This window comes from Chiloscyllium plagiosum, unplaced genomic scaffold (assembly GCF_037043375.1).
Source record: "Chiloscyllium plagiosum isolate Xiang-an unplaced genomic scaffold, Cpla_swu_hap1 HiC_scaffold_16, whole genome shotgun sequence".
In the NCBI taxonomy this organism is placed as follows: domain Eukaryota; kingdom Metazoa; phylum Chordata; class Chondrichthyes; order Orectolobiformes; family Hemiscylliidae; genus Chiloscyllium; species Chiloscyllium plagiosum.
This window is the reverse complement of record NW_028270154.1, coordinates 54,681,137-54,825,315: the sequence shown is the minus strand read 5'-3', so window position 1 is coordinate 54,825,315 and position 144,179 is coordinate 54,681,137. Positions and strand designations below refer to the sequence as shown.

Here is a 144,179-nt window from a genome sequence, read left to right as displayed (position 1 = left end):
CGCTCTCTCTCTCGCTCTCTCTCGCTCTCGCTCTCTCGCTCTCTCGCTCTCTCGCTCTCTCGCGCTCTCGCGCTCTCGCGCTCTCGCGCTCTCGCTCTCTCGCTCTCTCGCTCTCTCGCTCTCTCGCTCTCTCGCGCTCTCGCGCTCTCGCGCTCTCGCGCTCTCGCGCTCTCGCTCTCTCGCTCTCTCGCTCTCTCGCGCTCTCGCGCTCTCGCGCTCTCGCGCTCTCTCTCTCTCTCCCACGCTCTCGCGCTCTCACACTCTCTCCCTCCCACGCTCTCGCGCTCTCACACTCTCTCCCTCCCACGCTCTCGCGCTCTCACACTCTCTCCCTCCCACGCTCTCACGCTCTCACACTCTCTCCCTCCCACGCTCTCACACTCTCTCTCTCTCTCTCACACTCTCACTCTCTCTCACACTCTCACTCTCTCTCACACTCTCACTCTCTCTCACACTCTCACTCTCTCTCACACTCTCACTCTCTCTCACACTCTCACTCTCTCTCTCTCTCTCTCTCTCTCACACTCTCTCTCTCTGTCTCTCACACTCTCTCACACTCTCTCAAACCCCCCACCCCAGACACCCACGCACTCACTCCCACACTCACATGCACCCCCTCACAGATGTAGACATTCTGCACTCACATACACGCACATATATACTCTCACAATCCCCCACCCCAGACAGACAGGCAGACATGCACACCATTACACATACTTGCAGAGTTACATTGAACTTTGCTCAAAAACTGCAAAAATTCATGTAGGACTCTGATTCTAATCTAATACGAGTTAACAGTCTAAACATGGCACAGATAGAGAACACAGGAGGCTAACACCTTCAACAGCATATCTGGCTAACACCAATTGTTACTGTTAGCCTGAGAATGTAACTTTTCAAAAAAAGGTTTTGTGATTGACATATGAAAGAAGTGAAACTCTCATGGTATTCGAACACATGAAAGTTTCCACAAACAATCAAGGTATTTTTCAATGTATAATTTCAGTTACATCACACTGTAAACTTTTGCTATAAATTCTGTGCCTTACAATTGTGTCCTCCACAATCACCTGATGAAGGAGTGGTGCTCTGAAAGCTAGTGCTTCAATTAAACCTGTTTGGACTATAACCTGGTGGTGTGATTTTTTTAACTTTCTACACTCCAGTCCAATACTGGCATCTCCAAATCATGAGCTATCTTGAATTCACATATCAAAGATGAGAAACCAACATATCCTATTCTAAAAGATGAAAATTTAATCTAAAATTGTTTAATGTATCACATCTTCACAACACAGGACTCTTTTCGCTTGAAATTCTGAGGTTAGACTCCCTATACTGTAGAAACAGGCCCTCCCACACCAACCCTGTGAAGAGTAACCCACCCAGACCCATTTACCTCTGACTCATGCACCCAGCATTAAGGGCAATTTAGCATCACCAATTTACCTGGCCTGCACATCTTTGGATTGTGGAAATCAGAGCACCGAGGAAACCCGTGCAGACATGGGGAAAATGTGCAAACTCCATACAGACAGTTGTCTGAGGCTGCTATCGACCCTGGTGTTGTGAGGCAACAGTGCTAACCACTGAGCCACCATGCTGACCCTAATCATGATCTTATTCTTCACAGCTCCCTGACGAAGGAGCAGCGTTCTGAAAGCTGGTGCTTCCAAATAAACCTGTTGGACTATAACATGGTGTTGTGTGATTTTTAACTTTATCCTCACGGTGTAACAGTTATTGTAAGGGCTACATCGGCACAAGTAAATAGATTAAAGGGTACTCTGAGCATGTTTAAATATACTTCAGACTCTATCTGTAGTGAATTGTCACCTGTTCCTGCAATATGATGGAGTTTAATTCAGATAAATGCGAGGTACTGCATTTTGGGAAAGCAAATCTTAACAGAATTTATACACTTAATGGTAAGGTCCTAGGGAGTATTGCTGAGCAAAGAGACCTTGGAGTGCAGGTTCATAGCTCCTTGAAAGTGGAGTCACAGGTAGATAGGATAGTGAAGAAGGCGTTTGGTATGCTTTCCTTTATTGGTCAGAGTATTGAGTACAGGGGTTGGGAGGTCATGTTGCGGCTGTACAGGACATTGGTTAGACCACTGTTAGCATATTGCATGCAATTCTTGTCTCCTTCCTATCAGATTGATGTTGTGAAACTTGAAAGGGTTCAGAAAAGATTTACAAAAATGTTGCCAGGCTTGGAGGATCTGAGCTACTGGGAGAGGCTGAACAGGCTGGGGCTGTTTTCCCTGGAGCGTCGGAGTCTGAGGGGTGACCTTATAGAGGTTTACAAAATTATGAGGGGCATGGATAGGATAAATAGACAAAGTTTTTTCCCTGGGGTCGGGGAGTCCAGAACTAGAGGGCATAGGTTTAGGGTGAGGGGGGAAAGATATAAAAGAGATCTAAGGGCCAACCTTTTCACACAGAGGGTGGTACGTGTATGGAATGAGCTGCCAGAGGATGTGGTGGAGGCTGGTACAATTGCAACATTTAAGAGGATGGGTATATGAATAGGAAGGGTTTGGAGGGATATGGGCCGGGTGCTGGCAGGTGGGACTAGATTGGGTTGGGATATCTGGTCAACATGGACGGGTTGGACTGAAGGGTCTGTTTCCATGCTGTCCATCTCTAAGACTCTCTATGTCCACAAGCCTCCCCCCCCCCCCCCCAATACATGGCTAATACGCTGATGGGACAAAGAAGGTCATTAATCTTTTTACAGCACTGAATGAATTAATGATGTTATTGTCATGTGTATTTAGGAAAATACAGTGAAAATATGTTTGTCAGAGTCTGGCATTATTTTGGATTATGAAATGAATAGAAAGAAATTACTTTAAAAAGAGCTTCATCTTCTGTTCAATTGACAGAGAAATATAAAGGCAGTAAAATAAGAAATAATGTTCAATTTTAGTCCTTCTTGTCAAGCATCGCTCTGAGTTTTCTTAACGTTTCCGGGTTTCTGTAAGGTGTTCTCGTCTCCAGGCCCCAATGAGTCACCGTTCCGGCTCCAGCCGCTATCACTTCATCGCTAGAAGTTCCGACCCGGGCCCACCGCACACCTAAATGGCACAAATGAGAATGTAACAAGTTACTTAGCACTTGTAACTTAACACCAGCCTCAGGAATGGTGATAGTTACCCTCAGCATTATTTTATTTCAAATACGTTCCACATACGGAGCAAGACCAGCAGTTGTTCAACCCTTCAAGCGTGCTCTGTTATTCGATGAGATGCTGATCTTCTATTTCAAAACCATTTTCCTGCACCCCTGAAACCTTCCTGTTTTTAAAATGAAATCTCAATCTCAGTCTTGAACATACTCAGTGACTGACCCTCCCCCCTCTCGGCTGACAATTCCAAAGATTGACCATCCTCTGGTGAGGTTTTTATTGGTCGAAATCCATTGGACAAAAGAACTCTTGCATTACTATAACTGGCAGTGTTAGCAGTAACAGTTTGACAGGGTTTTCACATATACAGTATACGCTTTGTAAATCTATTTTAAAGGCTTACAACTTTTAAAAAAAATGTATGGTTGAAATTGTGCAATGTTATTATTCTTCACACTTTCAGTTAACTTACATGGAAATATTATAATGTTCAAGAATGATGTAATTTTGAATGATTATTAGCACAGTGATGCTTTCACTTTGCAAAACAAATGACTGACTGCATTGAGGGCTACAAAATGCTGAAAATAAGTTTAATATGAAGGAAAAAAAATCGACAAAATAATTTTGGAATTAAAGCAAATGTCAGACGTGACAATCCAATCATACGGTGATTGCAAATATCCAGGACAACTGGTTAGCCCCTATTACAATTGAACAGCAAAGGGTGCTCATCGGTACATATTACCATAAATTCTTGATACCAAAAGGAATATATGTAAATGGCCCACGCTCCTAACACTTATGGATTTTTGATTTATAAGAACAATGTCAAAATCATTTTTCCAAATTGCTGTAGAACCCAAACAAATTCAAAACTATGTTAAAAGAAATAACAAAAAGGACAGCACAGCTGTTGAAAAGCCACAGCCGGAAGCAATCAAAATAATGGGACGGACAAAGGGCTTGGATTATGAATGATAATGCAAATTGGAGCATGTACTTTGGCAAATAGAAGTTCCGAATGTGATTTGGTTGCAATTTTTGAGATTCTAGAGGGATATTCTTCACAGGGTTGGTGTGGAGTTGTTGGACCGAAGGGCCTGTTTCCGTACTGTAGGGAATCTAATAATGCAGACCAGGGTCAATTACTTTATCCGGCGTGGAACAGAAGTCCCAAAGGACTGTTCTTAAGGGTGTAAATTCAAACTCATCTTTAGAAATAAAGGCACTGACTTTCATCAGTGGTGAAGGAATGATATTTAATGTTCTTTATACAACCATGGCATGGTGGCTCAGTGCTTAGCACTGCTGCCTCACAGCTCTAGGGTCCCAGGTTTGATTCTAGTCTCGGGTGACTGTGTGGAGTTTGCACATTCTCCCTGTGTCTGTATGGGTTTCCTCCGGATGCTCCGGTTTCCTCCCAGAGTCACAAAGATGTGCAGGTCAGGTGGATTGGCCATGTTTTTACATAGTGTTTGGTGGTAAAAACGATACTGGAAACCAGAGTCTAGATTAGAGTGGTGCTGGAAAAGCACAGCAGGTCAGGCGGCATCTGAGGAGCAGGAAGATCGACGTTTCGGGAAAAAGCCCTTAATCAGTAATAGTTAAGTACATTAGTCAGAAGGAAATGGGTTACTCTTCGGCGGGTCGGTGTGGACTGGTTGGGCTGAAGGGCCTACTTCCACACTGTAGAGATTCTAAAAAAAGGAATTAAGGTTTATGGTGAGTGGATGGTGAGGTGGAGCTGAGTCCATGGAAAAGATCAACCATGATCTTATTGCGGAGCAGCTTTGAGGGCCCAGATGGCCTAGTCCTGTTCCTTTTTCTTATGTTCTTAGGGATCTATTGGAGAGAAAGTGTCCATGGAACTCTCAAAAATTGATACTTAGCCACTTTTGGAAAAATTCCACCTAAAGAAATATTTTGGGATGCTGTATATGAAAACTTTGTGACAGAATGTGATGAATGCAGTGTGTTTTGTTGCACCAAGTAACTTCAAAGCTGTGCTTCACGTCAATCTTTTTGAATCAGTTGTACATCAATTTGAACAGACTGTTGATCATAACTAATCAACTCAATTCCTTATCATGTGACTACTAGAATATTAGATGTTCAGCTCGATGGAATTGCGTCTTTTAATCTTCAACAATGGCCTAGAGGTTCAGCTACTTTAAGCTGGTTCATCCCCATAATCAACCAAACTAGCATAGCATTCAGAGAATTCTAAGTACAAGTCACACCAACTGTAAATTGAGTTCCCACAATAATTTGCACCAGTTCTTTAAAAAGAAACTTACAGGAAAATTGTATTTGCCCCCAAATTGAAATAATGAATATGGGAGATTTTGTTCTTTTGCAAACTTTGACAAGATTCTAAAATTTAAGCTCTGATTTCTAGGCACAAACATTTTAATAAGAATATTTTAATTGTTTTAAATATAACAATGTAGATAATTTACTAACAAACTATCTGGTGTATCCCAATTAAACTTGTAATTGGCTCTATACAGCTTTTTAAAAATAAAAAGAAGTATTCTTCAGTTAATCTCAGGTGATGGAGCAGGAGTACGTCTTAAAATGCTTATTTTTATGATAACTCAATATTTACAATAAAACAATTACAAAAACTGCGCCATGTTACCGCAATTCAACATATCACACTTTTTTTTTTACATTTTAAAGTACTGCAACTTGCAATAGTTCATGTAATATTTTGATTTTACATTTTATAACCAAATAATTTTGCAGGTAAACTTAAGTTCAGAAAATTGCCACAAATTTAACAATTTGCAATTTTATTGTCAATTATGTCCAATATTGAATTCCATCTCCCTACATAACCTCATTCGAGATTCTTTACCTCTGTTTTCATGTATATTAATTCTGATATAGCAGGAAAATTATAGCTTCTGCATGGAAATATATTTTCAAAAATGATAGAACATAGAATATAGAACAATACAACATGGAACAGGCCCTTCAGCTCTCGATGTTGCGATGACCTGTGAACTATTCTCAGCTCGTCCCCCTACACTATCCCAAAATCATCCATGTGCTTATGTAAGGATTGTTTAAATCTCTCTAATGTGGCTGAGTTGACTACATTAGCAGGTAGGGCATTCCACGCCCTGATCACTCTCTGCATAAAGAACCTGCCTCTGACATCTGTCTTAAATCTATCACCCCTCAATTTGTAGTTATGCCTCCTTGTACACGCTGACGTCATCATCCTAGGAAAATATCTTTCACTGTCTACCCTACCTAATCCTCTGATCATCTTGTATGTCTCTATCAAATACTCTCTTAGACTTCTTCTTGCCAATGAGAACAGGTTTAAGTCTCTCAGCCTTTCCTCATAAGACCTTCCTTCCAGACCAGGCAACATCCTGGTAAATCTCCTCTGCACATTTTCTAATGCTTCCACATCCTTCCCGAAATATGGGGACCAGAACTGTACACAATATTCCAAGTATGGCCGCACTAGCGTTTTGTATAGTTGCAGCATAATATTGCGGCTCCGGAACTCAATCCCTCTACAAATGAAACCTAACACACCGTATGCCTTCTTAACAGCACTATCCACCTGGTGGCAACTTTCAGGAATCTATGTACATGGACTCCAAGATCTCTCTGCACATTCACACTACCAAGAATCTTTCCATTGACCCAGTATTCTGCCTTCCTGTTTTTCTTCCCAAAGTGCATCACCTCACATTTAGCTGCATTGAACTCCATTTGTCACCTCTCAGCCTAATTCTGCAGTTTATCCAAGTCCCCCTGCAACCTGTAACATTCTTCCAAACTGTCCACTACTCCACCGACTTTAGTGTCATCTGCAAATTTACTAATCCATCCACCTATGCCTGCATCTAAGTCATTTATAAAAATGACAAACAGCAGAGGTCCCAAAACAGATCCTTGTGGCACACAACTAGTAACCGGACTCCAGGCTGAATATTTTCCATTAACCATCACTCGCTGCCTTCTTTCAGAAAGCCAGTTTCTAATCCAAAATGCTAAATCACTCTCAATTCCATGCCTCTGCATTTTCTCCAATGTATTGAAACTTTTTCAGTATTGAAAGTGAAGTGTGATTCTCACACAAAATTGTCAATGTGAAGCATCATTATTTATTGCAATTATGCTAACATGGTTTCTTGGTTTCCAGGGTGCACATTGTACCCATGGTGCTGATGACTTAAATATATTTGCATAATCTTGCTCTTTCGGTCTCTGCTTGCAACTACTCCCACACCAGGTGATCTGCTGAAATTGTATGTCACATTTGCTTGTCTTGTGGCATCCTCATACATCCATCATTGCTGATCTGCAGCCGCTCTTTGGCATCCAATATATAACCTGACTTTGGTTATCCCTTCTTTCTACTGCCTCCATTTTTTCTTCCAGAAGAGATCTCAGTCGTTTTTCAGCTCTGATCAAATGGCTAAAATACTGACATTTTCTTTTCCAGATGGCACTTCTGTGTTCTTTTACTCTTACACTTTAAAGCATTTCTTCACAGAATTTTAAACATTTACTTTTAAAGTTCGAGAGACCTCTGTTTTCTTCTACCGATCTTTATTTATTGTAGATTTCTGAGATATCCAGGAAAGTTGATGGAATATATCATGATATGAGTTTTTTTTTTCCTTGTTACAAGTTTGAGTTTTCTTGTTGATAACAACATGTAAAAAAAAATAACATGCATTTGCAGCTACATGAAATAAACTCAGGCCAGCTCTATCTGTCTTCTGACTTCACCAAAGCACCTACCACCTTGTGTCATCACTTGTCATAGAATCATATAATCCCTACAGTGTCAAATCAAGCAATTTAGCACATCAAGTCTGCACCGACCCTCCAAAGAGCATTCAACCTAGGCCCCAACCTCGTATCTTATTCCTGTAACCCTGCATTCCCCCATGGCTAATTCACCTAGCCAGGACATCCCTGGATTGTGGAAGGAAACCAGAGCACTCAGATGAAACCCACTCAGGGAGAACATGTGAATTCCACACAGACAGTTGCCCGAAGATGGAATCAAACCTGAGTCCCTGGAGCTGTGAGGCAGCCGTGCTAACTACTGAGCCATCATGCTGCCCCTAAGTACTTGTTGCAGTACAATATTATCGACTTCAATATTCGTGATTGCTTCTTCTCAAATAGTAAAATCACAATAAGTCAAATCCCAGGCAGCTGGCCCACAAATTTGTCTTATGTGTAGCTTTAAGATAGCCAACGAAGCTTTAATATAACCTGAATTTTCTACAAACATGTTTGATTATAAAAATAAATTAGCAACTCTGTAAAATGTGTGAAATGTCTTTGTTATTCAGTTTTTTTTCCGCACTTTATAATGCCCTGTCTTGTACATTTAAAGGCATTGAAAAGAATTGGGAATTAACTCTGAAAACAAAATTCCTTCTGTTTAGCACGCTGTCTTTAGACAAATGCAATATAATCTGCCATGTCATCCATGCAATCAAACATGTTTTTCATACTTTTCTGCTCCAGTGCCAAATCCCAGGGCATCTCTATAGCCTCTGCAGCTTCCATCAGGAACAGGGGAGTGAATGACAGGCATTAATTGGACTGTTCAGGGCCATTGAGCTCCTCAGTTGAAGAACGTACTGATTCAATTGAAAGGTGTGGTGCTGGAAACGCACAGCAGATCAGGCAGCATCTGAGGAGCAGGAGAGTTGAAGTTTCGTGCATAAGCCCTTTATCAGGAAAGTGGTGGGGGGAGGAAGGAAGCTGAGAGATTAATAGGAAGGTAGGTATCGTGGGAGGATAGCTGGGAAGGTGATAGGTAGATACAGGTGGGGGGTGATAGTGATAGGTCGGAGCGGTCAGTGGAGTGGATAGGTGGGAAGGGAGATGACAGGTAGGACAGTTCAAGAGGGTAATCCAAGTTGGCAGTTTGGATCTGGGATGAGGTGGGGGGAGGGGAGATGAGGAAACTTGTGAAGTCAATCTTGATGCCATGTGGTTGGAGGGTCCCAAGTTGGAAGAGGAGGCGTTCCTACTCCAGGCATCAGGTGGATTGGATTTGGCAGTGGAGCAGGCCCAGGACCTTGGCTGAGTGGGAGGAAGAGTTGAAGTGGTCAGTCACAGGGCGGTGGGTTGTTTGGTGTGTGTGTCCCAGAGATGTTCTCTGAAATGTACTGATTCAATGTTTGCTTCACTTGTTAGTTCTGTTGTGCATTGTAAGGTGCCATCCAACTTGGTGTAAGTTTCAATAGTTGTTAGTGAGTTTTGAGAAGATTTGTAGCTCATGTTGAGGCTTTGGATGTATGTTTGCTCGCTGAGCTTGATGGTTCATTTTCAGACGTTACGTCACCCTCCTAGGTAACATTTTCAGTGGGCCTCAGCTGAAGCACTGCTGAAAATTCCTGCTTTCTATTTATATGTTTGGGTTTCTTTGGATTGGTGATGTCATTTCTTGTGGTGATGTTATTTCCTGTGGTGAAGTCACTTCCTCTTCTTTTTCTCAGTGGGTGGTAGATGGGGTCTAACTCGATGTGTTTGTTGATAGAGTTCTGGTTGGAATGCCATGCTTCTAGGAATTCTCATGCATGTCTTTGTTTGGCTTGTCCTACGATGAATTTGTTGTCCCAGTCGAAGTGGTGTCCTTCCTCATCCATATGTAAGGATACTAGCGAGAGACAGTCATGTCTTTTTGTGGCTAGTTGGTGTTCATGTATCCTGGTGGCTAGTTTTCTGCCTGTTTGTTCAATGTCGTGTTTGTTACAGTCCTTGCATGGTATTTTGTAAATGATATTAGTTTTGCTGGCTGTCTGTATAGGGTCTTTCAAGTTCATTAGCTGCTGTTTAGTGTGTTGATGGGTTTGTGGGCTGCCATGGTGCCAAAGGGTCTGAGTAGTCTGGCCGTCATTTCCAAGATGTCTTTGATGTAGGGGAGAGTGGCTAGAGTTTCTAGCACAAGAATTCCTAGAAGCATGGCATTCCAACCGGAACTCTATCAACAAACACATCGAGCCAGACCCCTCTACCATCCCCTGAGAAAAGGAAGAGGAAGTGACTTCGCCATAGGAAATAACATCACCACAGGAACTGACATCACCAACCCAAAGAAACTCAAACATATAAATAGAAAGCAGGAATTTCCAGCAGTGCTTCGCCTGAGGCCCACTGATGATGTTACCCAGTAGGGTGATGAAACATCTGGAAATGAACTTTCAATAGTTGTTTCTGCTCAAATCTTCATGCTGGTCTCCTGCAGACAGGATAAAGAGTCTCTTCATTGGGTTGTTTGGCCTCACCCTGCTTCTCCTTATTCCCAGTATATTATACAATTAAAGCCCATTCAAACCAAATGTGGTGGAAACAGTTGGCAATTGTGGCTTCTGTCACCATCTTCTATGCCTTCATCCTCATGAACATGGCCTCTCAAATAATTAGGTTGGATCTTCCTTCTTACCAATAGCCTCATTAACCTGCCTGATTAGCTGCTGTTGGCTTTTAAATTCTTAATTGCCCTCTAATTCATTGGTTGGGTGTCAGCCCATGGTGTTGGGAGGCAGGAGTGACGGCATGATGTTTTTGAGGTGAACAAGATCAGCATGCACTCAGCAGTTGTCTGTAGCAATGATAATCTGCCTTTTCTTCCATTGGTGCATTTTGTCCACTTTCCTGATCTAACCTCAAAAACACCAGAGGTCATCCATACTGGCACTGCGAAAGACAACTAGTGCTTAACACATTTTTCTCATAATAATAAAGCTTTCTTAAAATGTAAAGCTAGAAGATAATACTTGCTGGCTAATTATTTGTGTTTTTTAATTGTTACTTCATCATTTTGGTTTTTAATCTGCCAGTGTTTAGACTGTATTGACTTTCTTCACTCACCAAATTCCCAGCCTCATACCCCAAATCTAACAGCAATAATCAACTAAACTTTTGTGCGAATGTCTTTGTTTGCTTAGCAAGACCACTTGTATTTTCACTCCCTGAAATTTCACAGAGATGTATCTCCATTCCTGATTGGAAAAAGAAATTTATTCTAGCTCCCTAATGAGGTAACTTCCGTGTCTCCCTCTATTAGAGAGTTTACTTATCCCTAAGACTGAAATAAACTGAACTTTAACAGTAAATTATAGATAAATACAAACTAAAAGATTAGATTTTAGAAAAATATTAATCCTTCAAGCTAACCCTTCGAATTCCCTCACTCATTTTGGATTAATATTTGCAGAAAATAACAACTTCAGCTTTGTAATATCTTGTTACTACACTGAAGTGTCAGCCTACACCTGCATCCAATGTTCCTGGTGTCAAGCTTGGACCTGTAACATTGAAACTAAGAAACACAAGTGCAATTACTGTGCCAAACTCCTCCTAGTATACAATATGCACTGGAATTGACTCTATGCTAAACAAGTAATTACAAAAGTGAAAACTACAAATTCACAGGCTTCTTGACGTAAAATTGATTGGCGATGCAACTCAAGTGCTATCCATCCACTGACATTCTGTGTGGGTGACCATTTCAAAACCACGCAATTTACTTTTTTTTTCTGGAGCCACTAAATACTAACTGGGTTGAATTTCAATCTGCTTTTCTCAGCAGACCACAGTTCCACCCCATCAAAACAGGATGGAGAAGATTATGGTGTGATCGAACAAACTATTTCCATTTTACATGCAATTGTCATAATGCAAGTTGTTTGTCCTTCTCAATCTCCTTCCATCAGTCACCCTTTCTTATTTCAATCTTGATACATTTATGCCTACTGCCTTTTCATCCTTCCAATTGGACTTAGGTCTTCATGATCTCCTTCTTCCTGGCACACTCATCTCTATCACTTACACACTCCCTACCTCTGCAAGTTGGCCAAACCATTTCAACTTTCACCTGCTACTTTCTTTCACGTTTTTACAATTTTACTGACCTGGTGAACTAGTTCTTGATCTGAGCCCCTCATGTCACTTCTTCCCAGCATCTATCCCGTCACTGTTACTCTCATGGCCATTTTTTGAGGCTCCTCTTGGACTTTTCCAAAGAGTTACTATTTAGATATTGTTTTGGTGAGGAGGCTACAGTTTGGTTATTAAGGGCTCCATATCATAGAGTCATAGAGATGTACAGCATGGAAACAGATTCTTCAGTCCAACCCGTCCATGCCGACCAGATATCCCAACCCAATTTGTCCCACCTGCCAGCACCCGGCCCATATCCCTCCAAACCCTTCCTATTCATATACCCATCCAAATACCTCTTAAATGTTGCAATTGTACCAGCCTCCACTACATCCTCTGGCAGCTCATTCCAAACACTTAGCACCCTCTGCATGAAAAGGTTGCCCCTTAGGTCTCTTTTATATCTTTCCCCTCTCACCCTAAACCTATGCCCTCTAGTTCTGGACTCCCTGATCCCAGGGAAAAGACTTTGTCTATTTATCCTATCCATGCCCCTCATAATTTTGTAAACCTCTATAAGGTCACCCCTCAGCCTCCGACGCTCCAGGGAAAACAGCCCCAGCCTGTTCAGCCTCTCCCTGTAGCTCAGATCCTCCAAGCCTGGCAACATCCTTGTAAATCTTTTCTGAACCCTTTCAAGTTTCACAACATCTATCTGATAGGAAGGAGACCAGAATTGCACGCAATATTCCAACAGTGGCCTAACCAATGTCCTGTACAGCCGCAACATGACCTCCCAACTCCTGTACTCAATACTCTGACCAATAAAGGAAAGCATACCAAATGCCTTCTTCACTACCCTATCTACCTGTGACTCCACTTTCAAGGAGCTATGAACCTGCACTCCAAGGTCTCTTTGTTCAGCAACACTCCCTAGGATCTTACCATTAAGTGTATAAGTCCTGCTAAGATTTGCTTTCCCAAAATGCAGTACCTCGCATTTATCTGAATTAAACTCCATCTGCCACTTCTCAGCCATTGGCCCATCTGGTCCGGATCCTGTTGTAATCTGAGGTAACCCTCTTCGCTGTCCACTACACCTCCAACTTTGGTGTCATCTGCAAACTTACTAACTTTACCTCTTATGCTCACATCCAAATCATTTATGTAAATTACAAAAAGTAGAGGTCATTATCACTCGCTTCTTTATTAAGTGATGCAGCCATGCAGTAATAATGCCTTTGCATATGTGTTGAATTTATGATAAGATGCAATAGAGATGCAATGTGATTACAGAGGTTTTGATGTGTCTGTATATGGGAGCATCTCTTGTCAGGATGCTCCTGTGGTTTTTAGTTGGTTTCTGGAAGCAAATTTGCCTGTTAATAGTGTTTTTTTTAGCATTGTTCCTTTCTCCTTGATGGTGTTCAGTGTTCTGTACTATATAACAAGGCCAGGCACACGATTGTCTTTTTAAATTCTTTCTTTCAGTTTTAGCAATATCCTTCTATGACAAAACATTGTACTGCACTTCTTCCAGTTACTCCAACCAGAGCTAATCTGTTGCATAATTTCTAGATACATCTCCTGCTATCAATGACACCAGTTTCGAAGCAGTTCACTTCCTCCAGCTCTTCACCCATTATCTTTAAGCTCTACAAACTGACAGTCCATCTATATTGGTATCCCATCTACTGATCTTCAAATCCCTGTCTTCGAGTTTTTCTTTAATTCTCCTCATGCACAATCATGTTTTCATCATCCTGACCACATAGCTTTGTGTTGTTTGCAGACATTATTGACCATTGCATTTTCTGTCTCACTTGTTCACTTGATACATCCATTTCAGGGGTGAAGCCAGGAATCAGTTTCTCATGTAAAGGGAAATAGAAATCTGGAAGACACTCACTCAAAGACGTTTGAGGTTAGGTCAAGTAAAACATTCACATTCAAAATTGGTCAATCTTATTCCATAAGTACTATGAAATATGAAACCAGGAAGGCTTAATGGTGTCACAATACATGATCAAATGGAATAGTGAACTAGGCTGAAGGTTCAAAATGGTTTACTCCTGTTTCTATGTTCCAATTTAATTGGCAAGTAGTATTGGGCAGAGTTAAAAAAAGGGATAATATCAATTTCTTGTTATGTTTGATTTAAATTAGTGCCCATTTTGATTTTACCGTTTAAAAATCAAGTTTATCAATATGAAAGCATAAATAGATTGTGTGATTCCAAATCAATAATCTTTGTTACAGCTACCACATGAATTCAGCCTTAAACAATGATAGAAATAAAATGATTATTCATATGTAACTGCACTTGCATTCTATGTAGTAAAGTTTCAGTTAAAGGCAACATTTTAAAGGTCTCTGTATTTAACAAAGAAATAGTTGTTTGAAATTTATTTTTAAAAAACAGCCTTACAAAAAAAAATAGAATTCTGCAATGAAAGAGGGTAATATAGCCTTGGAAGCAGAGAATATTGTATCATAAAATCTGCCCCACACATGGGTCATGTCAATGCCTTTGTAATGTAATATTCTTTAATTATTAAAATGATTACTCAGGCATTCCCTTCACTGAACAGAACTCAGAAGCAGTATGTGATCAACAGTTTATTCATTATTTAGCAGATGCCAAAAATAATCTCTTGTCTCTATCAACACAGTTTGCAAACTAGGTAGTAGAGATACATGCAAATAGGAATAGCCACTTTAACAGAGCGCTAACTTCTGTTTTCACTTTGCCAACATATTACTACAGTAACTGCTAAAAGTACATTTGAACAGGGCCTGCTATGAGTGAACCTCAGTTTGTTCATTTCATTTCGGAGATGTTGACTTATTGCAAAAGTCACAGAATTTAAATATTTTACATTAACATTAGTATTCTCTGCTACAAAATTTGAATTGATAGATTAGATTCGTGTATAGCACTGCCAAATGGATGGAAATGAGCTTATTATATTGAGTGAATTGTGAGTTTCAAATCAACAGATCATAACAAAGCTGAAGAATTTTTGTTATTTTTAATATGTTTTCTCACCTTATGTAAATAGTTAGAAAAATACTGTTTGATGTTTCTTTATTATCTTTCATGCATATTAGCATCTTGCTGGCAGCTTGGATGTATTGCGCATATGTCTGCTCTCTGGGCCTTGAATATTCCTTCCACAATGTATACCACACAATATTCCCAATATTCAGCTGAAATGCAAAACAAGCTATTTAAACAACAATGATATCCAGAGATCCATTTAATCTCAACAGTGATGAATGGTGTGGGAAGCATGAAGTCAGATTAATTTACTGTAGGTGTAATACATATTATTTGTTCAGCTACATAATTTAGTATTTCCTAAGGGCACAACTCTCATTAATGTAACAATTTTAGTAATCTGCTTCACGTTTTCTTACTTTATTTAACACAAAAGCCGCTGAAATAAAGGTTGAATGGACATTGTGATTTCCTGTGAACATGAGAATTAGTAATTATCTATTTTTGGGGAGAGTGAGGCTTGCATTGTTGTTTCAGTATAGCTTTCTGACTATTGCTGCTTAACAAAGCCAAAGCCTAATGTTTTTTACATTTAGATGATCTGTATTCCTATTTTTAGCAATGACTTGTCATTTCAATGAATTCTTTCTTTGGTTATATAAATTAGAAAGTGATGATGAAAAAACAAAAGTTGTGATTTTGTTCTCTTGCATGAAATGAAGTTGATCCAGCAATTAATTGTGAATTTCTGCGTGAAGCTTTACATTTACCCATTGTTAATAATAGAAAACCTCACCACTTTTCTACTAAACTTAGCAACTACTTGGAGTAACAGCTGGTTAGTAGCTATTACAGTACAGCTTTCTTACTGATGGTACTTTCCTTATTGGGATAGAATTGAGAGTAAGAAACACATCAATTCTCAATTTGATGAACAAAAATAGTGTCTTAGTTCTGCAGTTCTTGAATGCAGTTCTGCAGTTATTCATGCAATTCCTGGGAATGCAAATGGATATTGCTAAAGCTTATCTAATACTGGCTGAATATATTCTTCAATAATTCACTGTAATTGGAGTGTTACTGAAATTAAAGTTCAATCTTCCTTTGACATAGGCATTGATATCTTTTATTTTATCGAGAGAATGTGGAAAACTAAAATCAACATGCAATATTGTACAAAATAGGAGGGAATAGGTGGAATCTTATCTGACATATGAAAGCAGCTTTTGAGCTGGAGGAGTAGCGAGGTGTTGAAGTGTGTACATCACGTTCCTGTCCCATCTGAAGGCAGCAGGTAGCTAATTATCAACAATTAATAGTTCACTTAGGGGAAAATTAGTGATGTCCCATGATGTTATTGGCCACAGATGAACACCTGCTGATACCAAGACTTGGAGGCTCAGTGTAAAAAGATGAGCAGAGGATGGAGTACTGCATCAATGCAACCTCCTTTAATACCTCCCTCTCCACAGAATGACAGGTTCCTGAGGACCATAGATGCAGCTTATGAGGCGTTGGGGTTACCTTAAAAGTTGGGACGATGGAAGCACCTTGGGTGTGGCCAGTTCTCTCAGACCTGACTTTTTTTTTTAGCTTTTACATTTAGCTTTAAGTGGAAAATATTGAGGTTTAAAAGAGTTGGAAGCTTCCATGAATGTCTCCTGGCTGCTACTCTCTTTGAAGTTTCTCTTGATTTTTTTTCCTCCTGGATTGGAGAACTGCATGTGAGAACCTCTGCACTTTCCTGTTTATTTTGCCAAGAGATGTGTTTATGGGATGTTACTATTTTGGAATAGTTAATTAGGAATAGTTACTGTATCTATTATTCTGTTAAGTTTCATATCAAGTTAAGTTTTTCTAAGTTTCTCTTTCTTTGGTTATATTTTAACTACAGTGCAAAAATAAATTGTGTTTTGCTTAATGTCAAGTAGTTTGACAGGCAGCATTGCATCGGGAACAAACACTTTACATTTGCCTTTAAAATAAGAAAAAGCTAGGGTCTAGGCTAGCTTCTTAAAATATTTTGAGGAGGTGTCGTTTGGTCCATAACAGCAGTGCCCACCTGTTCCAGCGGAACTGCCAGCTGCTCAAAACATTGTTAGTGCCCCCATACAGTCCAGTCACTTTCATTAACAGGACTCCTGATAGTAGTCAGTCAGAAGATTTGCAGATGGAAAGACTTCAATTAAGCATTGGAATCAGGCCATAGAAATGCTCCCATTCTGCTTTTAAAGCTAAAACAATAAAATTCTACTTAACATATTTTCTATGATTTATCATTCATAATTTAGAACTAATTTTGATTGAGGTTTACACTAAAACTGCTGCTCCAACAATAATGCATGCTATTGAGTTAGCCTGCTTTCCATCAATTGTTTAAATACTGACCACGTTTCACTGCATTAATTAATCGATCTTCTCCTAAACCCTGCATTTTTTTCCCTGCCGTCCCCAGTCTAACTGCACCCCTTATAGCACAAGTTCATCACTTACACCTCAGACTTTCACCCGCATCTGTTGACATGTGCCACTAGTTTGGTTTGATTCAGTGGGATTCTTGCATTTCCTGTAGTCTTGTAGCCATGGCACCATTAAAACTACTGGTCTGACAAAAGCACCAGATTAGAACTTTAAATGGAATAGTCATCTGCACCAGGTCCTTCTTCTCTTTTATTTTAAGTCATTTTTGATTGTCTTTATTTCATAAATTTCCTGCTGCATCATATCTTCAGAAAGTTTCCGTATATGATTATGGTATTGTCTCCTGAATGAGGCCCTCAGGCCGCTAGAATGTGTTTTGCATTGATCATGCTGTGCTTATGTTCCCTGAGCACACAATTCATTTCTCTCCTATTGTGAGAGAATGTGCATAAGGAAATAATAGCATAATAACATGAGATCATATGGAACTGGGACCCAAGTGTTTAAGGTTCCAGAAATGCCCTTTCTTAAAACGTCTTGTATGTTTTGTAGCAGTTGTTAAAGATTGTTGATGTTCACTGTCAGAGGAGTGGACTACCCCCAAACAATAATTTAAATATGATCTTACTGCAACACACAAAGTCAAAATGGGTGTAAGGCAAATCTGCCCCTGAAATCCCAAGTTGCGTGGGAAAGTTCAATTAAAGGGCAACCAATCCGAGAAAGGTCACCTCTGTGAAAAGACAGAAGAGAATGGAAAAATCACAGATTGATTCTGTCTCACATTTGTTGCTGATAGCTTAATTGGTGACCTTATCAGCAACATGGGTTAGAAATATTTGAGAAAAGCAATCTGCGGAGGAGTAGAAAGTAGTTCAATAAGTAAGTGCCTGAAGAGGGCAATGCCAGAGGTTTAGCTGGAAGTCTAGGAGAGGACAATGTCAGGACCTGAGGCTAAAGACCGTGAGAGGGCAGCTAGGGGCTGAGGTCCAGCATTGAGGATGTGAGCATGTGGGAGCATGGGGTGATGCCCAGAACCTAGGGACCAGAAGTGGGGACAGTGGTTCAAGGTTTGGCTTTGGTCAGCTGGGAACTGTTGGGGAGAGCTGGGTGCCAAGGTCTGGGAGTGAGGGACCAAGAATTCAGGCTAGGAGCCAGACATTTTGTTGACACTAGAGTGCTAAGAGAAGAGCTGTCCTTTTGCTGAGACATCAGTCTTCCTGTCTGGCTTAAGGTTCGGAGTAAGATAGCAAGGGCCTTAGGGTGACGGGATGTGCCCCCTGGGGATTGGGTAGATTGGGCACTTGCAGGGATATTTGAGAAAAGCATTGCAGACGAAAAGGGGCATGGAGAGTGAGAGTAATTGCAAGAGGGCAATGAGAGAGACAGGGAGGTTACAAGAGTGGCAGTGGGAGATGGTGGCTCATAGGAAGAGAGAACAGTTAGCTCCTGAACGTGGGGGAGGGGGGAATGCTATTGCAATAAATATTATATCAATTGTTACATTTAAATCAGATTGATATTTGAAATGAAGATTTTAAAAAAATGATATCTGGCTGGTTAAAGTAGAATCATACAGCACAGATAGAAAGGCTCTTCAGCCCATCCTATACATGCCAATCAAAACTAACCACCAAACTATACTAATCCCATTTTTCAGCACTTGGTCCATAGTCTTGTATGCTATGGAATTACAAGTGCACATCTTTGTGCATAAGTAACTATAACCTCACCAGGTGGGTTCAGCATGATCGGTTTCAGAGGTTTATCAGTTTAAAAAAAAAACGTTTTTGATAACTTTGTTAACCTGTTGTATTGTGCTAATTTAAATACTATTGTATCTAGTAAATTAATGCTTTTCTTGTGTTGCTTTACACATAATGTGGTCGATAATTAATGATCAAGAACTTAAATGAATTATTTTTAATCTGTTTCTGCATGAGGATGAATACTCTCTGGTCTAACAGAAACACTGTAAGGAATTGCATCACCTGCTAATTGAGTTAGTGAGAATGAAAGATTAGCTCCTTAAAATCAAACAGTAGCCCTCAAGAGGAACAAAGAGGGTTTTGTGACCTCTCTTACTATACCCCATGTTTACCTTAGTCAGCAGTACATTATACATACAGGTAGTTCTACTAAAACTCGATTGGTTGCATCCTTGTGCAATCCTGCGTTATAGAAAAATCACGCTTCAGAAAAAATGCTTAAAGTGTTGATGATATAATAATTTTACATCCAACACAAGTTTTAAAAGTTTGCGCTTTGGAAACAATGTCCCAATTTGTCAATTGCATTACATCGAATTCGCATTAATGAAACGCGCATTACAGCAGAACGACCTGTATTTGTAATTGGACCCTGAACAGCTTTAATCAATAGTTCAAAGTTCTCCTCTTGACATGCTTCTCTGGGCTTATCTGATTTAAATCCCTGTCACCTCTACTGTATAGGAGCATGTTCCCCTTCACGAGCTTTACTTTCCATTTACCAATCCATGAATATCTCTTGCAATATGTTTGATCCACTATCTTGTCTGTTTGTAAACAGTTTCCTGTTCTTTCCTTTGTTGTCACTTCTGCATGCTCTGATTAAAATTGTCCTGGAATAGTCCTGGAGTAATTTCACTTTCCAGAACAGCTGCCGCAACCCATTCCTGTCATATAATCATGACCAAGACCTCAAGCTGCTTGTTCCATCTACAGAATATATAACATATAGATTCCCATGGTACCAGCAATCATGGCATCAGGCCAAACTGAAAGAAGTGAAATTTTTGTCTTGTTGGTAAGCCTACTTTATATGAGCTGGAATCATCCTCTGTAAGGGCTTGTATTTGCTTTAATTTTCATTAATCATGAACATTTCATACCATTACTCCCTGATGATTTTCATTCTAAAGACACTCTGGATATTTTATTGTTAACTGTTTCAGGCAACTCTCCTGAGTGAGCAACTTACTTTCTTTGACTTGCATTTAGTTTTTTTTGCCAGTTCATCAACTCTCCAACCCTTTTTAACATTACAACTATTCTTTACCAATGCTGCAATAACATGGTCAGGACATCAATTTTGATAGTTTGATAGTTACAGTGTTGATAGTTTCATCTATTCTGCTATTATGCCAAATAGGACCATTTAAAACCTAGTTCTAATTCGTTACATGTTTGACAGACTTTGGATTACTCGAGTGTGTTTCAGACGACCAAAGAAATGGGAACCTTTTGTTTTCTGCATAGAAATATTTATTAACGTTCCTCACATTAAATGAATAGTTATTTTGTTAAAAGTGAGTTTGTAAGTCAGTGCAGAAATCTTGGTTGATAGTGTGATTGACAGTCTTTCCTGGATTGTGGAAAGGAAAGGTCTGTAGGCCATTTTTGACTGTTCCATATCTCTTTCTGCATTCATTTGTCCTTTTAACGTGTTACAATATTTTTGACAGTTTTGCACTTGTTTTCAAATTTCTCTTGAGTCTCAGCTTTATGTCTTATTTTTTTTTTTCTTTCCAGTCACTTTCATTCTTATCCTTTCTGATGTCAAAACTAATTTATGGTCAGAACTGACATTTGCTGCAAGGGACCTACATGGCTACATTGATTTCGATATTCAATTTACTATTTGAGAACACACTACCAGAGAAGAGTCATATTGGACTTGATTCAATAATACTTTTTTCCTCTGTAGCTGTGACTAAACCTGCTGAGTTTTTCCAGCACTTATTTCAGAGTTACAGCATCCACACAGTATTTTGCTTTTATAACTAAAATACAGAGGGTTTGTCAGAAGATAAGAGAATTGTGATTCTCACAAACCTTAAGTGAACCCAGAGGAAAACCAACAGACAGACTCATACAGCACAGAAATAGCTGTTTGAGAATGAACGAATCAAGGAGCAGCAATTGGGAAAATATTTTGAAGATCTCTACATTGTGCAGAGTCAGTGAATGAATCTGTCCGGGAAGTGTCTCCTGTGCAGACAGCATTAGAACAAGAGTAGGCTGTTTAGTCCATTGAGTCGAAAGTGTGGTGCTGGAAAACCACAGCAGGTCAGGCAGCATCCAAGGAGCAGGAGAATCGATGTTTCCTGATGAAGGGCTTTCTGCCTGAAATGTTGATTCTCCTGTTTCTCAGATGCTGCCTGATCTGTGCTTTTCCAGCATCACACTCTCGATTCTGATCCTCAGCATCTGCAGTCTTTCTCTCTGTTTAGTCCACTCAGCCGATTTCACCATTTAATGAAATCATGGCAGATCTGTGACCTAAAATCATATCCAACTACAAAGGGGAAGATGCACAGTTAAATTCAAATATCCAATTATTCCCATCTGAGTTGCAGTTCCCAATGAGTGCAATGTTATTTTTGTGAATCTGCCTACCTAGGCATTGTTGTGCATCGATTATCATGAATTTGTGGTCACAGTTTAAAAGATACAAAATAAACTGACTGCAGAAAGTTAAGCCTTGTGCATTTCAGCCTAAATATCCTATTAACAATGGGCTGGTTTTGTAGTCAGCAATGACTGAATGGTACCAAGTGCTTACACTTTCCCACAGAGTTTCTATGAGGTTTTGTACAGGAAGTTGATGGGACTGGAGAGTCATTTCAGACTGGTGTCCTCTACAGGACACCTGAGATCTCTGTGAACAGAGCCAGCAATGATGTTAAAAAGGCATGCACTGTCTGAGCCAAAAAGTGTAAGTTAATTCACTGCCACAACATGTTCTGAAAGTTAAATAAAGAGAGGAAATGCAAGACAGTGTCAAGAGAGAAGTAAAAGGGTCAAAGAAATGTTTTAATTTTTTCTTCCACAATGATTAAAATCTAAAGGAAAGAGATTTCATATTTATAGATATTAATATTCTGTGCCTTTACTTAAATTTTGCACTGAAATGGACAAGTCCTAATATTTTTGGTTATGCTTAGTGTAAGGCTAATACCCAACTTAACTTTCATAGCATTGCATATGTTTTAATGTTGAATCTTTCAGTGAAATACTGCTACAGCACAGCTTCTGGAAGACCATGGCAACCTATACAGCAACTTTATGATTTCTTTATTCAACTACACACAGGAAATTACCATAATCTGATGTCTAGTATGCATTTTAATAATGGTATGAGCTAATTTGCATAATGGTAGTATTGTTTCCAATTCCTTTGCTTTCTAGACCTTCAGATATGAAGACTAACTTTTCATTAGCTTTTTAGAATTTTATTGTGTCTTTCCTTGTTATTTAAATTATTTCCATACATAAATCCCTAAAACTCATTGCTCCTCTGCACTTGCATTGCACCATTTTAGAAAATGCCATTTCATCATTTCTAGTTTATATAAACTTTATATTTACGACTGGTTTTGACTCAGCATTTAACTGCATTGCCATTGCTGAATCGGCCACCATCAACATCCTGGGATTCACCACTGAGCAGAAATATAATTTATTCAATCAGATTAAAAACTGTTGCTAAAATAGCAGATCAAAGAGTGGAGTTACTGCAGTGAGTCACACCACAAAACTTCCGTAAGCCTACCCACCATTTGCAAAGCACAAGTCAGGATGATGGAATAGTTTAAACCTGCCTGGAAATTTCATAACACCCAGAACAAGGCAGCTATTTGACAACCAATCAACTACTTAAAACGTTCAATCCTCTACCACAAATGCTCTGTGGTAAGTGTTTCCCATCTACAAGACATATCTCATCACTTCCTGCAAAACTCTCTTCCAAACATTCCTTGTCACCTAGATGACAAGCACAGCATGTACACAGGAGCAGCACTAGTTGTAAGATCCCCTGTAAGTCATACACCACCCTGAATTTTTTAATTATAATCGCTTTTGTCTTCACTGTTGTTAGATATAGATCCTGCAGCCTCCTGCCTAACAGCTCTGAGGGACACTGACACGATAGACTGCAGTGGTTCAAGATGGTGGCTTAACACTACCTTCTGTACAGCAATAAAGGGTGGACAATAAATGTTGGATTTACTAGTGGCTCTCACAATTGAAGAACAAATTTTTAAAGATCTCCCTTCAAATCCTGAATGCCGTCTCATGGCAAATTATGCTCCAATAACAATTGAAAATAATAGGCAATTTCTGGTTCACATTTGCTCTTCTCTGTCATAATGTCAAATCAGAAAGGTTTTTTTTAATCTTACCATCTTTTCTCACTGCTGAAGCTAATTTGCTTTGATATAGTGCATACGGCTGGAGTTGGTCTTAGCATAATCTAAAGAATACTTGCTTGTAGAGAGTGAGCATATTTAGACTTACCTATTTATGAATTTATTGCAGCTGGAATCAGATTAAGGCATTTCTTAAAACAATTAATTCAAGTTGACTGCATAGTTATGGATACATCTTACTTCATAACTTTCTGTTAGTATTTGAATTGTTAGGCAGTTAGATTCCCCTTTAGTAACCCCCTCAATTGTGTAGATATGGATAAAATACTTTATTTTTACAAAGGATTAAAATTGGTTACTGGAACAAACAAGTCTGAATGTACATTAGTACAAATTCTGAAGTTTTCTTTTGTAACATATACCTTTGCAAAAATAAACTATTAACAATTTTGGAATTTTTTTTGCCAGATGTAGTGAGTCACCAAAGATTAATTTAAGAAAAATATGATTTTATAACTCATCTAACAAATTGATCTGTTTTGCTTTGTGATTATTTATCTGAATGCATTTTCAGCAGAAGTCTCACTGGCTTCAAAATTTTATTAAGATAATGTTCCTTTTAAAAAAATGTTTAATCTGCTTTCTGTCTGTTACATGGAAACAAGTATCTCTAAAATAAATAGTTTCTCTTTCATACTGTTTATGAACATTTTAGATGTCATAACTAGAACAGAGACTTGAATAACTCCATTTACGGTAAGAATTCACTCAGGGTTTGGCTACCAGCCCTGACTTTAATTCTAAAATTAGTGCCTCAGTGAAGTTCATAATAATTCAGATTTCACTGCTCATGAACCTGACAAGCTTTGGTGTCTCTTAAATTTATCTCTCAGTGAGCTAATTGAAAACTATCCTGAGATCTGGAAGTGTATGGTACAAATTGTTAGTATTAGAATGCATGAATATTTATTACCCAGAAGTTAATATAGAGTCCACAATTGAATCTAGCAGCTAATGTAATCCATGTATCTACAACAAAAAATTAAACATAACATAACAGATGGTCAATGATGGATTAAAGATGAGTATATTTTCACATTTTGCTTTGAGGCTTTTATATTAGATACTATTTTAGTTTCAAAATACTGTTAAGGTTAGTACATTTGTTCATTATTTGATGAGGAATTGGTTTACCTCAGTTGGCAGGATTGTTGGCTTACAGAGCAGTTTGATACCAACAGCCCGTGGGTTCAATTCACCGGTTTGAGGTTATCATGAAGGACTCTCCGTCTCAACCTCTTCCATTGCCTGGGGTCTGGAGACCCTCAGATTAAATCGCCACCCATTGCTTCTCTCTAATAAGAGAGCAGCCCCTATGGTTTGGTAAGGATTTGGTGATGCACCAACATTATTTGTGACATATTTATGAGATTTTAATAAAACAAAGATGTCAATTAATCATAAAATTAGCATATTGGGAATAAGGGAGACTTTTCCATTGTTTTTAAAGATCTGTTTTATCACTGAATATAGCAGGCTGTTTCTTTCAGCTGTGATCTTGATCCTAAACAGATGCCTAAATTCATTGCACCAGCACTGTTACTTCATATAAATAGGATGCTGCCTGGTCATGGATAGTGCTACAATGAATATCTTCTGAGCAGGCCATCAGCAGTGATTTTCTTACTCCTTTGTGATCTACTTTAAGATGTTTCTCTGTAATAAAATAATTTTATAGATTCAGGTGCTCTTTGTTGATGTCACATGCATTACAGAGCAACAGGATGCTGCATCAGAAGTGAACATTTACGTAGAGATAACTTGAAATACACGTGTGTCTTTCAAATACTTTTAAAATTTTTCTGAGCACTTACATCGTCCTCCTCCAGCACCCTGGTCAAGCTTTAATGTATTCTATTCATGTCAGGTCTTGGATGTCTTGAATCCCTTGCTGTTTTGTTAAAGATTTTCTAAAGTTACATGCTTAGGCTTTGGACATTTTAGTTGACATTAGTTAGGTCAATGGAATTGACTATCAATATTCCTGTATTGAATACTAGCTGGCATAATTATCAACTCACTTCAGCCACATGATTATGTCTAAATTAAACTGAGCTACCTCTATCATTAATTGACTCATTAAAGTTGTATACAGCAATTGTGTATGAGGCCATGTCAAGTACACGCTCATGGTGTACATGATCAAACAAGATCTTATCATCAATAGTTAGCACAAGTCAATTTTCTAACAATCATATTCCTAATGTCTAAAACAAATTTTGGAGATCTGAGGGGGATGGTTGATGCAGTCACGACTGGATGGTAAGGAGAATCAGGTTTGGAGAACCACTTTCAGAAACTTTACACCTTCATTGGTAAGTGCATTCAATATAAGAGTTGAGCTAGCATGTAACAGCTGAATGGAACATTGGTTAGGCCACTTTTGGAATACTGTGTTCAATTCTGGTCTTCCTGCTATAGGAGAGATGTTGTTAAACCTGAAAAGAATCAGAAAAGATTTACAAGGACATTGCCAGGGTTGGAGTGTTTGAGCTATAGGGAGAAGCTGAATAGGCTGGGGATGTTTTCCCTGGGGCATCAGAGGCTGAGGGGTAACCTTATAGAGATTTATAAAATTATGGGGGGACAATGGATAGGGTAAATAGCTAAAATTTAAAAAAAAATGTAGGGCAGTCCAAAACTGGAGAGCATGGGTTTAAGGTGAGAGAGGAAAGATTTAGAAGGGACCTGAGGAGCAACCTTTTCACACGTTTATGGAATGAGCTGCTAGAGGAAGTGGTGGAGGCTGGTACAATTACAACATTTAAAAGCTATCTGGATAAGTATGTGAATAGGAAAGATTTAGATAGATATGGGCCAAATGCTGACAAATGAAACTAGATCTGTTTAGAGTATCTGATTGGCATGGACGAATTGGACTGAAAGGTCTATTTCTGTGCTATATAGTTCTATGACTATGAATAGTATTAAGTGATTTAAAGCTAGATGAATAGTAGAAATTAAGGTTTACCTGCATGACCTTTAGGGAGTGGGAAAGGGGAGGAGATGTTGTTTGGTTTGTTACATCCTTGGTGGGAGTTCTGAAACTGACATATGGGTTAGTTATAGCTAACTGGAGATTCTTAAGCTCTATGTTCTTGAAGAGGTGAAACTGTTAGCATGGAAGTTACTTCTGACTTACAATGGGAAATTTCACTGAGGTACTACTCTGGGATTGGGCAGGGAATGATACATTGAATACTGGCTGGTATTTATCTCAAAATCAAAATAATTTAAGAAAACAGATTTCCCGATCATGAGGTTTATGAGAGTCTGTCTGTAATTTTGGTGCAGCATTTCTTATATTACCAATTCTTTATAATGTGCATTGAGATGTTCTAAAGTTAAGAAAGCTGCATTATCAAAGCAAATCAATTTTCTTTTGACATGTTTATTAATTTCTATAGATGCAAATGCACAATTATTTGGTTCTAGCTACAGTGTAATGAACTTGTGGGAGGGACCCAAAACTCATTTTATAGGACACACAGATTGGTTGCTGGGGTTATTTTATTTCCTTATACTGCTGATCTGTTGGGAAGACTTTGGCTCCTCCCTACTTTTCTTTAAAATACATTTTGAGATTGTTTAAGGAAAATTGTGTCCCAAGTCATTTCTTATCTCTCCTCCGAGCTCCTATATACTGAACGTCATGAATTTGCAGTTCTGAACATATCCTGATTTAGTCACTTTTTTTTTGACCGAGTACACATTGGTGATCTCTTTCTCTGTATTGCTGCTTTTGGGTAGTGTGGGGAATTCAAATAACGTGGGACTGTGCTTTCGCGGAACACTGACTCAGTTGTTAAACTGCACGTCTTCAACCTATGGATATGTTGGCGGATCTCAGCTGTGGTAGTGCGAAATGCAAAGGCGGTTTATTGAGTAAACTCGGCTGTGAGATGTGAGTTTTGACAGCAGATGAGAGCTGGGAGGGTTTTGTTATGATGCTCCTCATGCAGTGAAGAGTTTGCTGCTGCTCAGCACACAGCCTTCCACGTGAAAAATGGCTCGATGTCTGACAGGCCTGAGGACATCTGGCGAGAGTGCAGTGCTGGAAAAGCACAGCAGGTCCGGCAGCGTCCCAGGAGCAGGGGCCCTTCATCAGGATTTTGCCCGAAATGTCGAGATCCCTGCTCCTCGGATGCTGCCCGACCTGCTGTGCTTTTCCAGCACCACCCTCTCGAATCTAATCTCCAGCATCTGCAGTCCTCACTTTCATCTGAGGACATCTGGCACCTATTGCAGAGTATCACAGAAAAAATCGAAATGTTTCAAAATAAACTCCAGGTTTGATGCAGTAATTCTCCAGAAGGGGACGCTATATTCACTTACAAGTGCAAAGGATATCACAGCCACACAATATTTATCGCATTCATTGCTGTATGCTAGAAGCCCCTTTATTCAGGACAACTCTTTCTCATATCGACTAGTCTATTCTTTACCTTAATTTTAATGCCACCCACGTTGGGAAGGAGGAGTTGTCTTAGAAAGAATGACAGAATGGCAGAGGTGATTTGCACATTGAACTACAGAGAGCCACATTTGCTAATTGAGATCCTGTGGCCAAAACACAGTCTAAGAGATGGAGAACGAAATCAGGGAGCCAGCGGACTCAGAGCAGCAGCTCCGGAACAGGATAAGTTTGTTAGACTCTAGTTTAAAAAAAAAAATCTCTCAGGAAGCCAGCATGCCTTTTGAATTGAATTTACTCTTTGTGAGGAAGATTTGACTGAATATTAGGTAATTGAAATGACCAGTAAATGTAAATTGTGGAATCTTTTTCTGCAGATCCCTCTGATTATGCCTGGCAGGGTTTGATAGAGGTTTTAATGCGGGCACTGATTTGTCCTGACAAAAACTTTTCCCTGCCACAAAGTCTCTCAAACTTCTTACACATTGTCAGTGTTAAGAAGGAAAAAAAAAGCCCCTCTGAAGACAGTGCAGGGGGAGGAATTGCACTTACATAAATATCATGACTGGAAGATTCTTCATCAGTTCACTGCCAAAAAGCAGGTTTAATGTACAGCACCATAATCAACTCAAGGCTAAGCAAGGAGACAGGTCTGAAATGCACTGCAATAAGGACTAAGCCTGAGTTGTTGGCTCCAATCTGATCCACATAAACCAATGGAGCCAACCACCATTGGCTGAGTTTTATTTCCTCCCTTTTTGTGCCAACTGCAGTCTAGTCAAGATTCATTATCCCAACCACCCTGAAGGCAATTCCATAGGGGCTGGGACTCAAACATGGGACTTTGAATAAGGGAACACACAAACTATTGGAGCATTTATAGATGCTCACTTTGTGAAACTATCTTGGAATTCAACACAATGAAACAGTAACAAAATGAAAGTGCCAAACGGAGAATAAGATCCTGTTTTTCCAATAACAGGAAAGGCTGAGGAACAGTTACATCATTGCTTTATTAAAGTTAAGACTGAAACTTTAAAAGCAAAAATCTCTTGAGGAATTTAATATTTTCCCAACAGTTAAAAGATTGACTCTGGAACAGTTGTTCTGCAGCAGACTGCCTCTAACATTTTCCAGGATCTAAGTTTGCACAAGCACGTCTGGTGAGGTAACAATGGCTGAGTCTTACATATTTTTTGGCTAAGTGTAAGTTGCATTGGATTTTTTTGGAGGGTTTCTCACCACATGGCCAAGCGAGTTTTCTTGCCCTATATTACCAAACTCAAATCATTCATTGTCTTAAGACCCCAATGGAGTCTCTCATGTCTGATTTCAGCTCCAATTAGTCTGGAAAACTTGCCATTTATCAGCATCTTTTGCACCTGAGCTACCTGTAAAAGCCCACTGTGCATCTGGGCAAACACTGACACACTAGAATTGCCTTGCATAGTTCCTTACGTTTGCCCCAGACATTTTCAGACAGGGATATTCAGTGCCGCACTTTGTGGACTATGTCCTAAGCGGTCCTGCTGAAGGGGTAGTGCTGACTTGGAACTTCCTCCTCTCCAGGGCTGACAGAGGAGTCCATTACTAATATCATTTATTGTATCCGTTGCTCCCGATGCGGTCTCCTCTACATTGGGGAGACTGGGCGCCTCCTAGCAGAGTGCTTTAGGGAACATCTCCGAGACACCCGCACCAATCAACCAAACCGCCCCGTGGCCCAACATTTCAACTCCTCCTCCCACTCTGCCGAGGATATGGAGGTCCTGGGCCTCCTTCACCGCCGCTCCCTCACCACCAGACGCCTGGAGGAAGAACGCCTCATCTTCCGCCTCGGAACACTTCAACCCCAGGGCATCAATGTGGACATCAAAAGCTTCCTCATTTCCCCTTCCCCCACCTCATCCTAGTTTCAAACTTCCAGCTCCGCACTGTCCCATTGACTTGTCCAGACTTGTCCGACCTGCCTAGCTCCTTTTCCTCCTATCCACTCCACCCTCTCCTCCCTGACCTATTACCTTCATCTCCTCCCCCACTCACCTAATGTAATCTATGCTACTTTCTCCCCACCCCCACCCTCCTCTAGCTTATCTCTCCACACTTCAGGCTCTCTGCCTTTATTCCTGATGAAGGGCTTTTGCCCGAAACGTCGATTTTGCTGCTCGTCGGATGCTGCCTGAATTGCTGTGCTCTTCCAGCACCACTGATCCAGAATCTGGTTTCCAGCATCTGCAGTCATTGTTTTTACACCAGACCATGTCAGTCTAGTCCCAGGTTGACACCTGGATTAATGCAGGTTCAGCTGTCTGGAGGTATGTCCGGCACTGTAGGAAGAAGGTCAAAAGCTCTTCTCCATTCAACTAATGTAAGTGCAACACCTCACTTAGGAAGTGTGGTGGAAATCAAGTACCGCTGCTATAGGACAGACCAGACTCCCCCCCCCCACCACCACTTCAAAACATTTTAAGAAGATAGCCCAGACCGTAGCTTTTCTAGTTGTTTTAAGCAGCTGTACAGTGGAGTGATGCAGCTGGCCCAACCACTTATTCTTAAACAAAACAATTTATTTACAAGGTTATTAAATGAAACACAAACAAAAGAGAACTGAATACTGAATAACTTAACCTATCCGAAAACCCAACAGATTATTCCAATTTAATGATGCTGTTCCAATACTTTGCAACAATCCCATAAACACCCCTTGGCACAAAAGAAAAAAATCAAACACCGGGTCTTACAGGAGAGAAGTCAGAGACAGAGTACCAGCCTGGACCTGCTTCTTTGGGTCCAGCAGCTTCAAAACACTAATGTTAATAAAAACCAACCCAGAGAAAAGCTGAGCTGGGAGAACTGACCACTCCCCTTTCATTGGACAAGTGTTTTTTTTCAAACACATGAAAGCCTTTTGTCTGAGGCAGTGTCTATTAGCTATAATCAAACTGGCCCTAAAAGCCTTCAACTTAGACTTTTTGGAGTCTGTACCTTTTATGACGTCTCTGTAAAAAAAGCCAAGGTCAACATAACCTTGTTAAAGGGACAGCATCAATACACTGCTATTCATAGAACTATCGCAAAATTAAGTATTTTATAGAAGTACACCACATTCCTCAATTTTCCTGTCTTTTAGACCTTGACTGATAGAAACCACAGACCCGGTTCCTATAAAGAATTACTATTTATTCCAAATAAATAGATTCCAGTTATGGACATATGACCTATACCAGCTAAAACTCTAACTTTGTTATAGAACACCACCTACAAGCAAACAGCTAGACACCATAAAGAAATGGGCGTTCTGGACAAAGGGAAAGACTAGGATGGAGGTTCAATGATCTTGTCCAACAAGGTTCACTGAGATAATCCTTTTTGCTTTCCAAGACGTGCTGTCCCTCAATCTTCTTTCTCCAGACACTACTGGCTGGAGTCTTGGGTGACTGGTTCATAGTTATAAAATCTTTAACTTATTGGTTAAGAGCCATAGTTTTCAGCAACTTATGAGAGGAAACAAATTGGTTTTCTTCAGGCTTTTGAGATTTTTTTACTGCGGAGAGATCATCCATAAGTTCATAAGATATGAGGTAAAATTAGGCCACTTGGCCCGTCAACTCTGCTCTCCCATTCTATCATGGCTGATATGCTCCTCAACCCCATTTTCCTGCCCTCTCCTCATAACTCTTCAACCTAATTAAAAGTCTGTCTAACTCCACCTTAAATTTACTCCCTGTCCCAGCATCCACTGCACTTTGGGATAGTGAATTCCACAGATTCACAACCCTTTGGGAGAAGTTGTTTTTCCTCAACTCTGTTTTAAATTTGCTGCCCTTATCCTAAGACAATGACCTTTTGTCCTAGAAGGCCCCACAAGAGGGAATGATTTGGCCGCATTTAGAATACTATGTACAGTTCTGGTCACCACATTACCAAAAGGATCTGGATGCTTTGGAGAGGGTGCAGAGAAGGTTTACAAGGATGTTGCCGGGCATGGAAGGTACTAGCTATGAAGAGAGGTTGAGTAGGTTAGGTTTATTTTCATTAGAAAAAAGGAGATTGGTGGGGACCGAATTGAGGTTTACAAAATCATGAAGGGTATAGACAGGGTGTATAGAGACAAGCTTTTTCCCAGGGTGAAGGATTCAATAGCGAGAGGTCACTCTTTCAAGGTAAGATGTGGAACGTTTAAGGGGGATACACGCGGCAAGTACTTCACACAGAGGGTGGCAGGCGTATGGAACACGTTGTCAGCAGAGGTGGTAGATTCATTTAAGATGCATCTGGACAGATGCATGAGTAGGTGGGGAGCAGAGGCTTAGGAATTGGGCACAGGTTTAGACAGTTGATTTGGATCGGCTTAGGCTTGGAGGGATGAAGGGTCTGTTCTTGGGCTGTAAATTTTCTTTGTTCTTGTTCTTTGAAATGTCTGCTTCACTTCTATTTTATTCAAATTTTTTGTCATCTTGAATACACCAATTTGATCTCCCCTCATTCTTCTAAATTCCAGAGAGAATAGGCCTGAACTGTTCAATCTTTTTTCATATCTCTCATCTTTGGGATCAGTCTAGTGAACCTCCTCTGAACTGCCTCCAAAACCATTACATCTTTCCTCAAATAAGGGGACTAAAACTGTGCACAACACTCCAGGTACAGTCTCACCAATGCCTTCTATAGTTGCAACAATAATTCTTTACCTTTATATTCTATTCCTTCAGCTATAAAAGCCAACATTCCAATTGCTTTCATTATTATCTGCTGTTCCTGCATGCTAGTTTTCTGTGACTCATGAACAAGGACACCCAGATCCCTCTGCACCGGAACACCCTGAAGTCTCTCCCCATTTACATAATAGGTTGCCTTCCCTTTTTTAAGACCCAAATGCATGACCTCACACTTATCCACGTTAAACTCCGTCTGCCATATTTTGGCCCACTCCCCATACCTATCGATATCCATTTATAAGGTTCTTATTTCCTCATTGCAGTTTACCACCCTGTCTATTTTTGTGCGATCCGCAAATTTGGCTAAAGAGCCTCCTGTCTCTCAATCCAAGTTGTTAACATAGATTGTAAATAGCTGGGGTCCAAGATCCGAACCCTGTGGCACCTCACTAGTTACATTTTGCCATCCAGAAAAAAAAACATTTATTCTGACTCTCTGTCTTTGTGCATCAGCCAGTCACTTATCCAATCTAACAAGTTACCCCTAATCCCATATGATCCAACATTGTGAATTAACCTTTTGTGCAGCACCTTATCAAATGCCTTCTGGACGTCCAGATATATTACATCTACAGGATCGCCATTATTCACTTTGCTTGTTACATTTTTGAAGAACTCTAGCAAATTAGTCAAACATGATTTGCCCTTCATAAAACCATGTTGACTCAGATGGATAGTGTTTTGAATTTCCAAATGGATAGTTTCTTCTTTTCTAGAGGTCTGCTGGCATCTGATCAAACATTCACCGCCTCCCCCCCCCAATTCACTAAAATTGAACTATTTAAATAGAGATGCAATGATCTGCTTACCTGATTTTTTTTGTTGGTAATACTTGTTTTAGTATTTTGAAATTATGCCATGAGATGTAAGATCTGAGCATGTTACCGTTTCTATCTGGAATTTTTTTTGAATGTGCCATTTTCACAAAAATTTTCAGTCAATTACTTCAAATAGGTTAACAGTTCTTTTAATACAGCATCTAAAGCAATTTCAGATGATGATAGATTGTGTTTGTACACTAGCCACCTGTGGGGAACGTTTAGTGTTCACTTTTTCAGTAATAGAAAAGAACTGAATAAAACATTGGCATTTTTATCATTAGAACATTGAATGCCAGAGTTGGTTGAATGGAAAACTGAAAATCTTTGCACAGTTTAATGTGAATTCAACCAACTTGAAGACAAAATGGGATAAAATTAATTCTTCAATTTGAGAAATATGAACTTCATGCAAGATTGCAGAAATTACACCAATTATCTTGTGTCAAAACATTCTGAAGAGGTGCAAAAGTTAGATTTACACAGTTTTTTTTTAGAATATGAAAGCCAGTCCTAAATAGAGGGAGAAATGTACAAGGTAGAAAGAATACTCACCATTCCACTGTTACACCAGTAGCTATTTTTCACTACTGATGGGTGGTAACAGGGTGATCTGTGGTCTTCCTTAAGAACAGAAAAAAGTACGGTTGACCTCACCAGAAAATTGTTTACTACATTCCATCAGTATTTTGTCCAATTTGGGATTATATTGTGAAAAAATATCCACACCCTCATGTGCATTGTCAGGAAGAAAATGGGCACATCAGCATGTATGTTTGGAAGTACAAATTCTACTTTCAAACTTGAAATTATCAGATGTTTGCATTGATTTTAGTAAGTATGTGAGTGGATGTGTGGAAAACCTCAAGTATAGATGATGGGTATATACTGAAATTGAGAGAAAGAGACTGGTGATGGCCTGTATAAATTCCTTGTTATGTACAAGCATCTCGCTTATTTAATCTATTTATTATAACTCAGACAACACAACAGAGATCTGTACACCTATTTTTGTGGATGCTGAAAGGCCTGGAGAGTCTGTTGGTCAAATAGTACCAAAGACTGGAGTTGTGCATCAGAACCCCAGTTACAAACGCTACAGGATTTGCCAGGGCAACTGAAGATTTTGATGGGCAATTCCCATGTGTTTGGAAACCTCTGGAAAGAAATTGGTGAATGTCAAAGAATTTGGAGGGTTTCACTTCAGTTATGCGAATAGTTACCTCGGGAAACTTAGATAATCAAAATTCTACCTAACTTTTGGCTAAATATTAAGCTGATTTCCCAATTTACTTCAGGTGCCTCCCATTATACTTCTGCTAACCTGTTAAATCCCATACCCCTAACTCAAGCTGCTGCCCCCCCGCCACCCAACAGCATTTTCTCTCCACAAAACCAAAACAACCTTCGTTGCAACCAGCGCCAATGTCCTGCGCTCTCTGCCACTGACCACAACAAAGTATCCCACGAGCCCCAACATTGTCCTTCTATTGTTCCTGGCCCTACAAAGCTACACCCCCGAGAACCAATATCACCGTCCCTGGTCCGTGCTGATATCAGCCCCTGCTAACAGCTCCCTCCACCTCACCTCCCCAATGCTTCTGTTCCCAACAGCCACCATTATCCAAAATCAATGTTGTCAGCCAGCCCTGACACCATCCATTCCCCCATACCCATGAGAATCAACACTTGTAAGCTTTGTTTTAGTACTGTCTGATCTACTTGCTGACTTACTGGGACTTATTTTTCGCTAATAATAAGATATATGGATTACCATGAAATGTGGTTTATTATTGCTGAAACACAGGATAGATATATGAAATATTTTACAAAACCTGTCTTTCCCTCCAATATCCTGAATAACCTTACATTTTAAATGTCTATGCCCACAGACTAGTTTAAAATTGGCTTTAGGAGTGCAAAGTGTTAAGAAGCTTATACCACCCTGATTACAGTTGGTCAAACTGGAGCTGAGGATGTTCTCTTTGATCGTAAGGTTCCTATTTCTGGGTCCTGATGTTTTCTGGAGTGTATGTGTATCACTCGGATTTGAGTGGCTTCTTTTAACTAGTTATCCGGGTCATTTCCAAGTACAGTGGCTTAGCAGTAGATTGATATAACAATACAATTGGCACAATTTAAATTGAGTTTCTATCTCAGGAAGGATGTTACAAAAGACAATATTGGATATTGTAATTTCCCCTGTTGATAGGGCCGACGCTGGGAGCCGAGCTGTCTGAAAGACAGTTGTATTGAAACTCGGATCTGTTGTTCCACCCAAAACTTGGCTGTTGGATAGGTTGTTGATGAGACAATCAAGGTGAATAACTTACATATCTGTCTGGCTTGATTCAGTTTGACAGTGAATGCTGTAAGCTTCCTGGCTTAATATCTCAGTTCCACTGTCTCATTAACACCTATGCAATATAATCAATCAAGGTTTACGGACCTGTCTATCTGGCCTGAACCAATTCCCAGCACACTGTTCTGTTGTCCAGTTTTCCCAGCATGCCATTCAGTTAGCCAATGTTACTTTCAGCATCCCAAAAGAGCTGTTATTTTATATAAAAAGGATAGTCCATGACCTACTCATCTCCCCCACTCACACCACTGCTACACCTACCATCATCCTTCTATTGCCACCAATTGTGACACAACCACCCCCTTCACTGCTGGTTCTGACATTACACTCCTACCCTAAACCCACTATCTCTTACCTGACATCAGATCCAGATGGTACCCTAACCACCTGGCACCTTAACCCCTTCACCAGCTACCACTCTAACCCCACACATAACCGCTGACAAAAGTGTCTTGCTGTGCTACTGCAGATTTAAATCGCACAACTTGGCAACTGAATGCTGTGAATAGGGATTAAAGCTTGACTCCCTCATTACAGCCCTGCATTACAGGAATACTATGTTGGTTTCAGCTACATTCCACATTTCTGAAATTGTTGCAATTCTCAGCGAGAAGTGCAGTGCTCAGTGCTAATGCAAAACAAAAAGATGTGGCAAACTGCATGTGATTGCCACGCGAAGGAATGTCTGAGCTAATGTTTGGTGACATATTGAGTGATGTAGACAGGAGCATGGAACTATAAAGAGACATTGATAGATTAAATGCATGTACAAAACTGATATGGATTTTAATCTCTCGGGTGGATTTAAAAAAAAATCCATGGCACTATGAGAATCCACAGAGAATTAATCTGTGTCTGATTCTATATTTAGCCAGTTACCATTTGTTTACAGGGTTCTTAAAACTTGTGTAGCCATTCAGTGCACCATCAGCAAATAACAGCCAATAAAAATACAGTACACACCTACTCTGTAGAGTTGTTTCTATTAAGTGTTTTATTCTGTTCCTCATCCCTTTCTGTTGTCATTTTATCAACATCTAATTCCAGAAGCACTTAAGGAGTTAATTTGGAATTTTATTTGCTCCTTTTAGTAGTAAGTCACAGTAGTCACAAACATTTCAGCAGCTGATATATCTGATGACTGAAATGTATTACTTGCATTTTATTGGTGTTTTGATTGAAGGGTAATTTCCCATTTGAGAGAATGACCAGTTACCCAGGGTTCTTATAACTTGTGCGGCCATTCAGCACACCACAACAGCAAATAATTGTCAATAACCATATAGCATTTTAAATAAAGAAATATTTTGCATTTATAGAGCACCTTTCATAAGCGTCTGAAATGCTTTCCAGTAATTACAGTACTTTTGAAGTTATTGTGTAGGAAACACAGCAGCCAATTTGCAGACAGGAATATAGTAGTAACTAGATAATCTGTTTGGTAATGTTTAATAGATCTAGACTAAGGAACCAGGGAATAGTTTTGCCACTCTTCACATTCAACTGGGATTCCAGATGAGGCCATGAATTAAAATCTCATCTGAAGGTTGACATCACTGAGTCCGCCAGTAATGCATTGTCAGTCTGGATTATGATGCTCCAGTAATGGGGTGGTCTCTTCAGTTTCAGATTAATTTAGAAAGTGGCAGAGATTGAAGGTGAGAAACCTGTGGCCTGTCAGGAAGAAAGCCTCTGGACCTTCTGCAGATCAGGCATGAGACTGGTGCAGCCAGCAGGATTTCAATTAACGTTAGGACCCAGGAAGCGAAAGTCCCAGCTGTCATGAGCTGCTAGCCAGAGACTGACTGCCCCGGTGCCCTAGTGCTCACCAGCTGATGCAGGGACAGCACTCCAGGATTCTTTGGATGGAGGATTGACCATGGAAAAGGGTCGTTTGAGGGGGTTCTTGCAGTGTTGGGATCATAGGCAGTAGAGTCCAGAGACATAGGAAACTAGATCAGTGGGTCCTGGTCCATTAATCATGGATTGAACGATACAGGTTGAGTGATCCTATCCCCTCTATCTGATACAGAGGCTGACTGGCTGCCTTTACTTGTTCAGGCAACAAAGTCTTTCTTGTTCTTCCAGAAGCTAAAATAATCTCAGCCTGGGCAGAACAATGCTTTTACATTGCAATTAATTTGATAGATGATTCCCCTGGCTATAGATCCTATGTTGGTTTGGATTTTGCATCCTCTTTGAGCTGGATCTTTCTGTCCAATCTCTCTCTCTCTCTCTCTCTCTCTCTCTCTCTCTCTCTCAATGAAGAAAACAATTACTGGTGCTGCTGGTGTTGCTCCTCCTGCTCTTGACACTGTTGATTTTGCTTGGTGCTGTTCGTCTTGTCCCCATCAGAGGGCATAGGCTACTCCCATTCCACATGAATGCTGACAGCAAGAAAGGACAGATTAAAGTGAGTAACGTTCAAGACTTCGAACAAATTGGACATCTCCTGACAAACAGCAAAAGGACACCCTCAGGAGAACGGCTATGGACTCTGACCATTCATCTAGGCATGACTGCAGCTATTCAGTTTCACTGTTTGACAGTTTCTTAGTCTGTCTGTTTCACTGAAAAAACGCTCACCACTATGCACTCACCTGCCTGATCCTGGTAAATTGCTCATAGCTCTGGAAACCCATGGATTAAGTTCTGAACTCATTGCCTCATTTCATATTTCGACTGCTTATCTGACACTTCCATGCCTTCTTACAAATCTGCTTTGGTTAAACTTGAAAGGGATGAGATCATTTGGGAATACAATGGGCAGAACCTTATAGAGATCTGAGGGGTGTGATCTATGGCATAATGTAAGCAAGTATGGTGAGTCCCACCTGAACATTGAGATCATAGAGTCATAGAGATGTACAGCACAAAAACAGACTCTTCGGTTTAACTTGCCCATGCTGACCAGATATCCTAAATTAATCTAGTCCCGTTTACCAGCACTTGGCCCATATCCCTCTAAACCCTTCCTATTCATATAGCCATCCAGATGTCTTTTAAATGTTGTAATTGTACCAGCCTCCACCACTTCCTCTGGCAGTTCATTTAATACACGCACCACTCTCTGCGTGTAATGTTTCATTTATCTAGACTAAGAAACCAGGGAATAGTTTTGCCATTCTTCACATTCAAATGGGATTCCAGGTGAGGCTATGAATTAAAATCTCATCTGAAGGTTAACATCACTGAGTCCGTCAGTAGTGCGTTGTCAACCTGGATTATGGTGCTCCACTAATCCGGTGGTCTTCCATAACTTCAAAAGTACTGTAATTACTGGAAAGCATTTCAGATGATTATAAAAGATGCTCTATAAATACAAAATATTTCTTTATTTAAAATTATGGGTTATTGACAATTATTTGCTATTCTGTATATGTGGTGTGCTGAATGACCCTTAGGTCTTTTTTACATCTTTCCCCTTTTACCCTAAACCTATGCCCTCTAGTTCTGGACTCCCCCACCCCAGGGAAAAGACCTTGTCTATTTATCCTATCCATGCCCCTCATGATTCTATAAGGTCACGTCTGATGTTCCAGGAAAAACCTATGCTTTCTGGCAATATACTCACTAAGCAATTACGAGATGATGTTTGAGGATTAATACTTGTTAAATTCATCATGGCTTATGTCATTAATATTCAGCTTTCCATCTTACCAAACACGCCAAACAAGATAGATGTTGGGAAAAATTGATGAGGTCACCAGAACAGGTGCATAGCAGATTTAGCTCTCCACTTGGATGGAAACTCGAGACCAGCATCTTAGGGCATGCTCCAATGGCATCAGCCACACAGACCCATATCCATGGATATTGGCAGCCACCCTTTGCCAGCCTCAGAGAACCCTCATGGTAGATCCCTGATCTGCTTATAGGCTACATGCTGCACACATGGATCAGCTGACATGGATTGCAGCATTGACTTCCAGTTCTGGAAGCCATTGCCATGCCTGAACCTTGCAGGTTCACACTGAAGGAAAAATTACACTGCTTACAGGATGCTTCTGCACTTCAATACTGTCCCTTGAGCTCCACCAGCAACTGTCATTATAATATTGCAGCAAGGAAACTGAGCACTTGGGGATGTGCACCTAGCTCATGGATTGGACCAGGCTGCACCTTTGGACTCTTCACTCACAGTTGTAAAACTCACTCACTCTGAGCCTACCTGAATGTTCACAGCATCCAAGACTTGAATTGCCTTGCCTTGTCTTTTTGTGCTTTGCTCTCTCAGCCAGCAATGCCAGGTTCATACTATAGATGTCTTGCTTTGCAGTTTAGTTTAGGCAGAAAGCTTTTCATAGTTGTTAGCTGGCCTCAGCCAAGTCCAAGGGGATAGCCTTCACTCAGGGTGTCCCGATACAATGTATCAAGGACTGCATCTGATCATAAGAAATAGAACAAGAGTAGGCCATTTGGCCCCCTCAAGCCTGCTCCATCATTCAACACCATCGTGTCTGATCTGACATTTCTCACATCCTTTCCCCATAACCCTTGATTTCCCTACAGATCAAGAATGTATCTATCTCAGCCTTAAATACACAAGGATTCTACCCTTACAGCTCTCTGTGGCAAGGAATTCCAAAGACTCTGAAATAACTGCACAAAGGCCGGTGCCCAGTCACCAAGTCACCCTTTATTTACTCGTGCACGGTCCACTGGCTCTGGCCAGCCAGCCCGGAGTCAGTCATCAACTGAGGAGATTCTAATCTCCTGGTTATATATTTCTTTTGCAGAATACTGTTCAATTTATACAGTCATTTAAATACTAAATGTAAGTGCTTTTCAAAATAAACTGCATTCGTTTATACAGTGCATATATTAGTATTCAGAAAGCACTTTTGTTTAAAAACACGTAGTAATCATGCATTTCACTGAGCTGCCAGTCCACATGCAAAGGCTGGGGCCCACATACTAAAATAATGGCATAGATGCCAGGGCCCATCACCAAATCACCCTTGATTTACTCGTGCACAATACACTGCCTGTGGCCAACCAGCTCGGAGTTAGCTCTCAACCGAGGAGATTCTAATCTCCTGGTTATACTGGTCAGCAAAGCTTTCCTGATTGGGGTTGTTAACTTGGGCCAATCAAGAAGCTTGTACTTAATGAGGTCAACCTGGTTCCAGTCACGACACTCTCAATTCCTTCTCATCTTCGCCTGGAAATAGCATCCCTTTATTCTGAGACTATGCCCTCAGCATTTACCCTCTCAAGCTTCTTAAGAATCCTATATGTTTCAATGAGATCATGTCTCATTCTTCTAAACTTCAGTGAGTATGGTCACAAACTGTTTAAACCTTTGCTCATAAGAGAATCTGTCCATACCATGGATCATTTTAGTGAATCTACGCAGAACTGGCTCAAATGAAATAATATCTTTATTGCTCACAGTACTCCAGATGTGGTCTCACCAGCACCTTGTACATTTGTAGTAAGATTTCCCCATTCTTATGCCCAACCCCCTTGAAATAAGAACCAACATTCCATTACCCTTACTGATTACCTGCTGTACCTATGTGCTAGCTTTCTGTATTTTGTACACAATTACCCCCAAGTCCCTTTATGTTGCAGCTTTCTGCAGTTTTTCTCTATTTAAATAATACTCTGTTCTTCTGTTCTCCTTCCAAAGTGAACGACTTTACAGTTTCCTACATTATACTCCATTTGCTAACCTTTTGTCCACTTGTCTGTATATTTTTCTGTAAATTGTTTAGTATCCCTCTTGCAACTCGCATTTTCCTTTATTTTTGTGTCAAAATGCTACAGGAAGGATAGAAAGGGAGGCAAGAGAGGAGGGGAAGTTGCATTTTTATTAAGGGATAGCACTACAGCTGTGCTGAGGGAGGATATTCCCAGAAATACATCCAGGGAAGTTATTTGGGTGGAACTGAGAAATAAGAAAGGGATGATCACTTTATTGGGATTGTATTATAGACCCCCCAGTAGTCAGAGGGAAATTGAGAAACAAACTTGTAAGGAGATCTCAACTATCTATAAGAATAATAGGGTAGTTATGGTAGGGGATTTTAACTTGCCAAACATCAACTGGGACTGCCATAGTGTTAAAGGTTTAGATGGAGAGGAATTTCTTAAGTGTGTACAAGACAATTTTCTGATTCAGTATGTGGATGTACCTACTAGAGAAGGTGCAAAACTTGACCTACTCTTGGGAAATAAGGCAGGGCAGGTGACTGAGGTGTCAGTGGGGAGCACTTTGGGGCCAGCAACCATAATTCTATTCGTTTTAAAATAGTGATGGAAAAGGATAGACCAAATCTAAAAGTTGAAGTTCTAAATTGGAGAAAGGCCAATTTTGACGGTATTAGGCAAGATCTTTCGAAAGCTGATTGGAGGCAGATGTTCACAGGTAAAGGGACGGCTGGAAAATGGGAAGCTTTCAGAAATGAGACAACGTGAGTCCAGAGAAAGTATATTCCTGTCAGGGTGAAAGGGAAGGCTGGTAGATATAGGGAATGCTGGATGACTAAAGAAATTGAGCGTTTGGTTAAGAAAAAGAAGGAAGCATATGTAAGGTGTAGACAGGATAGATCGAGTGAATCCTTAGAAGAGTATAAAGAAAGTAGGAGTATACTTAAGAGGGAAATCAGGAGGGCAAAACGAGGACATGAGATAGCTTTGGCAAATAGAATTAAGGAGAATCCAAAGGGTTTTTACAAATATATTAAGGACAAAAGGGTAACTAGGGAGAGAATAGGGCCCCTCAAAGATCAGCAAGGCGGCCTTTGTGTAGAGCCACAGAAAATGGGGGAGATAATAAATGAATATTTTGCATCAGTATTTACTGTGGAAAAGGATATGGAAGACATAAACTGTAGGGAAATAAATGGTGACATCTTGCAAAATGTCCAGATTACAGAGGAGGAAGTGCTGGATATCTTGAAACGGTTAAAGGTGGATAAATCCCCAGGACCTGATCAGGTGTACCCGAGAACTCTGTGGGAAGCTAGAGAAGTGATTGCTGAGCCTCTTGCTGAGATATTTGTATCATCGATAGTCACAGGTGAGGTGCCGGAAGATTGGAGGTTGGCAAACGTGGTGCCATTGTTTAAGAAGGACGGTAAAGACAAGCCAGGGAACTATAGACCGGTGAGCCTGACCTCGGTGGTGGGCAAGTTGTTGGAGGGAACCCTGAGGGACAGGATGTACATGTATTTGGAAAGGCAAGGACTGATTAGGGATAGTCAACATGGCTTTGTGCGTGGGATATCATATCTCACAAACATGATTGAGTTTTTTGATGAAGTAACAAAGAAGATTGATGAGGGCAGAGTAGTAGATATGATCTATGTGGACTTCAGTAAAGCATTCGACAAGATTCCCCATGGGAGACTGATTAGCAAGGTTAGATCTCATGGAATACAGGGAGAACTAGCCATTTGGATACAGAACTGGCTCAAAGGTAGAAGACAGAGGGTAGTGGTGAGGGTTTTTCAGTCTAGAGGCCTGTGACCAGTGGAGTGCCACAAGGATCGGTGCTGGGCCCTCTACTTTTTGTCATTTACATAAATGATTTGGATGCGAGCATAAGACATACAGTTAGTAAGTTTGCAGATGACACCAAAATTGGAGGTGTAGTGGACAGCGAAGAGGGTTACCTCAGATTACAACAGGATCTGGACCAGATGGGCCAATGGGCTGAGAAGTGGCAGATGGTGTTTAATTCAGAAAAATGCGAGGTGCTGCATTTTAGGAAAGCAAATCTTAGCAGGACTTATATACTTAATGGTAAGGTCCTAGGGAGTGTTGCTGAACAAAGAGACTTTGGAGTGCAGGTTCATAGCTCCTTGAAAGTGGAGTCGCAGGTAGATAGGATAGTGAAGAAAGCGTTTGGTATGCTTTCCTTTATTGGTCAGAGTATTGAGTACAGGAGTTGGGAGATCATGTTGCGACTGTTCAGGACATTGGTTAGGCCACTGTTGGAATACTGCGTGCAATTCTTGTCTCCTTCCTATCAGAAAGATGTTGTGAAACTTGAAAGGGTTCAGAAAAGATTTGCCAGGATGTTGCCAGGGTTGGAGGATCTGAGCTACAGGGAGAGGCTGAACAGGCTGGGGCTGTTTTCCCTGGAGTGTCGGAGGCTGAGGGGTGACCTTATAGAGGTTTACAAAATTATGAGGGGCATGGATAGGATTAATAGACAAAGTCTTTTCCCCGGGGCCGGGGAGTCCAGAACTAGGGCATAGGTTTAGGGTGAGAGGGGAAATATATAAAAGAAACCTAAGGGGCAACTTTTTCACGCAGTGGATGGTATGTGTATGGAATGAGCTGCCAGAGGATGTGGTGGAGGCTGGTACAATTGCAACATTTAAGAGGCATTTGGATGGGTATATGAATAGGAAGGGTTTGGAGGGATATGGGCCGGGTGCTGGCAGGTGGGACTAGATTGGGTTGGGATATCTGGTCGGCAAGGATGGGTTGGACCGAACGGTCTGTTTCCATGCTGTAGATCTCTATGACTGTATGATTCTATCTGCAAATTTGGCTACAGTACATTTGCTTCCTTCCTCCAAATCATTAATATATGTTGTAAAAAGTTGTGGAACACTGTGGAACCCTGCTGGTCACAAGTCATCAACCTGAAAAGGGACCCCTTACCTCCACTCACAGTTTCCTTCCCAAGAACCAATTCTCTATCATTGCTAATATACTACCTCCAACACAATGGGCTCTGATGACTTAACCTTTTGTGAGGTACTTTGCCAAATGACTACTGGAAGTCCAAATACAACACATCTGCTGCTTGTCTCTATCCATTCTGGTTGAGACTTCCTCGAAAACTCTGATTAAGCCAGGTAGAATTTCCCTTTCATGAAGCCGCGCTGACTCTACTTGATGAGATCATGATTTGGAGATGCCGGTGTTGGGCTGGGGTGTACAAAGTTAAAAATCACACAACACCAGGTTATAGTCCAACAGGTTTAATTGGAAGCACACTAGCTTTCAGAGCAATGCTCCTTCATCAGGTGATAGTCTGGTGACAACTATAACCTGGTATTGTGTGATTTTTAACTGATGAGATCATGACTTTTTATTTATTCCTACATAATTTATTCCAATGTTTTTCCAACAATCGATGTTAGACTAATTGGTCTGTAGTTGCCTGCTTTTTACCTCCTGCCTGCTTTGATTGGGGGTGTCATTTTGGCAGTTTTCCAACCCTCTAGTACTTTCCCAGAATCCAACAATTTTTGAAAAATTATGAGCAATGCATCTATTATCTCAGTAACTATCACTTTCAGGATCCGAGGATACAAGCCATCTGTCTTTAGCCCCATTAGTTTGTCTAATACTACTTCTTTACTGATGATGATGGTGCTTAATTGCAGTCCAGGCCCTGCTTATGTTTGTCAGAGTCAGGATACTCTCATTATAAGGGGTGAAGAGTCAAATAAAGAGTAGTACATTACCCATCTTAAGTTTTTCTGCCTTATTGTGGACTATTTTCCTCATGGAGTAAACAAAAGGCACATATTGTGGGAAATGAAAGTGGGTGGCACACCTATTTCTGTTGTGAAATTGGGTAAATGTCTCGAGTGAGTAAGCAGGCGGCAGAGGGCATGCAGGGTTAGTGCTGTTGGGGTTGGGTGGGGGAGAGGAAGCCTGGAAGATATTATAGGCAGTAGTGAGGATGGGTTGGAATGAGCCCTGTTGGGAGGTGGGTTCTGTAGCAAAGATAGAATGAGTGTGAGATATTGGTGTGAAAATGGTGAAACTTACCCTGATAGAGTGGAGAAGAACATTGACCTTCTTCCTACTGCTAGGCATTTCCCCACATGGCTGAGAATGCTTTAATCAGGCTGGCAATCTCAGACCAGGCTGAAATGGTATGGTGTCATGGCTTACTCTTGATTCTGGGAATCAAGAATCAACATGATTCTGGAAAATTCCACCTTTGTGCCACTCCATCCAGCAGTACCCTGCACACAAAGTGGTGGTTACTGATTTCTTTCTGTCTGACATGTCCAGAGCTATGTCAGCAAACATACAGGGCAGCTCCACATTGACAGTACTTGTCTGGGTGCAAAATGAGCTTTTAAAAATGATGTGAGTGTAAGCAAGGCCAGTGAATTCCAGGATATCGGCTGAGCGGCAAGTTTTGCCAGGAGCAGCATATGGCAAGATGGGGAAGAGAAATAGGAGGGACCATAGGGTGGGGTAGATAATTATTGAGGTGAGTTTGGTAAGATACACAACACAACTTGGACTTAGACAAAAAAATTCTAACATTCAGCCGAATGTCACTTTTCAGAGGTTTAACTCTGCTACAGCTCTGAACCAATCTCCGCTTGTCATTCTGTTCAGTATGTTAGTGTACAAAGTCTCCCATAGAAATACCTACATAAATATACTTACATCCTCCTTTCTTTAATGCTCTGGCAATTTGTGACTGAATGTTCCAGTTAAAACAGATTTTGATATTAAACCTAAATAGCATTTTGAATTTACAATGCTGAAAATTCATTAATGTTGTAGGCTGAAACCATTATTGCGTTAAGATGTCCTGTTGGAAAAGGTTTGATGGTAAGATGAGTTCTGGCATGAATCCATAGTACAAGCTCTTCCATAATTTAGGACTTAATGGTTAACCTCAGTAACTGAGGTTTTAGTGATTGTGAGTGTAGAAAGATTGATGAACTTGATTCCTTTTCATGTCAGACTTACATAAAGAAATACATATCTGAATCCATTGCAGGAAGTATCTATGTCCTGTAGATTTTTATGTCAAAGGTCAAGAAATTTATATATAAAAATCATGATTTACAATATTGTTTCAACAACATAAAGTTTCAACTTATTTAAATCAGAATATCTCCCTGCAAATTTAAATAATGATGTAGTTATTCCAGGACTTTCATCGTTTATGTGAATCATTTTGTTTTCCAAGTCCTTTTCAGTTCTGACATGATCATAAATGGAGGAAATACTGCTAGTATAACCACTTAGAACATAGTCTGAAAGCTTCTCACTCATTGCTTTTCTTCTAAATTGTTTCTATGTTCAGCTCTATTTCTTTGTTGGTACAGTTCTGGAAGATACATTAGTATTTTGTATACATTGATGTTGTTTGCAAATTCTTCTCTGAAAAATGTGATGGAGTTTGCACTTTATGTTTTAAATGCAGGAAGGACACTCCAGTCGTGGCTAAGTCCAGAACCTAGGGTCAGTATAAGGATGTAGGACTGAGATGAGGAAAAATTTCTTCATCCAGAGAATGGTTAGTCTGTGGAGTTCACTACCACAGAAAGCAATTGAAGCTGAAACATTGTATGATTTCAAGAAAGAGTTGAATATAGCACTTAGGTTAAAGCAGGAACAGGCTATTGCATTGGATGGTCAGCCATGATCATAATGAGTGATGGAACAGGCTTAAAGGGCCAATTAGGCTACTCCTGATTCTATTTTCTGTTTCTATGTAGCATCACCTTTGTGGGTCAGTGTCAAATTTTATTCTATAACAGTCCTTAAAGCACATGAGGATTTTCTACTATGTTAACATGGAAGTTGCTTTTGCTAATTTAATGTATCTAAACAATCTTGAATTCTTACTAATTAAATTACAGTCAAACTTAGCACTTAATTTGCATATATTCTACATTTTTAGGTTGTGAGTCATTTGACTAAATTTTTTCTTTATTTGTGAAATAATCAAACCAAACATATCATAACTTTGCATGAATTATGCAGCGTGAGACAGAAAGTGTGATGGACAAATGAATGCAGGATTACCTTGTGTATGCTCATACTCTTAAATTAAAAAGCTATTGGTCAGAAAGTTACCAAGTTTTGCAGCATAGTTCAACTTAAAAAGAAGTCCTGGACTAGTTAATGTTGCAAACTACATTCACTGACTTGTGAAAAGAATTGAATTTTAAATCTAATCTTGCAGGTAGAGGAAAGTCTCTTAATTGTGAAGTCAGCATCCTATGTGCTTCAATTTACAGATAATAACTACAAACACATTCTGAGTTCAGTAATTCATATTTATCTTTTATTTATGAGTCAAGTTAAGGATACATGTTCTAAATATGTTCTCTTATATGTATCTCAAAAGTGTTCATTTTCCCACAGTAATTCAGAAACTTCTATGAATTTCCAGGTTTGTTCATCTTCTTACGAAACAGCTGCCAAGCCTTGCCCCCAAGAACAGTATTTCCAGGAATCCCCTTATCAGTACAGAAGGGATTCCTGGGAAAACTGGACCCTGAGGAGAAGGTCAGTGGAAGATCAGAAGTGATGTTGTGGAAAGAGACAAAATATTCTCAGGAGAAACACCATCCTGCATTTTGTGTCTTATTACCTACAGGCAAGAGAGTCTGACAGCGCCTCTCTGTAGATTTATTTAGGAAAGATATAACCTTTTATGTAAAAACATGAATAACTTTAGGATCATGTTAAGAAGGTATACATTTATGAATGGAAACTCCAGGATTCATCAGAAATGCATTCTACAATGAAACATATTATGAGAGTTGTATTGAATTTGTTACATTAGCTTTGCAGCTAGCAAGTTTTCTGCAGCTTCAATTCTAGGATTGACTTTCATTCAACAGAAGTGTGATGTCAGAGAATCTCTGGTGAAGGTGACAACCATCTTAAAATTGATAACAGGAAGATGGGAAGTGGAATGAATTGCACATGCTGACCTTTGGAACCCAGTTCTCTGATTCCCGTTGAATCAAGATTCTCACAGACAGCTTTATTTCGCAAAATGTATGTTTCTATCCCAAAAATCAAAAAGGAAAATGCTAGAAATTCACAGTTGCAGGTCAATCAGTATTTTAAAAATCAAGCTGTTCTGGAGTTTTATTAATAGTTTCACTCAAAATTGTTAACCAGCATTTCTCCTTCAGATGCTAAGTTGGTTCACAATTGCGGCAATCATTACTTTTATCCCCAGTTTCTTAAAAAAAAGTTTTCCCTTTTAATTCCCTGGTATTTCAAGGAGGCAATTAATTGCCATCTCTGTAAAATAGGAATAGCATATTGGGCTGAATCTGAAATTAAATCTGATGATATATCTTATAAACTAATTATTGTTCAATTCCTTAGTACAATAACAAAACCATTAACAAGATTTTAAAAATGTGCATGTTGATAATTGAATTTCAGAAAGGTAACATAGTTATTAATATGTATTATTATAATAATTGAATATTTCTACCTTCAACCAACATTGATCTTAATGAAGTTATAAAGCAGAACAGTGGTGCAGAAATTCTAATTACTTGTAGAGCAGATTTGACAGATTGTAAACTACTTTTAGGTGGCCCACATACCTATTGGTGACTTTTCCTGCCTGAATTCTGAGATTGGATTATCCTGAATATGTTCATCCAGGGGAATCCAGGGAAAAAGGCACTCAGTGCAGGAGGAGCATTATAAATTAAGACACACCACTTCCTTATGGCATTTGTTGCACATATATTGGGTCCAGGACTGAATCAAAGCCAGGCTGGGAGATTTGAGCCAGAGGGTGGAGTTATTGGGTCAGAGATTATTAGTAGCTATCAGGTTTGATGGGGTCAGGCTGGTGAGGCGCCTTTTCGGTCTGGCACCTGTGTCAGACTGGTTGGCTCCTGTGGAGTTGGTGATATTCAGGGAGTGTTGGTGTCGAGTCAGGAGAGATTGGGTTGTGCCTGGGTAGGGGATTGGGGTGGGTGTGCTGTCACGTCAAAGAGGTGTCACGGCAGGGTAGGCAGTGTCTGGTTTGGTGGGAGGAGATCAGGATTGGGTCAGAGTAGAGTTGGTGTCAGGTTGTGCAGGGTCCAGTGGGTATGGTGGAGGAGGTAAGGTCTGGCTGGGAATGGGGTGCCATGGATTAGAGATGTGTGGAAGGGATCAGGGGGAGTTGTAGTTGTGGGCGGAGTGGTCAATGGTAGTTCAGAGTTTCAGTTTAATAGTTAGTTAGGAGTTAGAGTAGCATGTTAATCCAATCTATCCAGAGTGACAATTAAGCTTGAATTGGAACCTGACTTTTCAGGGGTTTTTTAGATCCAGAGAATTGCCCATTACAATTTTCAATTTTCTGGATGATTCTCTTGGAAGTAAGTCACATTTGGAATGCTGCATGATGATGGTGTGCAACTCTCGTCTATTCTGCATAAAAGACTTATGACAATGGGAATGTCGAGAACAATGTTTTCTTAAATGTATTTTCTTTCTTAAGGCACTGTACAAAAGTAGAATGAATTATGGGATTCATGGATTGAGATTAGGAAATGGATTGGGAATGGCATCATTAGAAAGGTGATCCTTTACATGTACAAATATGCTGCAAGTAATTCTGCACATCAATGCTTGACATCTCTAAGTAATGTTAACAATCCTGTTGTAATGTTAAATTCTGAGATATTGCAGCTATATTAATATTAATTCAAGAGATAAACAATGTGCAATACAATGATAATGTGGGAAGAATAACATTCAGGATTGATTGCTGCAGATTGTTGTCTCCCATGACAATAACATTTGACATCCTTTTAAATTTAAACAACCTGGCAGTTTTTAGAATGCAATGATATTATTCCCTCACAGAACATATTGCATTCACATTTTCTGAACATTGAAAAGTGATGCCACTAAAATATACAGCATGGACTCATTCTTGCAAATTCTTTTTCCAAATTTCTTGTGGAGCAACTGTTTTCTCGTGTCTCAGCAGATGCTCAATTATGGACAGGAAAAGAGCTTGAACCATGAGAAGATGACCTTCTGATAAGGCATATTTTTCAAGTTCCCATGGGTTTGTACTAATGAAATCTGACTGTTGTTTGGATATATTTATTTTAATGAGTTTGTGTATGACAAAAAAGGGGCCCTTCTTGCTTAGCATGAATAGTTCTAAAACAAAATAATGCTTCGACTGTTAGCAGCTTACAGTCAAAAGAATGCATAGCTTGGATCACCAAACTCTGTATTTCTTTTTAAAGGCAAACTGTTAATTTTTAAGTACAGCACCTAAAATTCTGAAGAAAGTCGTTCAATAGGGCTACAACTTCAAATATACCCTTTAGTTTGATATTCAACAAAAAATATACCTTTGATAATACTTATGTCAGAATCTGTGGCTGAAGCAAAGATAGAAAACTTGCCAACCATATCAAGTGCACTCTATAAATGCAACAAAAGAAGTCTACACATTACCTTCATTCTATGCGGTGATATTCTGCTCTACGTTCAAGGACGTTTCCATTGCTGCAGTGTTCATCCTCCAGAGCTACAGTGCTTCATCTCAGACTCACAACTGACCAGAGATGCAGCACTGCACCTCTGGCTGATTCACATATGAGACCTCATTCTCCAGTGTTCATTGTAGAGGCCTACAATGGGGAAATTTAGTTTTTCAGTTGTTAAGTAAGAGATTCAGGTGGTGAGTGGAGATTTTTAAATTTAAAAAAAAACTGCTATTAACATCTCCTTTTAATACAAAATCTCCTATTAATCCCTGGCATCAACCAAATCCCCCCCAAAAATTCAATAATTCTTAGTTCCACTTGTAGACTCAATGATCATGAAAGCGAAAATGCACCCACTGAACATAAAGAAGGGGAAATTTAAATTATCTAGCATATGCAAAAGAAAATGAATTATTTGAGTTCCACTTGCCTTGTGAAAACCAGGCAGATGAGTAATTAATATTACTCAGTTCATTCATCAATTTTGGAGTTGGCAGATCCTTTTTAACATATGCATTGGTAATGCCATTAGCACCCGATTGCATATTTTTCATTAGCAGCAATTGATGAAAGGAAGCAGTGAAGAGACCAGAAAAAGCAACCTTTTTTTAAAAAAAACAACTTTTCTTGTGTATCAATGAGAAACAGAAGCATTCCTCCAGTTCCACCAAGTTTCCACTGCTACAATCATCCAGAAAATACTATCACAAAACAGAGAAAATTCAACTTTTGAAATGAAACATTATCAAAGCACACTTCTCTTTTTTTTGACACTAACTAATTTGTGCATTTAAATAAGTAATTCATCAATTAACTAAATAGCCAAATAAAATCCTCTACCATAAATATTGGACGAGTGAATAAATTATTGGATAATTTAAAAAACACTGCTACAATTTAATCTGACTGATAAATGCCTCTTGTTGTTGATATTAATTAGAACCACGTTTTAATTTCTCATTTCTTAAGCATTCTGAGACACAATATTTTCAACAATAAATGAACCTTGCCATGTACTTGACCTACTTTATAAGTAAAATTATTACCTGTGAAGACACTACAAAATCAATGTTTGATTCACTTAAAATGCAATCTGTTATGTGTTATATTCAAATCAGTTTCCTTTTCAAAAATAGACACGAGCTTAGGGTTTAAAAGGTTGAAGGCAGATCGTGGAAAAATGAAGTTAGCTATTAGTTGGATCTTTGTTCCCAGAGTTTCAAACTTGTTGACCTTTTGACCTGGTGATGTACATTGGCTGTCCTCTTAGTCCCAGTTCCTTGCTCAATAATGCACGACTGTGGTTGGGCACACCTTTAAAGAAAAGGAAATCATGAATTTCCATTCCTCGCCAAACTGGGAAAAAAAGTATAGATTTGATCAGAGTTGCGAAGAAAAATAATTATATTTCACGTACTATTCACTTGAACAGCAGTGTCAATTCAGAAGTCAATATCTGGGACAGAGTCATAAAGTGTCAGTAAGTTAGTTCCGTTTTAACCATACATATAAAATGAAGGAGAGATCGAATATTAATTTATGAAGAAATAAGTACAATATTTCATTCAGACAATAGTTTGGTATATAAAATAGTTTGCATTTCAGATCAAATAATATTCCTGAAATTGCTGGAAAAACTCAGCAGGTCTGGCAGCATCTGTGGAGGGAAATCAGAGCTAACATTTCGGGTCTAGTGACCCTTTCACAATCTTTGTTTCTGATTTACATCTTCCATAGTTCTTTTGGTTTTTATTTAATATCCCTGAATAATCAACTTTATTTTTCAATTATTAACTGGTATTCAATTGATCACATAGTCAGAGTTAATCTAGACAACCTCAGCTATGTAAATCATTTGTCTTTCACCATCCTTCTTACCCATTTCATTTTCTGTATAAATCCCAAGTTCTCTCCACTTATTGTCTTGATGCAGTTTCTTCCTTCCATTCCCACACTCCTGTGTCACATAGACTTTTGACTCATAAGGGCATGACACCAGTTTTCCCACACGTGGGATTTAGTATTTCTCCCAGGAGTTAGCAAGTTTATGACAAGCTCTTTACGATGTTTTGTTAACCCTTCAGGAGCAATCTTTTCCAAAACGCTAGCTGATTTAAAAACATTGCTATTCTCATGACTGTCAGCTTCACAGCAGATGTGGATCTTTTATAGTTAAAGTAGGTTTGATTATTAGAATCCTGATTTAAAACTTGATGCAGACCCAGGTAATCATTATTATAAACATTAATTGTTTCAGTGAGAAAACCCAGCCTCACAATACATATCATATGTAACAATGTATGGAAACTCATTAGCAAGGAAGATTAGTTTTTCAGTTATGAAGTTTATTAATTATCAGAACCTGCAGCACAGTTTGCCATTTCGCCTATCATCATTTGAATTGCATTAATCCATTTCCATTGCTCTATCTGCATAGTTCAGCAAATACTTCTTTTTCATGCATTTTTTCCAATTCAATTTTGAAAAGTTATGATGGAATCTGCTTCAGTACTCTTTCATTCAGTGCATTCTAGATCATAAAAGCTAGCTGCTTATTTCACCCTCTTAAGTTGACTCTGATCCTTTTGACGAAGACCTGAAATCCATTTCTTTACTGATGCTTCTAAAACTGGAAACAGCTTCTCCTAATTTACTACATCAAAATTACGTCAACATTTTGAACACCTTTACTAAATTGCTCCTTAATCTTCTGAAGTAGAAACCCTCATTGTACAACTGAGATTAATTTAATAAATCACCTATGCATCCTGTCAAAGGTGTTGACATCCTTCCTAGTTATTTATATTCTGTTAGAATCTTTTAGATGACAGGAAAGAGAGTTGTCAAGTTACATAATGTATAAAAATATAATTGCTTTTATTTACCACTAGTGAAAACTCAAGGTCCTGTAGTGGAAGTTAATTGCTTTTCATGTATATTTTGTTTGCTATTTAACTAACACCTCTTGTGTGGTATACATTATCACATGAAACTGGCACCAATTCACCGATATAATACATTTTCTTCTGTACTGTGTGGTCTTCAGGTATAGCACATATGCATATACTTATACCAAACATGCATTGTTATAGTTGAAACAATATTAAGGATATAATCCTAATATTTGCATACTTTATCAATTGAGCTGGGCCCATTAGATGTAAACATAGGATGTGGTGTTCTCATGAGTAACCAATCTCTAATATTTAGACTTATTGCTGATCAATGTTGACTAAAATTTTAATTTAAAACAAACCTTCATGTTTGTAAGGCTGTTGTACTTCTTATGTGAAATTAATATATTTTGTCTTTTTCTCTATTACTTAATGTATAGCACCAAACTAAGCCACTTCACATCATATAAGTGCTGTTTTTATCTTTCTTTGAATAATTCTCTCATTTAGTTTAAAAGATTTAACCATTTACAAAAATGAACTGAATATTTAAGCTGTTGCAGCTGTTCGTTCAATAGTATAAATATTTATGACCTTTAAACGATCTTTACATTATAGTTGACCATCCTGATATATATTACATACATATATGCTTGAAAAGAATTGCATGTTAAACAATTTGTGTGTGGCCATATTGGACATTGTTAACAGAGATCTTGACTGGCCAATTGTCAAAACACCTAAAAAAGGTACTAAAACAGAAAACCCTGGAAAGCCTTAGAAGGTCTGACAGCATCTGGGGAGAGAGGAAGAGTTAATGACTCAAGTCCTCCAATAAATTGCTTCCTTGGTAACAACTCATACTCAGGAGAGAAACACATGAGAACCATACAGATGGGGCTGGACCTGGAGAGAAATCTGAAAGGTTGTTATTGAAATGAAAAGCTGATGAATCCCAAGTTGGGTCACTTACTGGATGTGAGTGAGCAATGTGTGGCTTTGGGACAAAGGAAGCTGAAGAAAGGAGATTCACAGAGCCAGGTTGGGGATGCTTCTTGGATCTTCCCAGTGGGTAACTGTCCCACACTCTAAGCCTTCTTTCTTCAGCTCCCTCTGTCCCAAAGCCTCTTCTATCACAGGCTCAGAGCTCCAGTCATATACCATCCTGCAGAGGGTACCCACCCCCTCCCCCTGGTAACGTTTTCAGAAATAATATTGATTACTTATGAGTCTTTTGAGGATGTCTCCATATCGATGTGCCATCACATTATTCTGCATTTTGCTGCAGCATCTACCCCTTAAGGTGGAGCTGCTGCAGGACAATTCAATGATCTCTCCTGACAATCTGAAATGTTGGGTGGGTCTTACATTTTGTTGGCTAAGTGTCAGTTTTATTGTGTTTTACAGAGGTTTTGCTCCGTAAGGTCTAAGAATATTTTGCTGCATCATACTCACCTTGCCTCATTAACTACTATTCCTGCCCTTTATGCACCTCTCTCCATTCTAGGTTTTGCTGTAACCACAACTGGCATACTTGACACTGGGTCCCATCTTTGAAAGCCTTTGTGCACCCAGAGACTGAAAGTTCAAAGATGCCCTGAACAGTTTTGCCCCAGGTATGGTAGAAGAGAAAACTGGTGCTTCAATTTGCAGACACAAACCTAGAGGTCATGTTGGACAAGGTGGTGCAGAGACAAAACTTTGTTTTCCCTCAGGTCATCGGTGGATGCCATGATACCAGACCATGCCAGCCTGGTCTGAGGCTGCCACACAGGTCACTGCAGCCTCAGCTGTCAGAAGGATTGCAGATGCCAATAGAAGGTCAATGGTTTTCTCCATTCTGCCAGAATAATCACTATTATATTCCGTCTGCCACCGTACACTCACTTGACTTCTGTATCCACATCTCTCTGAGGCTGCTCTACCACTCCCATTGTTTCATGCACCATTTTTCCTCACTCATATTGCCCACTTCAAACCCCAACACCACTAATCCTGCATGCCCTCTGCACTCACATGAGACACCGCTCCATGTATTCCAAAAGTAACATCCACTCCACCCAATTTCATCTCCCTTTAATACCTGCCTCTTTCTCATTACAGAGGGAAAACAGCCCACAATAGGACAGAAAGAAAGAATCAAGATAGGTAGTGAACTTCCTGACATTCAGCTCTTCATTCCTTATGAGAAGAGAATCTTGACTTTGGCCATTGTGAGTGCTGACTAATTCCATCCAAACCCTTAGCCTGGTATTGCAGGCTGACCTTGACTTACTGTGCAAAGATCAGTGACTGAAGGCTATATCTGCCTTGGCTTGACTAAGGCCTACTGAAAAGCATGATTAGCTTCCTGGCTTTGGGTCTGTGCTAAAACAGCAAGGTCATACAGCAGCATTGGCATTGAGCCTGGTAGCTCTGGCTGAGGGCTATGAGGCAAAACAACAGGGCAAAACAATATGGTGAGCATCCTGGTAGACTCAAATTGAGTGTACAGTAAGAGACCATACAAACAGACCCAAAATGCAGCTTGTTCCAGTCCATGATCTGGGTGTGTGTCTTTGCTGCAGCATTGCAACAGTACTTGCTGTTGGATTCCGACGTCCAACGTTAAAGGAGAGAAACTTACTGTAAGTGGATTGGAGATGTGCTATGAGGTAAAATTTACACATTAATGAGGTCAGTTAATTAACAAGCAATAATCCCCATTAATAGCCATCTTGATGTTGCCTAACAAGCATTCTGACACCCCAGAACTTAGTTAAACGATGCAGCGAGCTATTCTGAGAGATAGGCCTGACTGAATTTCTCATGCAATTATTACATATTTCTCACCATCGCCCACGTCATTGAGGTCAAGATTCTTAATCTTTGTTCTTCTCTCTCCACCAATGCAGCCTTACCTGGTTGGCATTTGCAGCATTTTCTTTTGCTTATATTTTAGATTTCTATATTTTGATTCCATTAAAGTGTGGTTTTCTAAAGAAACATAGCCTCCAAACAGCAATCAGCATTAGTTTCCCAGCACAGAAGAAAGTCCAAAAAAAATTACTTATCCATCTCATTGAAGTTACATGTTCTTCCATTATTTATTAGCTAAAAAAGTGCCCAACACATTTTTTTTTAAAAGAGCTATCAATCAGGGAGTCATGAATTTTTGATACCTGGTCATGTTATCATTTCAAGCTTCACCTGATTGCTGAATTCAGCTCAATGGAATGCAACTAACTCAATTGTGTGCAAGCTGATGAGATCCATAAAGCAAGTATATTTTTCAAAGAAGTAGTATTTTCAATCAAGCACACCCTTCTGCAGAAATCAAACCCATGGTATTTTAAAATCCACAAATCAGACCACTTTTAAAGTCAAGTTCAAGTTTAGACTATGTCTATTCTCCTCAAGGCAATGTATTACATTACTGTGGGGCTTCAATGAGTATAAAATCTGAAAGCACAATATAGAAGAACATTTGACTGTTTCATTTAACCATTGATGGGTGCAGAATTGATCCTTGAATCATTGGTCAAGCAAGCATCTTGTGAGATCAACTCCTTGATCTAACTTTTAAATGAGAAAGTACAGGAATTATTATGGATCATTGATGCATACATATGATCTAAGACTAAAACTTTTTGAGAAAAGATACAACCAATTGAAGCTCGCTACTTCTGGAGAAAAAAGAATGATAACACCAACTTCTTGATAAAATTAGCCAACTAATTTCCAGAAAATTACACTAAGTGGGGTAAAGATATTTTGCGTTGGAAATTATTTGTAGTTTTTGTGCCAGGTACAGCATGAGTCACAGCTAGTTATCAGTGGACAATACAGTTTAAAGTAGCTGCAAAATAATGAACTTTGGGAAGGAGGCCACAGACTCAGTATTGTCAACAGAACTGTCCATAACTTTGAACTTGTAGATTTTGTGTCCATTATCACTATAATTTCTCAGAGGTTATATGTTGCAGTTATTCAGAAATTTAGTCGATTTGAATTGAACTACAGCTATATGAAATAAGTTATGTTTTGCAGATTTTGGTTTCACTCCCATCCACTGCCCTTGTACTTCTACATCTAGAGATTGTAGGTTGGAATGCGCTGTCAAAGATACTGTGTTGAGTTGTAGCAAGTCTCTAGGACCAACAAGACCTTTCTTGTTGCTCTTTTGATTTATTTCTCTCTTAATTTGAGCCATTAACTTTTAAAACAATACTTGGCCATCTGTTTAAAAGGAGACATGTTATTATATAAAATTATCCAAAAGATCCTAGATATAGAAGTCAATTTGGTGCCATGAAGCAATCAGAATGGAGGGGAAGGATGAAAGTTGTTTTGGTTATTAACGCTATTGTACACACATTCATTGAGGGCATGTCTTCAACTCCATCATTGTGAACTCTGGTCATTATCATACATTATAATAGCAGAATCTGATTGTTAACAAATTTGTTAAAATCCTAAACCATTTCTTCTTCAGTATGCTGGATGGCTGGTTTTCAATGCAGAGTGATGCCAACAGCATGGATTCAATTCCTGCATTAGCTGAGGTTACCATGGAGGACTTTTCTTCTTAACCTTTCCCTTTACCTGAGGTGTGGTGACACTCAGGTTAAACTACTACCAGTCATCCTGCTCGAATTTATTACCACAACATCTCTTAATTTAAATATCTTAGTTTGTGCTGAACAATTTTACACTTATATGTTATCAGCTTTTGAAGCACTTTTTGTTTATTCTGAGATGTGTGAATTTAAAACCAGCATCCTTGATTCGAGAGGTCCTTTTATCTTGAAGTTATATAATTTCCTGCTTTGGTTCTGAGTGATATTATACATATCTTACATGTATAAAAAAAGTTGTCCCTGTCTGTCAGTCTTCCTGCTTAGATTAAAGTAGGAATTTAAGCAGTGTGCTATTCTAATGGTGTAGCTTTTACACAAAATCAGACATCAAAATGGTGCCCACTTGAAAGTATCAGGATAAGGGCATGATAAATGTAGTGTTTTTATAAACAACTGTCAGAATGTTGTGGCAGATCAGACTTTAATATCTCACAGTTTTGTAAATGAACAACTTGATTATTCATTGTTTTACTTTTCACATGCTATTACTTGGCCATTAAATTCTGGTACTCATCATGTAAATAATTGATAAAAGACAGTCATTATTATAAATGGCGTTTATGAACATAGTGACTTGGAATGACACAAAGTTATACTGTTTCATCATATTGTTACATCTGCAATAGCATGTATTTGACTAATTCATTCAATCAATGTCTGAATGCATTTCATTCAATTACTTTGGTTTAAAAAATGTTCTGCAGCATCCATTTAAAAGCTGTTTTTATCTATTTGAAGATATTTCAGCTGCATTTTATTCAGAGAATACAATAGGGGTTGCTTTTAATTTCAATGGAATATCACATACATGGCAGGGTAAATATTAGGTGGTTAATTCCCTGATTGAATGGCAAGGGCAGGTAAAGGGACAGATTTATACACTTCATAATCATTCACAAAATGTCTGAAATTGTTACAATTGTCATACAATCATAGAAGTGTTAAATTTACAGGCTTTTGTCAGGGAGTAGAATAAATGGTTTCCTATATTAAATATCCTATGTTTGCACAATGTGATCAATTTATGTCTGCTGATTTACAACAAGTGACAACACACTGCTTTATTATATACTGCAGAATGAGTACGAACATTTTGTTTCTTAATTGTGTGTAAATTGAGAAAATAATAATTTGTATTATGTTGTATGAATACACAACTTCTACATATTTCACAAAAAAAATGTTTTCCCATTATCAAAAAAATGCTATGGTCTATTTGTAGTTGAACAATGATAATTAACACGAGAATCTCGGCAGGTCCATTGTTTACCAGCAGCGGATCTCAGTAGTCTTGTCCTCCTTTTCACTTTGAAATGTGGACAATCTACAACAGGCACCAATTGTGACTATATAGGATCATTCAAATGTAATGGCAAAAAGGAAAGTGGTCCAAGACCAGTGTCCTCTTGCAAGCCAAATTGACAAGATGCTAGTCTCTTAGCTTCTCTGGACTGTTCATATTGTCTATATGACTGACACCAGATTCCTGAACCAGTTATTCAACTGGGAACTTAGCCACAACAGGAGACATCCAGAAAAGCAGCAGACACGCTTTAGCAATGTCTTTCAAGCATGCCCAAATAGATGAAACACTCCCACCAATTCACTGGAGATCTTGGCTTATGAGCAACCAAACTGGAGAAGACTTGGTCATGAAAGCACCAATCACATTGAGCCTTGATGGGAACACACAGAGGCAAAGTCAAGATGGCTGAGGGAATACACAGAATCCCAAACAACCCATCTACTCCATACTTCAAGCATCTGTCTGAAAGTGGCAGAATCTGTAGCTCACATCTTATACATATCAGCCATTTCAGAACTCAGCAAACTGATTGGAAGCAAGTTGGATTCTGAGGGTTTGCTAAGGAAATTATTGCTAGTATGCATCATTTGATGGCTACGCTAAAAGGACATTAAAACAAATAGCTCTTTCCCCTCCACAAATAAACCTGAAACAAGTCTTATTTGGAAATCATTGAGTATCAGAGTGTTAATGCATCTATGGATAGAAAGATTCAGATGAAGCATTTATAAGCAAGCTTTTGATTATTTCTTCAAATACCAGAAGAAATGTAATTTGTTTATGTAATTTCATAATTATGTTTTCATGTATGAAAAGCAAAGAAGTGCAGGCTGCAAATTCTATTTACATTGAACTTTTAAGAGACATGCACTGTCTACATTGAGAATGTTTGTTGAGGCTTGTGGGATTCAGGATTTATAAACCCTGTGCAGTGAGAGGAAACAGCAGCTGTCATTGAAGCTCAACCTTTGTCATATACAAACCCAGACATAGTAAATTTCAGTACCAAGAAAGGAAATGCTTTACTCTTTGACTGCCCAAGAGTTCATGTTATTCTTAATTCCAGTCTCCCAAATTCCAGTCCCCTTCACTGCTTTCCCAAGTGCACATGTGTATTCTGTTTATAAAACCAGGGCTGAGGTATGTCATGCCTTTGTTGTGATTATAATAGTATGTGGATAGACTCCACACAAATAATTTGAGATAATTTTAAAAACTGTTTGAATAAAGCTTTCTAATAATTGGATTTTTATTACAGAAAACATTTGATTAGATTTTGAAAAAGGTGACAGAACACAAATCCTATTTTGTGTACTTTATTACAACATTTAAACATAGCTTACATCTACTTAAGAACCAAATTAAAAAGTTGAAAGTTTATTAAAAATGTAACATACAATTAAATATTTATGTTTATGAGAAGGGACTATGTACTTTGCTATATTAACTTTGAATTATTATGAAGATGAGAAAAACAAAACTCATTACTTTGTTTTAGAGTCAGTTCAATCAACAGCATTCTATTACTGAAATAAGTCAATCTTTATTCTGTTAATGTTGCAATGTCATCATCAATCTACAAACAATATTGAAAATATTTGGATTTATTGACCACATTGGCACTAGATGTTAATGATAAAAAGAAGAGCTTATAGTTTGTGTTGAAAAAGACTTAGTTAAAAAATTGAAATACTTCCAAGTATAATTCCTAGACTTTTCAGAGCACAGTATTAACAATCTGCCAGTGATCAGAATTCCAGATTCTATATTTTTGGAGAGACTGGTTCTTGTTTGAAAGTATGTCTTTAAGCCTGGAAAAGCTGTGATATCTAATCATCTGCCAGTTACTGTGAAGTTCCCTTATAATTAAATGCAATTATCTCAGATAGTTTAGAATGACTTTCCCTGTTTCTCAGAGGAAACCTTTCAAGGTTTTGGGCATGGTCACTGCAAACTATTTGGACATACCTAACTGGTCTACTACATGTCAATTATTGCCAAAGTGGATATAGATTATTATAAATGTAACATGTCATGAAGAGCATTATTAATTTATTTAGTTACTTGCACATTTTAATAAACTAGTCTCTGCTTTACCTGAGATATATACAATATGCCAAAGTTTAATAAATCTCTTGCAATAACATTCATTGAGCAATACACAAACTTGAACATAATTATGTAATTTAATATTCAGTAAAGGCCTGATAGATAAGGGAACTCCTTCATTGCTGAGTAATTTCATAGAATCCCTACAGTGTGGAAGCAGGGTATATGAATAGGAAGGGTTTGGAGGAATATGGGCCGGGTGCTGGCAGGTGGGACTAGATTGGGTTGGAATATCTGGTCGGCAAGGACGGGTTGGACCGAAGGGTCTGTTTCCATGCTGTGCATCTCTATGACTCTATGACTATGACTCTAAGGTCCTTTGGCCCAACAAGTCCACACGCACCTCCGAAGTGACCCACACCTGACCCTATTATCGTATATATTTCCCCTGACTAATGCACCTTACCTACATATCCCTAAACTCTATGGGAAATTTAGCATGGCGAATTCACCTAACCTGCACATTTTTGGATTATGGGAGGAAACTGGAGCACCTGGAGGACATGGGGAGAATGTGCAAACTCCACACAGACAGTCGCCGAAGGTACGAATCAAACCCAGATCCCTGGCACTGTGGGGCAGAAGTGCTAAATACTGAGCCATCGTGCGGCCCTAAAGTAAGATAAACATTATTTGAGTGAATATGAATGATACATGAGCAATTGAGCGAAGGATTTTTTAAACAAACTAAAATATCTACTTTTCCAATTGTTTCAATGTTTTTAAAGAAACAAGGTGAGAAAGTTTACTATCCATGTTGAATAATTATAGTAACAGAATAAATTAACGTCCTACCAATACTATATTATTTGTTGGGAAGCTGCATTCTGCTTTTCATAAGTAGATCTTTAAAAATACTTCAAATAAAAACAATGCTCCAGCCACATAAAGTGTCATCCATTAACTTCATTATAGTTATATTACAAAAAAAAAACAAAGTGGACTTTCAATTGGGGAATCCACAGGCATCTTCATGTTTTTAGGATTGAAATCACCAAAACTTTCTACAACTTCATTGTTGCTTAATTAGCACAGAGAATTGCATGCTTTATGTGAAGTATTAAATCTTGTTGATCATAAGACTCATGAATTGCATCACTGTGTTTTGCTCCAAATCACTTCTTATGTGCAACTTCGCTTGCCAATACCAATTATCTCTAGAGCCCTTAATCCCAAAAGAGACAACACAAAAATCTTGAAATGGTGAATGGCCAAAGTTCATTTGTGCTGCAAACAATTTAAAATTTTAATTAATAATGGAGGTAACATTTCTATGACCTTCTTTCATTAGGTTAATGGCAAAATATCTGCAGGTGGAAGATAACTCCTCCCTATTTATTTTTCTCCTCATTGACTCAATAATCATGCACCTATAAGTATCAATATACCTTTACTTCTTAAAGACTGAAACCGTAATCTCTCTCAGACATAGACCCCTCTTGAAAATGAAACTGTTTCAGACTACTATGTTCAAGTAAATCCAACAGCATATATATGCTCCTCTTTATTTAAGCTTATCAAGTACAGCAAGATCGCTGTCGAAAGGAATAATTTCATTATAGTGTAACATATTACCTACTACAACTTTGAATTTTAACATCCTATGTTATATTCAGATAGGTAAGGAGTGAAGGATGTAAATACAAAACTGGGATTAAGTTTTTATTTACAGAAATACAAATTACACACCATGCAACTCCAAACAATAACAACACATTCAGCCTGATTCTATAAGTACAAACACTCCAAATCTCTGGTTAATGGCCACTAGCTGAATACAGGTAAAGCCAAATGATATGCAGTTAACATGGGAGATAACCCTCTAAGAATTACAACCTGGTTATTGAGCAATAGTCAATAGTGAGCAGTCTACATCTGCAGCATTGAAGGTTATTGTGGCACAGTGGTAGTGATTTCTGCATCCGGATTCACTATCTGTGCCACAGATTTGTCACAACATGTCTGAACAGGATGATTCAAAATGCTTACATTTGCATCATTAATTTTCTGGATTATCTATTATTTCTTGCAGTAGGTTTAGACATGATCACAGTTAAACTCTGCTGACTGAATTTAGGAGATGAGACTAGAGAAGCAGGATATTTCAGTCTTGCTTCTGAGAGCGAGATATGCTGTCCCACGCAAGTGACTGCATACTGAATTAGAAATGCTTGTTTTTACCTTTGTCAATAAATAGGTCAGTCAATGATAACTGCCTTTCAATAACTAATATTGTTAATATCACTGAGCCAATTGCGCAGTCCAGTTATTTTTTATTTAATCAGAGTGACAAGGTTAGAGCCTCATCACTTTTCATCTGTTACATTTAGTCTCCCAAGGTTTATACAAAACTTGCCAATTACAGCTGGATAAACGTGAAATGCTTCTTACACATGTTACTTCAAATGTAACTCTGCTGGATAATTAAGGGGAGATCAACAAGTTCACCATCTGCGAGAAGGTGTTTATTCTTTTCTGTTTGTGGTTTGTACGTATCTATTATTTTATAGCATTTATCACTTTGTTATTTCTCAATAACCATATGCTGTTTCCAACAGCTAAGCAAAGTCTATTGCTTGTTAGGTAATTGATTTTTAATGTTACAAATAATTTTAAAACAAGCAAATAAGTCTTTGCAGCTTCAAATGCTGTTCATGAGACTCACTCTGCATCAATGTAACATCCATGTGCAACAAAACTGAGGATTTGCTTGTGACATTACAGTTATACAGGAAAATTAATAATTGACAATTGGTTGCAGGATCAAAATGGCAGTCAGCAGGGAATTTAAATGTGTCAGTGGAAATATCTGCAGGACTACAAATGAGACCTTAGCATGGGAAGAGAATTAATTTAAGACAAAAGAACTAGAACTAAATGATTAATTTTGCATTAAGCAGAACTGAACTTAAGACTACAAGTTTGAGCAGTTACTCCAATAATCATATTATGCAAGACATGAAAGCTCAAGAAAGCCATCATGGAATATGTTGTCCACTGATTTGAGGCACATTTGGATATGTAATCCTGTATATCATGATAAAGTTTAATTCAGTTTAATTTCATTGTTATAAACCGATGAATATAGTAGAACAGTAAGTTTTTAATCGCAGATTCATCGCATCAAAAATTAAGGTATTATGATTATGAAAGTCGACAAACAGAACTATGGGGAAAGTTTCTTAAAATAAGTTTGTTCTAATAGTTTGGAGTGATGTTTTGACTTAGTGCTGACTTGTCCTTTGCTAAATCAAAAAGTAAATAATTTGCACCCCACTCCAGGCAAGCCTGAGTGAAGGTTGAAAACTCAACTCTAAACATTGATCAATTTTTACATTAAGATGGAATAAGTAATACAGTGAGGTATGCCCATTTTGGTTTGCGGGCCCCAATCTAGACATAATGGCAAACAGAGATTGGAGAAATGGCTCTGAATAATCTCTCAGGTCATTTCACCTCTCCGGCTTTGTTTGTGGCTTACGTCAGAGAAGCAACTCTAAAGATAATAGCAATGAAGCAGGCAACATGGAAAACCAAATAAACTATGTTTCCCTATTAAGTAGCTCAATAATTCTCCTAGCTACGCCTTACATTAGCATTTGCCTTAGGGCAGAACATGAGAATATCGAAAGAGCAGATTATTGCACAGATATCCAACAACAACTATAATCATTGAAGATAGTTGGTAATAATAGTAGTTAGTCAAATATGAGTTTTAAGGTGCACAGTATAAATGATTTGTGCTGGCAGCTTTGAAAGTATAATTTTCTAATTATTTGATCTGAGTTTTGCCAGTTGGACATATGCAAATATTCCCAATGTATTCTATGTGATTGAGTTAAACAAACTGACCTTATATCAAGAAGAGCTAAAGTTTAGTTATGTTTCTTTTTCTTCCAGAGGGATTAACTTTGCTTTAAACAGCAGGGAAATTGACATTGTTTGGTCATAGGTAGATTGTATTGCTTTTGATGGCTTTCTATCTGAGCTTAAACCTTCTGCTTAGTTTGCTGGTTTGCCCATGAAGCTTTCTGGATAACTTTGCACAGAAAGTACTAACTATTTGGTGATATTGTAGAATCATAGATACATAACTTAAAATTAGATGGAAAATTTTATAAATTTTCACAATCTAATAGAATACATTTTGATTAAACAACAAAAGCAATGGATAATGTATTGCAGTATAATCTTGATGAGAAGGAATGTTTTCCTGAATGTTTTCAGGTCCATGCCATTTTCTAAAAAGTATTGCCGACAACATGGGTAAATTAACTTGTTTAGTTAAGCCTACAATCAAGGTCTGAGAGTTGAATGACACAAAGCACAAAACTAGATAACTAGTTTCATGCTGAAAAGCACTTAGAACTTAGTCAGAAATCGAAGAAATAAGTTCAACCAAGAAGTAGCAAATAAGTGTACTAGAAGGCATTCCAAGAAGACTCGAGGTTTTAAATAGTTCTGAATATGTGTTATACAACTTATATTGCATTCCATGAAGACAATATTTTTCTACAGACCTATATCCTCTTGGTAACTAGTCAGACACTATACACAACTACAAATTTAAATTGCTTTTTGACTCAGTTACTACTTTAGATTTTCAGATTCTTTGCTCCATGCCAAAGTTATTAACAGTATTGCAGAGTGTTCTGTATCTTAAATTCCCTGTGCAGCTCTGTAATTTCCAACATATCACATCTGTGACATGTTTTATTTGAAAAAAAAACAATTCCAGTGCTGAATACTATAAAATCAAACAATTTATGTTTAAAGGCACTCTTTTTCTTACTGTGTTACTTATTGAATTCATTTATCAGTTTCCTAATCATAGTCAATCTGCCAACTTAAAATATACAAGATGGAAATTTATGCTGAAACTTCTTCCGTTAAATTCCAATTATTTGTATGGCACGTAGCTAATATGCAATACAATCCAAATGTACTGTATCAAGTTTTGATCCCTGATAAACAAATGCCTTTTCATTTACTGATTCTTTCCAAGCTTCAGTTTGACTTCCTTAAATAGGAATTATATTGGCACTCTTAATATACACGCTGCTTGTAAGTTACATTTTTGGATAGCAAGACTGTGAAGTGCATGGATGTTGATGTATTCCTGATAGGTAACAAATAAATATTTAATTCTCTTTCATGTTCATTGGATCAGAATTGAAAGCACTTACTGTTCTGGTTTATTAGGGCACATAATGAGTGAAAATTATTTTGAAAGTTATACAAAAAGCAATAAAACAGTCTGGTTCTGATATCAAGTCTGAATATTGATGATCTCATACAAAGTCTAATGTTAACTAAAAATACCATTACTTTTTCCATTCTCTGAAGGAAAATCAATTCCATATATGGTAAAAGTCAGCTTCCAGTAACTGTGATTCAGAGCGCCTTAATCATGTTATTGGAAACATGCCAAAAGATTTAAGGAATTTGTGGTTTTTGCTGGGATAAATTAGAATACCATGACTTGTAAAGGGTATAACATGTTAAACTTACAAAGCTCAGCCTGACTTTGAAAAGTTTCTTTGCAAGAGGTCAGAATGATACCTTTGCTTTAGGCATTTTTTTCATTTGAGCTGTATCTGACTGGACTCATCTAAAAACTGCTTTGCATCCAGTTTAGCCAAAATGCTTTTAGCTGCAAGCATATCAAAAATCTAAACTTATACAGGCGAGACTGTGCTTTTCATGAGAACGCAACTTTTTTTAGGGAAGGAGAAATCACTGGGGTAAATTTTGACCTTGAGCTATCGTATAAAACAGTTGAAAATGAATCAGCACACTTCATATTATTGCCCATTTTCAAAATCAGGACCTGTGTAGAATGGGCTGCCAACTTGTTCTAAAATAAGTAACATTATCATACAAGATTGCTCTGTCTCACTAAGTCAAATACAATATATCTGTGGTAGAGTTTCTTTAGTACTTATTGTGCAACTATTGGAATGATCTAAATGGTGAAATGTTTGTTAATAAAACTGAGAAGTATGCAAAACTATTATAGAATGGCCAAGTTTGGAGAAGTCAATTTATTGATCATGCAAACATCCAAATCTGGAGCAGGAGTAGGCCATCCAGCCCCTTGCTCTTGCTCCACCATTCAATAACATCATGGCTGATCTGATTGTGGCCCTAACTTCACACTCTTTCTTATTTAGTCTCAATATCATTTAACTAACTTCTCAGTCAAGACTCTACCTACATTTGCCTTAAATATATTTAATATTATTATCTCCACCACTCTGCGGGGAATAGAAGTCCAAGGATCCTGGGGTTGTTGCTTGGCATGCTGTTTGATTCAGTTGGTTTAGTTTAGTTGGTTTTCAGAGAAACATAAGACAACAAACATCATAGTTTAACTCAGGAAATGTCATTGGGGATCCTTGTGGGAGGCCCAGCAAAAAATGAATGGTTTTTATTTGAAACAGCAAGGCATGGAGTGCCACATTAGATGGAGATGCTGTGAAAACTACAATACTGATACAGAAGTATCTTATCAAAGACATAATAAAGCAGTTAAGATTAAAGTACCAATAAATCTTGAAGAAAAAATAATTGTAACCATGAAACTGCTTAATTGTTCCAAAAACCAATCTGGCTCATGCTGTCATTGTGGAAAACAAACCTGCTGCCCTTATATAGTATGGTAGGTAAAGGTAAAACTGCCACAGTCCTACATGACCTAGGATTTCTTTGTCCATTAGAGAGAGAGAGAGACAGAGAGAGAGAGAGACAACTGGTTGTAGTTTAACCTGAGGGTCATCACTCCTCAGGTGAGGAGAGAGGCTGGAAAGAAGAGTCCTTCATAGTGACTTCAGCTGGTGTAAGAATTGAATCCATGCTATTGATATAACTCTGCATTGTAGGTCAGCCATCCAAATACTGACCCTACTAATATGGTACATGATTTGGAGTTGCTGGTGTTGGACTTGGGTGTACAAATTTGAAAATCACACAACACCAGGTTATAGTCCAACAGGTTTAATTGGAAGCACTGACTTTGTCACAACCACCTGAAGAAGAGCAGTGCTTCGAAAGTTAGTGCTTCCAATTAAACCTGTTGGACTCTAACCTGGTATTGTGTGATTTTTAATATGGTACATATCTCATTATAGACCTACAGCACTGCAGTTGTCTCTTAACTCTCTGCAATGGACTAACATGGCATTCAGTTGTGTAGGAGTAGGCAATAAATGCTGGCCTACAGTGATACCTATTCTACGACTGAATAAAAGAAAGTCTACATGCAAATTAGGAACAAGTGCTTAGTATGACAATGACATTTCCATTTGGGAATTGTAAAATGTACCCTTAATATTCAATCCCTCTTTGCTGAACAAATATAATCCAATGGTATATAAAGCAAAGCTGAAGACCATTAATGACCATCAGCTGTGTTTGTGACCATCAGCTGATCATATACCTTTGGTATACAGGGAAATTCAAGGACCAGGCTGACACAGCATAGCATGGCAGCAAGAAATTCTTCCATGAAGTATTGGATGATGTCAAAATTCCATGAGCTGAAAGCAGAATACATTTTGCAGGGATGTGGAATATCACAGGAGTAACTGCTTGACACTGATAGCAATGCCATCATCATGTAAACCTCCAGCTATCTCTAGAGCTTTTCAGCAAAGGAAATATCTGGTTCGGATGCAGAGCAATTAGGATTGGATATAGAAATAGATAATGGCTCTTCTAATCCCATGCACCTTACTGATTGGTTATGGAATCATGTATGAATTCTATTTCATCAGTTAGATGAGCACCTCAGTCATTGTTTATGCTGAGATAAGCAACATGAAGACTAAGCAATATTTTAAGAGAAATCTCCCAAGAAAACATATTAAATGCATATTAAATAATTATAAAATAAACTTAATTCAATTAAACACTTTTAATATACCATGGTTATTCGTGCATTGTTAGGAAAATAAAATGTCAGATGGAGAGTACAAAGTGTCTAAATCTGCATGTTCCTTGTGGAAGTTTAAAAAAAATCTGTGGTTTAAAGATTGATTATAATGGTGATCATCATAGCCATTGAGAACTTTTCATAGAAGATTGCTTGTCATTCCAGATCACATTGTTCACGTATAACCCTTTGGTAAGCATGCATTGTTACCTACTCTTAACCGCTCACTTTTATAGTTTCCACGATGAGTTGTTATCCTTTATCTTTCCATATTCTCGTCTGCCCCCTTTCCTCTTTCTCTCACTTCACGTTAATATAATTACCAATGGCAAATATATTCACACTATTGGATAAAAACTACAGCCACTGCCATATCTACATTCTAAAATGTTTTCTTCCTTAACCTGGTTGAAAATTTCAGCGCTTATTATGTCCTTCCTTACTCCTACCGTAAAATTTGTGGTTTGTATTTTCCTATTCACTAATATCCAAAAACTTTGAAAAAAAAACTCATTGGAAAGCTATTGGCCTTCATTAATTAAAATCTGCTTGACTTGCGTGTGAACACATGATCTGCATGTTTTTGCAGTACATATATTCAATGCATAACAAAAATAAGGTAAAGGTGAATAAGACTACAAGGAATTGAGAGAACAGAGAAAGGTTCCCTGAAAGGACCTCTTGTTTTATAGGTAGGTTCTTGATTAGTAAAAGAACCAAGGGTTTCAGGGAGAAGGCACAAGGTTGAAGTTAAGATACCTATCAGCCATTGTCGAATACTAGAGCAGACGTGATGGGCTAAATGGCCTAATATCTGCTCCTGTATCTTATGGTTTTATCACTGTTAATTCTCCAAGAGCAATATTGAGTAATATTTGAATATGTAAGTATAACCCAGGAAGGACAAAAATCAGGAAATTATTTCTTAGAAACTGATTATCTCAATAAATAGGAAATAAATGAAAAGTATAAATAATGAGAAATAAGGTCTATTTGATTAAGCATGCATCATTGAAAGACCTCTGCTTACCAACAGAAAGAGATGACACGATCCCAGCATTTGAGCAAAGATTTGCATCACAGCCAATCGTTCCTCTCTTAAGTTTAGTATTAAAATATTTTTCTAGCCACAGATTCATTCAATGGCCAATTACAAGGGGAAATTAAATGAAAAAGTGCCACAAACCAGATGGTTTTAATCTTGCTGAGCTAAATTGCTTTGATGAACTTGAAGGTCAACTATCTGGAATGTAGCTGTTCATTTTCTGCTAAGTAGAAAAACAGAACAGTATATTTTTGTACTGAACATGGTTTAACATCATGCAATTTTTTCTGTCAACTAAAAAGATTTTTAACTCATATTTTCAAAATTAGGTTTAGAAAAGACTAAATCTGCCGTATTTCTAAACTACAGCCATACACTAAGCATTATTATTCATAATTTAAACCATTGACAGCATCTTAAATTTTCATGTGTGGTAACTTTTTTAAAAAAAAAACAAACTTCCCAGAACAAAATGGCATAAATGATATAATACCTCCATACATCAATGTGTTGCTAGCAGAAATTCAACATACATCTTACTGTTCTGTTAAAATTTCATTTTTTTTTAAGGAAGGACCTGACAAATGCTGATGTAAGTTGTTAATATGCTCCACACAGTTGATTGTTGCTAAGGTCCAATGATTGTAATTTTGAATAGTGTATCAGTTTCAGTCTAGTAATTTCAGCTATGAACAATTTCTTGAACTCAAAGTCTGATCTGCAACATAAGACAGGATCTACATGAAGTAATTAGATTTGCAGCTGGAAAACAGTTTGCTCGTGAAAAAAGTGACAAATATCAGTCGGCATTCCTTTGCAGTACATTTACTGGTATAATAAATTGTTTTTTCAATAAATGGTTCAAGGTTTGTTCGGATTCGCATTTCACCCTGTACTTTCCTGAACTACAATATAAAATATATTCGTAAAACGATTACTTTGTTGATGAAATTCGTTATCAATAAAAAAAAGTAGCAAATGTTGATTTGAGAAAGTTACAAAAGTTAAAGTGCATTACAATAGAGAGTTTATAGTTCCATGAATAGTTAGAAAGCTTAAGAGAGAATGGAAGATTAAATGGATTTTTTGTTGTTTTGTCAGATGCAAGCTATTGTAATTGGTACTTATTTTCTTTATCATTTATAAAAAAAGATTTGGACATACACATGAAAGAAGTGATCTTGAAGTTTGCTAATAGCTCTTAATTAAGGACCATAATAGACTATAAAATTCAAAGGCTTAGATTTACATAGCACTTATCACAACCATATGATGTCCCAAAACGTTTCACAGCCAAGAACGTACTTCTGAAGCTCAAAAGTAGAAAAAAAACAGCCAATTTGTACAAAACAAACTCCCACCAAGAGTAAAAAGATAATATGCAGATAATCTGCTTCTGATAAATATTGGAAAAGGCATCAGAGATAATTTCTCTGTTTTTCTTTGAAGTTGTGCTACGGAATCTTTTGTGTACAAATCCAGATGAACAATTGTTTAAAATTTCAGGCAAAAGGCAGCACTTTCAATAGGCTATTAGTCTTGATTTCTTTTGCTCAAGTCTTGTAGTGAGACTTCAGTCCTCGTATAGTGGTACAGTCACTGAATAAGTAACAGAACTCCAGGCTAATGTTTTGGGAACATGGGTTTGCATCCCACAATGGCAGTGAAATTTGAATTCAATGAGAATCTGGAATTGCATGTTCACCTAATGGCAACCATTACTGCTAATTATTGTAAAACCTAACTGACTCAATAGTGACCTTTTGGGAAGGAAATCCGTCATCCTTGCCTGGCCTGGCCTATATGTTACCCACAGAAATGTGTTTGACTCTTCACTGTCTTCTGTGCAATAAATGTTTGCCTAGCCAGTGACACCCACATCCCATGAACAAATAAATAAGGAGAAACTTTGACTATCTGAGTTGGACGCATTATGCCACTAATTGAGATGTATAGGGAAGTACGTAGGACATTACAGATCGATGTAGACAAGGTACAAGCATGGGCAAATAGGTTAGTGATGCAGTTCAGTGCAGAAAATTATGAAGTTAGATAGGGAAAAAGAATGTATCACAAATGAGACAGTTTTTAACAGAGTGGTGAAAATTTGGGATGCAGACTTGATTAAAAGCCTAGAATACTGTTAGAAAAGGTTGTGAAATGAGAGATTTTTTAATGTAGGAATATCAAATATATTCACAATGATGCAATACAGAATTTGTCAATTTGGCGTGCTGTATATATTCTAGACCCTGTCAGCAGAAAGGTATTTAAGACATGGAAATGTTATAGAAAAAGATAACTGGAATGATAGTAGGAATAAGACGATATTGTTTGGATGAGAAGCTAGATATGAGAATTTTTAAATTTAGATTCAGGAAACCTATTAGAGTTCTTCAAGATTAGGTAAGTATTTGAAAAGATAAATTGTGAAAGATTGGTTCTATTTGTTGAAGAATCAAAATTAAGAGGACTTAGAAGTAATTCTCATTCTAAGACAATTAAAGGGGAAGTTGGGCATTTTCATTCAAAGCCTTACTTAAAAAAAATTGAATACTTTAATATAAATGTACTTTTTGAAGCCATAAATTAAAATGGTACTGAATAAACATTTGGAAAGGATGTATATGCATATGGAAAGGTTACCGTAAATTGTTCCAGAGTCAGCTCCTCAATTGAAACTATGATCGGTCAGGGTGCCCTACGTGCTTAAAGTTCTAATTTTTTAGAGAATGCATCTATCATGCATGAAAGCTACTTTATGATTTTTAATGTACATTTTGGACGTATCATCATCAAAGTAAAGGATAATTAGCTTCACAAACATTACTTGAATGGGAACAGATACACAGTTGGACCATTTTGTTCAAACATTTTTAAGTCTAATTTAACCAGCATGTTTTTTTCCAAAACAAATATTAGTTATAAAGAATGGGTCCAGGCAAAAGGACCTGAAAGAGAACAATTGTAGAATAATTGTAGAAATTAAAAATATATAAAGTTGCAACATTCTTTAATTGTTTAAATTTTCAATCCAATGTATGTCTGATATTTTTGTCTTTAAAACTAAATCAATGATATCTGCACAGCTTACCTAAACAGAATAGATTAATTTTTAGAGACAACTAACCACAAATAGCTGTAATTAGACTCTGAGGGTGAATCAACAAACCATGTCTGAGATTTAGACTGCTTGATAAGTTCCTTTAACCCTTCAGTGGGCACATCTAGACTTGTCTAAAATATCTTTACTGCTGATAGAACTTTCACCAAATATATCCTAAAAGATTCTAAAGGCTGAATTTAATGGAGTCTATCACAGTGGGAAGCATTCTGGCTGGGTCCATGACTGTGGGCAAAAGTGACAGATCAGTGGGGGCAAAGCCTTCCCTGATTAATTCAGAGCATGTTGGGGGCTGACACAGGATTCACAGCCACTGGCAGCATGATGTTGGTTATGCTACTTGAAGAGTCAACTGACACACATAGTCAGAGGGTCTGGCCACTGACAACTGTTCCGTGCTCTTGCTTCCAACACTGCTCTCCAAGCTGCTACCCTCACCTTGCAACACCTTTCTACCTTCACTCACCTTTGGTTAGGTATTCTCCCAATGATCCTATTCCTTTGGTGGGCACATTATCGCCAGCAATTACAACATCTACTGTGTTGGTGGTATGAGGAGCTATGGTTCATGCCAGCAGCTCTCCGAGAGTGAGACATTCACCACTGGACCCTCTACCACAGGGAAGACCCAAAGGTGGCTACTCATGTACCTGAGAGACATTTCACTCTGTTGACTGTCCACCTCATAGCAAGTGTTCCCTAATGCTTGTTTGGCTGTTGGGCAAGACACTCACTGACCTCAGAGTTTCTCATACATTTTATACTTCGGAGAGCTGTTTTTAATTTGCTTCACATGATGTAAGTCAAATAGTAGTTTGTGCTGCAGTTGTTGCTTTTTTAGAGAGTGTCTATAGACTGAAGGTCAGAGGTCCTTCTAGGTTCAGGTGGCTGTACATCACTTGTAGTTTACAGGTTGTGGTCTTATGATGTACATTACAGCATGGTTGTAATTCTGAGGCACAATGAAATGAGTTTGCATTCATATGTTCTTCTCATTTGCACCAGTGTGTAAGCAGTTGCTAAAATTCTTTCGGAAATCACACTCAAAACAGTCAGATACAGTTGACCCATTTGAACTGCACCCCACCCCAGAGTTGTCTTCCCTCACAAGCACCATTTGTTGGCCTGCTCTGGTGCCAGCCAATTTCATGTCCTCCCAAAACATGTTAATGAGCCTCAAAATAGTTTAGACAGTATAGCAACGAGAACAGGCAAGCAGAGGGCCCATCACCAGCTGTCCCCATTTACTCTGCTACAACTAATCAATTCAAATGAATAAAATTTCCAATTGTTAAAGTTATCATGATTCTGCAAACATTGATTTGAAACTAACACTGCTGAAAGTAAGCCTAAATAGATCACTAAAACAAAATCAGGGACAGACAATTTAAGATTTCAAGTGTATCCTTAACCAGATGGAAGGGCTGCATTAGAAACATTAATCTATCTGTTCTCTATGCATGCTGAATGAGGTATTAGGTGCTTCCATCATTGAGAGATTTTTGCTTTCTATTTGAATTATTTGGTGGAGTGAACAAAAATTGTTTATACCGAATGCTTTGTGCCTTAACTGTGGTTAAGCAGTTTTTAATGCTTTCGTTCATGTTAGGCGTCACATTTTGACAGAAACAAGGAGTTAGTGAGACAGCTAGCACTTTGGTTACATAATAAAGATAAAAGTTAGGTTTCAAACATCGATTTCACGCTACTTGCCTGAATGTAATTTTAGTCTTTTTTTTATTCACAAGGCAGTTTCCATTAAAGTGAAGCTGAAACTGCTATGCTTCAATAAACCTGTTTTATATATATACACAGATGTGTATGATTTTCTTGCATCAGATTTCCAATGGAACTGATTCTAAACATTGAAGCATACAGGAGGGGAAGCTAAAAGATTTACATTTTAATTGGTTTGCAAATAGCTTTCTCTAATTCTGTTATGGAGTGTATACAGTATTGTTATGGAGGTTTTCCTATAATGCTTTTCTTTTAAAGCAAAAACATTTAAAGGATGCGATTTCCCTTCAGGAAGCCCCATTTTACAGAACATGCTGTAACATTTTATGTGAAGGAATTTTACTGCAGTTTAAGGTTAATTGTTCCTTTGCATGCAACCTTGTGGTAAAAAACAGAAAGGAAGTCTGCGTGGAGAGAACTTAATAGAGTACAGAGTTCCTGACTGGTACTGCATTTTCAAATTACTTAGCAGGGATAACATGGTACTTGGATAATGTTAGTGGGTTAAGGTTGAGTAATAGCAGAGTAAAAAGTCACAACTGATATTGTAGTGATTTATGTTGTGAGATAATTATGTTCCAGACCAGGTGCATAGACCTTTAAACATGTCTCTTAATATTAGCCATGAAATATTGTTGAGGAATCAACAACCTGAAATACAGAATCCAAGCCACAGATTTTGTTTCAGGGCTTGTATCAACACTGAGCTTCTTGAATGACCGTTGTTTGTCACTGACGTCAAAGATGTAGCTACGGGAAAAATTAAATTATTCACAGCCTTTTGTTTAGCACTGTGAAAGATGAGCAACTTCAGGGTACTTTTGACATTTAATGGTTTTGTCATGGTTAAAATAAAAGATTGGATATAATTCTGTCAGACCATAGTGTAGATCATAAACTGGATTTATTCAGATATTGTTTGTGGAACCATTGCCATTTAAGAAAAATGCCCAAAAACTAAGACAAAAAAAAATGCATGAAATAAATCATCCTAATGATTTAATCTTTAATGAAGTTAGATTTGAAAGTAAATCAAGGTGGATAAGTTTCATTTTAATATGGATAATAAATACTTTTAAAACATTTAAAAAACATTTTCACAAAAGAACATACTTTAGAGCCACTGATAACAGAAAGGTATGATGTATATTTCTACAAGTGATATGTTAAAAAAAAGGATGGTTTTCAGTAATAGAAATTTGGTTGGTTATTATTTGTTTTAAATGCGATATTAAAATTTGTGAAAGAGGGCAAAAGATGTTGCTCTTTATGATGAAGATTTACAGGGTTGTAGCTTATACTTGGTGCTAGTAAAGGATAATTCTTAATTACTAAATTGTTTTGTTTGGATTGTCCCAAAATATTATAGGGAATTCCTTTGTTTTAAAAATGACTTAATTTGTTCTTTTCAGTAAGATTGATTGATATTGGTTATCCTTTACTCATTAGTAACAATTGATGTTCTGGGATAAATTATATTGAAGATGTCAGAACACAATGCAAGATTGATAAACTTTCAATTTACAGTTCAATCTGTTAGAGTCACTCACACATTATTATTTGCATCGACAGACACCGCAGAGACCTCATTATAGTGCTCTTCCCTCTCCTAACTCCCACAATTGCCTTTCCATTGTCATCCAAATCTTCTTATTCCTTCACAATTCATCCTGACTGCCATCAAAGCTCTGAATGGAAAAATCTATTTTTGTATGTTTAATTAACACTCGTTAAAACAAATAAGTCCTAAGTATAAAACATTTTTAACCTAATTTATTTGATTAATTTAAAATTTAATGAAGATACTAAAGAAGAATATTTGGTAAACTTGGTGATTAAACATTTGATTTGTTAATTGCAAATTAAAATTGTTTTACAGACCATGTAAAGTGTTATTGATTTTACACATAAAAGTATTGTTCTGTTGTCATGAGAAATAAACCATTTTGCAACCAACATTTTCCTTTAAAGGGGTGAGAGACTAAAAGCATATTATTTTGTTGGTTTTGTTCAGTGTTATCTTTGATATTGATGAAAGAAAAATAAATACTTAGTTGAAATAGCAGAAAATGACAATATATTGAATTAGTTCTAATTCGTTACAATGGACTGGAAGAACACAAATAAATCTCTATTCAAAACATATTGTCAAAGTTACAGATTCAAATAAAAATAAAACTACTGCTTAAATCTGGCCATTGCCTTTTAAGGTATAACTTGTCATCTGATCTGCTATATTCATCTAGACAGGAATCAGCTTAAATCTGGAGGAGGCCACTTCAGTCTCCCAGCACATTTCCTGCTTTCACAACAGTGTTCTTGGAATTTAGCTCATTTTCTACTTAAGTAACAAATTTATGATGCAAATAAGTCTGTATTTTTTAAAAGCTATGTTAAATACATCTATTTTCTGTATGGGCATACGTACAGTGTTTGGAGTACAGGATGAAAATAACAATTTAAAGCCTGCAGAACTGTACTTAAAATCTACCACAAACACCATCTGGCCTTAAGGGCTGAATAAAATGTTTCCTGATGGAAAAGCATCAGGAGGTAAAGATCAGGGGCCCCATTGTTTAATCTCCTTTGACTGTTCCTTACAAAATTGATTTTTTTGCTGATGCAGATTAGAAATTTCATAAAATATTTTTATATCAGTGCTACATGCATATATACACAGGATGGTAGTGTGCTCCCTCCTGAAATTTTACAAATATTCATTTCATATATCTTCAGCTGTCAGAACATTACCAAGTAGCTCGTTAGTGGGGTTGCAGCCTTTCTATCCAGCCACCACTGTCAAAATGGTGCCTTCATGATGTGGTGTTCTAAAAGCCATTATACTTTGCTTAGATTAGATTCCCTAAAATGTGGAAACAGGCCTTTCAGCCCAACAAGTCCACACCAACCCTCTGAAGGGTAACCCACCCAGACCCATTTCCCTCTGACTAATGCACCTAACACTATGGGCAATTTAGCATGGCCAATTCACCTTACTTGCACATCTTTGGACTGTGGGAGGAAACCCACATAGACACGGGGGAAACGTGCAAACTCTGCACAGACATTTGCCCAATGCTGGAATTGAACCCAGGCACTGTGAGGCAGCAGTGCTAACCACTGAGCCACTATGCCACCTATTTTGTAGAATTCTTTGGCCTTTCCTTTTAACCCCTTCACAGAAGTAACCAACACCCAATTTTTGATTAAAACCAAATACTCCAGATGGGACTTGAGCCCACAATCCCTGACTTAACAGGCCAGTGCCTTATCCATTAAGCCATCTACCTTTGCTCCTCTAATATTTAAAAGATATTTAACATGATCTAGTGCAGAACTGTACGAGCATCAAACAGCTGCAGCCAACAATATACCCACCTCCAAAATGAAATTAGTGCATATCATGAAAGATATTGAATAAAAGTCAAATAACTTCAACTCAATGAAAAGCATACATGTTAGCTTGAAACCTCTGTAAATTTTATTTGATCTTTTTAGTTGAAGTTAGCTTCCCCAATGTTTCTCCAGTTTATCTAGTGAGTTGCAGAGCTATGCAAACCAGATCAAACTCCATTTTCATCCCTCTGTAATGAGTTAGCTGTAGAAATGCATAAGCCTCATGCCCACTGAGTTAGGAAAGGTGATGGGGAGTGCTTGACACCATGGAAATATCCTTTAACAAGGTGTTGAATCCTTTGGCAGAGGAGCAAAGGTAAAACATTTGGCAAAAAAAACAAATTTAAAATTAATTAGGATTGATTCAACCAAAAAAATGCCCATCAGGGTTTGCAAATAGATATTATTACAATACCCTTTAGGCCATTTGAACTAACATAGCAAATGTGTTGATATCAAGTTAAAATCAATTGCTTCCTTCACTGTTATAGTGATGTTATTGGTGGAAGTTTATTTTGCTGAGCTTAAAATATAAAGTGCAATTAAAGCAGAGATATTGTATATAGTTTACCTTCTTCATGAGTTACAAAGAAATGACTAAAACAGATTTTGGCACTCGCATTGAAATACCTGGTAACAGGTTCACCAGTTGGAATGAAAGTGAAAAAGTTTACAACACAATATACAAATAATAGTCTCTTTTTTTCTTTCTGCACTATTCTTAAAGTTCGATAAAAAGGTAAGGGAACAACATCAATGGTTTTGTCCTGAGCAAAAGGACATACAATTCTAATTAACCTCACTAAGTCAAATGTTTGTCATTGTGATAGTCCCACCTAATATTCCATTGAAGGTAGGTGAAACTAGCTAAAGGACAGAAGTCTAATGCCCAGTACCAGATAGATTTGATAATAATTCTGGTTGGGCAGTTGAGAACTGAGGGCCATAGTCTCAGTATAAGAGATCAGACATCAGGACTTTTCACTGAAAAATGTTGTCAATTTTTGAAATTCTTCACCACAAAGAGCTAGGGATGCTAAAATGTTGAGCATGTTCAAGAGAGAGAAGGATAGGTTTTTGGATACTAAAGAAATTAAAAGGTATAAGGATAGTACAGAAGAGCGTCATTTAAGTTGATGTCAGTATGATCACATCAGATGTTCAAATAGTCTCAAAGGGCCAAATGACCTACACAGTGTATTCCTATTTCTTGTGATCCTATGTTCTATGCTACTTGGCTACCTTTCCTTACCTTTTTTGAGTTTTTTGAATCCCAATGCACTGATTTAGTTTTGAAAATATTTCCATACTGAAATTGGAATTTTTTTTATTACTGACACCAGGGAATGGTGCTGAGAACTATTATGTCATTGTGCATCTCAATCATGCCTGACAACTAAAAAAAAACACTTTAGCAGTGCAGAACTAACCCCCCACAATTTTGGTAAAATTGCCAATATCCATCTGTTCCATCAGAGCATCTTTGAGACAAAAATGGGTAACAGAAGCAGCAGAAAAATGCATGACTTAGTTACTAAGTGTATTAGAGTGAAAGAATTTATGAAGATTTTTATCACTTACTTTGAATGGTAAATTTATTTTAAGTACACAGCGGTGTAATAGTGAGAATTAGTCAGGCAGTGCATTGATTTGTGGTACATTGCACAATCTGAGTAATCCTCCATCTGGAGGTGCATATTAAGTATAATCTAGAATCTGGTCCTCTTTGAACTCTGTGATTTGCAAAAATTTAACTGACTGTCAGTTAAGGATCCACAAACACAAATACATGGGCCATCATAATTATATTGTGCAATTGGACAAGGTGTTTCAATATGGTTCTTAATTGTTGTTGAGTTGCTTTTTTCTGATAGCATCCTAAGACGTTTAACCTTGGCTATAAACACCAAAATAATAATTCTGTATTAATATTAGCAATCAGTAAATTTGATCTGACACTATCATGTATCATAATTATTAAACAATAAATTACCTTTTCTATATATTTTAATAAAAATGAGAAAAAAAAAAGTTCTGTGCCTTGGCCAAAAGTCAAAATTATTTTTGCACATAGCTGGAACCATCTGGAATTAGTATTCTGTTCCAGAGACAACCACTGCTGTGTATTACATTATGCGTTAACATAAAACGCTGCATATATCATGGAGTCTACAGATGCTATTTAAACGAAAACATTTTGGAAACTTACAGACACTTTTAGTGTTGTGAACTTGTTCATTTGTAGAAAGCTCTACATGGATTTAAATCTAAACTAGACAACTAAAGCTATGCATTGATTTATGCAATAGTCTTCCTAGTTAGTTATGAAAAGCACTTTTACATTTTGCAAATGAAGCATGCAACAGATGGGAATCATCAGAGAATTTTTTTTGACTATCAAACGTTAAAGCAGGGGAAAATATGACTGCACTTTGGCTAGAAACTAAAGCTGTAATGAGAACTTGTGTACATATGTATAGGGTTAGAAAAGGGCTACATTCTTAATTGCCTGGGTAAATTGTAAAATTGCATCATGCTGGAGAAACAACAAAAATACTCACTTTTTTGACAACAAGAAATGGTTTAAAATCTTTAACAATACTTACATAGTGCAGAAGTTAAGTGAGTTAAAATCTAAACTTAAGTGTAAACAATGTTCAGATTAGGCAGTTCTGGAGTTAAGGGCACTAACTGTACATACCTCTATTGTCACTCCTCGACTGTTGAGTCACACCTGTTGGAAATGGACAGAGCCTCAATTTTTTCTTCCTCAATATAAATACAGTCACTGAGGATCAGAGCTACATCTCTGGAATTTTATAAATTATGTGGGTCTTTTGAATACTCTTCTGTACTGCTTCCTTTGGAAAACTCTTTTCTTTTACCTTATATGAACTGAAAAAGAGGCACTGCTGCTGCATGCCACAACTGACAGATCCCTGAATGAATTCTATTGGCCACAGTAAGTCATATGAACCCTGCTGTGACCTGTGGCAGTTGAGCACAGAACTTGCTTTACCCACTAAGGAAGCCGTATTTGGCGATTTTCATATTTCTTCTAAATTTGGAGTTTTTCAACGATATTGTAGGCTTGGCTTGAAACTCCCCTCATCCATGTGGAAATCATTAAAATTGAGAGTCTCAGTGACCAGTGCCAGCTTTGTGCCTGGGAACGTGAGTGAACTGCCTCAGAGGTTGTTTATAAAAACTAACTTCCTCCTTCTCCCCATGGACAATCTCTGGATCTGAAGATTATAGCCACAAAAAGGGAAGGCAAACTAACAAGCTTTAAATTACCTAAGTGCTTAGAATTTCTATCTGCTTCGGAGTCTTACAGAATCTAAATAACTCTTTTTCTCTGCAATACCTTCTCATTCTGTGCATTGAATTTAATGAGTTGAACACAAGGAACAGATTTAAATTCACAGTTTTTGAAACTGACATCATAAAAATACAAAATGAAATTAAGCCCGAAACTCTGAGCTCTGTAGCATGTGTCAGTCGATACAGGAATGCAGCTTTAGGATCCAAGGAATAATGCATATTATAAATTAGAAAAAACTTTAATAAGATCAGAATCCAAACAACACTTTAAATGGCAATGTTATTGTAATTTGTCTTTCTTCTGCCTGAGAAAATATCTGTGAAATGAGTAATCTGGCTTGCTTTGTAGCTTTGCATTTATAAATTATGAATCTAGCCTACTAAACTATTTAGTTCCTATTGCCATCTTTGCATATCTACTCTGACTTATGAGTGCTAGGACCTGAAATGTATTCAAAACTGAAATTAACTAAAGCATGCAGCAGACAGCAATTATGATTTATCATATATAAATGATACATTTTAAATATATCTAGTTCTGTCCCACTGAAAACATAATCAACAGTTTTAAGGAATGTGGATCTAATATTAATCATGCAAAAAATCCGAAGTAATGATGTTACGTGAATTTACTTTTATTAAATCAAAAGAATTTTTTGCAAGATTTTTCAACAAATGATTTAATCCTGCAGTATGTATGTGCTTATGTTTATATCTTTGATTTCTTAGACTCTGAGTAGGCTTTTCCACTCCCCTCCATGGTGAGAAGAATGGTGGATAGGTGAACCAAGAGGCCAAAAATTGGAATCTTTCCAAATGGGAAAAGTTTCAGCTATTATGTTCTTTTTCTTCAGGTGACTGGTAGAGTATGTTGCTGATACAAGACAAGAAGACTAACTGCATATACTTGCATCTCATTACTATCATAATTTGCTGGAATTACTTTGGCCTTCCAAGTTAACTACTCTTCGAGAAAATTGCATTTCATAAATTTGCGAGAGAAGGCAGCTGTGCATATGGCAAATTGCACCTCTTCATCCACCTCAGTACTTGCTGCCTAATTTGCACTATTGCTACTCCCAAAACAGTCAAAGCAACTTATCTTGCTGTGCCATCTGAAGGCCAAGTGGCACATGACAGATGGAGGCAGCTTATGGCTCAAGAGCATACGTTGTAAACAGGAAGCTGTTTATGACTGAACTGCACTGAAACTACAAAAGTGGGAATCAGGGATGGCAAAAGTGGTGATGAAGGAAGGCACAATGTTGGGCATGACTGCACTGCAGTAGGTCTGGTGGTTGAGGGGGCAGGAGGTGTGTTCTCCAGTTAGTCCAGGGGCAGGAGTATATGGAGTTGGACTCCAGTGTATCTGGGATTTGTTGGCCTGCCATTAATCGAGGTGCTGAAAGATCTGTCGAGGGCTTCATTCACGTTGAGGCCAACTTATTCATGTCTGGGTGTGCCTGATGCCACAGCAGACATAGAGGAGACAGGAGTTAGGGAGCATATTGTAGTCATGGATTTGGAAGGCCAGAGCAAGAACATATAATCTCAGTGGGTAGAGGTTAAAAAGTGATATGATGTGGATGGCTTCTATCTAGCAAGAAGTGAAGCTCAAGAGGTACAGTAAGAGCTCAATGCTTAGGAACTCCATGGAATATTTGGGGACCTCACTGGTGGCAATCATTGTTGCTATGAGTAACAGGGATGGTCAACTAATGAGGAAGGAACAAAGTGGGAGGGAAACTGGTGGGTCATAGTAGATGGGCAAAGGGCAGGGGATGTGTTAATTGTCACTGGGGTGGTCCATTCACAGCAAGGGTGGAAACTTTAGTCTAGAAGCAGCCCTGTAAGTATAAGTATACCATCACAAACCCTACACATTTAGGCATCCCAGCTAGATGCCTTGCCACACAAAGGGAAGAAATCCAAAACCTGAGTGTTTAAGGAGTATTGCTGGCAGTGCCATGATGCTAACACCACATTAGAAGAACTCTGCTTCAACCTTCCTGAAGGGAAACTGATCTTTGAGTAGGAATGGAAATACTGGATACTGCAAAGGCTATGGGTCCTGACAACATTCTGGAAATAGTACTGAAGGTAAGTGCTTCAGAACTTACCATTTCCCTAGCCAAGCTCTTCCAATATAGTTACAACACTGGCATTTGTCCGACAATGTGGAAAATTGCACAGGTTTTTCCTGTAAACACAAAGCAGGACAAATCCAACCCAGCCAATTACTCCTCCATCATCAGTAAAGTGATAGAAAGTATCATCAGTAATGCTATCAAGCAGCACCTGCTCAGCAAAAACCTGCTCAGTGATGCCCAGTTTGGGTTCCGCCAGGGCCACTCACCTCATTACAGCCTTGGTTCAAACATGGAAAAAAGAGCAGAATTCCAGAGTTGAGGTAGAGTGACAACTCCTGACATCAAGGCTGCATTTGACCAAGTGTAGAATGAAATAGCCTGAGCAAAAATTGGAATCAATGAGAATCTGGGGGCAAAATCTCCAGTGATTGGAGTCCTACTTCGCACATAGGAAGGTAATTTGGGTTGTCGAAGGTCAGTCACCTCAGCGCCAGTACATCTCCACAGGAGTTCCTGAGTGTAGTGCCCTGGGCTCAACCATGTTCAGCCCTTTCATCAATGATCTTCTCTCCACCATAAGGTCAGAAGTGGGGATGCTTGCCGATGTTTGCACAATGTTTGGATTCATTCCCGACTCCTCAGGTACTGAAGCAGTCGATATTCAAATGCAACAATATCTGAACAATATTCAGGCTTGGCTGATAAGTAGTAAATTACATTCATGCCACATAAAAGCCAAACAATAACCATCTCCAAAAAGAGATAATCTAACCACATCCCTTGACATTTAACGATGTTACCATCACTGAATCTCCCAATATCAACATCCTTACATTTACCGTTGACCAGAAACTCAACTGGACTTGCCATATAAACAAGCATGTCAGAGGCTAGGAATACTGCAGTGAGTAACTCCCCATCCTGACCCTTCAAAGCCTGCCCAGCATTTACATGGCACAAGTCAGGAGTGTGATGGAATACTCCCCACTTGCCTGGATGGGTACAGCACTCAAGAAACTTGACACCATCTGGGGCAAAACAACCCATTCAATTGACACCACATACAAAAACATTCACTCCCACCACCACCAAAGCTCAGTAGCAGAAGTGTGTGTTATCTACAAGATGCAGTGCAGCAGTTCACCAAGGTTCCTTGGACAGCACATTCCAAACCCATGACCACTTCTGTTTATAAAGACAAAGATAGCAGATACATGGGAACACCACCACCTGCAAGTTCCCACCCAAGTCACTCACCATCCTAACATGGAAATATATTGATGTTCCTTCACCAATGCTGGGTCAAAACTCTGGAATTCCTTCCCCCAGGGTATTGTGGGTCTTCCTCCAACATGTACATTGCAGTGGTTCAAGAAGGCAGCTCACCGCTACTTTCTCAAAGATAACTATAAATAAATAAATGTTTGCCCAGCCTGCAATGCATGGTTTCTGTATCCCATACAATGCAGACTGTTACAGTGCATGTGTTGTGTTGCTCTCAAGGAGCAACATTGGACACAATTTCCCATGAAACACATGCCAGTTGGGGAAGAGGCTAAGGGGAAACGTTATGAGGTAATGAACGTTTCTGGGTATGATGGGTAAGGTTATCAGTGTGAATATTTAAGAGAAACATGACTATCTGTGTGATATTACTGCTTGTACTGATTTTCCGAAAGCAACTTCAAGAAACCTCTGCCATTATTTGAGTCACCTTGCTTCTCAAAAAAACTGCAGGCCTTGACTGTTCTGACAACAACAACGAGAGCAAGGACTCCTGTAGCATTGGCACCAGTTGCAACCTGATTTATAGAGGCACAGAACAGTGATATTACCACTAGACTGTTTATCCGGAAACCCAGGTAATGTTCCAGGAGACCCATGTTCAAATCTTATCACAGCAGATGGAGGAATTTGCATTCAATAAAAATAGCTGGAACTAAGTGTGTAATACTGGCCATAGATTGATTGACAGAAAAGCTCATTTGGTTCACTAATATTTTTTTGGGAAGGAAATTGCCATCCTTCCCTGGTCTGGCCTACATGTGACTGCAGACCCACAGCAATGTTGATGACTCTTATTTACCCTCTGGGTGAAAGAATCTCATTCAACAAAACATGTTGATCAAACATGGGATGTTTTCTAATGAATAATAAATGCTTCTCCTGACTTGCCCCCTTTTCCAAGTTGTTAGACTTTGAACTTGTGCATCTATGTTAAAAATAAGCAACTTCCTTAAGCCTCCCTCAGAATCCAAACTTCTACATATTTGCTTCTTATTTCTACAGCATCCTAAACAGAGTGACAACTTACCAGCGATGAGGAGATGAGGATAATGCTCCTCATCAGTTGAGATCTATTCAGTGTTTTGCAGCAGAAAAATAGCAGGACTCAAATCTTGTTGTTATGACTTTTATTCATATGCAAGCCTTAGAAACAAATTATTCACAGACAAGCTGTATAGGGCATTACAGTAAAGCTTGCTCATGTCTTTACTAATGACTATAAACACACATCCAGTTGAAAGTTTTGGACAATAATCATAAGCAACCCCATCCAAAAGTCTTCATCCTTGCGTGGAGTATTCAAGTCAATTGTTGTGCATCTCCTCTGTCCAAACTGAGACAAACTAATAATAAAGGCTAAGACCCTAATCTGGTCTGTTAGGCTGATTTACTCACTGCATATTTTTATTGAGTCAGCCATAAATTAATGTTAATGTGGTCTTGGTTTCAGTCTTTACAAATGCCAGAATTTTGAACTTATTAAAACACAGTTAGTACAGTACAAGTAATTTAAACAAAAGTAAATGTCAGTGTATTTCTCACATGAAATTATCCAAATATTGTGAATTGATCTTGGTGATGACTAATGATATATTTTATAAATATATTAAGGACTTGAACACCAAGGTTTTATGAAGCACTGTTTAATAGGACTGAATTTTCTCCAGCAGCACAGGTAAAAATACAGACAAACCTCAGTAGAAAGAATCCTCTTCGACCTGGCTCTCACTAAGATGAGATTGAGTTAGATTTGGCAACCCTGAAAACAAACTCTCGTCAAGCACAAGAATGGATCAGTGCTGAGGCAAGATTGTTAGTTCAGTTTACTCAGACTTGTCTTTGTAGTTTTAGAAGCTGTTATCCCCTTATCGCCTGTATGTAGCATTCACCCCCTAGTGATCTCTCATACTCTGCATGCCACCCCTACTCACTCATCCAGTATCCATCCTGGGCAGACGTCAGGAGCCATATCAGGATGAATAAATGTCTATAGATTTCCTCTCAGGTGCATTTAATAGTGAAAAATATCCATTCATGAAACCCAAAGTTTTTAAATCACCCCAAATATTTAATCTCTTTAAGATAAATAAAGAAATGCCACATCAAAAAATCAATAATTTAAACCTTTAATCAAGCTGGAAACTCAGACTACTTGCTGAGAAAATCAAACACAGTCAAGCATTCATAATGGTATAATACCAGCTTCTTATGAACTAACAACAGAGACCTTGTTTTGGTATCTTTTGATCTAATAGTAATCTTTCAGATGATTTCATTTATTTCACATGGGTCTCACAAAGCTTACCTCAATTGTGGTCAAGTGATCACTGCAGCTATTTTAGGTCCTTGATTCTTCCTTGTAAAAAAACATTTTAGTCCAAGAAAAGTTGCAGGTTTAACAATCAGATGATGTAAGTTAAAATTCAACAGTGTATGTTTATCACCATCATAACAATCTCCACAGCTTGAATGTACATAAAGACATAAGCACTGGGGAGGAATAGGCTGACACTGTGGCCACCTGGATCCCTACACATTTGGTTGTTTGATTCTTGCTATAGCCTTCCCTTCCAGCTTTGTTAGTCCATCTGCCTATTTCTGAACTGGCAGAGGCAGAAAGGCAATGGTATTTGGAAAACAGCTGGTTAGCGATCTATATTGTAACCTGATATTATGTAGTCAATGTTACAGACACCCGATGGACAGAAGGAATCAGAACAAGATTAACGGAGAAAAAGAGAAAGAGATGGCAGAGCTGAATGGATGTTAGAGACAAAAGAATTGCAGATGCTGACATCCAAGGTAGACAAGCAAGAGGCTGGAAGAACACAGCAAGCCAGGCAACATCAGGAGGTGGAGAAGTCAATGTTTTGGGTGTAACCTGGTGGAACCTCCAGCTCAGCTTTGAACAGACAGTGGAAGATTACCCACAGAGGCATCACCTAATGATCCTGTGAACTTGGGCAACCTCAGTCACTCTCTTTGCCTCACTCACCCTGTCTCATTTAGTCACTCATTCACTTAATCAACCTCACTCACCCTCCCTGCCTCACTCATTTACTCACTCACCCACCCTACCTCATTTACTCATCCACTTACCCACCCTGCCTCACTCATTCACTCACTCATTTATTCAGCCTCACTCGTAACCCACTCTGGCCCTCACACTCAAGCACTCACTCACTCAATCAGACTCACTTACACTCACTGCCATGCTTTAGCTTGTTGCCAGCTAGTCAAATCTAATGGCCAGCCTGCTGGGCTCAACAGGCAGGTTACTCAATCAGCCACAAGTTGGAGGTGACTGGGGACATAGATGTGGGTTTGGTGAGTGGCTGCTGAAAACAATTGTCCCACCTTTGTTTCTGACTCTCTGGAATCCCCTTCCACTCGACTCCCATCCTGCAATCTTCCCTCTGAATAGTCACCCAAGTTGCCTGATGCTCTGGCACTTCCTTATGCTGTGCCATAAATGTGACATCTTGGCCACTGAGGCCACTGTCACAGGTTGTCTTTATACAACCTGCATGATTGGTGCAAGATCTGGTCGGCTTTCCCAGTGGTGGTGATGTTAATGAGCGGGTCGGGTGTGAGTTGGGAGGTTTAGGGGCTGGTGAGCAGTGTCCTATGCATTGTCATGCTCATGCCACACTTTGAAGATAAATCAGAAAATCATATTCCATCTGGATATAGATCCATCCATCAACACCATCCATAAGAACAGCCTGTGAGACAATCATCTGCCTTAGCCGAGCAATTTACTTCCTCCCAGTTTATCTGACCATCTAAGATGTTGCACTTAATCTAAATTAATGATTAGCTAATTTTGCAAAAGAATCTCAAATATATCAAAGTAGCCATCTTGTGTAGTATACTATTAAAGACAGTTATTTAATATGGTTTGACACCATATTAAGGTGAATATTATTGTTTGTGTTGATCAGACCACAGAGAAAATCATTCTTTTTCAACAACAAAATACAAACATACTGAATACAATGTTCATGATCATTTCTGTTGGTTTTATAATACATCTCATGGTAGGCAAATCTAACCTGATGCAACTCCAATTGGACATACTCCTCAAGTTTGATCAAGATTGTATGATATTTGATTATTTTACAAACACCAGCAGTCTACAGACATCTTTCCATTTACCTTGTTATGTAGTTGAAACACACATAAAGACTATTTAAACATTTTGTTGCAAAGTAAATAGCCACATGTTTCTAGTGGACCTTTGTAAACAACCTCTGTTATAAAACCAAAATTTCTAAAATGCATTGACATTATAAATTGTGTTCTGTAAAACTTCCAAGTTGTCATAGTTTTTGTTAATGTCTGAAAAAATGAAGTTATGAGTGATGTGCAAGAGGTTTGCTGTGCTGCAAACTATTATCGTGCCAACATGCCTCATATAATGGGTAGACACCATATTACTTGCTCTTGATGAATTTTTTTTAATGGTGGGATATCAACTGAAAATTATGTTATATTTTATTTATAACCTAGGAGTTGTTGCTTGCTACTTACTGTATTGGTTAAGTTAGTTAGTACATCACTTTGGATAAAACGTACACTCCCTCAAAGCTTTCCTTTTAGAGATAACTGACTAGATAGGTATAATAGAGCCATAGAGTCATAGAGATGTACAGCATGGAAACAGACCCTTCGGTCAAACCCGTCCATGCCGACCACATATCCCATCCCAATCTAGTCCCACCTACCAGCACCCAGCCCATATCCCTCCAAACCCTTCCTATTCATATACCCATCCAAATGTTGCAATTGTACCAGCCTCCATCACTTCCTCTGGCAGCTCATTCCATACACATACCACTCTCTATGTGAAAAAGCTGCTTCTTAGGTCTCTTTCACATCTTTCCCCTCTCACGCTAAACCTATACCCTCTAGTTCTGGACTCCCCCTTTATCTATTTACCCTATCCATCCCCCTCATGATTTTGTAAACCTCTATAAAGTCACCACTCAACCTCCGACACTCCAGGGAAAACAGCCCCAGCCTGTTCAGCCTCTCCTTATAGCTCAAATCCTCAAACCCTGGTAACATTCTTGTAAATCTTTTCTGAACCCTTTCAATGCTGGAAATGTTTGAAATCTCAAATACATTATTTACTTTGATCTTTGATGCTATGATGCAAGAGTAAATATCTGCACCAAAGTTAATTAAGATTTCTTCCTACGTGGTACTATTTTATGTTACTGACATATAGTCAAGGTAAAAATTCAAGACAAGCCTGAATCTGAATCTGAATCTTATGATTCAACTGTTGTTCATAAGTCATTAGACATTGAAATTCTGTTCAATGGACATTTTGAACAACTAAATATGTATGTCTTTGTATAGTCACGAATTTCTAGATAATTTCTAGTTGACTCTGCATATTTGTAGAGTTTTTAAGGTGTTCTTGAAAAAGCTTAATCTTTCCTTAAACCTTTTTAAGAAATGCATACACTAATTTACCAAGTTTTCAGCCTTTGCAGCTGTGTGCTTCTCTCTGATGGACAGAGCAAGTGTTGAGTACAGATATTAAATATGCACGAAATGCTCACATAGTTATTTTACAGCATTACAGGTAACAAATGATAATTCAGAGGGATATAGAATATTTTCATTATTTCTAACAAAAATAATTGTCAAATCTGATTATGAAAATAAGGGCCAGAAGAAATGCTCATAAAATACAATTACAGCGAAGCATGCTGTAAAAACTTCACAATCTATGTGCCACTCTTGCATGTAATCAAGGCTTTTCCATGACCTCTTTTGGATATTTGTTATGGCTATAGGCAGAAGAGAATTTGGGAATGTTTAAAACTCACTTTGTCTAACCTGGCCATCTTTCACATGTTATAATTCACTTTTAACCAAAAAAGATCAAAATTGCATAATCACTGCATTCATAAAATACCTCAAAACATTTCAACTACATAAGTGAAACTTCCAACTTTATCTATGTGTGGTAGGTGATGCGATAAACTTTAAAGTAAAGTTTAGAAAATAGAGTTTTTGACTAAAGTGAAACATTTTCATAGGTTGGAATTTTCCTTCCATGCATATTTTAAAATACTTGTTTAAGAAAGATAAGTAGAATAAACTGATGTATTGTTTGTTAAAGCTTAAACCTGAGGCTTTATCTTTTAACTCTTTCATAAATTGCTTCAATAGCACAATAACAATTTATTGCATTTTTAAAGTTGAAGGAAATCTGCAAAGATCTTTGCAGAGTTATAATCAAACAGTATTTGTTAGAACTAATGATCAAAAACGGAGTCAAAAGTGTAGATTCAAAGGTATATTTTAAAAGTGGAGAGGTAAAGAGGTGAAAAACTTTTGGGAACATAGAACATAGAAAAGTACAGCTTAGAACGGACCCTTTGGCCCATGACGTTGTGCCAAGGATTAATCCTAATGTAAAATAAAATAACCTAACCTATGCACCCCTCAATTCACTGCTCTCCATGTGCATGTCCAGCAGTCACTTAAATGTCCCTAATGACTCTGCTTCCACCAGCACCGCTGGCAATGCATTCCATGCATTCACAACTCTCTGCATAAAGAACTTACCTCTGATTTCCCCTCTATACCTTTCTCCTAATATTTTAAAACTATGACCCCTTGTGCCAGTCAATCCTGCCTTGGGGAAAAGTCTCTGGCTATCGACTCTATGCATGCCTCTCATTATCTTGTATACCTTGATCAGGTCACCTCTCTTCCTCCTTCTCTCCAGAGAGAAAAGTCCGAGCTTAGTCAACCTCTCTTCAAAAGGCAAGCCCTCAATTCCAGGCAGCATCCCGGTAAACCTTCTTTGCACCCTCTCCAAAGCCTCTGTATCTTTCCTATAGTAGGGCGACCAAAACTGGACACAATATTCCAAGTGTGGTCTCACTTGTAGAGCTGTAGCAAAACCTCACAGCTCTTAAGCTCGATCCCCATGTTAATGAAAGCCAAAACACCATATGCTTTCTTAACAACCCTATCCACTTGGGTGGCAACTTTGTGGGATCTATGTACTTGAACACCAAGATCCCTCTGTTCCTCCACACTGCCAAGAATCCTGTCTTTAATCCTATATTCATCATTCGACCTTCCAAAATGTATCACTTCACATTTATCCAGGTTGAACTCCATCTGCCATTTCTCAGCCCAGCTCTGCATCCTGTCTATGTCGCACTGCAGCCTGCAATAGCCCTCGATACTATCAATGGCACCTCCAACCTTTGTGTCATCTTCAAATTTACTAACCCACCCCTCAACCTCCTCATCCAAGTCATTTATAAAATCTACAAAGAGCAGAGGTCCAAGAACAGAGCCTTGCATTACCCCACTCAACACTGACCTCCAGGCAGAATTCTTTCCATCTACAACCACTCTCTGCCTTCTATCAGCTAACCAATTCTGAATCCAGATAGCCAAATCTCCCTGTATCCCATACTTCCTGAATTTCTGAATGAGCCTACCATGGGGAACCTTATCAAATGCCTTGCTGAAATCCATATACACCACATCCACTGTTCAACCTTCGTTGACCTGTCCTGTCACCTCCTCAAAGAACTCAATAAGATTTGTGAGTCATGACCTGCCCCTCACAAAGCCATGCTGACTGCTTTTAATCATGCTATGCTTTTCCAAATAGTCATAAATCCTATCCCTCAGAATTCCTTCCAAAACTTTGCTGACCACAGACGTAAGACTGACTGGTCTGTAATTGCAAGTGATTTCTCTATTTACCCTTCTTGAAAAGAGGAACAACATTTGCCTCCTTCCATTCCTCTGGTACAACTCCGATGGAGAGTGAGGAGGCAGAGATCTTCACCAGCAGCTTAGCAACCTCCTTTCTCACTTCCTGGAGCAGCCTAGGATAAATCTAGTCTGGCCCTGGGGACTTATCAATCATAATGTTTGCCAAAATTTCCAGCACATCAATTTAATTGCAAGTCCATATCATACAACACAAAAATAGTCATCTGTGAGATGGTGGTCACAGTGCCTATGACAGTTCTTTGAAAGAGCTTACTAATTAGTTGACTCCCCGTTTACATGTCACACAACCAACGCCACTGTACCCCCCCTCCACCACCATCGCCACCACCACCACCACCAACTGTGCAAACATCTAATTTTTACATTTACATCACATTATCTTCTGGAAGTTACAACTGAATCTGCTGCCTTGATGCCTTCAAGCACTGTATTCCAATTTATAACAACCAGCTGCATAAACATTGTCCACATTTTCTGTCAATTATCGTAAATCTGTGTCCTCCTACTACTGATCTTCATCAGAGTTTGCTCCCTATCTATTTTATTTAAATCCATCCTCATTTTGAACACCATTGTTTCATTTCCTCTTAACATTTTCTTTTGTAATATTCTCTTCACAGAGCCAAAATTCCTCAACCCTGCATCATCTGACAAAATCCCCTCTGGACCCTCCTCAGTCAGTACATTAACATCTATCATGGTTTAAATTGTCACAGTTGCTATGCTGTTTCCATGGGCACAACTTTGTGTCTGACCTCATGGATTCTGTTTACCGTGGCTTCTTGGTATTGGGTGTCTGTACTGCACGACTGTAGCTGCTCTACATTAAAAAAAATCACTTGTTGGATGTAGGCATCACTGACTGACTCACATTTATTACCTGTCCCTATTGCCCTTGAGAAGGTAGTGGTGAGCTGTCATCTTAAATCGCTGCCATCCATGTGCTGTAAGTTGACTGTCTCTGCCCTGAGTTCTGTTGCATCTCTGTCTTTACCTTATCTAAGAGTGGTTATTGTCTGACACTCATACTCTTTACTTACACTTGAGTGAACAGAAAACTGCTTCCAAATCATTGTAAAGTTCAATTCAATTCCTCTCCCATTCTTAAAAGCATCCGACTGTTGATGTCAGAATTCCATCATCATGAGCATATTCATTCCTCTGTACTACATTTTCTATGCCAGCTGCACAGATTTTTATCAACACATTGTTACCCCTTATGTTTCTAAATGACTATCAGTAACAGGTGTGATGAAGCTGCTCCTTTACCAATGTTAAATTGTCCTTGGCTTTTTTTCAAAGGGGTCGTAAAGTCATGGGTTCCATGATGTCTGGGTTTATCTATTTGAAGAAGCTTTTAAGTTTAAAAAAAACTGTTGTGGCCAGTTCTCCCAGTTGAGCTTCTCTCTGGTTTGGTTTGTTTTGGTTTTAGCAGTCTGCCTGTTCAGAGCTGCTGGCCAGTTTAATGGACAGCTACAGTGAAAGGATGTTCTGTGCTAAATGTCTCTGCCATCTCTCTCTCTCTTGTAAGAACCTGTGTCTGCTTTTACCTTTTTGCCAAGGAGGTGTTTATGGGGACGGTTGCAGGCATTTGGAACAGCATCATTAGGTTGGATTAGTCTGTTAGGTTTTCGGATAGGTTAAGTTATTCTGTATTCTGTTCTCTTTTGTTTGTGTTCCATTTGGTACACTGTAAACAAGTATTTTGTTTAAAACTATGGGTTTTTGACTAGAATATCCATTTTACACCTGCTCAAAACAACTAGAAAAGTTAGGGTCTGGGCTTCCTTCTTGAAATGCTTTGAGGGGGTCTGGCCTGGTCCATAATACTGGAAAAAATCCCATCAGTTTCCAATGCTATAGATTAGATAGGAGTCAGCTATTACGAGGGGGCATAGCTTTAAATTAAGGGGTGGTAGGTATAGGACAGATGTTAGGGGTAGGTTCTTTACTCAGCGAGTCGTAAGTTCATGGAATGCCCTGCCAGTAGCAGTGGTGGAATCTCCCTCTTTATGGGCATTTAAGCGGGCATTGGATAGGCATATGGAGGATAGTGGGCTAGTGTTGGTTAGGTGGGCTTGGATCGGCGCAACATCGAGGGCCAAAGGGCCTGTACTGCGTTGTATTCTTCTATGTTCTATGTTCTATTACACAGAGTCTTTATGGTATTTGGACATGGGCACACATAGAAGATAGGTTAGTGTCTACCTAATGTAACTGTAAGTCAGAGTCTAGTATATCTACAATTGCCATGTATTGTCTAGTGTTATTTTGAAGTCTAAGCATGAAGACATTCCTTCACTTTACTGCTCCTTGACCAGTCTGTAAAGAACCCAAACTCATAGTGTAATATCAAACCTCACACTAGCAGACCATCTTTTAGGCAGGACGTTTTTTGTTTCTGCTGGTAGCATCCTCAATTTTTCAAGCGTTACCGTGGGTAACACCTTGACTTTACTTCAGGCAAGGAGACAGGATCTAAAGTCTACCACAGCCGGAATGGGGATTGAACCCCTTGTTGTTGATTTTATTCTGAACTACACACCAGCTGTCAAACTAACACAGCCTACTGCAATATCCCATCTTAATTTAGATTAACAATTGAAAACTTCACCCAAAGTCTAAATTTCAGTTCAGTGAAAGGAAGGGATTATCGATAAGAATATAATTTGTACTAAATATAAGAAGTTAACTGGAGAAGACTAAATCATAAGATTGATTTTAACAAAAAAAAGTTTTATTTTCTATTGCTTTCATAGAATCCATACAGTGAAAACAGGCCATTCGGCCCATTGAGTCCACACCAACCCACTGAAGGGTATTCCACCTGGGCTACCCCCTTACCCTTTCCTCCTGCATTTGCCATTGATAATCCACCTTGCCTGCACAGCCCTGGATACTGTGGGGAATTTAGCATGACCAATCCACCTAACCTGCACATTTTTGGACGATGGGAGGAAACCCATGCAGACATGGGATAAATGTGCAAACTCCACACAGACAGTCGCCTGATGGTGGAATCAAATCCAGATTCCTGCTGCTATGAGGCATCAGTGTTAACCACTGAGCTACAGAGCAGCCCCTAACATTTAGAGGATAAAAATATTGAAGAAGAAAGTCAGTTGTACTCCTCAATTTGCTTTAGCTTTTATCTGTATGTTTCCCTTATTAATATTTCATTGGCCATTGTGCTTGTAATCATTTATATAGCACAATAACAAAGTACTTTGAGATATATCTGAAATATGTGATAATGTGATATGAGCACAAGTTTTTCTGCTTAGTCAGCTTCTTAGTTTAACCCAAAATTTCACAAAATGTCTTAATATTAAATGAAAGCAGTAACCTCTAGTACCGATGCATCTGTGTAAAGTCTCTCTTGAAACATCATGTTTGAGTAGGAATAACGTACGGAAGTAGATTTTAAACAGGAAGTGCCAGTGGTCAGCCTTATCAGTTTAACTAAAATTTGAGGGATGTCAAGGCAATTAAGAAGACTAAACAAATGATTATAGAATACCTTGCTTACACAAGAAATAAACACATATTAGTTTTAATGTTTTCCTCCCTTCATGCATTCATCTTCGGATTGAAGAATTCAAGAATTACTTGCAAATTTATGAGGCAGTTTTGTGTGTCTCCCACCTGGGCTCTAAACAGTAATGTAGTAAGATGATATAAACACTCTTGTAAGGGAACAAAATGGCAATATTAAGCATAAGTTCATAAAGTGAATACTAAAAGAGGACAAAATCAGAAATTGTTGGAAAAAAACTCAGCAGATCTGGTTGCACTTGTGGAAAGATAATTGAGTTAACATTTCGGGTCTAGTGACTGTTTTGTCAAATTGATTGTAGCTAGGAAAATGATGGTTTATATGTCAGAGAAGTATTGGAGGGAGGGGAAATGAGCAAATGATAGGAGATGGAGCCCAGAGAGAGAGAAAAACAGTTGGGGGTAGACAAAGGAATAGGTAATAATGGGGACCATTGGCGGCTGACAATGGGTTGTTTGTGGTAACATTCCATGATGAGGCCTGGTGTGTGGGGGTCGGGGTAAGGATATGAGAGCAGGTGCTCAGGCCCTAAAATTGTTGATCTTGATATTGAGTCCAGAAGGTTGTAGAGTTCCCAAGCCAGAGACAGAGATGTTGGTCAGAGATTACAGTGGTGTGTTGAGATGGCAAGCAACAGGAAACTCGGGGTCATTTTTGCAGACAGAACATGGGTATTCTGCAAAGTGGCCACTCAGTGTGTGCTTTGTCTCCCCAGTGCAGAGGAGACCACAATGTGAGCAGCGAATACAGTAGACTAGGTTGAGTGAAGTGCAGGTAAATTGCTGCATCACCTGGAAGGTGAGTCTGGGGCCTTGGTAGGTGAAGAGGGAGCAAGTAACTGAGCATGTGTTAGAACTTCTGTGATTGTAGGGGGAAGTTCTGTGGGGCTTGGAGAAGTGTTGAGATTTGAGAGGACCAGGGTGTCCCAGAGGGAAATGTCCCTGTGGAAGGCTGACAAGGGAGAGGAGAGGATTGGTGTCTGGTAGTGGCATCCCACTATAGATAGCAATTAACAATCCCTTGGATGGGGAGGCTGTTGAGATGCTAGGTGAGGATGAGAGGGAGTCTATCACTGTTGTGGGAGGGAAGAGAGGGAAGAAGAGAGCCAAAGTGCAAGAGATGAGTCAGACATGGCTGAAGGCCCTGTCAACCTCAGTGTTGAGGAATCCTTGGTTGAGGAAAACCATGTCATTTTGGAAGATCCCTTGTCAATGTTGACTTCACCAAAACAGATACAATGGAGATGGAGAAACTGCGAGAATAGAATGGAGTTTTTACAAGAAGCCAGGTATGAGGATGTACAGTTGAGGTAACGGGGAGACAGTGGATTTGCAGTGGATATCAGTGGCCAGCCTATCCCCAGAAATGGAAATGGAGATGTTGAGGAAGGGAAGGGAGGAGTCAGAGATGGACCAGGTGAAGATGAAAGCAGGGCGGAAATTTAAAGAAAATTTGACCAATTTTTCTAATTCCCAATGAGAGAGGGAAGTAGCACTGGTGCTGTCATCAATGAAAGATTTGTGGATGGGGGCTGGAGTAGAACTGGAACAAGGAATGTTCCACATACCCCACAAAGAGACAGGTATAACTGGGGCCTATGCTGGTACCTATCCTTTGATGAAGGAAGTCAGAGTAGTTAAAGGTGAAGTTGTTCAAACTGAGGATGAACTCAGCCAGACGGAATAGGGTGGTGGTTGATGGAGGTGACTTAGGCCTTTTTTCTCAGAAGAAATGGCAATCCCTGAGACCATCCTGATGGGGGATGGATGTGTAAAGTGAGTGCACAGTGGACCTTTACTCATTCCTTTATTTGCCCAACTTTTTCTCTCTCTTTCTGTCTCTCTGGGCTCCATGCCCACCTGTTGTTTACTCCTTTCCCCTCCCTCCACCTTTTCTCTGGCATATCTATCAACCTTTTCCCAGCAACAATCAGTTCTGAAGAAGGGTCACTGGAGTGGAGACATTAATTCTGCTTTCTCTCTGCAGATGTTGCCAGACCTGCTGAGTTTGCCAATGAATCCTGATTTTGTTTCTGATGAACCCCTTCTCTTTGGAAAACTTCTTATTAGTTCCTTAAAGTTATTGTCCTTTTAGTTTGGCCTTGAATATGGATTGAAGATGTTCTCTGTGCAAAGATTTTGCAACATGCAATTGGCTTCTGCATTTGCAGTATAACCTTAGCCTTCTGAGTGAAGCATCAACGGTCTTAATTTTCTTTTGAAGCTCAATTATATCTTCCTTGCATGATTGCAGGTTTATTTCTAACTCAATAAATTTTGATATTTCAGATTTTGCATTCACTTTATTGACTGCTAAACTCTTAAAATCTTCACTTGATTTCCTTGGCAATGGTGTCAATGCAAGATTACATTCTTGCTTCAGAAAGTATCTGTAACCTCTTTTCCTTTGTACTCTAGCCACTGTATCTACTTCTTGAGGGATTGGTTAGCTCAGTTGATTGTGATGCAGAGTGATGACAACAGCATGGATTCAATTCCCACACTGGCTCCAGCATCTTCAGTGCTCGGCATCCCTTTCAATCAACTCTTCCAGCTCCTCCTTCATGTTTTTGTAGTTACCGTTACTCAGCTGTAAAACCATTACATCTGATTCCAGTTTCTCCCTCTCAAACTGCATGTTGAATTCTGTCATGTTATGGTCACCTTAAGATTGCTAATGAAGTCTTCCTCATTACACATTACCAAATCCAGAATTGCCTATTTGCTAGTGGGCACTGCCACAAGCTGCTCCAAAAACCATCTTGTAGTCATTCCAAAATTCCTTTCTAAATATCAGCTACCAAAGTGATTTTCCCAGTTCACCTGCTTATTGAAATCATCAGGATTATCATAATCGAACCTTTCTTACATGGCCTTGCTATCTCCTGATTTATTTTCTTCCCCACATCTTGACTACTGCTCACAGGCTGTACACAATTCCCATCAGTGGCTTTTTCCCTTTGTGGTTCCTCAATTCTACTCACACAGATTGCACATCCATCAAAGTTTCACCTGCACATCCACCAATGTCCTTTATTGAATCCATTGCTCCTGATGCGGTCTCCTCTACATCGGGGACACTGGACGCCTTCTCGCAGAGCGCTTTAGGGAACATCTCCGGGACACCCGCACCAATCAATCCCACCACGCCCCCGGCCCAACATTTCAACTCTGGGTCTCCTCCTGGGTCTCCTCCTCCACCACTCTCTCACCACCCAATGCCTGGAGGAAGAACGCCTCATCTTCTGTCTCAGAACACTTCAACCCCAGGGCATCAATGTGGACTTCACCAGTTTCCTCATTTCCCCTTCCCCCACCTTACCCCAGTTTCAACCTCCAGCTCAGCACCATCCTCATGACCTGTCCTACCTGCCAATCTTCCTTTCCACCTATCCGCTCCACCCTCCTGTCTCACCCATCAACTTCATCCCCACCCCCATCCACCCATTGTACTCTTTGCTATCTTCTCCCCAGCCCCACCCCCTCCCATTTATCTCTCTACCATGGAGGCTTCCTGCGTTGAGTTCTGATGAAGGCCTTTTGCCTGAAACGTTGATTTTCCTGTTCCTTGGATACTGCCTGACCAGCTGTGCTTTTCCAGCACCACTCTAATGTAGACTCACACAGATTCTCTGAAGTTTGAGTCTATATCACTTCTTGGTGTCAATTTAATTTCATTTCTTACTAACAAGGGAACCCCACCTCCTTGCACCCTCCCCCCCACCACCACCCCCCACCCCCCCACCTCCCCTTGCCTAGCTCCCTGTCTTCTTGATTACATGTGAATCCTTCGATATTTTGTTCCCTGCCCTGATTCTGTTGTAGCCATAACATTATTCCTGCCAATTTCAATCTGGGCAACCAACTCATTTGCCTTGTTTGTTATACTATGTACATTTAAGGACAACACCTCAATTCTCCATTGACCTCTTATGGTTGTCCCCTTATCTGCTGTGCCTGAAGTTAGTTTCCTTACCTTTTCCATACTGTCTGTCCTATTACTTGTTCTAGAAATTTTACTAATCTCTGCCAAGCCTCCATCCTTTCATTTCTTCTTAATTGTTCTGTAAATCTGTTTTTTAGATTAGAATCAGTCTGACCATTGTGGCACAGACAGTCTCACACAGGGCAGCTCACACCTTAAGTGCATTATCTGGGCCGACATGACACCAATTGTTAAAGTTCACTTGAGAATGTAACTTTTAAATGTTCTGTGATTTACATATGAAAGAACTGAAACCAACATGTTCATTCTAAAAGATGAGAGATTTAACAAACAATCCAGGTCTTTTTCAATATATAATTTCAGTTACAGCACACTGTAAACCTTTGCTATAAATTCTGTGTCTTACAATCTTATTCTCCACACCCACCTGATGAAGGAGCAGTGCTCCGAAAGCTAGTGCTTCCAAATAAACCAGTTGGACTATAACCTGGTGTTGTGAGATTGTTAACTTAGTCTATCCCAGTCCGTGACTGGCATCTCCAAACCAATATTGAGTGTTATTGTGGAGAAGGTGCAGTTGTCTATCTTCACTGATTGCAGTACGTGGGTCAGAAAGCTGAGGGTCTTGTTGCAGAGGGGGAGCCGAGATTCAGGTCTCGGAGTTTTGAGATCAATCTGGAGGGGATAATGGTGCCGAAGGCAGAGCTGGAGTCAATGGAGTTTGATGTAAGTGTCCTTGAGGTCCAAATGTTCCAGGGATGTGTGCAGGGCTATGGAAATGGCATCTGCTGTGGTCCTGTTACATCAGCAGGCAAATTGCAGAGATCGAAGCAGGCTTGGAAACTGGAATTGATGTGGGCCATGACCAGCCTCTCAAAGCACTTCATGATTATGGAGATCAAAGCCACTTGGTGGTAGTCACTGAGGCATGTTGCATGTGCTTTCTTCAATACTGGGATGATGGGGGTCTTCTTGAAGTAGGTAAGGACTATAGATTGGAGGAGGGAGAAGTTGAAGATGTCAGTGAATACCTCCACCAGCTGGTCTGCACAGGATCTAAATGCATGGCGAAGGACTCTGTCTGGGCCCATGGCTTTCCTTGGTTTGACTCCCAGGAAAAAATATCTGATGTCTGCAGCAGTGACCGAGGGAACACGTGTGTGTGGGGTTGTCGGGGCAGGCAACACTGCGGTGCTGGCATTCTACTCAAACTGAAATGGAAAGCATTGAGTGCATCAGGGAGGGATCTGTTTTGCCTGCTATCTTACTCTGCTTCATTTTGCATACCATAATGTTATTTAGACCTTGCCAAGGAATCTGTATGGTTGTTTTGGACCACTAACCTGGTCCAGTACTGCTTCTTGGCATCTCTGAAGGCTTTGTGGAGGTCATATTTGGATTTTCTGAATAGGGCTGGGTCATGTGACTTGAATGGTGCAAACATGGTCTTCAGTCGGGTATGAATGTTCTGGTTCATCTAAGATTTCCGGTTGGGTAGTACCCGGATTGACTTCTTTGGTATAGCCCTGCCATGTTTTCACCATCCCTCCAGACCTACCCCTCTCTGAGGATGAAAGATCAGTCCTCAGCAGAGGCCTCACCTTCATTCCCCTACGCTCTCGGATTAATAAGTTCAACACGCGGCGTGACATCGAACAATTCTTCCGCCGCCTTCGCCTCTGCGCCTACTTCTTCAACCAAGACTCTCGCCCACCCTCTGACGACCCCTTCTCACGCCTCCAACACACCCCATCCACCTGGACACCCCGTGCTGGCCTCCTACCTGCCCTCGACCTCTTCATAGCCAACTGCCGCCACGATATTAACCGCCACCTGAACTCCCCCACCCATCTCACCCACTCCAACCTCTCACCCTCGGAACGCGCAGCCCTCCACTCCCTCCGTTCCAACCCCAACCTCACTATCAAACCAGCAGACAAGGGAGGCGCGGTAGTAGTTTGGCGCACCGACCTTTACACCGCTGAGGCCAAACGCCAGCTCGCAGATACCTCCTCCTACTGCCCCCTTGACCATGACCCCACCCCCCACCACCAAACCATCATCTCCCAGACCATCCATAACCTCATCACCTCAGGGGATCTCCCATCCACCGCCTCCAACCTCATAGTCCCAAAACCACGCACTGCCCGCTTCTACCTCCTGCCCAAAATCCACAAACCTGACTGCCCCGGCCGACCCATTGTCTCAGCCTGCTCCTGCCCCATCGAACTCATCTCTGCATACCTCGACACGGTCCTGTCCCCCTTAGTCCAAGAACTCCCCACCTATGTTCGGGACACCACCCATGCCCTCCACCTCCTCCATGATTTTCGCTTCCCCGGTCCCCAACGCCTTATCTTCACCATGGACATCCAGTCCCTGTACACCTCCATCCCCCATCACGAAGGACTCAAAGCCCTCCGCTTCTTCCTTTCCCGCCATACCGACCAGTACCCTTCCACTGACACCCTCCTTCGACTGACTGAACTGGTCCTTACCCTGAACAACTTCTCTTTCCAATCCTCCCACTTCCTCCAAACGAAAGGAGTAGCCATGGGCACCCGCATGGGCCCCAGCTATGCCTGCCTCTTCGTAGGATATGTGGAACAGTCCATCTTCTGCAACTACAGTGGCCCCAGCCCCCACCTTTTCCTCCGCTACATCGATGACTGTATCTGCGCCGCCTCGTGCTCCCACGAGGAGGTTGAACAGTTCATCCATTTCACCAACACCTTCCACCCCGACCTCAAATTCACCTGGACAGTCTCAGATTCCTCCCTCCCCTTCCTCGACCTTTCTATTTCTATCTCAGGCGACCGAATCAACACAGACATCTACTACAAACCGACCGACTCCCACAGCTACCTGGACTACACCTCCGCACTTCCCTCCAAGGCCTCAAAGGAAACTTCCATATCCGCCACAAATTCATCTGCACCTCCACACACATCATCTATTGCATCCGCTGCACCCGATGTGGCCTCCTCTATATTGGGGAGACAGGCCGCCTACTTGCGGAGCGTTTCAGAGAACACCTCTGGGACACCCGGACCAACCAACCCAACCACCCTGTGGCTCAACACTTCAACTCCCCCTCCCACTCCACCAAGGATATGCAGGTCTTTGGACTCCTCCATCGCCAGACCACAACAACACGACGGTTGGAGGAAGAGTGCCTCATCTTCCACCTAGGAACCCTCCAACCACAAGGGATGAACTCGGATTTCACCAGTTTCCTCATTTCCCCTCCCCCCACCTTGTCTCAGTCAAATCCCTCCAACTCAGCACCGCCTTCCTAACCTGCAATCTTCTTCCTGACCTCTCCGCCCCCACCCCACTCTGACCTATCACCCTCACCTTGACCTCTTTCCACCTATCGCATTTCCAACACCCCTCCTCCAAGTCCCTCCTCCCTACCTTTTATCTTAGCCTGCTGGACACACTTTCCTCATTCCTGAAGAAGGGCTTATGCCCGAAACGTCGATTCTCCTGTTCCCTGGATGCTGCCTGACCTGCTGCGCTGTTCCAGCAACACATTTTCAGCTCCTTCTTTGGTATGCAGTCCTCCACACAATTGCTGATGAAGTCCGTGATAGGGTAATGTATTTGTCTAGGTTTTCCACTGAGTATTTGTATACAGTCCGCTCCCAGGGACTGTCTTCTGCTGTCTAGAACCAGCATTGTATATTTTTTTGGGAAGGATCCTCCCATTTCAGTTTCTGTTTGTAAGCTGGGAGGGAGATCACAGTGTGTGATCTGATTTTCTGAAGTATGGGTGGGAGATGGGGGGGGTAGGCATCTCTACTGGCCCAGCATGTTTCATCCTCTGGTAGGGCAGGAGATGTTTTGGTGTTTTGGCAGCACCCTCTTGAGGTTGGCTTGGTTGAATTCACCAGCCACAATGAATACGTTCTCAGGAAATTTAATCTCCAGAGTGTTTGTAGCAGTGTAAATATTGTCTGGGGCATTCTTCACATCTGCATGGGGTGGTATGTAGACTGCTGTCAGGATGGTGGCAATGCACTCATGCAATTGCTCAAAGTATAGTTTTAAAATAGAAGACACAAATGAAGGTAATCCAGTAACACAGTGTTGATATTTTGTGTTTCACAAATTTCTGCCAATTTATGAATCGGTGCCAGGTGATTGAACATAGAACATAGAACATAGAAAAGTACAGCACCGAACAGGCCCTTAGGCCCACGATGTTGTGCTGAGACTTAATCCTATTGTAAAATATAGTAACTTAACCTACGCACCCCTCAACTCACTGCTATCCATGTGCATGTCCAGCAGTCGCTTAAATGTCCCCAATGACTTCGCCTCCACCACCTGAGCTGTCAACGAATTCCATGCATTCACAACTCTCTGCATAAAGAACCTACCTCTGATGTCTCCTTTATACCTTACTCCTAATGTCTTGAAACTATGACTTCTTCTACCAGTCAATCCTGCCCTGGGAAAAGTCTCTGGCTATTGACTCTATCTGTTCCTCTCATTATTTTGTACACCTCGATCAGGTCTCCTCTCTTCCTCCTTCTCTCCAGAGAGAAAAGTCTGAGCTTATTCGACCTTTCTTCATAAGGCAAGCCCTCCAGTCCACGCAGCATCCTGGTAAACCTTTTTTGCACCCTATCCAAAGCCTCTGTATCTTTCCTATAGTAGGGCGACCAGAACTGGACGCAATATTCCAAGGGACTTGTAGAGCTGCAGCAAAACCTCGCGGCTCTTAAACTCGAAACCCCTGTTAATGAAAGTCAAAACACCATATGCTTTCTTAACAACCCTATCCACTTGGGTGGCAACTTTGAGGGATCTATGTACTTGCACACCCAGATCCCTCTGTTCCTCCACACTGCTAAGAATCCTGTCTTTAATCCTATATTCAGCATTTGAGTTTGACCTTCCACAATGCATCATTTTGCATTTATCCAGGTTGAACTCCATCTGCCATTTCTCAGCCCAGCTCTGCATCCTGTCTATGTCGCGCTGCAGCCTGCAGTAGCCCTCGATACTATTGACGACACCTCTAACCTTTGTGTCACCTGCAAATTTACTAACCCACCCCTCAACCTCCTCATCCATAAAGTTACATAGGTCTTCATGTGTTCATCAAAGTAACTATCACTCTGTGTTGGCCAAAAGAATGTGGGCAAAGCATCTGCCATGGATTAGAGTTTTCTTTGGATGTATTTTGGAGTGGTGTGAAGCTGCATAACACATAAATAAATTCTTTAGGTAGGGGTGATATTTTTGCCAGCTCGTTGGCATTAGGGTCACCAATGACTTTTGTGATCTGTCTAAATTGTGAATAAGAGACGTCTTATGTAATGAGAAAACCTTTCATCAACCCAAGTGACTGCCTGGATCTTTTACTCAATTACAGCCTGTAACTACTCTATGCCCATCAGTGTCCTAGAGGCATGGTGGACTAGTCATTAGAAGCCTTCACACTGCATTTGGAGCTAATAGCTCCTAAGCCTATGAAGAATGCTTTGACTATAACGATCACGGGCAGATCTAAATTGTAATGGAACCAGTGTTTAGGTAGACTTGAGTTTGTCCACCATTGTATCAAAAGCCTATTGTTGATGTGTGTCCCATACCAAGTTCAATTCTATTTCAGGGATTGCTATACTGATTTGTTAATGTATTTCAGATCAGGTAATAACTTACCTTCAGTCACTCTGCTGGATTCCAAAATGATTGTCAAAATATATTTAAATTTACTGTGTTTCAGGCTCAGACTGATGTATTATCATTATGCAATGTATCAGGGCCAGGCAAAACTCAGATCACAACAGACATTATCTAAGGCTACAGCTGATCAAGCATTAACTCGATGTGCTTATTTCAAAAATGGAAACGTTTTCATTGGCCACAATAAAATCTTTACCAGATTTTTAGAAAAAGCATCAAGAAATTAGGAAAGCACAAAAATAAGATGTGGAGTTTGTCCAGATTAGGAAATTTTGCCAAGAATGTTGGTCAAAATCTGGTCCAAATGATCAGCTCTTAAGAGAATACCATGAAAAGAGGAAACAACAGCAGACTATTTAGATTTTAATTATAGATTGGTAATACCCATGGTTATGAACAGGGAATTTCTTCATAAAATTCAGGATGATCATTTGAGAGTAGCAAAGTAAGGAACTCTTGCACAGAAATCTGTCGGTTGGCCAGGAATTTGCAAAGCAGTTGAAAACTTAATTTTGTTCTGTTCTCTTTGCTCAATAAATAGTCAAACCTCAATAGAAGCTTAATACCATATGGTTATGCTGACAGGACTTGGAAAATGTTTGGACTAGATCACTATGATGTCAGAAGAAAAGCCTATTTTGCTGCAGTAAGTTATTATTCAATGTGGTTAGAAAGTACTAGACTCCAGATTTCAACAGCTAAACCAGCAAGAAAACCATTGAAGAACACATTTCCCACCCATGGTCTCAAGATGAAATTGTCCATTTTCCTGAACTTATTACTTTATATGACTAAATGAGGAGGAGTGACAGGCAGCCCTCAAATAAATTCCCTCTTTGTTGGTGACAACAAATATTTTCTATTTCTCTTTCTTAGTATTTAGCGATCATACTTCAACTAAATTTAGTTAACCAGATTAAAAATGAAGGAGATTGGATTCCAAGATTTTCTGAAAACATGTTGTTGTGGACGGAATGTCTTTAAGCATTCAATTGGAGCTTAAAGCTTTCTGCTTGAAGTAACTTTAAAGTATTCCCTGCAGAGTTTTGAATTAATCCATGGTCACTCCAGTTACTTAGAGAAAGTTGCTCACTTCTTTCAAAGTTCTATTTTATTTCAGTTCATCTTTCTTCCCTGGCATCTTAAGTTTCACCATCTTAGCCGAATATCATGTTGCATGGTAGCATAGCCCACCAATGTCGCAAATAAGATCCTTAAGTGGTTAATTAATCCCCTCAGTTTTGAGGCTGGTGAGAGGAATTCAGGAATGGGAGACACCTGGCTGGTTCCAACTATCCTTCTCAGGCCTCAGGTGGGAGGTGCCTCCACTCTTCTCTTCTTTTCACGTTCAAGTAACAACCACCCATGCCCCCTCCTCACCTGGTTTTGTTCACCCTGTCCCCCCACCTCATTTTCACTCATCATCTGTCCTTCCAATAACAACCCCCATCCTAATCCTAATCCCCTCTCCCCACTAACCCAGCCAGCCCTACCCTTGCCTGCCTCACGACCTCGGGTATGTTTGTTGTATGGGTTCTCCAATGCTGACCCAAGGTACTGCTGGAAGTCTCAGCAGTGGCCACTGCTTAAAGGATCATCTGTTTTGATGCAATAGGTGCTTATCTTAATAACAGATTGATTACTGAAGGAAGTCATTTTTTTTGAAAGAGTTTTATGAATGTTGGTTTTTACAGCATGAAGCATGTCTGAGTGAGAGTGAAATGAAAAATTGCAGATATTAGAAGTCAAAAGAAAAATAAAAGTTGCTATTAAATAAAGTAGCTATATTGCAGAATTCATTATATTGAGAAAAGAGCATTCTCATTTATGAAAATGCATTTATCATGTTTAAAATTCTCACTTCTTAAAAATTATTGAACAAACATTGGAATACACAGGCTCACATCAAAAATACCAAAAATGCTTGTATTTATCAAACAAACGGTGAAATACCCACTGTGACAATGGATTTGCTGTCACATTAGCTATGCAACATTAACCTAGTAACTGAAATCTTCAGGCTCATGTCAACAGACAGTGTGAAATGGAGGATTGATTTTTTAACTCTCCAGACTTTTCTCTGAAACTTCAAAATGTCTGGAGCTTTAAAAGACTTGACATCCTTGACTGGACTTTTCGACGACTTGCCAGATCTTTAGCTTGACAATACCAATAAGCTCATGTATTTATTTCGCACAAGGCTGCCTACTATTAACAAATCTAAAAGACACCTGACCTTATCCAAAGGAGTGCCTTATCAATCTCAAAGGATCTGTTACTTCTTGTAAAAGATGCCTTACTTCCATCAGCAAAAATCTTACTTGCGACAAAGATGTCATGGAACCAGATCCAAAAAGAGTATCTTACTTCTCTAAAAAGATAACCTAGCTCTCCAAACAAATCCACAAGGTTCATGTTGGCTCTTACCTGCCTTAATCGTATTCTTTGGGTTTCAGACAGTTACCACACCAAGATAATGTAGGAATAGAAACAGCTGATGATTCAAATGGCCAGCTGCCTCCTTAAACTGTGCCTGCATGAATTTTGAGCTGACTGCATTCCCATGCATTCAAAAATGGAAAGTGCCACATTCAGGGAATGAATGAATGATTTCCAGTCGCTTCCGCCATTTTTACCATAATGGCCGTACTCTGTATTTTGGGAAAAATCTGGACCTATATAAAAATGGCAAGCACAGAAAGTTTATACGTTTTTTTTTTGCTCATTTAAAATGTCAATTTGTTTTGGGGAAAAAAAAATAGTGTGTTTAGTTGAAGTTACAAAGATATTTATAGAGTTTTGTGTCTGAGGTCAGTCAATTTTATTTCAAGTTTAAGAAGAAGTTCCAATATTAAGGATAATGTGAATCTATACATACCTGCATCACTGGAAAATTGAACAATTTGATATACGACAGCATGAACCTGTGCATAAAGGGCTTGCTGATTACTAAAAGAACGTTTAATATTATTTGAATAAACACGACTGTGAAATGTAGTTTGATTTCAACGTGATAAAATACACTATAATGCCTTCAACTTTTGAACAGCCTGTTATTTATTTCACAGGAAGTAAGTGTGAATTGACAAGAAACGTAATGTATAGGTGAGGATTTTATAGAATCCATAATTATTACAGAGCTAACAGATAAAATGGTGAGTTTGAATTCTGCGGTTACTAATGTTTCTATTAGCTATGTACTATTCAAATTAAGACAATTGTATATGCTTCTGACAATTTCTATTTCTGAAAATCAATAATACACCAATTAAAAAGAAATTATGAATATAAATCCACTGACTCCAATACAGACTATATTTGGAATTACAGATTCAGAGACGTGATCCAATCTTGCTTGAAATAAACTTGGGTATCACATTTCCTTTCTCCATCTCTCTATCAGAACCGTGCAACAAAATCAACCTAAATGGACAAATAAACATGGAACATTCCAAAGAGGTTTGTAAAAAATCAAAACCATAAATAGAAATGTCTACCATTAGTTAGACGTAATTATCCAGGCATTGCTTATATAAATTGAACATTATATTATTTATAGTGGTTCTAATTAAGTGGCACTGATTAAGAATAGCACCTCCCCTGTTACTTCAGTGCATATGCCAGTAATCATTCATAAGTACTTCTAAATTGCTTTGTGCTGCCATCTTGTGTCAGTTTGTCTAATTGTCCCTTCAAAATCTGGCTAAAATGGGAATCAATTAGGAAAAAATGTTAATGTGAAGCAAATGTTTGTTGACAAAACGTTAACAATTTCGAGTGATATTTCAATTTAACATTTTGACATCCTGACTACCTGAGTGTTATAGACATCATGTCTTCCAGCATGGCAACAGTGAAGGGTGTTGGCACGACCTTATTGGATGTTTTGAAACCAGCTCCTGATCCCATTGGTCAAAAGCCACAGCATGTTGTAGAAGGTCAGGGGTAAGAGGCAATAAGAACACCACCTGCCCAGTGGAAGACTCTGAGCAATTGTAGGAATGGTTTGCAACACAACTCATGGCAGAAGACTGTGCAGCAACCCAAAAAGATCCAGAAGATTCATACTGACCTGTGAGACCAACCTTTGTAGAGAGTCAGCCCCATGTCAGAGAGGAAGGAGGTTCCAACAGCTCAGCTTAAACATTTGAATCATTGCAGGTAATATCTTTTCTCAGACAGATGGAGCTAGATAGAGAGTTTTTGTGGGAATTTGGGAAATGGTCACATCATGTTTCAATAAGGACTATTACAATGCAAAAATCATGTTGAACTGCAAACTGAATTCTGTGTCCCTGTCCAACTCATCAATGAGAGCACTTTGGTGAAGTATTTTTAATACATAGCTGAAAATGTGTTGCTGGAAAAGCGCAGCAGGTCAGGCAGCATCCAAGGAGCAGGAGAATCGACGTTTCGGGCATGAGCCCTTCTTCAGGAATCTGTTCTTGAAGAAAGGCTCATGCCCGAAACGTCGATTCTCCTGCTCCTTGGATGCTGCCTGACCTGCAGCGCTTTTCCAGCAACACATTTTCAGCTCTGATCTCCAGCATCTGCAGTCCTCACTTTCCCCTCTATTTTTAATACATAAACTAGTTGGTGTGTCCGAAGCATGGACAACAAGTTGGCCACTTAAATGGGGAGCTCCCTTGAAGAAACTGAGCATGCATGCAATACAGACCACTTCTAATCTCATCCCTGCGAAAATGAGAGAGGCTGGGTTTTGAACATAGAACATTACAGGCCCTTCGGCCCTCAATGTTGCGCCGACCTGTCATATCAATCTGAAGCCCATCTAACCTACACTATTCCATGTACGTCCATATGCTTGTCCAATGACGACTTAAATGTACTTAAAGTTGGCCAATCTACTACCTTTGCAGGCAAAGCATTCCATACCCTTACTACTCTCTGAGTAAAGAAACTACCTCTGACATCTGTCCTATATCTATCACCCCTCAAATTAAAGCTATGCCCCCTCATGCTCGCCGTCACCATTCTTGGAAAAAGGCTCTCCCTGTCCACCCTTTCTAACCCTCTGATTATCTTATATGTCTCTATTAAGTCGCCTCTCAACCGTCTCTCTAATGAAAACAACTTCAAGTCCCTCAGCCTTTCCTCGTAAGACCTTCCCTCCATACCAGGCAACATCCTAGTAAATCTCCTCTGCACCCTTTCCAAAGCTTCCACATCCTTCTTATAATGCGTTGACCAGAACTGTACACAATACTCGGCTGCACTAGAGTTTTGTACAGCTGTAGCATAACCTCATGGTTCTGGAAGAGGTTATGGAACTCGATCCCTCTATTAATAAAAGCTAAAACATTGTATGCCTTCTTAACAACCCTGTCAACCTGGGTGGCAGCTTTCAAGGATCTGTGTACCTGGACACCGAGCTCTCTCTGCTCATCTACACTACCAAGGATCTTACCATTAACCCAGTACTTTGCATTCCGGTTACTCAGACCAAAGTGAATCACCTCACACTTGTCCGCATTAAACTCCATTTGCCATCTCTCAGCCCAGCTCTGCATCCTACCTATGTCTCTCTGTAATCTACTACATCCTTCGTCACTATTCACAACTCCACCGACCTTAGTGTCGTCTGCAAATTTACTAACTCACCCTTCTACACCCTCATCCAGGTCGTTTATAAAAATGACAAACAGCAGTGGGCCTAACGCCGACCCTTGCGGTACACCACTGGTAACTGGACACCAAGATGAACATTTCCCATCAACCACCACCCTCTGTCTTCTTTCAGCAAGCCAATTACTGATCCAAATTGCTATATCTCCCACAATACCATTCCTTCGCATTTTGTACAATAGCCTACTGTGGGGAACCTTATTGAACGCCTTGCTGAAATCCATATACACCACATCAACCGGTTTACTCTCATCTACCTGTTTGGTCACCTTCTCAAAGAACTCAATAAGGTTTGTGAGGCACGACCTACCCTTCACAAAACCATGCTGACTATCCCTAATCAAATTATTCTTTTCCAGATGATTATAAATCCTATCTCTTATAACCTTTTCCAACACTTTACCAACAACTGAAGTGAGGCTCACTGGTCTATAATTACAAGGATTGTCTCTACTCCCCTCCTTGAACAGGGGAACTACATTTGCTATCCTCCAGTCTTCAGATTTGTAATTCCCAACCTCTTCTGGTATTTTTGCCATGGTGGACACCCTCACTCCTCTTGGCATAAGTTCTTCAGATATAGGAGCAGAATTAGGCCATTGAATCCATTGAGTCTGCTCTGCTATTTGATCATGGCTGATATACTCCTCACCTACATTTTCCTGCCTTCTCCCCATATCCCTTCAACCCATTACCAAATAAAAATCTGTCTAACGCTTTCTTAAATTTACTCACTGTCCCAGCATCCATCGCACTTTGAGGTAGAGACTTCCACAGATTCACAAACATTTGGAAGAAGTTGTCAATAGGCTGAGGTGTGGCAGATGGAGTTTGATTTAGATAAATGTGAGGTGCTGCATTGTGGAAAGGCAAATCAGGGCAGCACTTATATACTTAATGGTAAGGTCCTGGGGATTATGGCTGAACAAATAGACCTTGGAATGCAGGTTCATAGTTCCTTGAAAATGGAGTCTCAGGTAGGTATGATAGTGAAGAAGGCATTTGGTATGCTTTCCTTTTTTGGTCAGAGCATTGAGTATACAAGTTGGGAGGTCATGTTGTGGCTGTACAGGACATTGTTTCGGCCACTTTTGGAATATTGCGTGCAATTCTGGCCTCCTTACTATCGGAAGGATATTGTAAAATTTGAAAGGGTTCGGAAAAGATTTACAAGGATGTTGCCAGGGTTAGATTATTTGAGCTACAGGGAGAAATTGAATAGGCTGGGGTTGTTTTCTCTGGATTGTTGGAGGCTGAGGTGCAACCTTATAGAGGTTTACAAAATCATGAGGGGCATGGATAGGGTAAATAAGCAAGGTCTTTTCTCTGGGTTGGGGGAGTCCAGAACTATGTCACAAAACTAGTCCCTTATGTTTTAAAAGCTGTACCTTGGCTCAAGGAGACTCTGTCCTTGATTTTTTGTCAGATGGGTAATAAACCAGGCTGGGCTCTGATCATTCTAGTTTGGTACAGAGATGAAAAGGATTTTGAGAGGCCTTTTGTGTACATGTAAACAGGTGAGACTTCAGGCCAAAATGGTCATGTTTTAGAAGTGACCTGCATAAAGAAAGGGGAGTGGTCAGCTCTCTGGTTGAGCCAAACAGATTTTAGTTCAGTCTTGATCTGGTGAGAAACTCAACAAGGAGCTGTATGGAAACTCTCTCCCTCCCTTTTCTGCCCTTCAACTTCAACCTGTAAGTATGTGTTCCATTTACACTGGTTTTTAAAGGGAGTTTGCTTATTGGGGCTGTTGTGTATATTAGGAACAGCACAATTAAATCTAGCTGGCTAGATTGAGTTCTGTAGGGGTTCTTTATTCTGTTCTGTGTTTCATTGTGTAATTTTGTAAATAATGTTTTATCTGTTTTAAAATCTAGTAGTCAACCTAGCGAACTTAATCCGGGTAATTTTCATTATACACTTACCAAAACAAATTGCAAAGTTATGATCTGAGCTGCCTGCTTAAGAATATTTTGAGTGGTCTGGCTTAGTCCATGAAAATTAGAGGGCATAGGTTTAGGGTGAGAGGGGAAAGTTTTAAAAGGGATGTAAGGGGCAACTTTTTCACGCAAAGGATGGTGCATGTTTGACATGAGCTGCCAGAGGAAGTGGTGAGGGCTGGTATAATTACAAATTTAAAAGGATGGGTACATGAATAGGAAGGATATAGAGGAATATAGGCTAAGTGCTGGCAAATGGGACTAGATTAATTTTGGATATCTGGTCAGCATGGACAAGTTGGACCAAAGGTTCTGTTTCAATGCTATACATCTCCATGACTCTGTAGTAATATTAATAAAACTTACATTTAGGAGCAAGTCAATCAAGTTTAGAAGCACAAAATCAAACTTATTAAATCAAAAGCTTTTGGGAGGGGCAGCGTGATTCTGACCCTAACCACAGGACTTGACCACTCCATCTCTCCCTGAACAACAGTTTTTATAATCTGAATGATGTGTACAATGAAAGCCCGCAAAAGGCAGTTTCTTGTGTTCTGCGTGAGCACGCAGAAATTGTTGTTTCTGGGAGCAGTGTACCACGATGTTGTGTTCTGTGCATGCTCACGCAGAGATAGCTGGTTCCGGGAATGGCATACCACGATGTTATATTCTATAAGTATGTCTCCTTTAGTTAGTTTCTGTCTTCAGTCACCCTTGTGATTCAAGACATGTGGGAGCATAACGAACAGACCACCTACATCCAGTAATCATCAGTGGGGCCAGAAAGGGAGTGATGTCCAGGCGACTCAACATGGAGGCTAGCACCCAGCATAATTTTCGCTGTCAAAACTTTACAACATGAGTTAAGGACAGCCATAATAATGCAACAAGTGATGACAATAACAATGAACACTATGATGGCAAGCAAAAGGTACAAGCCCCATGTACCGCCTTGTAGCCATCCTAGCCACCCCAGGGGATTATAATCATGAAACTATTTCCCTTCCTGCCAGATCTTATCAGCCTCCAGGCGGATGTGATCCTCTAGGTTAGTTATATTGTCTGAAACGTCCAGAATGTATGTGCAATACTCAGGGACAATAACAGTACAGGTGCCACCTTGTGCTGCTAGCAAATAGTCAAGGGCCAAACAGCGCAACAGTACTGGTGACAATCACCTCAGCTGACACATTGGAGATGGCAGTGCTAACAGCTGGCAGTCTCATTAGCCAGCTTTTCCAAGGTCGATGCCATATTGGTGAGTTCCCGAGCAGCCATAGCAGTCCCATAGGCAGGAAAGGCGATCATGAAGAATCGCTCAGTATCAGTGGTGGACCATTTGGATCGAAGTAGGTGTAGTTAGGGATGGCGGTGGAGGCAACTGTAATGGCAAACAAAAGGGACCACACTGGCAAGGTAGCAAAGTCCGGACCAATTTGGAGGGAGCCAAGGGTCGGCCTTGGTCAAAATACTTTCCATTATAAGTCCTCAGGTAATCGGTCTGAATTGCGGACCAAATCGTTTTGAACGTTTTACCTATAGTCATGTTGAGAACCTCAAGGCTCAGAATACTTCCAGAAAGATCGGTGGCCGGATGGGTTAAGGAGCAGGGAATGGGGACACTCACGGGTTCCAGCATTCCACACAGATGGACAATTACATTTAAAGGAAATAGGCCCCTTGGGCATCCCTTCACCTGTGGCGTTTGAGGGACAGAGCCAGGGGTATATGTGAAAGGTTGTAGTGAAGCTGGAACCAGCCTTTATAGTTTTGCATGTTATAATCCGTGGTCTCCCAGGTGACCTTATTATTGGCAGCATAAATGGGCCGGTCAGGGCCTCGCATGAATGACCCGTGAGATTCTCTGTCAGACCTAGCTCTCCCTACGCCACCCCCCCCCCCCCCCCCCCCACCAAAAAAAGAATAATGGTGAGGATCCGTCCTGGTCCAACCATCATTCTGCCGTTTCTGATTTATTAAACAGAATAGGTCTCAGGGGAATCCAAAGGCTAAACCGCCCATGCACAACAGCCTGCGCTCTCGGTCTGTTCGCAACAACTGTGCACACAAATGACATCAGCAGACCTCGAGGAGTCAGTGTGAAAAAAAAGCAGAGGATGAGGATCATCAGCCAGTGTCTGTATATTTCTTCAGTTGTGACCAGTGTTTCCAGGCCCCCTTCCCTCGCATGTCAATACAGACGCACAGGTGACCCCTAATAACCTCATAGGGATCACTTAGGGGCGAAGCCCAGTTTAAGGGTAGAGTCTGAACCATAACCTTACTATCCACTGATGGAACTTCCGGACAATCCTCTAATTGCTTCTGTTCATCCCACCCATTCTGTTTGTCCCTAACTGTTTTAGCATCTTCAGCTGGGCGCTCAGTTCGAGCACATAGTGACATATTCTATTGTGGAGAGAGCAAACATCGGCACCCCTCATGATGATGGACCCGGGCAGTTGCATTGCCCTACCTGTCATCAACTCATAAAGGGCCAAACCAGTTGACCAGCTTGTGGTGGACCAAAGTTGCAAGAGTATAGCAGGCAGGCCCTCAGTCCAGTGTTTGTCAGAGTCCTGCAAGGGAAGTTTTAAGAGTTCTGTTCATTCACTCCACCACCACGCCAGAACATGGTGGATGGTAGGGTATATGAAATTTCTGTTTAATGCCCATTAGCTGACACATGATTTTTACAACTTTTCCAGTAAAGTGGGTCCCCTGGTGGGAGTCAATCTGGGATGACATCTCCCACCTGGGAATCATCTCCTCGGATAAAATTCTTGCTACAATGTTAGTGAGCAGTTCTAGGTAGGATAGGCCTCGGCCCACCTGGTGAATTAGTCAATAATTGCAGGGCAATATGTCCTCCCGTGGGGTTAGGGAAGAGGTCCTGTAAAATCTACCTATACATGCTCCCAAGTCCCCTTTGGACGTAGCTCGTGCCCTATTCTAATTTTAATGGCCTGCTTGAGTTTGTGCTGGGCACACGTCACACAGCAGTGACGGAATCAAGCTAAATGTCTGCCCGTGCCCTTCAACCATCATTCCTTTCCTGCTGGTTATCATAGCATCACGTCCCACATGGGAAATGCCATGGTGTTATTGTATAAATGTATGTTGGATGCACGTGGGGGCCAGGACCTTGTCATTCAATCTCCAGACACCTTGCTTATCTGATGTGACCCCCTGAGCCTTCCACCTGGCACATTCACCCACAGGGGTATCAGCGTGCAGTTGAGTCATGCTTATGATGGGGCTGTCCTCAGCAAATGTGGCAGAGAAAGGATGGATGTCTTATGTCTCTAGAAGTGATTGAGCAGCTTTGTCAGCAGTCTGGTTCCCCTTAAAAATGTGCCACTCTGGGTTCTGTTTATCTGGTTCCCTCTGGTGGGCCTTGACCTTCAACACTGCAGCCTCCAATGGAAGTTTGCTGGCCAACAGTAAGGTCTTTATTATCTGCCCATGCTTGACAAGGGTGCCCCCTGTGGTGACAAAACACCATCTTCCCCAAATAGTCATGTAATCGTGGACAATCCTGAATGCATATCTACTATCAGTTAAATGTTAGCCCTCTTCCCTGTCGTCTCTGTGAAGGCCTGGGTGAGGGCCACTAACTCTACCACTTGAGCTGACAGGCCTCCCTCTATTTTCCCCGCTCGGACAACTTGTAGTTCTGCGTTCACTACTTCCCATCCCGTTCGTGGCAAACTGTCTACATATTTACGTGAGCCATCCACAAACAGGGTCTCATCTGGTGCCTCCATGGGTACATCCTTTATCCCACTTTCCTCTACTTTATCGTACACATTCCCAAACACCTGTGGTTCACCATCACCTAACATCCCTTCCACTGGGTTTTTTCAAGTGTCTCATACAATGGTAATGGATTTGGTTGGTGGCAAAAGAACAGCCTCCTGTTTTGCTCTTTTCATGTTAGAAACTGTGCGTAATTTGCCCGTATTTAACATTTCCACGAGAGTGTGTTTGGTATGTAAGACTATATTCCTTGTCATCACAATGGGCTCACTGACCCTCACAGCTCACGTGACACAGCCTAAAGCAGCTATACATCTGGACAAGCCGATCACTACGGAACCCTCCGCAATACAGTAATACCCAATAGGTCGCAGTTTATTGCCATGGAGCTGGGGTACTACTGCCGAGTAAAAACCTCCCTCTTTGTTTTAGTAAGTGTCAAAGTCTTTACTAGCATCTGGTAATCCCAGTCCCAGTGCTGACATTAATTCTGCTTTCAGTTTTGTATAGGAGTCGAACAGGGTCCATTGCAGGTTGACCCCCTTTTACCAATCGTATGGGTTCAGGGATAAAATTGCTGCAGTAATTAAACAAGCTCAAGACCTTTCTCACACCACCGATTGTCACGGGCCGTGGCATCTGTTGTATAGTTGTTTTCCTGTCTGCAAGCATTTCTTCCACGCCTTGAGTCCCAAGTAAAAAATTCTAGTTTTCCCAATTTGAGTTTTCTTTGGGCTGGCTTTTAATCCTCTGTCCTGCAAGCACCTTCTAAAGTTTTGGTTTGGATTCAGAAGCCAGGAGGATGTCATCGACATATTGGAGTATTATATTACCGTGGGGGCAAGTTGATCTCCCTGAGTACCTCACTCATTACATGGTGAAAGATGGCTGGACTATTATGGAATCCCTGGGAAAGTCTCGATCAAGTATTCTGTTTATCCCCAACGGTAAATGCAAACTTATCTTGGGAATCACAATGGAGGGGGATAGACCAGAATTCATTCGCAATATCCAGTACTGTAAAGATTTTGTAAGAGCCCATTCAAGATTGTGGATGGACTGGCGACTATAGGGTGTAATTTAGGAGTGACCCTGTTTAGGGCCATATAATCGATCGTGAGACAGTATCTTCTGATAGTTTAATGATGGCTACATGGGGGAATTAGTAGTGGTCGAAGTATCTCGAAGAATTCCCTTTTCCACTAATCCTTTCACAATTTCCACAACTGCCCTTCTGGCTTCAGGTTTTATGGAGTATTGGAGGTGCGGCTTGTGTTCCGGACCCTCCACAACTACAGAGTTGATTGTAATCATGCCTATATCTAATTTAGTCTCTGCCCAAACCCCTGGGGAGGAGGCACAAATGGTCCCAAAGCCATTGTCATCGAGCTGCCAATCACGTCCCATAGAGGAGGTGACTTGGACAGTGCTCAATTGGCTCGCATAAGTCCACATTCTTTCCTTTCTCCCAGTGGGATGGGGCCAGATTAATTCACCCTTCCCACAGTCTATAAGGACTTTGTACTCCATTAAATCAATTCCCATAATAGTTCCTTCATTATTTTTACACACATAAAATTACATCAGCATATACAGGTAATTGATTTCTACCAGTGGTTTCACTCAGTACACAGGCGTTTGTTGTCGATTAATCCCCTTCACATAAATCATTTTGTTAGTTGTGGGCAGGGGTAGGTCACTACTAGATATGGAAGCTCCCGTGTCCACTATCTGCCCTCTACCAATGCAGACATGTAAATCCTTCCCTCCTTATCACCCGTGCCCATGGGGGCTGCCAGATATCAGTCCAATGTATTCTCAGTGTTGTTTGATTTGCCGTGTTTTTCCCAAGTGTCTTCTGAGTGGCCCCTTTTGCCCCAGTATTGACAGACACAAGTGGGCTTCCTATTGTTCTGTTCCCTCCCCCTACAATCCCGAACAAATTGGCCCGTCTTGTCACAATTGTGACACATGGGTCTGGATTTTGTCTTTGTGATGGCACCTTGGTTTTCCTTCTGTGTCCTCCTTAACGCCTGTTGCCCATTCCACCAGGGTGTCGTAGTCTTGGAGAATGGCAACCCTAATTTTTGGGACTGCCTGGTGTGCATGAGATAGCCTGTTCTTGAAAGCCTGAATGAATGCCCAGTCAGAGTGGTCTGTCTGAGGGAATCCCTGAGCATTCTTGGTAGACCCTAACAAGTCATTCCCCATATTCGGAGTCCCCCCTCTTCTGTTGCTTGGTGTTTGTTATTTTTGCCCAATTGGTGGGCGGTTTCTCCAGAACATGCTGGATTTCAGCCTTAAGTATGCCGAAGGGTTCCTGCTGGTCCTCTATATCTGCTTTAATAGGGGTGCCCGGGTCCATCCACCTCTCCTATAATCTTGACTTCGTTGCTGTGCAGCATCGGCTATGTCAGACCATCAGATAAGAGACGCCACTTGCCCTGTGGGCTTGCAGCCTGGATCAGTTGGTGGATATCCCTTACATGTAGTTGGTGGCCCACCCAGATGGTATCTAATTCAGCCCAAAACTTTGCGTTATTTCTGCGGGGCTGTTAGCGACCCAGGGAAGTTATGATCTGTGGCAATTCACCTGGTGTAAACTGCTTATATTCTGCATTCGCAATAGCTCCTTCCCCACTGTGAGTTACTGGGGTGGAGTTAATTCTTTGGGAGGGTTGTCAGGCAGTGTGACCAGGCCCTCCCGGGCATTATAAGGTGGTAATGATCCCCATTGACTATCCTCCAGAAACTGATTTTCCAGTTCTCTTAGTCGGGATTGAAGCATTTGTTTCTCCCTGGTCCATTTCTTTGTGGATTCCCAAGTCTGACCTATGAGGCCAGCCCATTGATGGACCAAAAGGACATCTATTTTCTTGGTCTTATCTTTCTTTACACCCAAAAGCCAATTTCACTGTTGATCTAGGTCTGGGAACTCTTTCTCATCTCTCTAATGAGTGAATGTCTGTCTCTCATATACTGGTTAATGAGAGTCCCCGGGGGGTCCCCATTGATCTCCCTGTCCTGCCATGACACTGATAGGTTTATACTCTCAGATCCTCTGTCGGTCAATCACGTTTACCCACCAGCCACGACTGCTGAGTGTTTTCCCACCAGTCGTGTTTCACCCGGAATCGTTCCTATCGGAGTCTGGCAATACCCTGTTTTAGGGAGTGATCATTTCTTTGTATCCCGCTTATTTAATCTAGGCTTTTATCTCAGGCAGGAACAATCACACAATCAGCTCAGAGACCACACAACAGACATTCTCTCATTCACTCTTACCAGATCAACAGCTTCTGTAGTTTGATCTGCTTTTGTCCGATATCTTGCCGTGACTCCCAGGATGTGGCCACCCTACCCAGAACCGTGAACAGGATCCTGCTCGCATCGCAAGTTTGTTGTAGGAAAATTAATAAAACTCAAATTTAGAAGCCAGTCAATCTAATTTATTAAGTCAATAGACAATAGACAATAGGTGCAGGAGTAGGCCATTCTGCTCTTCGAGCCTGCACCACCATTCAATATGATCATGGCTGATCATCCTTAATCAGTATCCTGTTCCTGCCTTATCTCCCTAACCCTTGATTCCACTATCTTTGAGAGCTCTATCCAACTCCTTCCTTAAATGAATCCAGAGACTGGGCCTCCACTGCCCTCTGGGGCAGAGCATTCCACACAGCCACCACTCTCTGGGTGAAGAGGTTTCTCCTCATCACTGTCCTAAATGGTCTACCCCGTATTTTTAAGCTGTGTCCTTTGGTTCGGCACTCACCCATCAGCGGAAACATGTTTCCTGCCTCCAGAGTGTTCAATCCTTTAATAATTTTATATGTCTCAATCAGATCCCCTCTCAGTCTTCTAAACTCAAGGGTATACAAGCCCAGTCACTCCAGTCTTTCAGCATAAGGTAGTCCTGCCATTCCAGGAATTGACCTCGTGAACCTACGCTGCACTCCCTCAATAGCCAGAATGTCTTTCCTCAAATTTGGAGACCAGAACTGCACATAGTACTCCAGGTGTGTTCTCACCAGGGCCCTGTACAGCTGCAGAACAACCTCTTTGCTTCTATACTCAATCCCTCCTGTTATGAAGGCCAGCATGCTATTAGCCTTCTTCACGACCTGCTGTACCTGCATGCTTACCTTCATTGACTGGTGTACAAGAACACCCAGATCTTTGTACTGCCCTTTTACTTAAATTGAGAGGGAGGGGCAGTGTGATTCTGATCCTAACCGCGGGACTTGACCATGCTGTCTCTCCCAGAACAACAGGTACAGCAGTTTTTATAATCTGGATGACATGTACAACAAAAGCCTGAAAAGACTGTTTCTTGAGCTCTATGGAAGCAGAGATAGCTGTTTCTGGAAGTGGCGTACCACGATGTTGTATTCTGTAAGTATTTCTTCTTTAGTTAGTTTCTGTCTTCAACTCTGACACTAAGTAGTTTCTCCTCAACTCTGTTTAAAATTTGTTACCCGTTATCCTGAGACTATGACCTCTCATCCTAGAATGCCCCACAAGAGGAAACATCTGCTCCACATCGATTTTATCCAAACCTTTTATCATCTTGAGTACCTCTTGATCTCTCCCCATTCTTCTTAATTCCAGACAGTATAGGCCTAAACTGTTTATTCTTTCTTCTTATGACAAACCCATCTCTGGGATCAATCTAGTGAAGCTCCTCTGAACTGCCACTCCATCTTTCCTCAAATAGGTGAACCAAAACTATGCATAATACTCCAGGTGCCATCTCACCAATACCTTGTATAGTTGCAACAATGGTTCCTTACCTTTCACATTCTATTCTTTTAGCTATAAAAGCCAACATTCCATTCACTTTCTTTATCATCTGCTTTTCCTGCATACTATTTTTCTGTGACTCATGAATGAGGCCACCCAGATCTGTGGTGGAGTACCCCGAAGTCTCTCCCCATTTAGATAAAATGTCTCCTTCCCATTTTTTCCAAACAAGTTGCATGACCTCACACTTATCCACTCCATCTGCTACATTTTGGCCCACTCTCCTAATCTATCTATATCTATTTGTAAGGTTCTTATTTCCTCATTGCAATTTACCAATCTAGGTTCACTAGATTGATGCCAGAGATGAAGTGTTTGTTGTAAGAAGAAAGATTGGACAGTTTAGGCCTATACTCTCTGGAAGTTTTGTCATCTGCAAATTTGGCTATAGAGCCATCTATCCCTGTATCTAAGTCATTAATGTAGATTGTAAACAGCTGGAGCCCAAGGACCGAATCCTGTGGCAGCCCACTAGTTACATCTTGCCATCCAGAAAAATTTGCCTTTATCCTGACTGTCTGTCTTCTGTCCATCAGCCAGTCACCTATCCAAGCTAATAAAGTTGACACAGTATCTCAGCTAGTTCTGTTATGAACACCTAATGCTGCCTGAATACCTTACAGTTAATCAATATGAGATCCAGAGATTGCATACTACATGGTGGATACTGCAGCAGCAAACCAGAAGACTGGTTGATTATATGAGGAAAATACATATCACTACTGTGGAAGGATCTTTGGAATTGGAGATCAAATGTACAGCTACCCCTATGGATGGGGATAATTTCCTTTGTTTTGGTTCTTGCCCAGTTGGTGGGAGACTAGTACAATTACAACATTTAAAAGGCATCTGGATAGGTATATGCATAGGAATGGTTTAGAGGGATATGGACCAAATACTGGCAAATAGGACTAGATTTATTTCGGATATCTGATCAGCATGTTTGAATTGGACCAAAGGATCTGTTTCTGTGCTGTATATCTCTACGACTCAACAACTCCATAGTATTGGTTCTTTGTACTCATCATATTTGGTGTACTGCACTTCCAGAATGCAAAAGATGTGGCAAGGAATATAGGATTTGGAGGAATTCAGTGGCTGGATAGATGAGGCAAGAGTCTGTATTGAAGGTTCAACCTGTATGGGTGGTATAACCATGTGTCTATGCAACCCAAATCTCAATATCTGCCCCCTCTGTGCACATAAGGGGAAAGGGGAAATCCTTGATACTGGCTGCATTGGGCTAGGCCAAAGTTCAAAAAGGGGCACTGAAAGGATTACAGTTGATGTTAAAAATGACTTTTAGTGAAATAAGCTGTAAGCAAAATGAGACAAAACAGAAGATTAGCAGATATACACTAGATAGGCTAAATAATGAGATTTGGGCAAAGGGCCAAGCCAAGGAATTGGTGATTGAATCAAACATGCGGCCTGGTCTGCATCCTCATTGAAAGAAGAGGGGTGTTGGATGAATAAAAGAAATGTCTGATTGAGAAATTGATGCTGAGACATCTGTTTGACATATGATTTTTAAGTTGACAAGACTAGAATTGAGTATGTGTATGTGACTTCAGGTGTATATAAGGTATGAGTACTTAAGGCTTTGCAGTGTATTGTCATAGACTGCCTAAGACTAGTTCACCTTTCATCGGCTTGAATGGACACCAGTAAGCTATAGTCAAGATTAGAGTGGTGCTGGAAAAGCAGCCTCCTAGTAGTTTGCCAAGTCACACCACAATGATGGCTTGTCCATAAACTGTTGTGTCTGCATCATTGCAAAGGCCCACTTCACAGGGCCTGTGGGGCCTCTTTCATTAGCCTCATCAACTGCCCCGGTCATTTTATTGTGCCCTCGCATAATAATAGATGGTACCAGCACTGAGCTAATATACCATTCCAAAGATTTCTGTGCCATCAGCTTACAAAGTGTATCACTCTTCTGATGCTTTTAGTACATTATTCCAGCACTCATTCAGCATGGCACTGTTTTCTGAGTTCAACCACTCTCGCAATGGAACATGTTGTGATTAAATGTTGCAAAGCATACAGAGTGAGCCAAGCTCACATTCACATTATATGCTATTCATAATGGTAACTCTTGCATTTTTAGTGATATAACAAGATAAAATGATTGTATATGTTCAAACATAGAATTATGAGAAAGATGGACAGGCATTTGTGGTAATAGCCCGTAAAATGACTTCTCAAGAAAAAGGAGGTTGAAGCATAGTCAAGGAAAAAGGGGACAAAATGTATTGAGAAAGGGAGGCCAAATATTATTTGAGAAGGGAGCAATTGTTTACATTAGATCGCCTGGGGATGAGTAAGGGAAGTTGTCTGACCAGCAGTTTAATCCTGCTGATAGTAAAGATAAAGACTATTGAGTTAAATTACTCAACTCAAAATTCTGCATCTGCAGCAATTTGCCATAAATCTTTATTCTTACATCTATGGTAAATTGTCATAAATTCTAATTTATTTTGACAAAATTAATTTAATTAGTTGTGGCAAATTTACTTTATGGGGAAATTTCCTGTTCCAAGCTTGTGCTTTAAGTGCAGTTTATTGTAACATGAACTTAATTAGATCTTTTCAAGCACTTCATTCATTGAGATTAGCCTGATTCAGGAAAGTGAATACAGTATTAGCAACCTTGGTACTCAAATGTATGAAGATAAGTAAATAGTCATAGAGGCAAACAACATGGAAACTGACTGTTTGGCCCAACTCATGCTGACCAGGTTTCCTAAGCTGAATGACTCCCAATGGACTTCTCATATATTAGAGTTGATCTTTCTCTGCACTTTCTCTGTCGACGTAACAATTATATTCTGCATTGTGTTCTCATACCCATATGTATTTATGTAAGGTATTATTTGTCTGGTTAGCACACAATGCAATACTTTTTACTGTATCTTGGTACGTGACAATAATAAATCAAATAGATCAAATCATTTGCCTGCATTTGCTATCTCTCTAAACATTTCCTATCCATGTACCTGTCAAAGGTCTTTAAATGTTGTAATTGTACTCTGTTCTACCTCTTCCTCTGGCAGCTTATTCTATACATGCACCACCTTCTTTATGAAAAAGTTGGATTGCAGGTCTCTTTTAACTCTTTTTTTCCCTTTCACTTTAATCCTCTGCCTTTCATTTTAGAGTCTCCTATCCTGGGGAAAAGACTGTTGCTATTCACCTTATCTCTGCCCCTCATGATTTTATAAACCTCTGTAAGGTCACCCCTTAGCTTCCTATGTTCCAGGGAATAAAGTCTGAGATTACCCAGCCCCTCATTATACCTCAAACTTTTCAGTCTCAGTAACATTCTTCTAAATCTTTTTTGCACCCTTTCCAGTCTACTAACATCCTTCCGACAGCAGGGCGACCAGAAGTGTATGTAATATTCTAAATGTGGCCTTAACAAATTCATGGTCAGAATTGAACCCAGTATTCTAAAAGTGGCCTCAGCAATGACCTCCCAAATCCTAGACTCAATGCTCTGACTGATGAAGGCAAGCATGCCGAACCACCTTCACCACTCTGTCCACCTGTCACCCCTAGGTCTCTCTGTTTCACAACATGTCCCAAGGTCCTACCATTAACTACCCTGATTTGTCTTACCATAATGCATCACCTCACATTTGTCTGGATTAAACTCCATCTGTCATTCCTCGGTCAACTGGCCCAGTTGATCAAAATCACATTGTACTCTTAGATAACCTTCACTGTCCACTATACCAACAATTTTGCTGTCAACTGCAAATTTATAAACCATGCCTCCTTTATAAATGACAAACAGCAATGGGCCAAGCACCAATCCTTGTGGCACATTGGTGATCACAGGCCTCCAGTATGAACAACAACCCTCTACCACCACCCTTGGTCTCCTACCATTAAGCCATTTTCGTATCTAAGTGGCTAGCTCTCCCTGGATCCCATGTGATCTAACCTTATAACCAGTCTACCATGTGAAACCTTGTCAAAGGCCTTGCCAAAACGCCATGTAGTCAACGTCTTGCATTCTGCCTTCATCTTTCTTTTTAGTCACCTCCTCAAAAATTCAAATTTGAGAGATATAATTTGTTATCTGCAAAACTATGAGGACTTTCTCTTATCAGTCTTTGCCATTCCAAATGCATGTAGATCCTATCTCTCAGAATGCCTTCCAACAACTTACCCACCACTGACAATAGGCTCGTTTCCTGGCTTTTCCTTGAACTCTTTCTTGAATTATGGCATTACATTAGCCACCCTCCTGTCTTCTAGCACCTCACCTGTGCTGACAATGACATAAATATCTCTACCAAGAGCCTTGTAATTTCTTTCCTAGTTTTTCACAATGTCCTGGGATACACTTGATCAGGTCCCGGGGATTTATCTACATTTGTGTATCTGAGGACTCAATCTCCTCCTTTCTGTAATATGTACTCTTTTTAACTCATTATTTATTTCCGAGTTCCCTAGCTTCCATTCTTTCTCCATGGTAAATACTGATGCAAAATATTTGTTTAGGATCTCACCCATCTCCTGTGACTTCACACATAGATAGCCACATTGAGCTTTAAGGGCCCCTATTCTCTCTACTTATTCCTTTCCCCTAATATTCTTGTAGAATCTCTATGGATTCTCCTCTACCTTATTTACCTAAGCCATCCCATGTCTCTCTTTGCTCTTTTTTAAGGTGTACTCCCACACCCCATCTACTCTTCAAGGGGTTCACTTGATCCCAAGCTGCCTATCCCTGTCATAAGCCTTCTTCTTACTCTTGACCAGAGCCTCAATATCTCGAGGAACATGTTAGCCTTCAACACTTGTTATCTTGCTTTTGAAAGCCTCCCACTTTTCCCTGTGAACAGCCTCCCCTAGTCAACGTTTGAAAGTTCCCATCCAATGCCAACAAAATTGGCCTTACCATGCCCCAATTTAAAATTTTAACTTGTGGAAAAGAACTATCTTTTTCCATAATTCATTTAAAATGAACAGGATTATGGTCACTGGTCCCAAAGTGCTCTCCAACGTAATACTTCAGTCACTGTCCCTGCCTTATTACCCAACAGGAGGCTGAGTTTTGCCCCTTCTCTAGTAGGGTTGTCTACGTATTGATCATGAAGGTTTTTCTGAACACACTTAACAAATTCTTTCCCATCCAAGCCTCTAACTCTAGACCATTTTCTGTCTATATTTGGAAAGTTAAAATTCCCTATTATTACAACTGTATTGATCTGTGATCTCCCTACATATTTGCTCCTCAATTTCCTGCTGACTATTGGGAGGCCTATAGTACAATCCCATCAAAGTGATCAACTCCTTCGTATTTCCATCCATATAGCTTCACTGAACAATCCCTCAGGAAAGGCCAATTCTGATGGTATTAGACAAGAACTTTCAAATGTATGATGTTGAGTTGCCAGTGTTAGACTGGGGTGGACAAAGTTAAAATATCACATAATACCAGGTTATAGTCCAACAGGTTTATTTAGAAGTAAAAGCTTTCAGAGCACTGCTCCTTTGTCAGAGATTAGATTACTTACAGTGTGGAAACAGGCCCTTTAGCCCAACAAGTCCACACCAACCCTCCAAAGAGCAACGCACCCAGACCCATTCCCCTACACCTAAGAGTAAACCACCCAGACCCATTTCCCTCTGACTAATGCACCTAACACTATGGGCAATTTAGCATAGCCAATTCACCTGACCAGCACATTTTTGGACTGTGGGAGAAAATCAGAGCACCCAGAGGAAACCTACACAGACACAGGAAGAATGTGCAAACTCCACACAGACCGTTGCTTGAGGTGGGAATTGAACCCTGGTCTCTGGCACTGTGAGGAAGCAGTGCTAGCCACTGTACCACCGTGCCACCCAGTTAGCTAGTGGGGCCGGATCATAGGTCACATAATTTATAGTAAAAGATCACAGTGTCATGTAACCACACAACAGTTGCCTGTCAGGGATGTTCCCTCCCAGTCGGGAAACACTTCAGCAGTCAGGGACATTCAGCCTTGGATCTTTGAGTGACCATCCTCCAAGGCAGACTTCAGGCTATGCAATAATGCAGAGTCACTGAGCAGAGGCTGATAACTAAGTTTGGTACCCATGAGGACAGCCTCAACTGGGATCTTGGGTTCATTTCACACTGCAGGTGACCCCACTACACTGTACACTCTCTCACAGGTACACATACACACACTTGTTCACACACACTCTCTCACTCTCTCCCACATACAGGAACACACACATTAGTCTATGGGGTGAATTTGTATTTGCAGATATAACGTTACAGTGGAGTAAAGGCCTTTCAGCCCTTGATGTTGCGCTGACCTGTGAAGCATGACCTCGTGACTGAAACTCAAACCCCCCATCAATAAATGCCAACACATCATATTCCTTCTTAACTATCCTATCAACCTACGTGGCAATTTTCAGGGATTTAAGCACCTGGACACCAAGATCTCTCTGTTCATTCACACTGCCAAGAATTTTACCATTAGCCCAGTACTCTGCATTCCTGTCACTACTTTTAAAAATGCAAATGTTTGAGGGGAAAAAAAAAACTGCAGTTCATGTTCCCTTATGATAATTGATCAATCTGAAGGAAATATTTCTGGCTATTCGCTTTGAGGTTTGACTTTGCAGTAAGTCTGCAATATACCACAAGCAGAATGGCAGATTGTGGTAACTATTCCATGTAGGAGATGTAACAGGAAATACTCCAGACACTATGTAATTGTGATCTCACATTGTGTAACTATGAACAGAGTTACAGGATTTTGTGGTAAACAAGCTTCCATATATGGCAAAGGTAGAAACATTTTATCCATGTAACCATTTGAGCTATGGAATCCATATGTAAATTCAAAGTTTGTGAGGAGATTTGTAGCTCGGGTGCTCGTTGTTGTGGTTCTGTTTGCCGAGCTGGGAATTTGTGTTGCAGACGTTTCATCCTCTGTCTAGGTGACATCCTCAGTGCTTGGGAGCCTCCTGTGAAGCGCTTCTGTGATCTTTCCTCCAGCATTTGTAGTGGTTTGAATCTGCCACTTCCAGTTGTCAGTTCCAGCTGTCCGCTGCAGTGGCCGGTATATTGGGTCCAGGTCGATGTGCTTATTGATTGAATCTGGATGAGTGCCATGCCTCTAGGAATTCCCTGGCTGTTCTGTTTGGCTTGTCCTATAATAGTAGTGTTGTCCCAGTTGAATTCATGTTGCTTGTCATCTGCGTGTGTGGCTACTAAGGATAGCTGGTCGTGTCATTTCGTGGCTAGTTGGTGTTCATGGATGCAGATTGTTAGCTGTCTTCCTGTTTGTCCTATGTAGTGTTTTGTGCAGTCCTTGCATGGGATTTTGTACGCTACATTGGTTTTGCTCATGCTGGGTATCCTTCGTTCTGGTGAGTTGTTGTCTGAGAGTGGCTGTTTGGTTTGTGTGCTGTTATGAGTCCTAGTGATCGTAGTAGTCTGGCTGTCAGTTCGGAAATGCTCTTGATGTATGGTAGTGTGGCTAGTCCTTTCGGTTGTGGCATAGCCTCGTTCCGTGGACACAGGCATGGCACTCATCCACAGATTCAATCAATAAGCACATCGACCTGGACCCAATATACCGACCACTGCAGCGGACAGCTGGAACTGACAACCGGAAGCGACAGATTCAAACCACTACAAATGCCGGAGGAAACATCACAAAAGCGCTTCACAGGAGGCTCCCAAGCACTGAGGCTGTCACCTAGAAACGTCTGCAACACAAATTCCATATGAAAATGTATATCAATGTTATCATTAATTTATTTGTGTGCTAATTTGTTGCAGATTTTGAAGTTCTGCTTGAGGATTTTATCCCCTAAACGAGACAACACAACTTAACGTTCCTTTTTGAACCTATAGGGCCACGAATTTCAAACCCAACAAATCAGCAGAGAGAAATAAAAACTACTTGACTGAGTTGCTTGGAATTTCTGGAATATATTATCCATAGTCATAGTTTAAATATCTTTTGATCAATGGAGACTGGAGTGGATCTTAGAACAAATTTTCTCCAGAAAAAAAAAACTTTATTTGAAAGTTGACAGGAGGTTGCAGCAATCTTAATTGCTGGCCCACTTCCTAGCTCGAATGAGGAATGGTGGAGAGAGATGATCAGAACATAAGCAATTCAGCCCCTTGAGCATGCTCTGCCATTTAATACAATCATGGCTGATCTCATCTTGGCCTCAACTCCACTTTCCTGACTGCTCTCCATAGCCCTTCAACTCATTACTAATTAAACATCTGTCCATTTCCTCCTCAAATTTATTCAGTGTCCTGGAATCCAATACAGTCTAGGGTAATTAATTCCCTGGATTCAGAACCTAATGTTGGTGCAGAATAGCTGCAGACGAGAAGGATGAGGTGATTCTTGGCTGGCTCTGTGGGACGGTGCTTCAATGCAAAGGAGAATCTCCTGCAAGGGATACCACCACTCTCTTTGCCTGGTTCCACAATAGGTTTTGATTTGGCTGGAGGGTTTTATTATTCTTGCTCATGGGATACTGATGTGTTTCAGCCTGTTGAGAAGGATCATATCTCAGTTTAACAATTTCATGAGGCAACCATCTGCAGGTAGTTAATAACAGGGATGACAGGAAAAGGCTGAGTTTTAGGAGCTCTCTTGTGGCACAGTGACCAGGAGGCCTGGGTTCAAATCCCACCCGCACCAGAGGTGTGTAATAACATCCATGAACAGATTGATTAAAAAGTTATAGGTTAGGTCTTTAAAAAAAAGGATGTTTCTAAGAATGTAACCAATTTTTTTTTCTCTCTCTAGTTCCTACACAATTTTCACTAACTAGGTAGGATTAAGAACAGTCTTAATCCACGTGCTACAACATTACTGCTATTTTGAGACTGGTTCAATTTGATAAAATATTATTTAAGCAGATTGTTTACCCATCAGTTGACTGTCTTCCTTTATTAAATGGCTAATTTTCAGGAGTATAACTTAGTTTTTCTTTGCAGAATCTGTTAAACTATTAAACTATTTAGCATGAATGTGAAAATGTGCATTTTTCAGTTAATAATATAATACTTCAGATCAATAGTTATAAATAATTTCACAACCTTTGAAGAATTGCGAAGGTTTCAGGTCCTGTGCCATATCGCGTTTATTTTAACCTGAAGCTAACCGAAAACCAACTTGACATTAACTCAATCAAAGCTTGCTTGAGTTACTAAAACTAACTGAAGAAAACAAAATAAACAATTAATTTTCAAATTCTTTGATCAGTTTTTAAGGCTCCATTTTAATGTAAGAAAGTAGTTTCTGTGAAGGGAGCACTAGGTTTATGAACAGAAGCCAATCTTGTATCTGGAGATATTTTGGTTCCCATTCATTTAGTGATGGCATTGATGGTAACTTGAAACAGTGGACAATGATTCAGCTATTTTTAAAATTATGGCTTGGATATTACTTCCAAAATGCAACAGTTACTTGTATTTATATGTCATAAGATACCTCACAGGAACATTTAAGAAAGAAAGTATAGCATCTAGTCACATAGAGATACTAAGACAGCTTATCAAAAGCTTGGTCAAAAAGGAAAGTTTTGAGAAATATCATAAGAAGCAAAGGGAAGGAAAAAGGGATATGTCTAGATATGTCACATATCTAGAATGCAATATGCCTTTCAGGGACATGCTCATGATATTATCACAGTGTAATAGTATGGGACTTGATGATATAAAGGTCTCAGCCTCCATCTCACTGAGTCTTCTTGCAGCATGACATGCTGAGGTAAGTGAGCTAAAGTTTATCTCTGAATTGTTTAGATTTAGCCCAGACACACGTATGAATGTAATATATGTAGATACCACAAACTGGAATAAAGGTCTATTGAATCCTTCAACATTACATCTCAAAATTATTTTAGGAGAGCTAACATAACCATGACATCACCACAAATACCCTGCTGAAAGTAAAAAGCATATCAGTGCATCAATAGGAGAATGTGGGGTAGAACAGATCTAGGTTAACAATGGTGGCTGTGTATAAAGAAATTACTTTCAGATCCCAGCTACCAACTACCACAAGTGGTGGGGGTGGGGGGGAGGAATTTCAGAGCCTGGAGATTAAGAAACTGAAGGTATAACTACCAATGATGGAGCAATTAGAATTGAATATACGAAGAGTACAGATATCCCAGTGGATTAGTTAAAAAATGCTAAAGACAGTGAGAGGCAATATTATGGAGGAATTTCAAAACCAGGATGGCTGTTTCAACATTGAAATGTGGCTTGATTCTGAGCAAAATCAGCAAGCACAAGGATGGTAGAGGAAAGGAACTTGCTGGAGTTAAGACACAGGTAATAGAGTTTAGGGCACTAACAACAATCTGGGGAGCTTAGAATGTGGGCAACCAGTCAGGAGTGGTTTGAGATAATTAAGTTTTCAGATAACAAAGGTATGAATGAGTGCTGACAGCTGTTTAGTTGAGAAAACTGAAATGACAGCTGAGTTACTTAGGTGGAGAAATGTTTTAGACCTGGTACAAGAGTGAGGTCAGAGGCTCATCTCAAGATCAAATGTGGCATCAATGTTGTGAACTGACTTTATCTCACACTGTTGCCAGGGAGAGGGATGGATTGAACAGTTTGGGAGGGAGTTTAGAGTGACAACCAAAAACAATGGTTTCTGTTGTCCCAGTATTTAATTTGAGGAAATTTCTGCTCAGCCAGCACTGGGTCTTGGATACACAATTTGACACTTTAATAACAGTGGAGGAGTCATGAGAGGTGATGGTGAGTTGGAGCTGGGTGCCATTAACAAATATGTGAAATCTAATGTAGTGTTGCTGGTGTAGAGGAGAAATAGAAGGGGCTAGGATTGATGCTTGGGTGACACCAGTGGCAATGGTGTGAGAGCAGGAGGAAAAGCCATTGCAAGTAGCCTTCTGGCTGTAAGTAGATGGATAGTAATGAAAAAACATGGAAGAAGGTGGACAACAGTGGACAGAGCTAGAAAAAGAAAATTGTGATCAACTCTGTCAAACGCTACTGACAGGTTGAGAAGGACAAGGGGGCAGGTTTACCTTTGTTAATAATGGCACCTTCATTAATCCTCTGAAATGGATAGCAAGTTCCAGAGTCTGCATTCTCAACATCAAAATCCAAAGTTAACAATCACACAACACCAGGTTATAGTCCAACAGGTTTGATTGCAAGCACTAGCTTTCGGAGTGCTGCTCCTTCATCAGGTGGCTGTGGAGGACACAATTGCAATGTGCCTGTTGTGTTGTGTGATTGTTAACTTTGTACACCCCAGTCCAACACCTGCATCTCCAAATCCAAATCCAGAAGCTGTTGCTGGTGACTTTTTGCATTTCCATAGAAAATTATTGAAGTGACCCCAGTTGGCAATCAATTAGAAATTACTGATTTCCTGCACTATTAGCTTAGCTGTAAAACTCTTGTAAAAATTATACTTTATTGAATTAATCAATTTTTAATATTGTGCTCTATTCACTATTTATTTTGAGTAGCCTCACTAGCTCTGAATAACTGAAATAGCAAAATAGAATAAATTTCTATTTTAATTTCAAAAAAGTTTAATATTTACCTTCTTAGATGCATTTGTATATTCCATTTATTTTCATCTCAAATTTAATTATGAATGAAGGATAATTAATGCATTGTACTGTTTGTGAATACTTCAATGTAATTGATTGCCTACCTGCTTGATGACATCACTGTTGTTGGACACATGGAGATTCCTCTGACTGGGTGCCAAATTCAAGGATGAATTGAGAAAGAAGTGTTCCAGGCTACAAAGATTGCTAGATCTTTGTGGGAAGCTTTCTTTGAAGTCAGCAGTGAGTACTGTCACTTCTTAATACATTGTGAAAACTGTGCCTAAAAATAAATCAATCAGTCTTACAAACTAATCCCCTGAGTCATTGCTCTCAGATTGTCTGGAGACTGCAATGTAGTTGTCATAATTTGCATGATATTTTTCTGAATTGAAGATTTGTGCAGTGAGAGACTAGGGATGAATCTTATGATAGCAAGGAAGAATACTCATATTTTAACCTATCAACCTGGGTCCACACTATTTTTAGACAGTCATACATAATAAGAATTCCAATTGCTTTGCAGTTTGCTCTCCCTTAGAATTTCATAAGTGATTTCCAACTACCACTTTGCCTTGAAATTTGTAGCAACTTGAAATGAAGTAACAGCAGTTCTACTTGACTGTCAAACAGCAATTAATTGAAGACCTCAAACATTGTAATATCCGAAGAAGATGTAGTTGGATCTCACAGGGCTCATGATGTCCTAATAGTAGAACACACCAGATGGCCTCTTTTTTTTAAGAGATCACAATTTCCCTTCTCACGTGGTTGAAGATGTCCGCCAACGCATCTCATCCACATCCCCCACCTCCGCCCTCAGACCCCACCCCTCCAACCGTAGAACACCCCTGGTGCTCACCTTCCACCCTACCAACCTTCGCATTAATCATATCATCCGCCGACATTTCCGCCACCCCCAAATGGACCTCACCACCAGAGATATATTTCCCTCCCCATCCCTTTCCGCCAAGACCGTTCCCTCCATGACTACCTGGTCAGGTTCATGCCCCCCAACAACCCACCCTCCTGTCCTGGTATCCTCCCCTGCCACTGTAGGAATTGCAAAACCTGCACCCACACCTCCTCCCTCACCACCATCCAAGGCCCCAAAGGAGCCTTCCACATCCAAAGTTTCACCTGCACATCCACCAATGCCATTTATTGTCTCCGTTGCTCCCGATGCGATCTCATCTACATTGGCGAGACTGGACACCTCCTCGCAGAGCGCTTCCGGGACACCTGCACCAATCATTCCCACCACCCTTAGCCCAATATTTCAACTCCCCCTCCCACTCTGCTGAGGACAAACAGATCCTGGGCCTCCTCCACCACCACTCCCTCACCACCCGACGCCTGGAGGAAGAACGCCTCATTCTTCCACCTTGGAACACTTCAACCCCAGGGCATCAATGTGGACTTCACCAGTTTCCTCATTTCTCCTCCCCCCCCCACCTTACCTCAGTTCCAACCTTCCAGCTCAGCACCGTCCTCATGACCTGTCCTCCCTGCCAATCTCCCTTCCCACCTATCTGCTCTACCCTATCACCTCCATCCCCACTCCCATTCACCTATTGTACTCTTTGCTACCTTCCCTCACCCTCCTCTCTGACCTATCATCTCCATCCACACCCCATTCACCTATTGTACTCTTTGCTACCTTCTCCCCAGCTCCCCACCCCCCCACCCAATTTATCTCTCCACCCTGGAGGCTTCCTGCCTCTATTCCTAATGAAGGGCTTTTGATTTTCCTGCTCCTTGGATGCTGCCTGACCTGCTGTGCTTTTCCAGCACCACTCTGAGCTAAACTCTGGTTCCCAGCATTTGCAGTCCTCACTTTTGCCTATGTCCGAATAGTAGTCTCTGCACGACATGTATCTTATTACTTATACCATACATGCACATCAAGTACACACCCCTACTACATAATTAGTTTCCTAATATCCTTCTCATTTTTAAATTTGGATCACCCAGAATTCATGACAGGAAAGTAACAGGCATTCTCAGCATTCATTGAAAATTTGTAAATTTTCCTTCTTTTGGCTGCTGAACAGTACAAGTCTACAGCAGATTGCAATGACAGTTTAGAATTTAATGACAGCCTATACTGAAGCTAGGAACACAGGTACCTGGGCACAAAAGCCCCTAATGTACATTGCAGAATTAATAGCAGCATGCCCTATCATACTTTGTTGGAATGGAGGTCACACTTGGGTTTTGTGCTCATAACATGAACTCAAGCTGTGTTTATAGGGTAAGTTGTACAGTAAATGACAATGTGATACAGAAAAGGGAGGTTGAGAGATAATGGGAAAGAAACAAATGGGAAAATCATAGTCCTGGAAGTCACTTGCAATGAGGTGGGACATTGAAGTTGATAGGTGACAGGGAGATGTGGTTGACAGAAGGAAAATAACAAGGCAAGGGACTGGATTGAAAAACAGCTAGGAGAGAGAACAGAATTCCTTGGAGGGAAACTGACGCACATACACATAAATTAATGTTTCAATTCCTTCCCATCTATCTTGTGACCATTCACAATTGCTTCTTTTGTGTGACTAAATCATAAGAATAATTCTGCTTGGTTCCACTGTTTCTTCAGTTTACATCATACATTGCTCTCTGCAATTGGCCATGTCTCCATCCACTCTCCATTCTCACTTACTTTTCCCCTTATGTTATAGAAATGACATCATAATTTCCCATGTTTTGTAAAAAAAAAACGATGCTCTCAGCACTCAGCCTAATGAAGCAATACGCTGGGCAGCAGCTTTTGTCATTCACATATGCAATTAAATGTGGAAATCCGATATTGCTGTCTAATTACTGCCCCAAAAGATTTGTGACACAAGAATCTTACTAAAGGACTTGATGTTTAAACACTTGAAGCATACGAAATTGCAGCATTCATGTGAGGTACCAACTAAAACTGCTAAAAATATTACTTAATCAACATTAAACAAATTTTCTGTTACTGAAATGTAAGCATGGAGACTTACTACTTAGATTATAATTACTCATTGAGAAATTAAAACAAATTACAAATAATTCAAATTTGTCTCTATAGCCCAATCTTTCTTGGCCTCCGTATTGATTTCCTTACATAATTTTACATTGAAGGAAGTATTTTCAATTACAATTTTTTTAAAAATCCCCTTGTGGTTGTGGGCATCACTGACTGGCCAGCATTTATTTCCCATCCTTGGCTGTCCTTGAGATGTTGATGGTGAGGTTTATACTCCATGTTGTAATAAACATTCTTTAACCTGATCGCTTGAAGAGTCATACATTTACTTTGCACAAACAAATCAAGATTGCATGCAGACAGCACTGCAACAAAGTGGCTTTTCAGTTAGAGGAGCATGAGCTGTCACTCAAAGCCCTTATAGAGTCTGTGAACAGCTTTTAAGCAAAGATGGATGGCGAATATTTCTCATTCATTGCTGACCGCAAAATGCAGTTTTTTTAAAGCAATCATTGACCTACAAATACTTTCAAAAATAAATTTACATTTTAGTGCAAGAGTGCTATATTGCTCTGTCAAAGTGGTAGTGTAGGCACCAAAATTCTTGAGGACTTCCAATGACTTTCTGCTTTTAATTCCGATACTTTTAGACAGTTAAATATTGCTGTTTAAAATGTTAATATTAAGACATTTTAGCAGTCATAGTGAACACAGTGTTCACTTACTCAGGCTTCTGCTCATGTTAGTTAAGTCTTTAACGCAAGGCTGCAAACTCATCATACACTAGAATTGAGTCAATACTAGCTGAGAGTGAGGTTTATCAGTGGCTGGAGATTCAGAGGGAGAATGGAGGAGTTTTTTCCAGTCAGTAAACAGAATTACCTCAAATAGTCTCTTACCAAATGAATTAGTACAATTGTGTTAAAAGTTCTTATTTTTGTGCACCATTGACACCAGATCAGATTTTAGACATTTATTCCATACATTATGATCACAGGCAAGGGTATGACTGTCCTAGATCAAAATCTGACTTGATATAAATTATATGCCTAATTTATTTGTTTAGTTAGTTTATGTTTCAGTAACTGTCCATCACATTATTACATGAAGAAACAAATGTTCTCGAACACCACAACATATGTTTATTAACAAATTTAAAGAAAAAAGTAAACCAAGATTTTTTTTACATTTGGAAAGGTCTTAGTCCAAACATTAAAGACGTTTCAACCTGTTTACCAATAATATCAATTACAGCAACAAGTCGCGGCATATTATACTCCTGCCTCAGCTTTTCATGTTTCTACTTTATTGGATCTTTCTAGTATTTTTCACTTGAACTGGAGAAATAATTTTGCAATTCCTCTATGGGTCTGACAGCACAAACCTTTCACAATTCTGATTGTTTAAACCTTTTCCAATTCTTAGAATCTGAGGATTTCTATCCCAAGATCTCCCGGATTGGAAACTTCACAAACTAGGAAGGAAAATTGCTGTGCAGTTACTGGTTTGCACAGAATTGAACTGAACTTGTTGGGAGAGAAATGAAACAACAAAAACTGTTCTGAATTCAATTTTTGATTCTCTTCAAAACAAAACCCATTTCATAAAAATACAAGATTTGTTAACACACACACACTCTATAATCTGAAAACACGAAAGTTTATTTCTCTAAAAAACCCAAAACACACACACACACACACAAACTCAACACACTTCAACTAAATGGGATATATATGCTTATCCTTGCAAAAATTCATTTTTGCCCAATGGTGCTAATCTTTTAAGTAAATATAACAGAAAGGCATAGGATGTTCTGAAATCCATCAATCTGGTATTCTTGTACATTTGACAAAGTCACTGACCATGCACGCTAGGATCTGGACTTTTGGCAGACATAGCTTTTTCAAGAAATAAAATGTTGTGAAGTTCTTTCGATCATTCTTCTAGAAGAATAATCTAGTGTCACACTGAATTCATCACAAAAGTCTTCAGAAATAAGAGTTGAACAAATTGTTCTACAGCAGACTTTAACTGAAAAATCCAAGCACAAGTCACAGCCCTGAAAATACTGTTCATACCATAAAATCCTATCATAAAAGACACTTTCTCTAAAGTGAGTTCAAACAATCAAGACCACCAATTATCTGGAACCATTTGCTTTACAAAAAACGTTGTTTAAAAAGTAAGCTCAATTGAACTTAAAACAAACAATCCAGAAATATCACCATGTTCCCCAAAAATATTAAACATGAAATGTGGCTTGGTGGTTAGCACTGCCGCCTCACAGTGCCAGGGACCCAAGTTCAATTCCAGCCTTGGGCAACGGCCTGTGTGGAGTTTGTACATTCTCCCTGTGTTTGCGTGGGTTTCCTCTCACAATTCAAAGATGTGCAGGTTAGGTGAATTGGCTATGCTTAATTGCCCATAGTGTTCAGGGATGTATAGGTTAGTTACATTAGTCAGGGGTAAACATAGGGTGGCGGAATGGGTCTGGGTGGGTTACTCTTCGGAAGGTCGGTGTGAACTTGTTGGGCCAAAGGGCCTGTTTCCACACTGTAAGGATTCTCATTCAAAAACAATCTTCATAACTTGCACTCTTGTAAAAATGAAATGCAATTTTGACATGCATTTCATTGCAATGTGTAGACAAGAATAAATAAAAAGATTAAATTATGTTAACATGTCTGTTCACATTTTATTTTTTACCTGTAGTAATGCACTTATGTACACACTGGTACTTTGATAATTCACACAAAATTACATTCTTGAAGAACCATCAGAAACTACATTTTTCACATTAAGGAAAATAAACCACAATCTTTGAACATTGAGGTTGTTATAGCAAACACCATAATCAAAAGAGTCTGGCATTTCATGTTTGGATTTTTCCACGAAGTTTAGAGGATCATGAACAGTCTATGCTAGTGTAGGAGCAAATTACTGGAGTCTCTAGAACTTGTATTGAAATCAAAAAATGCTGGAGATCTATAAGGGTGTTGCTTTGTACACATGAAAGACAAACATGTTTAATAACTAGTAGAAATCCCAAGGATTCATTTTTCCATTGTGCAGTATTTCCTTTGGTGCTGATATAGCTTTTTATTTTTCCATGCTTAACTCATCTTATAATAGGATTGCACCTGCCACTGAGTAGCTAGCGCCAATTACTATTTAAGGAGCTTTGTGGAATTTGGAGCAGCCAGATCATTGATCAAGGTGGTATTCAACTTTCAAATGACTCCTGGCACTCCCTTAATCAACTACCTTGGCTTCCTTTTGAGGTAAGTTCATTATTGGAGAAATGTTAGTGGATTTTAGCACCAACTACACACAGAAAACTATGCATCCCCAAAAGCCTCATGACTTCCAATTCCGTTTTAGGGACAAGTAACTTCACTAATGCTTGTATTTTTACTATTCTTGAAAGCACATGTTCTTGCCCTTTGATGTACTCTTAGTGCTTCTGCCTTTGCAGATTTACCTTTGGCAAGGCTTACAATCAAATCAGCCAGCTGTCATTTCCAAAATAATACTAATTCTGGTCATCCTTCTATATGAAAGTTGTTGTTAAACTTGAGAGGCTGTAGAAAAGATTTACAAGGGATGTTGCTGGCACTGGAGGGTTTGAGTTATAGGGAGAAGCTGAATAGGTTGGGGCTTTCTTCCCTGGAGGATTGGATGCTGAGGGGTGACCTTATAGAAGTTTATTAAATCATGAGGGGCATGGATAGGGGCCAAAGCTATTTTCTGACGGCGGGAGAGTCCAAAACTAGAAGGCATAGGTTTAAGGTGAGAGGGAAAAGATTTAAAAAGGATAGGAGAGGCACCTTTTTCACGGATGGTGGTGTGTGTATGGATTGAGTTGCCAGAGGAAGTGATGGAGGTGGTACAATTACAACAGTTAGACAGCTGTATGGTTTGTGATGATACAATGGTTTTAGGAGTTATACTTTGTCCTGGTTTCTTTTTGAAGTGAGGCTTTTATGTAGGTAGTGAGCTGATGAAGGGCTTTTGCCCAAAACATTGATTTTCCTGCTCCTTGGATACTGCCTGACCTGCTGTGCTTTTCCAGCATCACTCTAATCCAGACTCTGGTTTCCAGCATCTGCAGTCCTCATTTTTACCTAGGTGGAGTTGTCTTCTTGAATCCATAAACAGCTTGAGAAGCCTTGCTTTTTAAAAAAATAAGTTGGAACAATAGAAGCAGCCCGAATGGGTGGGGTTAAGGTGCCCCACAGCCAGGATTTTTTAGTTTTTCTAGGAGCAGTTGCTAGGGTCTTGAAACTGGGCGTAGAAGCTGTTTTTCCGCTCTGTTACAGCTAAAAGCTGGGGATTCTGTTCCTGCTACTAGAATTGCATGTGAGACAAACCGTTTTACTAAATTTGCTTTTGCCATGGGTTTGTTTATGGGATGTTACAATATTGGAATAGTTAATTAGTAATAGTTAATACTATTTTGTTAAACATCTTGAGAGAGTTACAGTTGAGCCAATTCTTTTATTTTGTCTGTTTTTTGAGGTAAAAATAACATGTTTTGCTTATTATCGAGTAGTTTGATCAAAGGAATTGCATTTGAAATGCAACACCTTACACTTACCTTTAAAACAAGAAAAAGTTAGGGTCCACGCTACCTTATGAATATATTTTGAGGGGGTCTGTCTGGTCAATAACAAATTGGGGGCACTTGTCGGGATCAAAACCTCTAATTCGTGTTTAGGATTGTTGGACTCAAAGGCAGAGAGTGATAAGTATTGATGTTTATTATTTTGTGTGTTGCTTTGGTTCATTTGAATTGGGTGTTCCCTGTATAATGATGGCTGTTTCAGTGACTAAGAGTTTCCTGTGAGTGGAAGAAGTCACTTCACGTGTTTTACAGAAAGGATAGCACAGTTGCTCAGTCGTTAGCACTGCTGCCTCACAGTTCCTGGGACCAAAGTTCGATTCTAGCCTCAGGCGACTATCTGTGTGGAGTTTGCATGTTCTCCCAGTGTCTGTGTGGGTTTCCTCTGGGTGCTCCAGTTTCCTCCCACCATCCAGGTGGGAGGTTAGGTGTATTGGCCATGCTAAATTGCCCATAGTGTTCAGTGCTGTGTAGGTTAGGTGCATTAGTTAGGGGTAAGTGCAAGAAATGGTAGAGGAATGGGTCTGGGTGGGTTACTCTTCAGAGGGTTGGTGTGGACTTGTTAGGCCAAGCGGCCTGTTTCCACACTGGAGGGATTCTATAATGAGCAAGGCAAAACTTTCGGAGTTGGGGTTGCCTGCCTCTGTGAGGAAAGGGGAGATAATTGTGGTAACTGTACAGCATTTACAATTGCCAGTGACACCATCAGAATCTTTGGAAATAACTAAAATTCAATAGCAAATGAAACAGTTTGACTTACAATAAAAAGCAGAGGAAAAAAAGGAGAATATGGCCCTAGCAGAAGAATGAGAGCAGAAAGGGAGAAAGACACAGTTTTTGATCTTCAGAAGTTAGAACTGAGCAATCCCAACGTAGCCGAAGGCTTTAAATATGTACAAGCGTTGCCTGAGTTCAACAAGAAGAATATAGCAGTCTTTTTCATTTCATTTGAGAAAGTAGCTAAACAAGTGAAATGGCTGATAACCATGTGGGTATTATTGATTCAAACAAAGTTGGGAGGTAGAGCTAGTGAGACATTTGCAATAATTATAGAGGACACATCTGGGGACTATGAGGAGGTGAAAAAGAAAATAGGACAAAATACACCTCTTAAAGCCATAGTACTGTGACAGGATGCAGGTTTAGAGGAACATGGGCCAAATGCTGGCAAATGGGATTTGGTCAGATTGGAACGTCTGGTCAGCGAGGACAAGTCAGACTGAAGGGTGTTTCCATGCTGTGTAACTCTGACACTCTAAGTGGTCATTTCAAATGTCACGAATATGCAAGTACAAAAAAGGTAAACTGCCCAATTTGGAACACCAGCCACAATTTGATTAATCAGTCAGAAAGTTTCAGGAGCAATTTCTTTTTTAAATTGCATGACTAAAATTGGTATTTCTTTAGCTCTGCATGATAAATTAATTTAACAGTATCCCTTTAACAAATCTACTTTGGTAAGAAATCTGGCATTGCAAACTCCATCATCAGAGTTTTCCAGGAAAGGAATTGGGTAGGGGGTCTGTCCTTATTACTCCACTCCCCTTTCTGTAGCCTATGCATTATATGTTTGAACAATCAGGCTCAATTTCAGTTAGGTTGACTAGGTTGAGAATTAGGTGTTTTTGCAATGTGTACTGAATTTCTTTGCTTTCACCTGAGCCTGTTTTTTTGGATCAGTTGGAGTGCTGTTTGATAGAAAAGGATTCTCCTACAACACATAATTTATGGCTAAAGTTGTACACTCTTGCTCATCTTAGAGGTTGAAGTCCATTGACCCATCTTCAGGATCCTGTTGAGTTTTCCACAATTTGTTTTTTTTTTGTTTTTGGAGTATTCTTGTTAGGTATTTTTGCTTTTC

At 39.7% G+C, this 144,179-nt stretch overlaps 1 long non-coding RNA gene across 1 annotated transcript; it reads right to left on the bottom strand.

Annotated features, from left to right (window-relative positions):
- Positions 1-47,933: 47,933 nt before the first annotated feature.
- Positions 47,934-83,920, bottom strand: LOC148147541 (uncharacterized). Its single transcript, XR_015759784.1, has 2 exons — positions 82,007-83,920; positions 47,934-52,456 (listed from the first exon to the last, which is right to left on the bottom strand). It is a non-coding gene; the product is annotated as an uncharacterized LOC148147541 (long non-coding RNA).
- Positions 83,921-144,179: the final 60,259 nt, after the last annotated feature.